This window comes from Gopherus flavomarginatus, chromosome 24, assembly GCF_025201925.1.
Source record: "Gopherus flavomarginatus isolate rGopFla2 chromosome 24, rGopFla2.mat.asm, whole genome shotgun sequence".
NCBI classification, from domain to species: Eukaryota; Metazoa; Chordata; order Testudines; family Testudinidae; genus Gopherus; species Gopherus flavomarginatus.
The window spans coordinates 14,072,040-14,179,742 of NC_066640.1; the positions used below are offsets into that span (position 1 = coordinate 14,072,040).

The window sequence follows — 107,703 nt, forward strand, 5'->3', positions numbered from 1 at the left end:
GCTCCGCCAGCCTCGGGAAGGCTGGGAGCAGGCCTGGCATCGCTGCCCTCTGTTGCAGAACCCACGTGTGTCAGCGCAGCCTGGAGAGCAGGCTGCTGAGTTCTGTGCAGTGCCAAATGCAAGGGAGGTGGGGAGCTAATTTGCATGATTGCAGCTAATTTGCATAATTGTCCTGGTGGGGTAATTGCTCCACGAGTTTTCTCTCACTGCAGAGGGTGTGTCAGGGGAGTCCACAAGCCAGTGGAGCATTCTGGGGTCTCCCCCACAGTGGCTTGTTTGCATCACTTCCCTCCAGGGCATCCCCTTCTAGCTGCGTCTTTGATGCCAGGCAGCGATGGTCTGGGCTAGGCTGCGTAGGGGGTGCCTCTTGGGGATGGGATGTGAATTCACAGGCCTGATCTGGTTACACTGCTCATCAAAGGGGTGGGCGGTGTCTGAGCCGAGACAGAGCAAGGGGCTGAGAGGGGGTGAGCGCACCCCAGCCCCTTGGCTCTCCAGGTGCCCTCCCCTCCCCAGCCATGGTGGTGAACCATGACCCCTCAATCAGGATGGGGAATTGGGGTTCTGGTTTGTTGCATTATAGAGATAAGGGTCTGACCCCAAGTTCTGATCTGGACCCAACCCCCTAACCTAGTCCAGGAGGGAGGTTCAGGCCCACAGTGAGAAGATCCAAGAGGTCAGCAAGTGTGGCAGGATTTGCTCCCCTCTGCTGGTCTGATCCTGGTGCACCAGATCCTAAGCAGGTACCACAGGCCCGTGGCAGCCCCTAGCGGCAGGCGTTGGCAGGAGTGTCCAGGCTCTGGCCCTGGCGGGCTCTGGAGGACTCAGGGCTGGTTGTCAGGAGCGATTCTCCCCACTCCCTCGGCAACAGGCAGCTGCAGAGATAGCTGTGCGTGTCAAGCAATGTCAGGCTGATAGCGCCTGCCTGGGCCTCTGAGGTCCTGTTCGCAGCCGCGAGGAGGCCCCTGGAAAATGCAGACTCTGCCTGAGCGTGCCAAGCGCGGCTCCCAGTGATTGGCGTCCCGGCCCATCCAACATTCCCAGGGATTTGCTAAAGGGCAGTGCGGCTAAGCAGATATTGTACATCCTGTCAGCAGCAGTGGCAGAATCCGGCCGGGCAGGGATCAATCTTCCACATGCTGCTCCTGGCTGCGGCCTAGGAAGCTAACCCCCCCGGGAGCTGGAACTGGGCACCCAGGGCTGCAAAGAGGAGTCGAGCAGCATCGCAAAGGGTTCATCTCCCTCCCATTGTGAGCGTGTGCATGGGTGACCTGCTGATGAGACCCTCCGGAGGTGGGGGACGCATTCTGGACAGTTGAAGACTCTGGAATTTTTCTCTTTCCCAAGCTGGCTGCAGGCTGGAATCCCAGCCTCCTCCCCACTCCCAGATGCAGCTGGGGGATATGGTGGGGGGGGGTCAGGGAAGGAGCTGCCAGGCGAGCCCCAGAGCTGCAGCAGGAATTGCTCTGCCAGGATGGCTTGCAGATGGTGGAAGATACCCGATGGGCAGCCCTGCTGGCTGATGCCATAGGATGGGGATAGCCAAAGTGCAGATTCCAGCCACTCCCCATGCCCTGTCAGCTCCACCCACACTGCCAGCAGGCGGGCAGTGAGCTGCAGACAGGCTGGGTCTCAGTGCGGGGGCACCTGGCCGTGGGGAGAGGGACTAGGACCCACCAGACAGCCGTAGCGGCGGGTCACCATCCCGGGCTGGGTTGGAACAAGTCACTGAGAGGTGAAAGGCTCCGCAGCCCTTTCCCCCGGCTCTGGGGCAGGTCCTGCTTTGTGGTTTCACCTTTGCCCTGTTACGGCAGATGCCCCGAGGTGCTTGAACTGCATTCAGGCCCCTGTTGTGCCAGCGCTGTACGGACACAGAGTGGGAGGCCAGCTCTCCTGAGGCCCAGCCCAGTGGCCTAACCACAAGCCCCCCTTTCTGCCCCCCCAACACAAAATCCTGGCCAGTCGGCCCTTGCTTCACCAGGGATGACGTCTTTTGGGGTGAAACCAGCCTCCAGGTGCAATCCGAGCTGCACTTTCGCAGAGCGCTAACTCTGATGGAGAATGGCCACAGCTCTTGTTTTCCACCTAGTGACGTTGCTCAGTAACTGGCCTAATTCTCTGGAGTTTGGGAGTGAGGTGCCCCCCCGCCCCCGGCTCTTCCTTTCATCTTCCCGTCAGCTCTCTGCCGCTGTGTGCAGGAGAGGTGCTGAATGCGGAGCCGGCGGTGGGTGGCGCCCGGCAGCTCTGCTTGGGGCTGGCTAAGCAGGCAGGCCTGGATTCTGGTGGTGTTTTATCTCCTGCCAGGGGGACTCGAGCACGTTTCATTCATCATGTTTATTGACTCGAAACGCTGATGAAAATAAATAGCTGCCGGAATTCGAAACACCGTCAAGCTGGCCCCGGCTCTGCTCACAGCAGCTCTGTCATGGCAAATGGGGCGGGGGGGAAGTGGAGCTCAGCTGTGCCAGGACTGGATTTCGCTGTTCGAAAAGGGCTGTGAACCGAGAGAGCAAGGGGCCAGCCTGGACAGGGCCCTGTGGCACGGCGAGGGCTAAAACAAGGAACCTCATTTTGCAAAATGAAGAGAGAGGCTCCCCCTCCCTTGCTCCCTCATAGCTCCCTCCCCTCTAGAGCAGTGTTGGGGTGTGTGTGTGTGTGCAGGGGAGGAACAGGCAACATCCCTCCAGGAAGGGGGGTGGCGTTGAGAGGCAACGTGGGTCAGTCCCACAGCCTCATGCCAGGCGCTCTCCCAGATCCACGCTGCTTGGTGCGGTTAAATCTAGCCAGTAATCACAGCTGTTGGGCAAAGGCCCTGGGTGACCGTGCGCTGGCCGCAATGGTGCCAGAAAAGGGAGCAGAGCCAGGAGGAGCCAGGGTGAGGGCTTTTCCACTGGGGAGGTCAGCAGGGACGGGCGCTGGGGAAAACCCAGCTCAGCATCGTTGGGCCTCTGTGTTGGGGGTTTGTGCCATGGATGGAGCGGCCCCCTGCACCATGGGAAGAGGGCGCCTCACTAGCGTGACTGAGCCCGCGAGGTGCCAGGTACAGACTCTGCTTTGCACGAATGCAGCAGCATGTCACCACTAGGGATTTGCACGGGGGCAGGAGCACTAACGGCATTGCTTTGGGCCCTGTTTCCCCCAGGCCAGACTAGTGCTTCTGTTCTGTCCCAGGCCAGAGGATGGTGGCTTTGCAGAGGGGGTTTATGGGCCGTTTACCTTGGCCTTGTGCATGCAGATCCAGCTGGCAGAGCCTGTGGGGCCCGTCTCCTGGCCCGGCAAGGGGTGATGGGGATGGGTGAACCTGGGTTCCCCCCTGCTACAGCCCCAAGCATATGTGAAGCCCCTTCTCTCTCCCCATCCCAGAGGCAGAGCTCACAAGTGTGCATGGATTCAGTGGAGCCAAGCGACCTCCTTTGTACACAGTGCCACCTGTCCCCCAACCGCCTCTGCCCCCCCAGGTCTCATCCACTGCCACTGAGGCAGCAAAGCTGGGGTCCCTCTGGCTCACCAGGGAGGCTCAGTGGACTGAACATGGACTAGCAAGTCAGGCTGTGTGGCCTAGTGGTTAGAGCAGAGTGCGGGGTGGTGTCAGGGCTCCTGGGTTCTATTCCTGCCTGTAGGACAAAATTAGGGGCGGCTGGTGATGAGGCAATGGGCAGGTCCAGACTCTTGGGTTCCCTTTCCCAGCTGCAGGAGAAGAGTGGTGTCTAGTGGTTAGAGATAGGACAGGGCATCGGGACTCCTGTTTTTTTTCCTGGCTGTGTGATCTGGGCCATGTCACTCCAGGGCTCTGCCCGAGTGGCAGCAGTTGTAGGCAGAGCGTCCTGTGCAGGGGGCTGTGTCAGTCAAGCCTGCTGGGATCCCTGCATGGAGGAGAGCAGCAGATTCCCACTGATGAAGCTGAGCTGACAGATGGCATCATGCTCAGGTGAGGCAGGAACCTGAGATTCATGTTTTATGCAGACGACTCCCTGACAAATTCATTAATGCCTCTTTGTCTTCTCTGAAGTGGCAAAATAAAGTTGCCCGTTGCATCTGAAAGGCCGGCGCTGCTGTATTATTCATGAATTTGTTAGATAGCTGTCTGCATAACCTCAGCAAGCCATCCCAGCCGCAGCCGAGACACTGGGGTGATTCATTAGCGCTCGCTTTGCAATGAGACAGGAGCAGGCGGCGGGGCTGGGAAATGAGCCCTTCGAGAAGTATTATGTTTGCTTAAAATTAATTTAGTGCCGGTGAAAGGAGCCGGATTGACAGCCCTGGAGATGAAAGGCTTTTATTGCTCACAGTGGCAGCAGGGTAAGCTCTCCCACCATCCCCGGGCCTGCTAAGGGGCCCGTGCAAGGCTGAGACGGGTGCTCAGTTCCCCAGGCCCATCCATTCCTTGGCCTCTCCACTGAGCCTGCCAACATAGGGCCCGTTGCAGCCATCAGACAGTAACTGCGCCAGGTGCTGGACCAGAGCAGAGTCAAGGACCAAGCTGTGGAAGGCTCCATCCACCCCAGCGCTGGTCCCCTGGCCCTTTGGGAGACATGTTTCCCGAGGCGAACATGCTGGGGCCCAGGGTGCCTGTTTGCTGTGTCCGCTCCATGGGGTCCTGTGACCTGCGCTCGCGGGAGATGGGGCTGTATGAGCTAACTCGTCCGGGGCTTTTCTACAACGACCATCACCGCAGTGTCCAGGCAGTGGCAGATTAGCCATTGGGGCAACAGGGCCTGTGCCCAGGGGCCCTGGCCAATTGGGGGTGCCCCTGCACCCTGACCTGCTCCACCGGTGCTCCGGGAGCAGGGCAAGCCCCTGCCCCCCACCTCATTCCCTGGCAGGAGTGCTGTGGGGGGCAGGGGGACTGCAGGTGGAATGGGTGAGGAGGGACCCCCCCTTGCTCTGGCCCAGAGCCCCACAAACTCCTTATCCGCCTCTGTGTCTAGGCAAATGAGAGCTTTGTGCTGGTGTCTATAAAGCCCATCACCGCAGCATCTGAGCACGAGGAAAGCACATGAGCTCTCCACGCTGGAGTCTACAGAACCTGTCAGTACAGGAGCTGAGGGCTGGGCAGGTACGTGAGATCTCTGTGCCAGCACCTGTAGTGCCCATCCCTGCCACATCTGAGCACCGGGGAGGGACATGAGAGCGCCTGGCTGGGTCCCTCGGGGTCTCTCCCAACTCCAGCTCCCGTGACCCTGTGTATCTAGATGGTGGGATCAATGAGAGCTGGCAGGTCTGGATGAGACAGGCCCAGGGCTGGGGATACTGGGCCAAGCAACCAGGGAAGAGAGGAAAATATTCCAGTGTCTGTGACACTTGCTCCCTTTGCAGGCTGAGCCATCCCACTTTGTTATTAGTGATTAATTATTGAACGCTGGCTGGAGGGGGCTCGGGGTGTCAGTAACATTCCTCAGACACCCCCCTCTCCCCACACTGGGGGCGGCGCAGTCCATCCCTTGTTCACATGCCAGCACAGCCAGAAAATGGATGTGCAGGGCCTGGCGGGGAAGATCTGAAGAGCTCCTGGAAAAGCAGGGTGGCAGAATCAAAGGAGGAGGCTCCCAGGGCTGCCTCTGATCTCCAGCCACCTTGTTTTATCCAGAGGGAAGATGGGAACCTGAGCCTCAGCTACAGAAGGGATCAGAGATGGGAAGAGGCCTAGCAGGTGGTCATGCCCGTGTCCCCTCCCCGCAGCCCGTCCCTGCCCCAGGAAGAAACAGGAGGAACAAAAGAAGGGATACGAATGGAGGAGGAGGAGGTGGTTAAAGATTGACAACCTTCCACTTGTGTTCAGTGGAGGGCAGGCGGGACGGACCACGGCACCTGGGCGTGAGTGGGTGGAAACCGCCCCTGTGAGACAGAAAGGAGGAAGGGGAAATGCCTCCCTCTGTGCTTAGCCCACCAAGCCCCCGGTGCAGCGTGACGCTCCCGGTGGCTCCATACAGCGCTAGGACACTGATCTGCCAAAGGGCCTCGGCACTTGACCATCGCCAGCAGCTTTCTGATCACTCTGGATGAACCGTATAGTTGAAATCCAACCTCTAGCTCCCCCTCCGGCCACCTGGCTCCATCGCCTGCCCCTTCCTCAGGCCCCCCTTCCTGGCCCTGCTGGGACCCGGATCATTCTTAGCCCAGAGCCAGGTGATGGCCATCTTCGGCCCCTCCCATTTCGGCTGGGATGGGGGGGGCAAGGAATCTCCTCAGCTGATGCCCATAGAACCCAGAACCCACCTTCTTCTACGTGCAAACACCTGTGGGGAGAGAGGCTGTGCTGCACCCCCTGGAGGCAGAGCACAGAAGGTGCTTTGAGCCCCCCCAGCCCCCTCCCATTTCAGAGGCCAGGGTCTGCTCTCACAGAGACTAGTCTGGCATGGCCCCGTCCCGCCTCCAGACATGCCCCCTGCACTGAGGCTTGGGGTGGGGGGCAGCACATGGCTGCTTACAGCTGTAAAACATAGTATCTGCCCCAGGGCCGTGGGGTGGCTTCTCTCCCAGTTTCTGCAAGGCACTTGTAGCTAGTGGGACCTTTCCCTTGCACTGAAGAAGGGCGGCTGCAGGTGTCAATTGGCTTGTAGCCTGAAATAGGTCATGCCTAGATCTTGCCCTCTCCCCAGCTCCTTGAGACATTTCAAATCTTTGGAGTTTTAGGCTGGAACAGCCAAAAAAAAAATCCCATTTTTGTTAAGGCTCATTTAAATGGAAATAGGAAGACAGGAGAAGAATGACAGAATATAATTATGTGCGGTAGCAATCCGGCAGCAGCGAAGTTTGGAATTAGCTGCAGAAAGATGCCCCCACAGCATTACATTAGCCAAGCGTAGGAGCCAGGAGTCTCAGCTGTGTCACTGCGTCTGCGAAAGGAAATGGAAGGCAAAAAATAACAACAATAATAATAAAAGGCAAAGCAGATTGCAGGGGCTTATTAACTGTTAAAAAAATTTATTAAAATGTCCAGCAATACAGAAACGCAGCGTGTCAGCACTGCCACGGGGGCTGGGGCTACAGGACACTGCGGTCACATGGCAAACAGCAGAGACTGGAAAGCGGCTGGCTGCGCTGTCACACACACGCACACACCAAATCAACCCGAGTAAATGACGACAAACAGAAAAAAAACCCCAACCCCAAAACAAACCGCGAGGGCCATGATCCTGCAAAGGCATTGGGACCGATTCTGTCAACCTTGGGGGAAATTCAGCCCCCTCCCCGTGCGAAACGCCCGGGACAAGGCTACCACTGCTCTGGAGCTGAAGGTGTCATTTGCAATGAGCCCTGGCAGTGCGAGCAGCGGGACGGCCCAGCTGACCCAAGGACGAGCCCTGCTGAGGCGCTAGGAGACACGCGCAGGGCTACACTTCCATTTCTAGGTGCTGGTGCATGCGGGTGCAGCCAGGCGAGTTGGAATAACACCTCCAGCTCCGGCACAGACCCACCCTCCCTTGGGGTGAATCAGTCCAGCTCGTTTGGATGTAAGGCAGAGGCAGCGGGGTCTAGTGGATGGGACTGGGAGGGTGGGTTCCAGTCCTGTCTCTGCCTCGGGGGAGTCACTTCCCCTCTCAGGGCCTCTGCTTCTCCTGCCCTTTGTCTGTTCAGGCTGTGAGCTGTGTGGAGCTGGGTCAGCTCTGCTGTGCAGCACCCGGCACAATGGGGCCCAGTCTCAGTTGGGGGCTCCAGCTGCTGCCATCCAAAACGAGAGACTCTCCGTTTGGATTGGTGCATAGTCCTTGTGCCAACCCCGTCCACAGCTGAATTTCGCCCCATGGGCAATTCCCTATTGCTCAAGGCCCATGAAATCGGCCAGGCAGCTCCAGCGATGGTGGCAGAGAGCAGCCCTTACGCACTGGGGTAACGTTACTCACACAAGCAGCCCCACTGAAGTCAATGGGGCCAGAGCTCCAGATGCTGTAAATCAGCCCAGCTCAACTGGAGTCAATGGACCAGATCTGCGGCTGGTATAACCTGGCGTAGCTCCGCTGAGGGCCTGGTCCCAGGGGATTGCTCATGTCACATGTTTGTAAGATCAGAGCTTTAAAATGGCAAAGAAAACGAAAAGCAGACCCTGGATCCTGGGGCGGGGGCTGTCAGCACAGAAAGAAAGTGCAACTGGGCCTGCTGCTGCCTACGCTATCAGACCCAATGGGGAAGGGACGGAAAGGCGAGAACAGACCCTGCCCCGGACGGGTCCTGTTTGTTTTCTGTTGAGAAGTGTCCCAACAGCAGAGCAATACTGGATATCAAGGGCTGCCTGCTCCCCCTTGTCTTTCCTACGGTGTGTTTTTTACCCGTTGCCTCTTGCCCTGGGGAAAGGGAGATAGCAAATGAAACGAAGGCAGATGGAAGGGAAAGGATTCCGAGTTGCTCACTGCGTTGTAACCTGTCGGTGGCTGGGACCGCTTTGCTTTCCCGGTCTGTCGGGGGGACCGAAGCTGGAAAAGGATTGTCAGCCACTGGGCTCCTATGGGAACTGCCCTTGGTTTGAGTAAGGACGGTCGTTTTCGAATACTGAGAAACCTTCAGTGCTGTGAGTGTGAGCGTGCGTCCTGCTCTGGGCTTCTGCACTTCTAGTCAGTCAGGAAACCACTGGATCCGAAAGGAAGAGAATGGAACACAGATGCCACTGGGGGAGGAGTGGAAGAGGGGGCCTGGCAGGGAGGGGACTATAGGGACCGCCTACTTGGGGGGGGCAAAAAGGAAGGGGGGGTGTTTATTAAAAACCTGGAGTGTCCCTGCAGAAAGCCAGTGGGATTGGGGATGAGGACTCACACTGGGGTCTTGCCCAGAAGAGGAGCCAGAGATGGGGAGGGGAACTGTCTGTCCTGCCTCCCTGGGAACATGGGCCAGATCCCAGCTGGAGTGAATCCGCCCGGCTCCACTGGAGTCAGCGGGTACATCTACGTTCCCACAACAACCCTTCGCAGTAAGTCTCAGAGGCCTGCCTCTGAGACTCACTGCCACGGGGTTGTTTTCCCGTGTAGACATACCAAACCGGGCCAGAGCCCCCCGTCCCCACACCGGTGGGAATTGGGGTAAAGCCACAGAAGTGGACAGTGGCCTCAGTTGACACTAGCTGAGGATCAGGCCCTGCACAGACGTGCTAGGATAGTATGGACCCGTCCTGGGAGCCTGGCCTGGCCTCTGTGCTCAGTGGGCGCCAGGACGGGTGGAGCCCAGTGACTGGACCCTGCATGGTGCTGAGTGGCTCCTGGAGGGACTGAGCACCAGCAGGGTCAAGGCCGTGTGGAAGCACAGACGGACACAAACACACACACATGTACCCCCCCAGGCACACGGGCGATGGGAGCTGGGGGCACCCTAAGGAATGAAGGCAAAGGAGTTTAGAAAAGGGGGCCGGGGGAGGGGTCAGTAAAAGTTGCCCTGTCCCATCACACACACGTGCCTGGCTCATCCCGGGGTGGGAGGGAGGGGAGGGGACTCGTGCTTGCTCGTCACCAGCCTCTAGAAGTAGTTCTCTTCCTCCATCCAGTCCAACTGGAGCTGCTTCCTGTGTTTTCTCCGCTCCTTGCGGGAGTTGTGGTGGTGGCGCGGGTGGTTGTGGTGGCGGTGGTGGTGGCGCCGGGTTCTGTGGGACCTTCTGGCTAACGGAGGCAAGGAGGAGAAGGAGGAGGCGCGTTACCACAGGGCTAAGCCACAAATGCCTCCCACCTCCGGGGGTCGAAGCCGAAGGAGACGAATCCTAGTCTGGGGCTGGGGAAACCTCCACCCCTCCCATGGGGATGCTGCTGGGTGGGGCTGAGGGGTGCTGCACTGCGACAGGTGGCATCTTTGGGATGGGCCAGCAGACGAAGGCTCGTCTTCAGTGCAGCATTAGCTCGAGGTAGAGCACCGGTGTGGCCCCACCTCGGCTTCCGGCCACACACGCACACAGCTTTAGCCCAGGTTAAGTGGCGCTTTAAACTGGAGTGAGCTGCCCCAGGCGTGTGCGCGGCCCTTCGAATGCTGCGGATGCAGCCCAGCAGCTGCTAACCTGACCCCTCTGCGCAGCTCCAGCGCGGGTGCGCAGTGCGGTCACGCTCATTTGAGTGGAGGAACGCGCCCTAATGGGCAGTGAAGACAAGGCCTGCGGGCTACCTCCGGTGCAGCCACTTCTGGGGTGGAATGCAGCAGCTGCTCAGCATTCTCCATTTGAGAGCGCAGAGCAGTGTAAACATGAAGAGACGCCCCTGGGATCGAGCCAGGACATTGGGGCTAAATGCCTCCTCCCTCCAGGGAAGGGGCTCGGTGTTTCACATGTGATGGGACACTGGCTCGGCACTGAGCCGGAGGGAGCAGCCCTGCACTCGGGACCCCCCAGCACGGCTACCTCCAGCGCCCAGAGTAATGGTGGGTTTGTCTATCGAGAAGTGCCCCCTCCCTGAGCCCCCGCGGAAGGGATGGGGAGCCGGCACTAACGTTTTGTGCAGAGGAGTTTTGGTCTGTCCCACTTCCCGTTGCTGTGGCACTTGATGGTGGGGACGTGCCTCTGGGTGAAGCCACCCTCGCACTGGTACCGGACGGTCGAGTGGATACTGTACTTCTCCTTCTGCTTGCCAACGGGAAAGGCGTTCTCCACGGCCGGGGGCGACCCGCACAGCACTGCACAGGGGGCAAGCCGCAGGCGCGGTTACAAGAGAGCCGGGGCAGAGGACGGTGCCCTCTGTTGGATGCAAATAGGTCGTGGCCTGTGGGCTGCTGGCAGGATACCGGGGCAGCCCTTGACTGGGCAAAGCGCGGACGCCAGAGACCCTGCACCGGTCTGCAAACAACCAGCTTTTGGACTCAGCTGGGGAGCTGCCTCTCCCCCCTGCCGCCCGAGTCCATGGTGTTTGGGGAGAGTCAGCCAGACCCACCTCACTGCACTTTGCAGGTTCCTCAGCTCCACTGCTGATGGAGGCTGGACTTAGCAAGTGGTGGGGCTGGGTTTGAGACCGCGGGGCATTAGCAGAGCTGTGTGTGGGGAGCCCAGGGCTAGGAGCGCAGGGGTTTCAGAGGCTGCTAGTCAGTAGGACAAACCTTATTTTCTGTGCAGTATCTGAGCCCTCACAATGCAGTGCTCACAGCACCTCCCTGGGGCAGGGCTGGGCTATTAATCCCATTGTACAGATGGGGAACCGAGGCCCAGAAAGGCCTAGAGCCGGACCATTTCAAGGTATTTAAGTGCCTAAAGATGCAGATAGATTATTCTGAAAACCGCACTAGGTGCCTAACTCCCATTGGTTTCAGTACCTTGACAAATCCCGTGCTAAGTGACTCACCCATGGAGCCCGTGGCGGGGCAGGGAACAGAACCCAGCACAGGGCCCTGAGCACTGGGCCCTGAACAGCTGGCAGAATAACCCAGGCCCTGCCCCCCTACAGCAGCCAAGGGGCCCATGTGGTCCAGTATTGTGCCTCCCACAGGAAGATGGAGCCGAATCTGGGCGCACCTGCCCAGTCACCCTGTCCTGTCCTTAAACGGCTGTTCAGAGCCGTCATGCTTACTCCACTCTATCAGGCTCCCTATGAAACACGTCCGTTGTCTCCCGCTCTGCCCTGCAGTTCCACCGCACGGCTTATGTAATACAGACCGCTCCGGGAAGCTGCCGGAGGCTGCTGTATAAATCCAATCTATGGAGAGGGCTCCTTTGACAGATTTGCGCCAAGGTGTTGCGGAGGATTTACATATTTAATTAATGGCCTTATCGGGACAAATATATCATTATATACCGAGGCTGGGATTTTGGAGCATCTTTCTCTGGCTCGGTGTGAACAGCTGGAGGTTAATATAACATTCAAGATAAGGAATGAGAACTTAATAGTTTTAATGGTGGCCTATTAAGCAAATTAAAGCAGAGGGGGAAGAATAAAGCAGTAAAAAAGTCGAGATTAAGCGAGGTTATTTGGATTTTCTTTGTCGAGGGCCGCAAAGGGCAGCACAAGGGGAAAGTCGCGCTTTCTTTGCAGTCTAGCCCGCATCTGATTTGCCACCTTCCACTGAGAGGCAGCATGAGCCCATGCAGAAATCTCTATCGGGGGGAGGGGGGTCGGGCGGCGGGGGGGCAATGAAGTGTTGGATTTACAGCCATAAAATGGGTCTGGCTGGCAACCAGCAACTCTCCTCTGAGGGGGCTTAGATTGAATGCAGCGGGGCTGGCACTGACAGGCCCTCAAAATTCATGACCTGTCCCCCAAATCAGGAGGTTGGCTTAAAAATCATGTTCTTTTTCATTTGCCTCTGAGATCTGAGGCTTTTGGAACCCTATTTTTCTGCTCTTCTCTGCAGCTGAGAGGGCTAACATGTCACGTTAGAAAAGAAAAGAAAGCCAAGATTCTCACATGCCTCCAGGAGCTGGGGCTTGAAGAAAACCACTAAGTATCGCGAGTTTCACGGTGAACAGTGAGAGTTAGAAAAGCACTCCACTTCTAAGCTGACCTCCCCAGCTAGCCTCGCTGGGCTGCCCCACCTGCAGCACTGACCTCTCTGGCTCCCTGCCTGCACCGCCCTGCTGCGGGGTCAGGGTGCCTGGAAGTCACTCCTCTGTTTCAACAGGGCCCATTTCAGCCCAGAGTCGGACTGTGCCCTGAAGCAAACGCAGCTGAGAGCCACTGCTGGAGCTCGCTAGACCAGCAGGATGGAGCCTCCCTTGGCCCAGCTGCTTGCTTGCTGCAGACTTGTCCACAGGCAATGCTACAGGGGTTAATTTAATTCTGCATTGTTCTCAGGGGGGGAGGGGAGGAGGGACTTCTCATTGTTCTCACCGAGCGGCTGACTTTTGAGAGCTGCTGACTTTTGAAGCCAGGGTCCGGTCCGGTCCAGTACGGTCCCGCCCCGCCCCGCCACCTACCACCTCCAGCTCCCACTGGCTAACCAGGTACAAACCAAGCCAATTTATAGTTCCAGTGGCCCCACTGGTGGGGGCTCGGGGGGGGGGCCCTGCGGTAGGGGCTGTGGCGGGGTTACCTGTGCCTTTCTTGCAGATGTACGGCAGGTTGTAGTTGCAGGGGACGTCATTCCACTTGCCGATCTCGTGGGACACCAGCACCACGCAGTCCTCACCGCCCGCAAAGAAGTTGTCGGGCTGGTTCTCCCGCCAGTTCTCATATTGCTGGTGGGAAAGACGGTGGCAGTCATAGCCTCTCGCTCACGGACCCCTGCCTGCGCCCCCGCCCCCCAGCCCTGCAGGGACCCTCCGCACCGCACTCTGCAGGGCAAAGTGGCGGCAGCAGCCAGAGTCCCTTGGAGCAGGAGAGAGGCTGTTCCGGGCCCTGGCTGTGCCCCCCTTCATTTACACTAGTGATGGTACCCCTGTTTATTCCAGGGGGTTTCCCAGAAATCAGAAGGGGACTGAGCCAGCTGCTGGCCACACTCACCACTGAGCTGAGTCTTAGGCACCCCACTGCTCCGGGCTCTCTGCCCCGTCCTCCCCCTGTGGTTCGGCTGGGTTGTATCCCCCCTGCCCAAACTCAAGGCGATGCCTGTGTGAGCCAGAGGCAGCAGCTCACCTGGCTGGGCCAGAGCGGGGTCTCTGGGGGGTGGGACGCTGCTCTGTGACTGCATGGGGAGGAGAGGCCAGGCCTGCGGTCACACGCTCACACATGCTGTCTTGCACACACACACACACACACTCTCACAGGTTATCACACACTCATGCACACCCACACCTGTGTGCACACTCATGCTTACACAGTGGCACATACACATCCCTGCACACACACACACATTCATGTGCACACTCATGCTTGCACGCACTGGCACACGTGCACACTCATGCACACTGAACCCCACCACACACTCTGAGACCTCCCAGTCCCCTCTCTCTCTCTTCCATATTCCTCAGACACACACACATTCACACTCACTCCCCCGTGATTCCAGGCATGCACTGCCTTGCACGCTCTCCCCCCACCTCAACAGTCCCCTTTATAGCCGGCATGTGCACGTTCCCAAGCAGGGCCCAAGTGGCCAATGGGCATTTTATAACCTGACTCCTTGGGCCAGGACCGGATCGAACAGGACAATGCCATGCTGGGGCCTGGGGCAGCGAAGGGTCCCTGAGCCAAGGCGCTCCCTGCCAGAGGTGCTGCAAACTCACCAGGCCTGTGTTATCCGTCCACTGGAAATCCTGCTCCACAATCCGGTCATTGAGCCCAATCCAAGTGTTCTCGTGCCCAAAGCCTGGGGAGAGTCACACAAGAGACACATGTGACTGTCTTGGAGGGACTGGAGCCCAAGTCATTGCGAAGGGAGCAGCTGTGCAGCGCAACCAGGAAAGCATTTGCTAGAGCTGATCACTGTTCTTGGCAGGGATCACATTAAATGGTACTGGATGGTACGTTCCAGGGCACTAGAACCTGGCACCAAGCTCTGCTTCTCTTCCTGTGCTAAGCTGGGTAATACTAGACAATGCGTCATGCTCCACCCCAGTGATGGCTGCATTTCCGTGATGGGTGATATTTACCTATTAATTTACCAACTGCACCCAGAGTCTACCTGGAGCACTTCTGCTGGATAGACCTGTGGGTTTTCATCCATAGACCTCAATGCACTTTCAAAGATTGTGTAAGTGTCATTTTACAGATGAGGAAACTGAGGCACAGAGCAGGGCTGTGATTGGCCCAATGAGTCCAGTGATAGAGCTGGGAATAGAACCCAGGAGTCCTGACCTCCAGCTCTCAGGTCTAACACCAGAGCTTGGGATAAAACCCAGGAGTCCTGAGTTTTGGTGGGCCTCAGCCCAGGTCCCACGCCCCAGGAAACACCAGCGCTGCTGGCACTAATTGAGACATCAGTGCCAGGGCTGGGAATAGAGCCCCGGGGTCCTGGCTCCCTCTTTGTCATCCCTCCCCACAACAACTCCGACCCTCCCACTGGATCCTTTGCAGTGGCTGCTGGAGCTGGGGTGCTGCCCATGGGCAGGTTGTGTTGGGCTGAGGAAGAATCAGCGGACAGAGAACTGACCTGCACTGTCGGTGCTCAGAAACTATGGAGGCCTTCACCTCCCACAGCGATGGGGCTGTACAAGACCCGAGAGAGCGACTTGGAACTGGTTTGGTTATTCAGGGTCATCTGTTCATAGTGGGGCCAATCCTGCAAGAAACTGAGCGCTCGTAGGAGGGGCTGAGTGCCCTGATTTCCCCCTGGCGCCGGTGCTCAGCTCAGCACCTAGCAGGACATGAGACCAGCCAATTCCTTGCAGCAGGAAGGGCACCGGGCAGGGCAGGCCAAGCCCCACGCAGGCCTTTCCCGACTGCACAGCAGTGGATGGAAAAGGCAGAGCAGAGACTGAGCAAAAAAGAAAAAATAAAGAGGCCAACCTTCCTGTCCCAGCGTGGCCGGGTCCCCTCTGAGCACCCGGTCCACTGAGTGGGGTAAATGGCCTGAGTAAATCAGAAGCACTGAACAGACGCCCCTGCCTGCGAAGCGGCGCAGGGATGGCTCCGTGGATGGCTATTTGAACCTGGGCTCTCAGCCGGCAGGTGCACTGGGCGTGGGGAAGAGGCTGGATGGGCGCCAGCTCAGCTCAGGGCTGGAAGAGAGCTGGGCCCTGCTGAGACCTGCGGCAGGCAGGGGACGGGCTGAGTGGAGGAAGAGGCAACAGGAGCTTGGCCAAGCCCAAAGGGTTTGTGCATGAGGCTGGATTGGAGCCAATGGAGAACGAAGTCTTGTGTTTAGCTGCAGGCACAGGCAATGGGGCAGCCCCGTGCTCATGTGCTGGACCCAGAAGGACCCCTTCGAGGGGGTAGCAGGGCCCTGAGGTGGCACAGTTGGTGCCAGTGGGGATGAAGGCTTTATGGTGTGTGTGCCCTGAGGCCCAGCAAACTCACTGCACACAGAGCCCTGAGCCACCCACTAGAGAGCAACAAATCCTGGCCGTGCTGCCCCATGCCACTTCCCCCCGGTCCCCTCAGCAACAGGCGGGATGCTACGTTTCCATGACGAGCCCCCGAGCCGGCCAGGCCCCCACAGCACCACTCTGGCTCTTGGCCCAGCAGAGAAAGGCCTCTCCCAGCCAGAGCGGGTCCCAACATGGAGATTTCAGCACTTGGAGAATCAGAACAAACCCGAGTGGGTCGGAAATCTCCCCCAAGGCGTCCTGCTGGCAAGGTTTTGTGTCAGAAAAATTCCCAAATTTTGTTTCCAAACAAACGTTTTGCTTCAGAATTTCTATTTTTCTCCCCATTTTTATATCACCTGCCTTGTTCTGTCCATTATTTCACTCCATGGCAGCAAGGACCGTAGGTGCACCAGAGCGACTGCCATATTCTGACATCATATAACCAGTGCCATTGGAACAATGTTTGTGTGTGTGTGCGAGTCACTGAACAAAACTGCAAACCCTGTATACGATGGAAACCACTTCAAGCCAGGGGTGCTGCTGTGCCCCCCTCCCCCTGCATCTGGCTGTGCAACCCACCCCTGGTGGGCAGGAAAATGTGCATTTCAGAGTATTCCCCATTCAAAAGGGAGAAGCTCCTGAGAGAAGGGAGTGCTTCCATTTCACAGACAAAAGCAGGACATGATGCAAGGGCTGGGAGCTGAAGTCAGACTTGAGATCAGAGGCACATTGTACCAGCAAGGGTGATTAACCATGGGAACAGCTCTGCAGGGGAGGTGGTAAATTCTCCATCACATCAAGAGTGGGCGTTTCAGCCACATGTTCTTCAGCTCATGGAAGACTGAGATTCTCTGGCCTGTGCTTTGCAGGAGGCCAGGCTCGGTCCTCACAAAACCCCGCTCTTCTGCAGTGCTTTCAGCAGCAGATCCCAGTGTGCTTTACAAAGAGGGTAGGATCCGTATCCCCATTTGACAGACAGAGCGACCATGTGACTTGCCCAAGGTCACCCAGCAGGGCAGTGGCAGAGCCAGGAAGTGAATCTAGTCTCCTAAGTCCCAGTCCAGACTAGACTGGTCAGACTGGTCCCTTTTGGCCTTGGGAATCAGTTTGAGGTTTCCACGCACGACAAGAACTATTTCCTCAAAATTCCAATGGCCACACTGCACCGGGCGTGGTTTCTGATTCCCTGCGAACCGGCGCCCTCTGAATATCACTCATGAGGCTTGTGCTCCCGGCAGCGTGGGGATTAGAGGGCCCGGTGCCCGCCTTGGAGTCTTTCTGCAATGCTTAACCCTGCATCCCTCAGCACACGGCCCCACTGCAGAGTTGCGCTGCTCTAACTCGCCTGGGAGAGGATCCTGTTTATTTCCCTACAGCAATCTGATGAAAGCAGCGCAACCCTCCTTAGCGTGAACACAGCTATCCGGGGGGAACGGGGTTTATACCAGTGTAACTGCATCCACACTGGGACACCACCCTCTAACCGACCCCTGCTATCTCTGCCCCGCCACCTGCCCGGCCCATGTCAAGCTACAGGAGAAGGGAAGCACCCGCCCTACTGTTAATGAAGCCGTGCTCCTCTGGCGAGTGGATGCTGGCCAGGTGGCCGGCGCGCCGGCGGCAGTCCCGCTCCGCGTCCTCCCAGGAGCGCCGGTGCGCAAAGTAGCGGTAGCAGTGGCCCTGGAACTTGTGCCAGCCACGATCGCATCCCTCCGTGTCTGCCGGCAAGCGGGGAGAAATGGAAGAGGTTAGCAAATGCCGTCGGTACCACAGCATCGACTGTCAGAGCACTGGGGGAAGGACTCCTGGGCTCTATGCCCAGCTCTGGGTGGCTGGGTGGCGCTGGACCAGTCCCTGGCCCACCCCGTGACTTGATTTCTCCCTCTCTAATGGGGGAAATGAGCCATGACCTGAAGCCCCTGCATCGGCACAGCACCGTCTCTCACTGCATGGAAGTTGTCAGCAGAATCCAGGTCTGATAAACGCTCGGCAGATGCGGGTGGATTTTCCCCAGAGCGCAGAGCAAGTGAGCTGGGAAGGCAGCCAGAGCCCTGTTTCCCATTGCTGCTCAGTGGTCTGCAGCGTGCCACACACACAGGCCCACTCCCAGAGGGGAGCAGACGGCTCATTCCCTGGCCTCAGAGCTGGGGCTCTGCTCACAGGATCTTATTAAAAGCGTCCTTGTCTCTGCAGGCAGGATGACAGTGCCTGAGATGAGCAGGGGCCGTGTGGCTGGTGCCAGGTGGGATGTCACTGCAGGGAGGTTTCTTTCCTCAGTTCTGGTCTGGGGCTGGCAGGACTGATGTTGGGATAGCGCAAGCTCTGAATCGCACACGGACCAACAGTTTGGGACGAACCTCAAATCACCTGGAAATTCACTTGAAACCAGAGGTCTGCTCAGGTCTAATTTTAAAGTCCAGCCTGGCCCCGAGCGGAGCGCAGCCGAGCTGAACCTGACCCAAGGGCATCGAGACATTTTCAGAATTGACCCAACACTTCCCCTGAACCCGTGTCAGCACCAACGCCTCGGCCTGGTGGGGACTCCCTGCTCTCCATCGGCGACCTGTCCCTGGCTGCCTCCTGCCCGTGGAATGGCAGGGCTGAGACCCGACCCTCTCGTGCCGTGCTGTGAACGCTGCGGACAAAGGGGTGCTGCAACCCCTTGCAACCCACCCAGCACTCAGCGAAGGGGAAGCGCCTGGGAGGAGCTGCGCGGCCCCTCGCCAGGAAGAGTTATCAGAGACAACACTCGTACCCGCATCCTGTTGAGTTCGGGTCGGGCTGAAGGCTCTGCTTGAAAGTGAGTTTCACATGGCTGCTCGGTCAAGCACTTCCGTCTGTCTGTGTCCATCGCTAGATTCTTATCTATCCGCCTCCTAGATCCTGGTCTGTCTGTCTGTCCATGCTTTCATTCCCAACGCCCCCATCCAATTCCCAAAATCCTGAGCACTCTCTGGCTCGCTCTCCCCCTAGACCCTAGGCTATCAGGCTGTCCATCTGTCTGTCTGTCTTTCTATCCTGCACGCATCACTATGGAACCTGAGCGTCAAGATCCTGGGTCCCCTCCTCCCATCTCCAAAGTTCACGGTTGTGAGGCCAATCTACAAACAGGTCCCAGGTTCCCAGCCTCCAGAGAGCCCCGCTTGGGCTGGCCCCAAAGCAAAACCCCAGATCCTGATCCCGGATCCAGACCTGATGTGGAACTGCCTCCCTGGGGCTGGCTCTGATTTAACTCCATCCAGTCTAGTGCTGCTAAAGGGGCCGCGGTTCCCAGGATCCCACTGCAGGCCGGGCCACGGGATGCCTCGGCTCTCACCTTTCTCGCACAGGCTGTCCCCATAGCTGGGCAGGCAGAGGCAGACGAAGGAGTTTATCTCGTCGATGCAGGTGCCTCCGTTTTGACACGGGCTGGATAGGCAATCGTCAATATCTGCCAAGAGAGAGACATGGCAGCTCAGGTCCCAGTGGCGATACGCTCCCCCAGGCCGTGTTTGTGCATTGGGGATGCACACACACGCAAACATACACACACATGCCTGCTCTGCCTGACATGCTGAGGCTGATGGTGTGGGCATGAAAGCCATGGCTCTCGCTGGGGGAGCTGCCTGGGTGATGAACTGGTTCTGGGGGCGCCCAGGGTTGCCCCACAGTGGGTATGTGCTGGCAGTTGGGATGCAGCTTGACACAGCTTCTCTGGGGAGATAAAAGGACTTTAACGAGCTCTAATGAGGCAGGGTGTCCTATGGAGCACAGCCTCTGCCAGGCTGTCCTGCTGACAGCACCTGGTGCTGCGGCCCCCAAGGATTGGGCCCTGTGCCCCTGGGGCTTGGCCCCAGCCCTCCTTTATTTCTCTGGGTGGGGGTTTCCCACTGCTCCCTCCACCATCGTGGAAACCAGAGCTGGGAAAGACCAGTCGGGCGCCATCGGGTGGGGTCACTGTCCCTGGGGTACACGCTTCCTTTGGGATCCCCCCAGCAATGGCCTCCCCTTCGCCTCAGAGACCTCCTGCTCTCCAGCTCATTCCACCCCAGGGACACACACGCTCCTGGGGCCACCGTCAATTCTCCCCCCGCCCGCAGCCCAGGCGGATGCCTGCAGATGGTGCCCCTGCCCCTGAGTCTGTCAGCGTGTCCTGGCACTTGGACATGGCTCTCCCTCAACAAGTGCCAGCTCGGGAGCAGGTATTCCCCTCTCCCACTCGCCCAAGCCAGCCCTGCGATAGCCCATCTTGCTCTGGGACCGAGGGACTGGGGGATGGATGGAGGGCAGGGCCACGGCGCCCCAGAGCAGCTGCCAAGGAAGCCTGGGATGCCGGATGACACCTGCAGCAGGACTGGGGAGGATGTGGCTCTGGGCTGCTGCTGGAGACGCTTCCTGATACATCAGTATCAGGGGCTTTAGGAACAAACCAACCAATCAACCCTCCAACTCCCAGCCCCCCAGTGCCCTGGCCACCCCCGAGAAAGCACGGACTGGTCAGCTGCAGATCTGTTCCTAGCTTGTCATGGGGGGAGCAGGGTTATGCTGGGGGAGGCTCTCTGTCGGGTTTGCTTTATGGAGAATGCGCCTGTTTAAACAAGGATCTGGGGGGCCTGTAGTCATAGACAGACACAGAATTTAAAGGGACTTGCTGTACGTTGCAGGCTGCCTCCCCCAGCCTGCCTCCCCACACACTAACCCCAACAACTGACAAAAGACCAAAGTGTCACAGCCTTTAGGAGCCGAGGCTCTGATGTGCCACAGGCAGAGAAGAGGAGGGACCCAGGTGAACCAGCACCCACGTTCCCCGCAATGGCAGGGAAATGGTTACATGAGACACACCCAGATGACCTGCACCCCACGTTGCAGAGGAAGGCGAAACCTCCCACCCAGCTCCCTGCCTGTCTGACCTGGGGAAAAGTCCTGCCTGACTCCACACCTGGCGACCGGATAGACCCTGAGCATGTGAGCAAGACCCAGCCAGCCACGCGCCCGGGCGAGGGAATCCCTCTGAGCCAGGGACCAGCAGATCCCTCCTCTGCAGCTGGGCAAGGAACCCCAAGGTGCCCAGTTGGATGCCAGCTGAGGCAGCTCACGGGTCATACGTGCCGCCAGGCTATGAGGCATGGGGGTGGGGAGCTCGGTTCTCAGCCCGTGGCAGCTTGCAGCTGCCCACAGACGGGATACACCAGGGCCTCAGTTTAGCGATTTTGGGCGTCACAACACCGTTCCAACAAATGAGGGCAGCCAACTCCAGACGGCGCTGAGGAGCTGGTGCTGCCAGTGGTGGTTGGACACCACGGTGATGGGCACCTTAGAGAAACCATGGAGAGAGAGAGAGACAGACCAGGATCTAGGGCTGGAGATGGATGGCTGGAGAGATAAACCCACTATGATCTAGGGATGGAGAGAAACAGACAACTGGGAGTCAGGGCCGGGGCTGGTGAAATGAGTGATGGGAGGGGACTGAGCTGACACTGGCTCTTTCGGGCAGGGAAAGGGCACAGCTGTCTGCATCCTAAGTAAGAGATTAAACCCAGAGGATATTGGCTGGGCCAATGGGCGAGAGTGGCTGGGTCTCCGTGGAGCAGCTCGGCGGCTGGGACCTGAGTCCCACTGCTATCCCGCGTTAATATCAACTGGGGCCAGCTCCGCGGCCAAGTCACAGACACAAGGGAGGCACTTTGGGGGCGGGCCTATCATAACCTAGTCCCAGAGGAAATCCTTCCCATAGCCGAGAGAGAGACAGGCAGAAGACCAAGAACAAAGGACTCACACACAAACTTCTCTCCACCCAGACCTGAAAAAGTCTGGTTTCCTGATTGGTCCTCTGGTCAGGTGTTTCAGGTTACTTTTTTTCAGGTGAAAGAGACATTAACCCTTAGCTATCTGTTTATGACAGGGCCCCAGGCTGTTATTACCCCTGGTCCTGTCCCTCCCCACTGCTGCATCTTTGCAATTGGTCACTTGGGCAAGGGGGGTGGGAGAGGGTTTGGGATAGGAGTGAGCGCCAGAGAAGGCAAAGGCAGCAGCCCAGGAAGAAGCAGAATCCCTGGGTGACCCCAGCGCCCCGGCACCCCCACCATAGCGCTCTGCGGTCCCCTCTCGGCGAGAGCAAAGGCTGCCAGGCACCATCTCCTCAGCAACTGGCAGTTCTGGGCGAGGGCGAGTGCAGATGGAACTGAAAAATAAGCAGCAAACAGTGCACGGCTCACTGCTGATGGCCCTCAATCCAGACCTGCTCTGCCCATGTGCCATGGTCCAGACCCACAATGTCCGGCCTGCCCCCTGCTCTGCCCATGTGCCATGGTCCAGATCCACAATGCCCGGCCTGTCCCCTGCCCCGCCCATGTGCCATGGTCCAGACTCACAAAGCCCGGCCAGCCAGGCCTGCCCCCTGCTCTGCCCATGTGCCACGGTCCAGACCCACAACGTCCAGCCAGCCAGGCCTGCCCCCTGCTCTGCCCATGTGCCACGGTCCAGACCCACAACGTCCAGCCAGCCAGGCCTGCCCCCTGCTCTGCCCATGTGCCACGGTCCAGACCCACAACGCCCGTCCTGCCCCCCTGCTCTGCCCATGTGCCACAGTCCAGACCCACAACGCCCAGCCAGCCAGGCCTGCCCCCTGCTCTGCCCACGTGCCATGGTCCAGACCCACAACGCCCGGCCAGCCAGGCCTGCCCCCTGCTCTGCCCATGTGCCACGGTTCAGACCCACAACGCCCGGCCAGCCAGGCCTGCCCCCTGCTCTGCCCATGTGCCATGGTCCAGACCCACAACACCTGGCCTGCCCCCCTGCTCTGCCCATGTGCCACGGTCCAAACCCATAACGCCTGTCCTGCCCCCCTGCTCTGCCCATAGGCCACGGTTCAGACCCACAACGCCCGGCCAGCCAGGCCTGCCCCCTGCTCTGCCCATGTGCCATGGTCCAGACCCACAACACCTGGCCAGCCAGGTCTGACCCCTGCTCACAATGCCCCGGGGCTCCCACACAGCTCCCCTGCACCTTGGTATGGACCTCTGCCCTAGGAGGCCTCTCCCATTGCTGTAGGTCCCACTGGGCCCCAGCACCCCACCTGCCCCGAGTGTCTGCCGATGGGGACACCCCGCTGGAGGAAGCTACTTTTGGCCCAGAGCATGATGAGAACAGAGACTTCCCCCTTGCAGTGGGGTGAGGCAGGCTGATCCCTCCCCAGGCAGCTGCCCCAAGGGATCCTAGAAGTGGGGTGAGGCGGCTGCTTAGCCCCAAGAGGCCCAGGGCTGAGCGTGCCACGTGCCACCGGGCTGATGGCTTCACTAATGGGGTATTGGATTCTCCCTGACAAGCACAGAGTGCACCTGCCATCGCAGTGGAGGCCGCTCAGCCCCGGCTGCTTTGCTCAATAGCGCTAATTGGAGCTGATTTAGCTATGGTTAATGAATTATCGGGCTGACGCTTTCTGTTCTGGCAGCTGTCCCCGTGCTGGTGCTGAGGGCTGGGCAGTGCGGGCAGCTGGCCAGGGGGCACCCAGGTGGGACTAGTGATAGGAGGCTCTGGGAGAGCACCCAAAGGGGCAGACGTCTGTGTGGACCAGGGCTGGGCTGGGGCTCCGTGGTGGGATCGCTAGACCTCTCAGCAGCTAGTGCTGCAGGAAGGGTCGGAGACGGCCTGTGCTGTCAAGATTTCCAGCCCCGCTTCCCGGACATCCTCCCCTGCCATTCTGGGGCAATTCTCCGGCGGGACGCAGACACCTGTCTGCTCCAACCCCGCTTCCATCATGCAGGCTCCTGGGCCTGACCCTAACCCATCGGAGCTCATGGAAAGGCTCTCGTTGGCTTCGGTGGGCTTTGGATCAGGCGCTTGGTCACTGGTGGAGCTGGAGCCGGGGCATAAGGCGGATGCCACGACCCTCTTCCCCAGTTGGAGCTCAGTGGAAGGATGGTCCAGAGGTTAGGGCTTTATCTCAGGAGAGCTGGGTTCAGTGCCGCACCCTGCTACGAACTCATCATGTGTCCTTGGGCAAGTTCCTTAGCCTCCCTGGACATCAGCTCCCCACCCGTAAATGAGCTAATTGCCCTGTCCTGCCTTCCAGGGCAGGTGAGGAGAAATCCGCCGCAGTGCCTGGTGCTCAGCTGCCACAGCAGTGGGGGCCCGTCGAGCCCCCCAACAGCCAGCCGGCATGTGTGCAGTCAGGCCCGAGCCTGTCCCTGAGCAGGAGACATGGATCCTACCTGGGAAAGCGCCGAGCGGTTCGTTACCGTTTACTGAGCTGTAACAGGGAAATCGATGCTGCTTAAACGTTATTACCCGGCTCTGGAAAGGTTTTTTCTCCCCACAGGTATCTCAGCCTCTCTGGTTTTAACCCTGATATTCCAGTGCTGGCTGCCCCAGGCCCTGAGCTGACCTGCAAAGCACGGCAGACGGGCAGGGCCCAGTCCTTTGTGGGAGATGCAATGGGCTCCCATGAAAGCTCTTTCGCGTGGTCAGGAGCCAGTGTCTCCTCCAGCAGCCTCCGACCTTGGGGAAAGGCACCGGGTGGGGACCCAGGAGAGCTGCCTCTGCCACACACTCCACTGGGCCACATCACCCCGTCTCTCGGAGCCTTAGTTCCCTCGCTGGGCAATAAGGATCCTCCCTCTGCCTGGCCGGGGTTGTCTCTCACTACGGGTTCGTGCAGCACCCTGCACAACAGAGCCTCCAGCTCGTACTGTGAGAGAAACAGCTGCAGCAGTGGGGAAATTAACACGCTTGGAAAACAAGATCTTCCCTTCCCTAGGGTCCCCCCCGGGTGGAGTTTGGGGGTCCCCCATACCACACTGCACCCCCCGTGAGTGCTGCCAGGGGGAAGCACAAGGAGATTGGGGGTGGATGGGGAGGAGAAGAGGTTTAAAGAGGAATCAGCGAGGTGCCGTTCCCTCGCCAGCTTCTGCGCCACTTTGAAATCTGCGAGCGTGGCGGCCCCAGCGCTGAGATAATAGCCTGGAGCCCACGGTGCTTCATCATGGCACGGGTGCAGCATGATGTAGCAGGGCTTGATCGTCCTCGCCAACCATTCACGCTCCCCGCCCCCTCGCGGGGGAACAGGGTCAGCTCCTCGCGCACTGAGGCAGTGGGAGTCAGCTCCCAGTGGGGTTGCCAGCAACACACACACACCCAAGGGCTAGCTGGGGGGTCCACTGGATCAGACAGGTTTCTGACGAGCAGCCTGCAGCCCCTACATCCTGGTGTGCCGAGCCCTGATACAAGGAACGGACACAAAACAGGGCAGGGAGCATGGACGCCTTCAAGCTGCTTCCAGCTTGCCTGAGGCCCAGACTGGGAGCTATCCGGGACAGGGACTGCCTGCTTCGTTCCCTGTCCATGTGTCCCCCGGCTCTGCGGGCCTGGCGCCTGGTCTGGGCCTCCTAGCACCACCCTGAAAGGAATGCTGATGCCAGGAACAAATCTAGGGTGGACTGGCCTTTCCGGAGACACCCAGCCTTGGTTTTTAGCCAGGGGTTTTACTTTTCTCCTGGGACAGAAACATTCCTGGGATATCTTCCTCCATCCCTCAGAGTGATTTTATAAAAGACGGCGCTAACGTTTCTCCGGAACAGTGAAACTCAGCCACAGCCACCTCCTGCTACGGGGGGGCGAACAAGAGAGTGAAATGCATCTGGCTGGTTTTGCTGGGCTTCGCTCTCAGATCCCCCCTGTCCCTGCACTTGGAGATGGGATAGGAGCCTCCCGCAACCTGTGTGTGCTCTGTAATGTGGATCCATGCATGGCCTTGGCCAGCTCCCCGTGTAAATTAGAGCCGCTTCGGGGTGGCTCAAACTTATACTCCTCTCCCTACTGCCCCCTATGGGTGCTGGAAAGTAAAGAAGAGACATAGTGCAGTGAGCTCCAGCCACAATCCCCATCGCCCCGTCTGGGAGCGGGGCTAGGAGCAGGGCGGGTGCACGGCCTTTAAGCCAGCTCCACATCAGCTGGAGAGGCCCCCTGTGCAGGGGGATGCTCAGAGAACCCGTTTATGCTGCCAGAGTGCCATAAAGGGGCCGCAGGGCATGTCTGCACGCCAGTCCTGGGGTGCGACTGCGGCTGGTGTAAATGTACCAGCGCCAGCTTTAATCTAGATACCTCGGGTCCCGGCGCAGCACAGGCCTGCTGGGAACACTGGTTATGATGCGGGTGGCTAGTCCATGCCGCAGCCCCTGCTTCACTGCTCCAGCACCTGAGCCTGTTAGATTCAAGCCAACTCGGGGATGTTTACACGACCTGCAATCCCACTCGGTGACTGCAGTGCAGACAGACCCTTCGTGTAGCCGGGGTGGTAACGCAGGCTGAGACGATCTGCCTCCTACAGCTCTCCTGTCCTCTGGCAGCGGGTGGGGAGCTGGCACCCCAAGGTCCCTCTTGAGCAGCGTGGCTGGGGAGAAGGTCGGCGGGGTGGGTGGCCCTGCAGCCAGCTAGCAGAGCAGAGCTGCAGTTGCATGGTGGGAACCGGCCTGGCTGCGAACGAAGGGCTGGTTGCCGACTAGTGGGTGCCAGCTCAGCCTGTAACATGATATTTACCAGCCTCTGCCCGCAGGCGCCGGCTGCCTGAGCAGTGCAGCCACCACCAGTGCCCATCAGTGAGGCACCGAGGGGCCTGGCCAGGCGTGTGCGTGCAGGGAATCGAGGGGTGGGGGTGGGACGTGATGTTGCGAAAACGAGGAGCATGAAATAAAAGGTGCTTTAAACAGTGTGATGCTGTTGCAAAAAAAGCAAACATGATTCTGGGGTGCATTAACAGGTGTGTTGCGAGCAAGACACGAGAAGTCATTCTTCTGCTCTACTCTGCACTGGTTAGGCCTCAACTGGAGCGTTCTCAGCCCCTCCTGTCTCTACAGGGCAGGGCCATGGCTGCGGGGCAGAGGCCACTCACCTATTTCGCAGTTCTCCCCAGTGAAGCCCTGGTCGCAGCTGCAGCTGTAGACGGTTCCGTTGGACTGGCAGGTCCCGCCGTGCAGGCAGGGGTTAGTCTCGCACGGGTCGGCCTGAGCTGCAAGACACAAGGCACAGGCGCATGGGCACAGGGGAACCCCTTGGGAGACGGACGCTGAGGCCACTGCTCAGGCTCCCCCTGCCCCCCCAGCTTCTCTCAGGCCCCGGGACCCACGGAGATCACTTCACACATGGGCCATCGGCAGTAATCTGTGCGGGCTCCTCCCGAGCAGGGTTTGCTGGGCAGCCTCCCTGCATCTCTGCCACAGCCATGTGTGCTAGTGGTTCCTTCCCTCACCCCCCTGATACCAACCGGGGGGGTCGCTCTGTAGCAGTCACCTTCAGAGCGAGACCCAGGGCTTGTCTGCATGGCACTTATCTCTGGCTCCCTTGCGAGCGCTGCCCCTAACCCGAGTCCCAGCCACACCTCTGGCTCTAGCACGGGGGTGCTTTGCACTAAGCCAGCCGGCCGGCCGACGGGGCCGCCTACACCCAGGTGCTGCTCACACTGGAGCGGCTGTTGTCACTGCTCTGCAGTGTGGACACAGGCCTGAGCCACCTCAGTGCTGCTAGTCCTCCAGTGCCTTCCCACAATTCCTTGCCACTGCCCTCCTCCCTGTTTGGGAGTGGAAGTCAGGCCCCAGTTTATCCAGCCTGGTTCAGTGTTTGAACCCCACGTGGCTCTGCCCCTGCAGCAGGGTTTCCGTGGGAACGGGGCCCTGAGCGAACTCCAGGAGATAGACACATGTGCACACTCTAGTACCATGCTCGCATGTGGCCATCTGCTCGCCCCAGGCCCACCTGCTCCGCTCCCCAAATGAAAGCCCAGCTCTGCACCCTTCTCTCCTTCTGGTCCTGGTACACGCCCAGCTGTTAAGCCGTGACAGGGTCTGCGCTCTTGATCTCTGCAAGCTGGGATTTTTCTCTCGCTTTCATTCTGGGCCTGTGTGTGGGACCCACCATGCACGCCCGGCACCCAAACGCAGCGTTAAAATATGTAGAAGATTTGCAGCTTAGATGCCTGCCAGCTGGCTCAAGTCGGAATCTAATTCTTTCTTTTTATAATTAGTTCTGACTGACTTTAAACAGTCTCTGGGGGAAGCAGCAGGCAGCCCTCGCATGGCAATGAGGAGCGCAGCCGAATGCCAGCAGCCCTGCAAAGTCCAAGATAGGCGAGCGGATTTCTCTGCTGGCTGAAGTGGAGGAATCTCGCTCCATTTATCTACACAGAAGCACTTAATGAGCAGAGAGGACACATCAGGCAAACTAACAGCTGAGCCCCCTCCAGCAGGAGCTTTGCAATGTGCACCGTGAAAGCCCCTGGCGGAGGGAGAGTGACTGGATGAGCTGAACGGCAGAAGATGGCTCCTCCAAGCAGCTTTGCCATGCTGTGTGCTATCGCTGGGGCCATAGGCTACTCTGGCTCGGACCTGCCAGGTACATCTATACTGCAAAGGACGGTGTGTTGGTAGCATGGGTAGGAATCCCCCCACTAGCTTTAATCCACCGGCGCGGGTAACAACAGCAGGGAAGATGCTGCCACAGGGGCTAGCAACCCAAGCATGTGCTCAGGGTCCCCAGAGTAGGGTTGTACCTTGGAGTTCATCCCTGTTCCCGGCTTCCCACTGTTGCCTCCAGAGCCCCCTACTAAAGGCTGGGTTTTCAAGAACACAATGCCAAGAATTGGGGCCAGATTTTCGCAAGAGCTCAGCATGGGTAATCACGAATTCTTGTAAAACAGGCACATTCTTCCTACAGGAATATTAACGGCGCAGCACTGCAAAAACAGAATCTCTCTCTCTCCCTCTCCCTCCTTCCATCCATGGTACCTAGTTCTGTATCAATTCAAACGAGAGGTGGCAAATTTAAAACCAGTATGAGGAAATACTCCGTTACACATTCACCAGTAACCTATGCAACTCATTGCCACGATATAACACCCATCGATCTATCCGTCCCAATACACATCTATCTAATCGAATCAATCTATCTGTCCTCGTACACTCCCTCTATCTAATCTAATCTATCTATCCCCATCCACCCCCTCTATCTATCTATCCTCGTCCACTGCTTCCCTCAATCTACCTCCATCCACCCACTCTATCTATCCCTATCCACCCCCTCCCTTGATCTAGCTATCCCCAACCACCCCCGCTCCATCTATCTATCCATCCCCAACCACCCCCCCTCGATCTATCTATGTATCTATCTATCTATTGACCTATTTATTCCCATACGCCCTCTCTATCTATGTATCCTCGTACACCCCCTCTATCTAAGCTAATGGATCTATCTAATCGCTTTGTTAGTCTCATCTTTCTCTCCCCAAGCTGGAAGAAAGTGGCTCCCTTTGATTTAGACGCCAGCAGGTGACCCCGAAGGGGTTTAATGCAGAGACTAATGATGCCCCCTAACCTCTGAGTGTGTCTCCTGGGAGCTACGTCTGCAGCCATCTTATTTTTCAAACTGATTCACAGTTTGTTCACAGCCAATCCTGGGAACAGCTGGAGCCGCACAGGCTGACCTCGAGGCCCCAGCTGATTGTGCAGGGGGCAGCAGGGCCTATGTCCGTCACAGCCGAGAGCTCGCAGAGGCGGGATCTCCCCTGCAGGGGAGCCGCATGGAAGGCTTGGCAGTTAGTGGGGGACTGACGGGATCGTGTGGAGGGCTTGGTGCCGGCGTGGGGTGGCACAATGAGCAGGGGCAAAGAGGCCTAAACTGGAACGCTCCCAAACTCCCCCCGGGCTTTTCCGTCGGAGCCTTCGCCCTCCTGCAGCCGACTTCTCAGTCTGAGCTCAGGGAGCCACGTACGGGGGTGAGGCCCTTTGGTCTCACTTCCAGCCATTTGGATCATTTGCATCCAGTGTGTGATGCCTGCCGGGCCGTGGCTGGGCTCAGCCGGCTATCCAGCGCTGATTGCTGCGCCCCCAGCACTGACCCCAGCGCCCTGGGGAAGGGCTTAATTAGGACCCGGGGACCGAACAGCAAGTGTCACCAGGTGCTCGTGAACCTCCAGGTTAATGGCATAGCAGCCTCGTTTCCTACCCTTCTGCTGCCCAGCATACTTGGCTCTGCAAGGGTGCCAGACTGTACCCCTGAGTTTGTTAGTGCAGGGCTGCCTGGGGGTGCTGGGTTTCCACTTCTCCGCCTCCCCAACCCAGCCAGAAAGCAGAAGAGAGGAGAGCAGGGCCTGGTGGTAGCTGGGCCTGGGAAGAGCTGGGGCCAGCGCTGATGGAGCAAACCCCAGCAATGGGGCAGTTGCAACGCTCCTAGCCAGCCGGGGCAGGCAGATGTGCTGGAGACAGGAAAAAGAATCCAGGAGCCCCGCAGATCTTTGTTTGCTCGGCAAGCATCAGTGCCACCAGCTCCCACAACACGGCAGGGGATGTGCCATCCCCACCGGCGATGGGAATGGAGCAGAGACACTGCTGGAGAACAGCCAGTAAAGCGGGCACTGAGTGCGTGGGTGAAGGCGCGCTGCACCCTGGGTGAGTGGGCATGCTGGAGCCAGGAGCAGAAATAGGAAAGAACAGCTCTGCTTTGAGTGGTTGTGTCTCTTGTTATAAATCCACCAAGACCCAGTGACAGAGGGCTAATCATAGGAGAGAAAGAAAGAATCAACATCTGCTCAGCTTGGAGAGAGTGTCCTGGCTCCGTGAAACCTCGTCCCCTCCAAGCTGCTTCCCCTCAGAGCTGTAAGTGCTTTACCAGGAAGATGTGTTCAAAAGCAAAGCCCCAAGTGCACCTTATTAAAACCATCTCACATCTTGCCCTGGGCTCGCTGGGACCTATTAGCAGGGATGCAGGGGAGCCCGGGCCTGCCCATCAGTATGCAGGAGAGCACAGCCCCCCTTTCCTAGGTACTGTTCTGTGGCCAGCTTGGATTTGTGGGTAGTGGGGGGTCCCCTGGATCTTGACACTGCTAAGGCCAGTGTGGAGACTACTGAGGCTGCAGCACAAGGCTGATGGGCAGGTAAATGCCAGACCTATGAAAGGCAGCGTTCTGGGACCGGGCTCCATGCGCCATTCACCAAAAACACCCTATAGGGCTGAGCAGAGCAAGCCCTGCAGAGGGAGGGGGCATGCCTGGGGCTTCTGTATCAGGGTTTATAGACATGCACCAGGTGACTCCACTCAGGGTGAGGTGCTCCCTGCAGCCCGCACTACTGTGGGAGACCAGCCCGGATAAGGTGAGGAGGTTACTCTGGGAGTGGACCATAGCCAGGGCTACCTGTCCCCTGGCTGAGCCACCCAGCAACGCTGCAGCATGACCAGCTTCCACACAGGGATGTCTCTGCAGTCTGGGATGGCTTGGCCACGGAGCTGCCGCCAGGATGGAGGAGCAAGGGACAGAGGCCAGGGGGATGGGTCTGCACAGGGTATGTGTGTGCTGGTGGGGGCAGTTTGGGGATGAGACCTGCCTGGCTCACTCCACAGGCAGGCAAGGAGGGACACTGAGTGTTATACTCACAACCGTGACATGGGGAACTCCTGTCCCAGGGGAAATTCTACCAGATCATAATCTGGTTTTGCCCCAAAACGTGACCAAAAAAAGTCAAAATCTGGGAATTTTTCATGAAATGAAACATTCCAAAAATATTTGGTTTTGAATGTATTGTTTGGACTGTTCATTAATGACATTATAGGCTTGCATGGTGCAGCATATTGACATCGAAGTCTGAAGCATAAAATGGAAACATAAAGTTTCCGGTGAAAATTTAGATGAAATTGTTACATTCCCGCAAAACATTTCAATTTCATGGAATCAGCATTTTCCAATGGAAAATTTCTGGCTGGCTCTTCTTGTAACTAAGAGACCAGTTCATCCAGGCCTAGTCAAGAACCAAGCTGCAGCCCCCACCCATACTCAGTGCTGGGGAAAGAAACCCACCTGGGTCAGGTCAGGAGCTGGGGCAGTGGGGAGTGCCAGCTAGGGAGCTGGCAATGGGGATGTGGGGAGGGCTGGGGAATTGCCAGCTATGAGTCTGTCTGACCTACCTCCCTGCTGGGGGAAGCTGACTGCTCCCCCTGCCCCCCAGCATTAGCACGGCCATAGGACAGAGTTTGTATTGCCCCAGAAACAATACGATCGTGTCAGGTTCCTGCTGGGTGTGCCAGGGCGGCGGGGTGAGGTGCCACAGCGCATTTGCTCATCAGGGAGCTGTTTGCAGGGGCTCGGCCCAGCAGCAGCTCCAGCTCCCAGCGCTGACACATATTTCACCAGCACGCTCCTTTCCCGGCAGTGCAGGAGCCTCAGACTGCTGAATATTAACCGTGTTGACTTTCCCACCTCTTAGTGGCTCCAAATTTTATATATATTTGTTGTCTTTCTCCCAGATACTAAAAGTTTTTGGATGCTAAATATTCCCTGCCAGGAGCTGCCTCTCTAGCTATTATTATTAGCAACTGCAAATATTAAATATTTAAAAGCATGGGTTCCCGGCTCACTCTAACAGCACAGAGCACGTCGAGAAATCCGGGCTATGCCTGCAGCCCTATCGTGGTTGGATGGAGAGCTCTGCATAAAACTCAGCACCGAGGAAACTGGTGCTAATAAAATTAGGATCCTTGATCCCTGGCCTTAACATTGAACCAATCTCTCGATATCCTAGTGTCTAGCTGTTGGGCTGTTTATCTGTCGCCTTTCCTAGAGTCTAGTCTTTCTCTTCCGAAATCCTAACCTATCTATCCCACTACGCCCCCTTTAGCTGTCATCTACCTACCTATCTTTCACCTAAAATCCTAGTAACTATCTCTCCATCCCTAGAGCCTAGTCGGTCTATCGACTCTGTTTTCTCTATTGTTCTCTCTCTCTCTCTCTGAAGGCCCCCAGGTTTTCAGCAGCCGGGTAGACTTGCTCGCTGAGCTGCGCACAAGGACTCCGCTGTGTTTCCCCCTTGAAGGATCCAGCATGCCAGGAGCCAGCCAGCGTGGAGGAGAAGCTGAGGCTATTTTTTTGCCAACTTGACTGTATCCAAGTTGCATTTCATCAGTGGGGCCGCTCAGTTGGAGAACCTCTGCACAGGGCGCGAGGGTGGCTGCACAGGAAGCAGAGCCAGGAAACTAAGACGGATTATTTTGCTCCTTGTTCCATGAGAGACGGGGGACCTCATCCTTTGCTTGGGCCGAGTCCTGCATCCCCAGATGTCCCCCATGACTTCATCAGGCTTTTGGTCAGGCCCTGGGATGGGGGGAGGAGGAGTGCAGGGGTGGGGTGCAGCCACCCAGAAACCTGGGATCAGGAGCAGCAGCAGGCAGGGGAAGAGAAGTGGAGGGGGACACAGAATGGCATCTTGCAATGTACAGGCTGCTTCCTCCCTCAGAACTGAGTGGCTTCTGAGGGACTGGCTTTGCCAGCCCGGCTGTGAAGACCTGGGTTCAAATCCTGGGGATGGTCCCAGGGTTTCAGGAATGGCAGGCAAGCAACACAGCCACCACATTGTGTAGCACAATCAGCATGACTCGGGGGCATCGGCAGAGCTGGAGTGGGAGCCCAGGACTGGGACAGCAGAGGGGCTGTGGGTCAGCATTGAGGGGCTTCAGCAGAACTCCAGGGGGAGCCCAGGGCTGGGATAGGAGGAGGGGGCTATGGGTTGGAAGTGGGGAGCACGGTTAGAACTTGCCCAGCTCTTGCTCATGCTCTGTCTGGCGCCAGCAGGTGCCACCACCCCCTGCTCCCAGCATTGACCCGTTCCCGGCTCTGCGGGCCACCACTTACCCAGTGTGCTGGCCTTGCCCTCCCCAATCCAGGCCGGGCTCTCCTTCTCCCCTACAAACGGCAGCACTTGCTCCTCTCCGCTCCCGCTGTCAGTCTCCCTGTCCACCAGCAAAAGCCCCTGGGTCTCGGCCAGAATGCCCTCTTGGGCCGTGTCAATCACGGGCTGGAGAATGAATCCGTCCAGCTCCACCTTGGGTTCCTCGAAGGCCTGGCTGGTGTGCACGGCGGGCTCCAGGACGCCTTCCTCCTGGGACCCAGCAACCAGCGGGGACAAGTCAGTGGGCAAGCTGGGCAGGGGGTCCTGAGGGCTGGCGCTCACCCTTGGCCTTTGTTCCAGCTGGGGTGGCCCAGCTGCAGAGCCCCATGGCGTCGGTGGCTCCTCCCTCTCGGCTTCCCCTGAGACATCCTCCGCGTTGGGCTCTGTGTGGCTTGCAGCAGCTGGTGCAGAGGGCGAGCTCTCAAGCCCCGTGGCGCCGGTGGCTCCTGGCAGTCCAGTAATTGTGACAGCAGCCTGGGCTGGTCCTGCTGCAGGGGCTTGGTTAGCAACTGTGCCAGGGAGCGTGGGACCCAGTGCGGGGGAGCGGGCAGGCTCCGTGATTGCCAGCGATGGCTGTAGGAGGCTGATGGCTGCTGCTGCCACCATCTGCCCCCTCCTGGTCACCGGCCAGTTGGTCCCTGCTGGCTTGTAGGGGCCCAGAGCCATGATCTGGGTGGTGCCAAAAGGCAGTGTTGAGGGACCCACAGTCTGCTCCGCTGACCCGTCCCCGGACAGTGCTGCAGCCAAGTACACATCCTCCCCCTCCAGCTCCTGTGGCCGCGGCTGGCCGGCTATCATTGCCCAGGCTGGGCTGGGCTGCATGGCAGGTTCACGGCTGGCTCGCTCGCTGTGCCTGGCTGGTGCCACCCAAGGGTTAGAGCGGGTGGGTTCTGGGGATGGAATCCCCTGGGCGGGATGAGTGACCGCACCTTCTCCTTGCAGCTCAGCCTGCTTGTCTCTCAGCTCCCAGGCTGGGCCAGGCAGGCTGGGCAGCATTTCCTCTGTGCCCGGGGGTTCATCCAGAGACTCCAAGCCCAGAGGCCTGTGGGTGCCCATGCCAGCTCTCTCCCTGGGATCCTTGGAGCCGGAGCTCTCAGTGCTGGCTGCTGGGCTGCCAGTCAAGGAAATGAGCCTCTCAGTAAAGCTCATGGCTTTGCCCTTCCTCTCCGTGAAGCTGTACTCCACAGCGCCGCTGCCTTCGCTGCCCCCAGGGTGGGGATGCGCGGAGGGGGGCGCTCCTGGCTCCTCAGCATGGGGGGGGAGTAGTGCATGCAGGTGGGCCCTGGGGAGGGCAAGTAGCGGCAGGATGGAGGTGGCACCCTCCTCACTGGAGGTGACCTCCCCAGAGGAATCCTCCCCATCCTCCCCAGGGGGTGGCAGCCCCAGGCCTCCCGCCTGGGGGTAGTCGCCTCTGATGCTGGAGCCGGGGAGCGGCGGGTCGAGAGCAGCCTCCTCCAGGGGACTGAGAGTGTCTCCTGGGGTCAGGGTGCCAGCTGGGCACAGAGACAGTCCACTGGCTGCCGGCATTGGGGTGCTGTCAGAGCTCCAGCCCTGTCTTCCTTCCTCTGCGCTGGCTGCTGTCTCTGCCACCCCCTGAGTACCCATCAGTGACTCTCCCATCCCGCTGGTATCGATCGCGTGCCCTGCCCAAGGACTGCTGTGCTGGGGGAGTGGCGGTGTCAGGTGGAGGGTCCATTGCAGCTGTTCTTTCTGGCTGGGAGCGGATGGCGAGGGGGGCGCTGGGGTTGTCCCCGTCTGCGGGTGCCATGGGTGTGTTGATCCCCTTTGCTCTGCAAAAAGCCGGAGATGTTGGTTAGCAGAAGGCCCTGGGGCATGGGCAAGGGAGCAGCGAGGAGGCATGGATCACACACCCGGCTACACTGGGAGTACCCCTCTAAATACAGTAATCGGACAACAGCAGGACCCACATAGGCCAAAGGGAAGGGGCCAATCCTGGCAGTGCAGGGCTTTGACTGCAGAACTCCCATTGTGCCCATCCTGGCTCCTGATTGCACTGATTTCAGCAGGGCTAGGGGAAAATCTGCCATGCGCTGGGGATGTTACTCATCGCTAGGGCACCAGGGGAGAGACACAGCAGACAGTGGAGTCCTGTTCATTCGGCTTCCCTTCCTGGCCCCACCGAGTCCCATACTAGTCATTATGGATGATGAGTTGTTAAGCATGGACAATGTGCTCGGAGCTGTACAAGACCCAATGCCCCGAGGGGAGAGCCTCACCCACACGGGAGCCTATAACCATTGTGGAGCTCATTGCCGAGGCTCATCTCAGTGCTGGGATGGTGTGACTGTAAACGCTTGGGTCTTGGTGGGCCAGTACAGAACGCGGAGGTGTTTCATGTTGGCAGAGGGGAAGGGGTATGTGTGTGGGTCAGAGCACAGTAATAGGAGTCAGGACTCCTGAGTTCTCTTCCTGGCTCTGGAAGGGGAGTGTGGTCTGGTGGTTTGAGCAGGGAGGGCTGGCATCAGGATTCCTGGGTTCTCTACAGGACTCTGACGGCCTCACCTAGGGTCAAATTTTCAAACCAGGGAGGGATGCGGTGGCATGGATGGAGCTGTTCCTGATGTGCTGACACAGGCATTGCATTTGTGCATTGTGACAAACCCAGGCCAGTGGGGTACAGGAGTCTGGTAGAGGGCAAATATATTGGTCACTGGATGAGTAGTTTTCTGTTCCCTGAGTGACCAGAGCAGGGGCTGCACTAGAGTAATCAGGAACCTGCTAGAACCAATTCAGGCAGACAGGCTGATTAGAACACCTGCAGCCAATCAAGGCAGGCTAATCAGTGCACCTGGGTTTAAAAAGGAGCTCACTCCAGTCAGGGAGGGGGGAGCCAGAGGAGAGGAAGTGTGTGAGAGGAGCTGGGAGCAAGAGGTGCAAGGAGCTGAGAGGGAGAAGGTGTGGGTGTGCTGCTGGAGGACTAAGTACAAGCGTTATCAGACACCAGGAGGAGGGTCCTGTGGTGAGGATAAAGAAGATGTTTGGAGGAGGCCATGGGGAAGTAGCCCAGGGAGTTGTAGCTGTCATGCAGCTGTTACAGGAGGCACTATAGACAGCTGCAATCCACAGGGCCCTGGGCTGGAACCCAGAGTAGAGGGTGGGCCTGGGTTCCCCCCATGCCTCCCAACTCCTGATCAGACACAGGAGGAGCTGACCCAGACTGTGGGGAAGATCACTGAGGTGAGCAAATCTGCCAATAAAAGCAGGACCCACCAAGGTAGAGGAGGAACGTTGTCACAGCATGTACATCAGCTACATGTGTGTGTGAACGGCCAGATGGGGCTACTGCACCTGCATGTGTGAGAATCATTTGTGCAAATTCAATATGCAAAAAATACCAACGCTTTCAGCCACGTGCCCTGGCTCTGCCTTGCTCCTCAGCCGTGGGCCAGGACTCTTGGGGGCAGGCTGTGGGTATACAACGTGGGGGGATCCTGGGACAGAAAGCACCTCTGTGCACAAGGGTCTGAGGAGAGGTGCTACTGCGTGGCTGGACGCCCATCACCCCGGCCCCTCTCCTTGGGCTGTGATGAGCACTCAGTTACACAGCCCTGCTCTGTGCTGCCATATCATTACAAGGACTTGATAATGGCCTTTACTGATGAGCAGCAGCAGATCCTAGCTAGGCAAGGTTGCCATGGCTACTGGCTCCTCATCACTCAGGCAGCATCTGGGGAGGAGGCTCCCCCACTCTGAAGGCCTTGTTAGTTGCCAGGGGATTGGGGGGGCTGCCCATGATGCTCTCTCTCCTGGTGGGGGAGGGGAGACCGCCCTTTGTCCAGGGGAGGCTCCCTCAGGTGTAGGGGGGGAGGGGGAAATGTGGGAGATGGGGTGGAGAAGGGGGCAGGAAAGGAACCAACAGTCCCTGGGAGCTGGGGGTGGGGGGAGGGAGAGCAAGGGAGCTGTTTGTACAGGCAGTGAATTCAGTGCGGATGGGAGGGGGTGGGACGAAGGGAGGGGTGCCCTTGCATGGGCACAGGGAGTCTGTGGACAAGGAGGGAAGGGGGCATAGTGAGCTGGGGGGGGACTGGTGTTGTATTGTTGGGGCTCTCTGGCTCACTGCCCCCACCTCCCTGAGCCCCTCACAGGGACCTGGTCTTGTCTGCGCCGCACTCGGCCCGACGGGGCCCCGATCCTTGGGAGTGTAGATGCTCCCATGATACAATGAACAAGAGGTCAGGCCAGGGCAGAGCAGGAGTAACCCTGTGGACATCGATGGAATTGCAGGTGTAATGAGCGGACCGACTGTCCTCAGAATGGGGTGAAATTGGCACGGCCAGGCAGGAAATGCAAATCACTCAGATCATGGGGCTGTCCTGGCGAACGCATGGGCAGATGGTCAGTCCTGCATTATAAAGCTGCAGCGGCTGCAAAGAATTCCACTTCCCCCTCCCCCCACCCCGGAAAGAGGTTAATTAGAGATACTCACTGTAGCCGACCTGCCCCTCGGCCTGCCCATCCACTTCATTGGAGAGGGGGTAGGTGCCTTCCCCTGCATGGGCCTTGGCAGTGGGCTTGGCTGCGGGGAGGATCTCGACTGCGTTGTGCACTCTGCCTTTCATCTCCTGCGCCAGGCCAGGGGTGGGTGTGAGGCCCCCCCAAGCGTTCCTGTCCATGCCCTGGGCTTGTCCCTCGCGCTGCAGCTGGAAGTAACGGCCATTCAGCCCTGAGGAGATGCTCTTCTTGATGGATTCGGGGCCGTGGGGCAGATGGCTGGGTTCATCCAGAGCAGCAGGGCTCAGCTGCTCGGGCTCGTTGGCAGCGGATGATGCCCCCATGCTATCCTGGACCACAGTGCTAGCGACTCCTTCCTGGGGGAGCTCTGGGGCAGGGCTTTGGGAAATTGGCTGCGGATCAGCTGACAGGGGCCCCTGCGTGATGCCAGCGTGCCAGGTTAGCTGAAAGACATCGGTGGTCTCTCCCAGGGCTGGGGCGTCTCTTTCCTCAGAGGACAGCTGGCTGGGGCCAGGAGTCTCCTCCCAGCGGCCTGTGGTGAAACCCAGCGGCTCATGGGCTCCCTGGTTGCTGCTCACCCCATGCACTGGTGCCTGGTCGACCATATTCAGAGACTGATCTTCCCCCGGCCCAGCCGGAAAGGAGACTGAAGAGGGTTTTGGAGACACAGTGTCAGCCAGAACCCCGGCCCCTTCCAGAGCGGGAGCTATCGTGGCTGCTGCCCTCTCGGATCCCACCTGGGGGGCCTGACTAGCCGTCACCAGCTGCAGCTGTTCGTCCTCTGTCAGGACTGGCCCCAGCAGCTTGTGCCGCGGGTTGTAGCGATCGCGGGTGATCTCCCTGGAGCCCCCGGACATGCTGGGGTCCTTATGCTCCTTGGGAATCAGCTCGTTTCGCGCCTCGGCATGCTCCACCAAGACGTTGTCAATGCCCAGAGGGTCAGGCCCCGCCGGCTCCCATCCATCCAGATCCTGCTCCGGCTGCCGGCGGTCCAGGCTGCCCTCTGTTTTCTCAGGCCTCAACTCGTCTGGTTTCTTCTGTGATGGGGACGGCTGCTGACCCGCTGCAAAAAGACGAACAAGCAGGAGCTGTCACAGGCTGCTCTGATCCAAATGGACAGAGACGAGAACCAGGCGTGTGCTAACAGGGACTCAGCGGGATTCACCCAGCAAGGGCAGGAAATCCCCCTGTGAACCAGGCCTGGACTCAGAACCAGGTGAAACCCGGGGGCCTGGAAGTCTCATTTGGCTCTGGCCCCTACGAGGCTGCAGGAGTGTTGGGGAGATGAAGCCTTGCGAGTGAGCGTGAGGGGTGGGGGCACAGGAACGCCAGGATGAGCCCGTTTCCTGTTTGAGTCACTAATGGACAGTGTGAGAGGCAGCTGACCAAGCGACTTGCACCATCCCCAGGGAGTAATGGGGGGATCTCCACGCCCTGTGCCAGGTTCGTTAATGGAAGGGTCACCACACGCAAAGCAGAGCCATGGCACAGGTGGGAAACCGAGCCATGGGAGGTGTGTAGAGGGATTCAGGGTCATGGGGGGGGCGGCGCAGGGACAGGCAGGCACCAAGGCTGCAGGGTGGGTGGGTGACGCAGGGATTAGACGGGCACCAGAGCTGTGGGGTGGGTGGGTGATGCAGGGATAAGAGGGCACCAGGGCTGCGGGGCGAGTGGGTGATGCAGGGACAGGTGTGCACCAGGGTCATGGGGGCATGGGGGTGTAGCACAGAGACAGGCAGGCACCAGGTTGTGGGGTGGGTGGGTGGGTGACAGAGACAGGTGTGCACTATGGTCATGGGGGGTGGGGGTGTAGCACAGAGACAGGCAGGCAACAGGGCTGTGGGGTGGATGGGTGACGCAGGGATTAGACGGGCACCAAGGCTGTGGGGCAGGTAGGTAGTGTAGGGATAGGAGGGCACCAGGGTTGTGGCGCAGGGACTAGACAGGCACCAGGGCTGCAGGGTGGGTGGGTGACGCAGGGACTAGACAGGCACCAGGGTCCTGGGGCGGGTGGGTGGTGCAGGGATAGGCGGGCATCAGGGTCGTGGGGCAGGTGGGTGGTTTTAATGACATGGGGGGATTCTGGATCAGGAACTGGACAGGCCCATCATCCCTGGTCCGATCAGTCCCTGGAACGGATACCCTCATACCCACCTACCTTTGTAGCAGTAGGCGTCAAACTTGGAGGCTGGGTCCGGGAAGCCTGTTCGGTTGGGGAACTGGTACACGGTCCTCACGCCTGGCTCGTCTCCGCCACATTTTTTACGTGGGGTCCTGATTGGGTAGCGGACGCTTCCGTCAGCCAGCCAGCCTGGGTCGCACTGATCCAAGCCGTCCCTCCAGGCTAAGTACAGCTGGCCCGTGGTGGCTAGCGAGGCCCCGTGGCTCTGGCAGTGCTTCCTGGCTCCCTGAGACGTCAGCCGTCCGGGCGTGGAGACGTAGAACACTTTCCCTGCAAGGGGAAGAAAAGCCCATTGCTACATACAGCTCACCAGTCACCCGGCTCATGGCTGCACTGCAGCCATCTCTGGGGTGGAATGCAATCACAGCTTAACAGTGCTGTATAACAGCTGGGGTGTGAACTGAAGCCTAGTGGTGCAACAGAGCCATTGACTTTGCTAGAGTGATGCTGACTTATGCCAGTTGAGGAGCTGGGCCTCTTGCATCCAATAGAAGCTGCACGAGGGATGGCAGGTTCATGCTGGCATCCAGCCAAGATGTGTGGGCTGGCCCTGCCTAGGCCTGGGAACCTTTGCTACCAGTCAGCACTCAGGGTCCCACCTCCCCTCTCCTCTGGGGAAAAGCCCTTCCAGCAGCACAGCGCCCGCTGCCATCCTACCGGGGAGCTGGGGCAGAACTGGCTCCAAAGGGCAAACACCACCACCACTTGCTGAGACCCTAGGGTCTCCCCTCCAAGCATTGGCCAGGCCTCCTCCTGCTTAGCTTGCAAGGCCTGCCACAGCACAAATCCCAGAGAGACAGGGGGTGCAGCTGTCGCATCACCGAGTCACCCCACCACTCAAGGTCACCAGAACGGCTTCAGGTGCAAAGAGGTAATAAATTCTCCTTTGCTCCGTTTGCTGACACGGCCGTGAAATCAGCATCCGTCAGCCAGGGAGCTCGCAGCAGAGGAATGCATTTTTAAAGCCTTCATTGCTTAAGCAATAATGCACAGCCAGGTGCACGGTGCTTCTCAGTTTATCACCGTCTCCTGGGGGTGGCATGCAGCCAGCGGTGTGTCGCCAATCCATCAGGAGCTGCCCGGCGCTGGCTGAGGATCGACCCTCAGGGAGCCTTTTATTGACTCTCAAAGAGCAGCAGGAGAGGCTGCAGGTGGAGACGAGATGGCCAGGGCTTGGCATCAAGGACCCTGCTCCCTGCCCTGAACCTCTTGGGGTAGAAATCCTCCTGGCTTCTCTGCACCCAGCAGGGACTGGGGACCCTGCTGGAGAGACGCTCCCAGCCCAGAGGTGCTGGGGGAAATAACAGCCCCCCTCCAGCCATGTCCCAGCCCCCGAAAGCAGGCAGCAGGAGGGGCCCTTTGGGGCTGCCTAGGAAAGCGTTGTCGGGAATGGGCCCCCGCCTCAGGCTTGCCTCGGAGCTCCCTGGCGTAGCAGTAGACGTCATAGGCTTCGCTGGCTTCCCGCTCCCCGTAGCTGCGGATGCCCGGGAGGCTGCTGCGGTCTCCGTAGCAGCCAGGCCTGGAGAGTGTGATGGGGTATCTGTGGGGAGCAAGTGCAGAGCAGTGGTCATGGGCCTGGATCAGCCCTTGTCCTGCCCGTCCCACAAGCCTCGGACAGCCACAGAACAGATGCTTCCTCCGTGTTGCTATGCTTTAAAGCAGGAAACAGAGTGCAAAGGGGGAGATGGGGGGGAGGGGGAAATGTCATAGCTTCACAGCATCCCCACTGGTGTCTGCAGGGAGCTGGGGTGGGGGTAGGGGCCTGGTGTCTCCGCAGGGGGCCCTTTGACAGCAGAGATGCCAAGCCCCGGCTCTCAGAATTTGTGACAGATCTGGCTGCATGACACTCAGGCGGCAGCACATTGATCTAGCAGAGGATCACTCGCCACGGGGAACCGCGCTGGAATCAAGCAGCCGTCACTTTGATTCAGGTCAGAAGCTGAGGGTGTCTGATGGCAATTTCAATGATAATGGAGAAGAGGTGGAGGGGGAAAAAATCTTTTTCTATAGAGGAGAGCCGGGGGCCCAGGGGGATGGAGAGATGTAGCGGGGCGGGGGGGGGGGGGAAGCTGAAGGAGTAGAGATGGGAGATGTAAGTACAGATCCATGTCCTGAACCCAAAGGAGAACTGTCCTCTGTGGTCAGCTGTTTGCTAACAGCAGAAGGGCAGCCTCAAAGTGCCTGGCAGGGATTAACCACCTTCCACCCCCAACTCTCAGGCTGGTCAGGGACAGTCTCCCCATTTTGTGGATGGGGAAACGTAGGCACAGAGCAGGGACATGACTCGCTCAGGGTCACACAGGGAGTCAGTGGCAGAGATGGGAGCCGATCTGTGCACATGGGACAGGCCTGCACTGTGCACCAGTTACCAAACCCCTTGCCTGATCTGCAGACACAAAGGTGTTTTGCACACACATTTTGCATGTGCGGGAACCTGCTTTGGGCAGATTTTGCAGGCTGCTGCCATCTGAATCTATGGCTCAGTGGCTGCTGCTTAGCTGGGTGCCTCTGGGCCACCGGCATGGCTGCTTTGCTAGGTCAGGGCTGTGTTATGGGAGCCTGGGTCCACAGGAAAATAGGGATCTAGGGCCTCCAAAGGAGGGATACAACATCACATCGATTCCCAGGGCTCCGGTGCTGCCAGGCATGGTGCAAGATGCAGAAACGAAGCAGCTGCGTTGCACTGGGAAGCTGTCCCATAATCCCACCCCCATCACCGAGCACCCACTCTCCAACAGGGCTACTCCCTAAGCCGCATCCTGACAGCGCCCAGGATCCGGGGGCGCCCTCGTTTACCGGACAGTCTGGTCAGCCAGCCAACCAGCATCGCAGTTGTCATAGCCGTCTTCAAAGGCAGCCTGCAGGTGATGCGGGGAGGCAATGACGGCAGAGTTCTCCCGGCAGGTGTGCTGGGCCTCGGGGAAGGTCAGTGCGTAGCGGTTGCTGGCGGCTCGGTAGTGGAACACCACGCCTGGGGAGAAGGGGACATGCGGGGCGTGAACAGGGGACAATGCTGACGGGGGCTGCGCAGGGAGAAAGGAGCCCCCCTGCCCCCCAATCAGCCCAGAGACAATTTGTCTTAGGAACAAAGTAAATTCTACACTGGTGAAAGGGGCTGGATTGATAGCCCCGGAGCCTGCTGTTTTCTGTTTATCCACAGAGAAGGTGTTTGCCCAAAGTGACACAGTGACACAGCTGGGGACATAAGGCAGCTGTCTGGATTCTCAGCCCCCCCGATCACACTCACCTCGCAGCATTGGGAATAGTCCTGGCTCCCAGTCCTCCCCTTGCTGTAACTCACTAGACCCCCACTCCCATCCCGGAGCCAGCAGCAGACCCTTCTGAAAGAGCAAAGCAAATCACGTGCAAGGCCCCAGTCTGCAGGCACTACAGCCCTGCGGAGCCGCTAGAGCTCCAGGGGGAAGCCTCAGGAGGAGGCTGAGAAGCAGCCGGCAGCATTCGCTCGTGGAGCATTGACAGCACCAGAACGGGGCTATGTGCAGACAGAGGAGGAGTCACTAGCCATGTGCTGTCAGGGTGGAAAGACTCCATCAGTTCCCCTTGGACACCAGCTGGATGTGCAGCCTGAGCACGAGCCATTCGCATCAGCGGGAAGCTGCTTCCGGGGGCGCCCAAGTGACTACACTGCAAGTTACTGAGACTCCAGCGTCCCGGGGTGAAGAGATGGTGCACCCCTGCTCAGTGCACATGACACACTCACATACATACAGCCAGACAGTCCTGCCGACAAAGGAGAGACCCCCAGAGCCAGCGGCCCCAGAGCCAGGGCTGCCCTGAGAGATACCAGTGCCACTGCCTACTCTGCTATTATACCGTGCAGCAGCAGCTGCAATGATCCCGGCTGCCCCCAGGGCTGAGTTCACCTCCAGCTCCTGGGACTGGCAGTGCACAGCAATGGCTGGGCTCTGGCCAGCCTGGAGTAGCCGACACTCCCGCAGTGGCTCTCCCGTAGGCATCCAATGGGAAACTAATCACCCGCTTGGCTTGTGCATCACCGCAGAGGTGGGGGTGAGGGATGCAGAGCAGCAGGTGACAGAAGAAGTATACACTCTGGTGCTAGGCCTGCATGGCTCACGACCCCTATCCTGCCGGCGTGCCCCTCCCCCCACACGCTGCCATGCGTCCAGCTCACCCGTGACCTCCAGGGGCAGCAGGTCCTGCTCGTCATCGACACCGGCCACCACCTCGCAGCGGTAGAGCCCAGCGTCGCTGGCCCGCGCCGCACTGATCACCAGGGTGGCGTTGTAGCGGTTGCTGGGGTAGCCAGGCAGGGACACCCTCCCCTCGTAGGCTTTCACCACCTTCACCACATTATCCTTGGCCACCAGGACTGGCACATCCTCTTTCTGCCCAGATGCCGCCTGCACCTTGCTCCATTTGATGCGAGGCGGGTCTGGTGGCTCATTGGGTCCCAGCGAGGCTGAAGGCTGGAGCAAAAAGAGGCAGGGCAGGGCCACTGGCTCAGCCAGCCCCACACGCAGCGGCTGGTGCTGGACCTTGTTGATGCGAATCACCTTCCCATTGTCCTGGGAGCCTGCAGGAGAGAGACAAAGAGGAGAGGGGATCAGAGGGAGGTGTAACCCTGGGGAGAGCGTGACACCCCTGTGATGGGCACAGCAGAGGGAAAGAGACAGAGACGCATGTTCTGGCCAAAGCATCTCAGACTCAGAACCGACCCCAAGCTCAAATTGGAACTGACTCTAGGGTGCAGAAAAGTCCCTTGCATTTCCCCCGACAGTTTCATTCTCGCTGTGTCCGGCTGGGATCTGGCAGTGCTGGGCTGCCACCGGGAAGCTATTGGGGTCCATTTACAGCCCCAGCCTCATGATGATGAGCATTCAGCCCAGGTCTTCCACATGGTCCCCAAGCTTCTGTGATCGATTCCCACTGGGCAACTCTCAGAGCATCCATTCCCTGGGAGCGTCACACGGCGAGGACAGGGCAAGAGCAAACAGCCCTGTCGATCCCTCGCTGACGCCTGCAGACTCACGCGCAGGCAAGGGGCAGTTTATACCAGCGCCAGTGGCTGCACCCCCCCTGGCTGGTATCCATTCCCCCTGCAGGCCCGCGATCACTCCCACACTGCAGACACTGGGTGCGCTTTCTGGATGACTGGTATAAATCAAGTGAGCTGCGGCAGGAAGCAGGGTCCTGCTCAGTGCAGGGGGATGCAGATCAGCTCTGGTTACTAGCGTTCACCCCCTTGGCCCTGGAGAGGCGGCAGGTGCTGAGACAGCCTGAACCAGACCTGCCAGGTCAGAAGGCCCCTGGGCTGCGGTGGTATCCCCTGTCGAAGCTCAGCTCCGGATCTCCAGTACTGAGCTGGAAACACCCTCTGCAGAACAGCATGGCAGGCTCCCACCAAGCCAGGCTGGGAGCACAGAGCAAGGCCCTGCCGCCTTTGTTCACAAGGAAGAGCCCTGTAGACATCAATGGGCCCCAGTGTGACCTCGCTGCTGGGGAGGATACCAGTTATCTGGGGGCAGGTGAGAGCAGGATCAGAGGAGCGAGTCTGTGGTCAGCATACACCTGCTGCTGTACATTGACAGATGCACTGCAAGGGACCTCTAGCCAGCCCCCAGGTTCTGTAGCACCATAGAGCTATCTGCTACCTCTGCAGCAGATGGCACAGGGCATGGCTAGAAACAGGCCTCTGGCTAGGCTGGACGGCCATGACTCTCTTCTACTAGGACACTTTTCCGTGCTCTTACATAGCACGCACAGTCCTGGAGATGCTGGGATGGCTTTAGCAGCAGGGCTGTCTGGGTATGAAAGGGTGGCAGGCAATCTGGTCCCGGCAGGCAGCTAGGTTGATTGGCCCAAGCTGTGCTTAACTACATGAGTGCTGACACCTGCAGCAGGGAGCCTGGGATAAAAGCAGCCCTGGCAAACCTGGGCTATTGTCACTGGGGCTGGGATGCAGGTGCAGTGACGGGAGGGGTGATCTGGGCAGGTTCTTTAGCGAGTGGAAGATAAAGTAGCTAAATATCAGCTTAGATCAGGAGTCCTTTCTAAGCTGCAATTAACAATTCTCCTTCTTAATTGCATGTTTGCAACCCTCTTCTCTCCTCTCAAACATACTCTGAACCCCCCCCAGGGCTCTGCTTTGCCATAGGCAAGAATAAAAGCTAAGTCTCCTGTGAGAAAATGCAGCAGGTGCCTCCTCCAGAGAGGGGTGTCTGAATGCAAAATGGAAGGTGCCTCTGAAGGAAGGAGGCAGGGGCCTGAGACCGGAGGGATCTGGGCTCCGGTCCTGGCAGGGTCTGACTCTGGCCAAGTCCTTACATCTCCTTTTCTGGAAAATGGGGTTAATTAACCTTCCTTTCCCCCAGCCAATACTGTGAATCTCAAATGATCACAGACCATGAAGCAGTCATCAAAGATCATGAGTTTGGCTTCCTAGTGAAGAGATTTAAACAGGATGATAACTAGAGGGTTCTTTCCTTCTGCTTTCTGGTGATGGGGCCATTTTCCAGCTCTTCTCTGCAACCAGCAGAGCCAGAAACTTACCCTTTTGAAATAAAATGAAAGCTGAGACTTGCACTTAATCCCATGAATCCAGAGGCTGGGGCTTAAAGAAAATGCTGTGAGGCTGGTGATACAACTGGGAGCGCTGACCTGAAGAGCTGCCTGGCATAGTGAGGCCTGATCTAGGTTGAGGCCTCTAGGAGCTACCCCAATTCACATGATAAGGAGGGAGGGGAAGTTTTTGAGATACAGGCCAGAGACTGGACCCTCCCCACCCCCCACTACCAGCAATGCAACCCCATCTCCCTGAGCTTCTTCTAGCCAAATGGTGTGGCCATGTTATCAGCCTGTCCTTGCCAAATGTGACATGCCCAGGCCAGAGGCTCTGTTCCTCCCCATGTTCCTCTAGCCGGGGCCCCACTACTAAGAGCTTTCTATGGCAGCCAGACTATTGAGTGGACAGGGGGCACTGAGCTAAAGGCCCTTTGCCATGCCTATTGGGTTGCCATGGCACCCACAGAGTCCACCCCTGCCCCGGGGTGTATAAGGGGGAAAGCGAGAGGTCTGGGCTCTGAGACGAGTAACAAAGGTCCCGTGGATGCAGTGGGCTGGTCTATGGAGGTGTCAAGGCCAGAAACCAAGGCTCCTTGGTGCGCGCAGCATGACGGGGAGAGAGGGGGCTCCGTGCTGGGAAATCTTTGAGCTGCCCATTGGCCAGGTCTCTCTGAGGCCCGAGGACCAGCTTTTACTGTGAGGTTTGTGTTTGCAAGCTCCCTGCCTGCCATCCCTGCTCTAGCTCCTTGCACTTGGTCCATCAGCCCCACAAGGGATTGAGCTGTATGCAAAGCAGCGCCCCAGGGAAAGCCGTGTCCCACTCCACATGAGTAATCCAGAATCTGCCAGGCTCTCTGGCTGGGATGGCGTTCCCTAGGGGGGCATCAAAGAACTGCACTGCAAGGATTAATCTACCTCAACGTCGTAGAGTCCAGGTGGGGGGCCCTTCCATGTGGTGCCATCAATTTCTAGGTGGTGCCAGCACATATGAAAATAGAAACCATGTGCAAATGGAAACCCCCATGGTGCTATCCCCTGGTACCATGCCTGACACCCTTAGCATCTTTATGTGTTCTAAGCTGGACCTTAGAGCTTGCAATGAATGCTATTTTTGCCCCTCTGCTGAGCCATATCCTTGTAGGTCAGTTTTCACTGGAGGAGGAATAAGTGAAGTGGAGTCTCTGTATTTTCCTAGTGTAACTATTTACATCATATACACCAGACCTGGAACAGAGGTGGCCACAAATGGTACACAGCCACTTCCCTCTGTCTGAACTTTTGCTCAAATGTAAAGTCCTACATCTAGGAGCAAAGAATGCAGGCCATTCTCAGAGCACAGGGGACCATCCTGGGAGGCAGTGACTCTGAAAAGGATTTGTGGGTCACGATGGATAATCATCTGAACTTGAGCTCCCAGTGCAATCCTGGGATGCATAAAGAGAAGAATCTCAACTAGGAGTAGAAAGGTTAGTTTGCTTCTGGATTTGGCACTGATGTGATCACTACTGGAATACTCTGTGAAGTTCTGGTGCACACGATTCATGGAGGATGTTAATAAATTGGAGAGTGTTCAGAGATGAGCCACAAGAATAATTAGAAAACTTGCCTTGTAGTGATAGACTCAAGGAACTCAATCTATTCAGCTTAACAGAGAGAAGGCAAAGAAGCGACTTATCAGTCTACAACAGGGTAGGCAACCTATGGCACGTGTGCCGAAGGCGGCAGGTGAGCTGATTTTCAGTGGCACTCACACTGCCTGGGTCCTGGCCACCAGTCCGAGGGGCTCTGCAATTTTAATTTAAATTTAAATGAAGCTTCTTAAACATCTGAAAAACCTTATTTACTTTCCATACTACAATAGTTTAGTTATATATTATAGACTTATAGAAAGAGACCTTCTAAAAATGTTAATGTATTACTGGCACGCGTAACCTTAAATAAGAGTGAATAAATGAAGACTCGGCACACCACTTCGGAAAGGTTGCCAACCCCTGGGCTACAAGTACCTCCATGGGGAGCCCAAATTCTATAACACGGGACTCTTCAATCTAGCAGACAAAGGTCTAACCAGCTCCAATGGCTGGAAGTTGAACCTAGAGAAATTCAGTCTAGAAACGAGGCACAATTGTTTTTAAACACTGACAGAACAATTTACCAAGGGTCGTGGTGGATTCTCCAGCACTGGACATTTGAAAATCAAGACTGGATATTCTTCTCAAAGATGCGCTCTGAGTTCAAACAGGAGTTAATTCAGGGCACTCTCTGGCCTGTACTACGCAGGAGGCCAGACAAGGTGAGCACAGGGGTCCATGTGGCCATAGAATCTATGAACTCTCAAGCCAAACACCAGGGAACTGATTCCTGGGGAGCAACTCTGCCCCAGGAACTGACTAGCTCCACTCCCCGCTGCTTGCTACAGTGCCCGAAAGCATCACCAAACTAACAACAATGCAGTATGGCTTCAAGGACACTGCTCGCTCACTAGGCAAAATATCTGGAGACGGTAATGGCACCACCTGGTATGACAATATTGACCGGTGCCTCTCAGCCCAAATACCAGGGTCACGTTCCAGATCAAAGGACTTGGGAAAAACTGGGGTAGAAATTTCCCTCCCAGTTTATACAGCAGAGCACAAACCACATCAGGATGGCCTGGAACTGCTTCAGGTAGATTCCAGTTAATCCTGGGTCTGCCGCATACCCCATCACTGCTTTACCACTGAATCTTAGTGAAATCATTCCAGGCTGCTGGCAAACTGGAGGAGATCCCCCCATGTTGGCACATGATCCAGTAGCACATAGAACTTGTGCACACTGAGGCTTTCCCCACATGACTGGATCTATTTGTAATGCCCAGCTCCAAGCTGTCTCCAGGCGTAGCCTCACCTGAGTCACCACGTGCATCTGAAGAAGTGGGTATTCACCCACGAAAGCTCATGCTCCAAAACGTCTGTTAGTCTATAAGGTGCCACAGAATTCTTTGCTGCTTTTACAGCCTTTGCAGACTTTCCCACACCCTTGTTAAGAGGACCCCGTAACCCGGCAGGTGGGCTTGCTCCCCATTCCCTTCCCCAGTGACCCTCCTGCATCATGGGCTTTGATCGTCTGGCATCAGCAAAACCCATCTCGGAGGGAGAGGGCCTGGCTTGGCATTGACTGTGCAGCTTCATTGCTCACTGGGCTGGCCATACCTGCAGCAATTCCTGAAACCACCAGACTGTTAGCAGAGACTCTGCTTGGCAAGCTGCAGATGGCAATTAGGGCACCAGGACTCAGCCTCGTCAAAATTAACGACACACACACACTGGTGCTCCCCAGCCTGTGCTGTGATTGATTTCCCCTCTGGCCAGCTGGACCCAATTAGCGTGCAAGAGCAACAGCAAAATGATCTGCTGAGACACCTCCTAGCGCTGCCTTGTAACACCCTAACCTCCAGCTGCAGGCAGCCAGCCAGCCAGCCACCACCACCACCACCACCGGCCCTGCCTGGTGAGCCCGGGGAACTAGCTTGGGTAAGGTTTCAGAGTAGCAGCCATGTTAGTCTGTACTCCTGTTCTTTTAGCTTGGACAGCACCTCTCCTGCTGCACGATGGCTAACCTGGCACCAGGCGCTGCAGGGCAGGATGGGAAGCGATGAGTGATGTGGGACATGGCTAACACCACGAGGAGGCAGGATGGAGCTGGAATGGGACCAGGACACCAAGGTTAATACCCTGCCCCTTATGCCAAACACCACATGGGATCTTTAGTCACTGCATGCAGCCTGGAGGTTGGTTGGACTTCCCCTCCAGAGGGCAGAGTGGGCCCACTGCCCGACCCTGGTACATAAGAATGGCCATATAGGGTCAGACCCATGGTCCATCCAGCCCAGTAGCCTGTCTTCCGGCAGTGGCTGGTGCCAGGTGCTTCAGAGGGAATGGACAGAACAGGGCAATTTATCAAGGGATCCATCCCCTGTTGCCCATTCCCAGCATCTGGCAGCCAGATACGAACCCAGTGGGAGGAGCTCCATGTTCTGAATACCCAGGTTCTTTAGAGATCCCCTCCCGATCCCCCAGCCCAAACCTGTGTCGCTCATGAGAGTGGACAGAGTGCGGAGGGGCCGATACGTGGCTCTCCGGCCAGCCTACAGGAGTACAGGGTGGGAGTAAGCTCCCCCCCACCCCCCGAGGCTCTGAGTCTGCGATTATCTCTGCCCCCTCCAGCCACACACACTCCTGGACACACACAGAAGGTGGCTTGGGCTCTTTGCTGGCACGGCCAAGGTGTTAACTCCCCGCTAGGGCCTTGGATTCTTTATCTCAGCAGAACAGGTCGCCCTGAGTGCAACCGGCTCCCGCTGGACTCAGGCGCCCAGACCCAGCGATGAATTAATAACTGGATCCCGGAAGGGGCAGGGAGGAGCTGGGAGCCCCGTGGTGGGTGCGCGGATGTCATTTTGCAGCCAGCTGTGACAAACACCGCTGCGCCGGAGCCCTGTTCTAAGGGGTGAGGTGCGCTGTGCTGTCTGAGATATCAGCAAGGCCCCCAGGCGAAGAGCATAAAAGGGCCTGGCTAATTCCCCCCACCCCTGTGGCACTCCCCATCTGGCACTTGGAGGCAGACTTTGCTAATTAAACCCATCCCTCCAAGGCTGAATCTCCAGGGTTCACACACCCTACCCCTGGCATTAAGCTTCCCGATGAGAGCCCCCTCCGTGGGCTGATGGAGCTACCCTCTGGCGGAGCGAGCGCAACGTGGAGAGCACCAGAAATACAGAGGTAAGAAATCAGCAAGCTCAGAGCATCCATGGACTGCCCAGCTCCCTGCACCCCCCACCCCGGGGTCACCAGGCCACATGTGGCTACATTCCAGTCAGCATGCCTTAGGGCGTATCCAAGTGCCCCGGGCATAATTACCGGGCTGTATTCTCTCCAGGACAACCTGCTGTCTCCCCCCCTGCCCCTCAGCAGCTTTGCGTTTCTCTCTGCCCTGCTCTGTCGCGCAGTCCTGTAGCTTAGCCGCTGTAGGGACACTTGAAATCACTGGAGTGCAAAGTGAGGTTTCTTAGGGTAGGGCACAGGAACTGCCAGGCTGGATCAGATCATTGAGACATCCAACCTAGTATCCCCCCCTCACAGAGGGCAGCGCCACATGCTGCAGATGATCTGCAATGGACAGCACTAGGATAAAATTCCCCTGGGGAGGTTCTCTCCTGACCCCCATTAATTTGGGCTCAGTTGATGCTCCGAAGCCAGGAAGTCATGTTCCATCCCTTTCACACTTGGAGAAAGATTATTCCCTCAGCCGAAGCCACAGGGCCTGGGGCTTTTATTTTTGCCCCATAACTTCCTAATCTCCATTTTTGACAATGGCCTGGCTGCAGAGGGAAGCAGCATGATTTAATGGTGAGCACAAGAATCAAGACTCCTGGGTTCTATTTCAAGCTCTGTTGCTGACTCTCTAAGTAGCCTTAAGCAGGACACTTCCCCTTCCTGTGCATCAGTTTCCTACTCTGTCGAGTGGCAGTGGGCCTGCAGAGGGGAGAGGCTGCAAATCAGTTTCCTATTGAGGAGAAATCAGTGATACGGAATCTGGGTAGTTTCCTAGAGTAACTGGTTTATTTACCCTATACTTGCCAGTCCTGGAACAGAGGTGGCCACAAACAGCATGCAGCCAATCCTCTTTGTCAGGACTCTCAGCCCAAACATCAATGTCTGGCTCCTTGGGAGCAACTCCACCCTGAGAAATTACTCTAGTTACAAAGATTACAGCAGGGAACAAACTCCTGCTGTTTGCAACAGCTCCCACCAAAGCTACCGCATAACAAAACTAAAAACAATGCTGTGTTTTGTCAAGGATGGTACATGGCTTACACACTGAGACAAAGAACTTGTGAGGCAACATGGAACCGCGCCACCTGGTGACCGCCAACCATAACACAAATACCCTGCAGTTTTTCTACCAGTCCTGCAAGCTTTGGCATTTTCAGATCCTGCATTTCCCCCAGCTGCTTTGAGAGCTGTGTTCCTCTCCCCTACAGACTCACCCTGCCCTACACATCTTGGTTCCTCTTCCCATGCACGGCTGTGCAGTGAGATATTCACTGCCCCACCCTTCCTCCTGGCACACCTGTTCTACCATCCTCTGTGTGCCCCCCTCCCAGCCTTCCTGCTCCCTGGTCTCTCTTTCTGTTATGCTTGTGTTTGAAGCAGTTGTTCATCTACGAAGGGATATCCGCAAGGAGCAATCTGAGCTCTGTGGCTGGGGAGGAGGGGTTTTGAGTGGCTGCATAAATTGCTTTAAAATAGAAGGAAGACGAAATAAGCAAGCTAGGCTGCACTCCCCTTCAGGGATAAAGACCTGGCATCAATACATCTAATTACGTAAAGCCATAAACTGCTTTTATCCCCTTCATAAATGACCGGGTAGTGAGTTGAATCACTTGTTGAGGGCATTTGCTGAAGCAGTTTATCTCTCTGGAGAGGGGCTGATTTATAGACTGAATGAGAGGACTAAAGGGATCGCAGGAAGTGTGTGCAAAACAGACACTCCTAGTCAACCATCGTTGTTAAAATCTTATGAATGTATTATTTCTATCGTGGTAGCACCTAGGAGCCTCAGTCACACACCAGGAGCCCATTGTGCAAGGTGCTGTACTTAATTATTATGCTTTAATTGCTGGGGATAGAATCATAGAATATTAGGGTTGGAAGAGACCTCAGGAGGTCATCTAGTCCAATCCCCTGCCCAAAGCAGGACCAATCCCCAACTAAATCATCCCAGCCAGGGCTTTGTCAAGCTGGGCCTTAAAAACCTCTAAGGATGGAGATCCCACCACCTCCCTAGATACCATTCTAGTGCTTCACCACCCTCCTAGTGAAATAGTGTTTCCTGATATCCAACGTAGACCTCCCCCATTGCAACTTGAGACCATTGCTTCTTGTTCTGTCATCTGCCACCACTGAGAACAGCCGAGCTCCATCCTCTTTGGAACACCTCTTCGGGTAGCTGAAGGCTGCTATCAAATCCCCCCCTCACTCTTCTCTTCTGCAGACTAAATAACCCCAGTTCCCCCAGCCCCCTCATCATTTTCGTTGCCCTCCGCTGGTCTCCAATTTGTCCACATGATTTCTGTAGTGGAGGGCCCAAAACTGGACGCAATACTCCAGGTGTGGCCTCACCAGTGCTGAATAGAGAGGAATAATCACTTCCCTCGATCTGCTGGCAATGCTCCTACTAATACAGCCCAATATGTTATTGGCCTTCTTGGCAACAAGGGCACACTGCTGACAGGATCTGACAGGTTGAGAGCAGCTGGGTTCAGTTTGGGAATCTCTGACACCCACATGACTCCAGCATGTCCTATTCTGCTCAAGACACTTTCCTGGGGATCCCCTCTGATCCACAGCTCCCCGGGGCTGAACACTGCGATGTCTGCTCCTGCCTTCCAAAGGAGGTGGATCCGACAGCATCTCCTTGGAGTCCCATGCTCCTGAGTGCTCTCGCTCAGGATGGATGCGTGAGTAGGAGAAGGGTGAGCTGAGCCATCTGAGCACAGGCCTGGGAGCTGGGAACGCCTGCATTCTAATCCCACTTCTGACACCAGCTTCAGCCTTGGGCAAGGCATGTGTGACTCTGTAAACCGGGGATGAGATCATTAATTTCTGTGCTGTACTTTATGGACCATGGAATAACAGCCAGCCCCACAAAGTCACCGGGCCACCACATGAGGAGGTGCCCAATTCCTGCCAGCATAAGCAGGCACCATGCCATTGCCTGGGCTAGAATTGTACCCCCTTCTGCCAGCCAGAAATCTGCTCTTGCCTGTGTACAGCACACCAGGCAGGAAAGTCATTCCCAGCCCACCTCCAGCCCTCACAGTGCTAAACTCCTCACTCAGCTAATCTGCCACCAGGCAGCACAAGCATGGGGCTCTGGGGCTGTAAATCCCTAATTCTCCTCCTGGTGAAATGGCTCTCACGAACGCCCAGGCTAACATGCTCGGCTCTCCTGACAACTCTGATGCAAGAGACGTCTGGTAATAAATAATGCTCCTCATTACGGCCGTTCTCTACTTAGCTTAATACCCAGTGACCCTGCTTTGCAATCCTATTAATGCTCTGCCCCTCTCATTAGATTGCTCTGCTCTCTGTACCAGGGAGTGTGTGGATGGGTTTTCACAGTGCAGGCCATGCGGAAGGTGGGTGGAGGAGCATGTTTTATTCATATTTCATTTCAGTCTCTTCCTACACTCCTGTTCTGGCACCTTGGAGAGATGCTCTGGGAGCCTAGGGGGCTGGAACACAGCTCCTTTCACCTCTGGGTCACAGGTTTGCATCCAGCCCCAGGTCAGGTGTTACACGCTAAAGGCTCGCTCCTGGTCTGGGGGATGGGATGAGTTTGATGGGTCTCAGCCCCATGATCCCAAGAAACCCTATGATAACAAAGCAGACTGAATAGCCAGAGGACCTGGTTTGGGGAGTGGGGAGCTGGGAAGATGCCCCAGATGACTAGGTGAAAAGCCCCCAATGCCAGGGAATGCACAGTCGGCCTCAGCGTGTAGGGAATTTGCATGATGAGCAGAGCCCCACAGCAAGGACCATGCTTTGGACTCACCCCACGGTCCCCACTCATCCAGGCTGGGCCCCACCCTCACTGCTGCTTCCTCCAGAATGTTTCGAAGCTCAGACTTTATCTTTCTATGCACCCGGTTAGAACTCCCCACAGGCCCCTCACCATCTCCTCTGGCCTGTCACTGCCCCCTCCTCGCTGGCTTCCCCGACCCCTGTGTCGCCTCCTGCCAGCGTCGCTTCCGCTCCTCCGACAGCAGCCGGGCCAAGCATCTCATCCTCCCTTTGGCGGCCCTGCGCTGCCGACCCACCCTCATTGCAGCCTAAAGGTCTCGACTTCCTCCACCACCACCTCCACGTGCCCCTGCCCTGAGGCCACTGCCCGCCCCTCCTTCACAGGACCCATTGCTTCCACCATCCTTGCAAGGAACTGTGGCCGGGCAGAGGGGCAGGTGGCAAAGAACTGCCAGCAGCAAGTGCATATCAAACCAGACCTGGACTGCAGTGGCCTCTGCCCTGAGATGAAGTGGCTCGTTGTCCTAGGTGGGGAGCTGTGCAGGGCAGGAACTGTGTCTCCCCAGGGCTGTGCTGAGGGCGCTGATGGCACCGCGTGTACCCCAAGCACGTCCTGCGGGAGGCGGATGCTCCTGAGTCATGCTGCCCGCAGCATGGCGCGAGGTGTTTAGGTGACTGGGGGCGCTGGCTTTAAACCTGGGCAGGGCCAGGGCGGGGCCTGGGACCCCACCCCCAGAGAGATCCCCTCCCCTCTAGAAGATTTCCCCTCCCGCACCCTGGCTGTCCCTAGCTGGGGCAGTGCGGGGGCCGAAGGAACCCACCCTACTCGCCAGGCGAGGGGAGGGATGGGCAGGGGTGAAGCTCCCTGCACTTTCCTTGGCCTCTGGGTAAATGCATATTCAGCAGTCGCCACAGCAGAGCCACAAATAATCCCTGAGGGGGACCCCCTGACGCATGTGGAGCAGGTGGCTAATCCTGGCGGGGGGGGGGGAGGGAAGATTCACACTGTGAGGAGCTGCTAGTGCGGGGCATTCGCCAAACCCATCCCGGCTCCTTGCCCTGTGCCCCCACTTGGTGCATGGCCCCTCCTGCCCCACAGCCCCTGCCCCTGAGGCCTGCAATCATTCTGAAGTGTTCGGACTCAAACCTACTTTGCCAGCTGCGTTATTTCCCTGCACTGAGGGAGTCAAAATAGTGTGAACAAGTAACCTGCACGGGGAGTGACAGGGTGCTGGGGGGACCCTCATTAGGACGCTCAGTGCACTCTGCTGGCGGGGGGCTCCCCAGCTGACTCCAGTCAGAAGGGCAAGGGGAGCAGTTGTGTGCCCCAGGAGCTCCCGGGGTCCTTGCACTAGGCACACAAGGGTGCACAATGGTGCATGTGGACCCTGCATCTCCCCTGCCTCTGGTGAAGTCACGGCTGCGTCCAGTCAGCAATGGCAAACCTCTCTGCTTTTGGACACTGCAGTTGCCAGACCTGCTAGGATAAATCCATCCTGGTGCAACTTGGTGGCAGGCGGCTCTGAGCCGGCTCCCAGCAGCAGGCAAAGATCTCCCTGCGTCAGGGCAGGTGGAGCCCCCCGGCCTGGCAGAGCCTTCAGAGCAAATGGTAGCCATCAAGCAAGGCCCACATGGCTGGCCAATGAGACAGATCTTAGGGAACAGCAGCGCCTCTCTGGGGACTGCTGGGAAAGGAGATCCTGGAGGGGAGAGGAGCATGTGGGTGCCTGACCCTGGAGTGATGTTAATGACATGGGGGGAGGAGGGGAAGTACCCCTTTGCAACTCCTGCATTTCAGCCACTGAATCCTCCCCCGCTAGTCAGCAAGGAGCAGAGCCGGCGTCTCCACTGTGGGCCTGTTGCTGTTACCAGCTATTTAGTGTCTTGTTCTGCAACTTGGATACTAAAACTGAGTCTGGTTTTATAGTCCCCAGCACGAGCCCCGCCAGAAGCCAGCGATTGTTCTGACTGTTCATTACAAACCATTGCTGCCTGTTAACGCCAGTTAATGCATTGTTATTGACTAATTATCACGGGCAATTTGTTACTGGTCATTAGCAGTTTATTCTTTGCTATTTTTTATCAGGGATCGTTAATACTGATTCTCTCCCGAAGTCCTCTCCGTGCAGGGCCGACCGCAGGAGCGAACCATAGCAGCCACGTGCACAGTGGTTGTCTGAGAAGTTACTGAGCAAAAGGGGATGGTGGTTGAGGCTGTCGGGAGCAGAGGGGGTCTCACCCCCAGGAAACGGAGGGAGGGCAGGGTGCGGTTCCCAGCGCCCTCAGCCTCACGTTCTGTGGCTTGCTAGGAAAACTCCTGCTTCCAGAGGGAGCTGTAAATATAGAAGCACATCACGCCCTTGGCCTCGCAGGGGGTGCACTCACTGGAGGGGCAGAGGGGCCTTATCAACTGAGGCAGAGTTTGAGGATGTCATCTGGGGAGTTCTCCACAGAGCACAGATTAGAGCCCAGCCCATTGCTCTGGGAATCAGAGCGATCGCGGAGCCGACAGGGAGGATGTGCCCACTGGGAACTGTAGGGAAAACACGGAACCCTTTGCTAAGGCACAGTCCCCAGAGGACGGGATCTGTAAAAAGGGAATGGCTCCCACTGCACCCGGGGGAAAAGTCTGCCGGGAGGGCTGGCCGCTGCCAGATGTGTTTCTATGCTGGACGCACAAGCAGGGTTCTGGCAGGTGCACTCAGAACAAGAGAGCACCCGTTTGTGCACATCCCTTTGGGAGACACTTTCCACAGGCTGCCGAGTGGGTCGCAGTCAGTTCCCGAGGGGCTTCACCTGGAAAACACAATGCATTTTTGACAGTATAGTGAATATATGAGCTCTGCAGAGATGATGTTTGAACTGGGGGTGGGGGAAACAGCAGAGTGACCACAGGCTTCAGGTGGCTCTAGGAAGAGCCAGAGCTGCTGGGCTAAAGCTGAATAAACGAAAATGTAAAGTCCGTGTAAGAGATATTAGCCCAGGGGAGGGGACAGGCAGGTCACAGGAAGGCCGACGCCATCCCCAGCACACTTGCCCCAAACAACAAGGGAGTGGAACAAAGTTTCCTTGTCACGGCGAACTTTGGAGAGAAAATATGCCTCACTCAGCTGCCTGAACCAGCAATCTGCGAGCACCCAAAGGACACGGGATGCAAATCTTGGCGTCTGAGAAACTGACTGAGGCCCCAGTCCTGAGGGTCGATGATGGACAATAAGCACCAAGGAGGGGACTGGCTGGCACAGGCCCTTACAGCAGCACAGTCCCAACAGGAGACTAGCGGCTTCTGCGTCACAGCAACTAACAAAACCCGAGTGCCAATGTGCTCAGATAGAGAAGGCGGATTTGGACTAAGTCCCTGGGCATAAAAAGTGTCATGACTCTACTGATGGGAGGCCAGCGCTAGCTGAAACTGACCATAAACCACTCACAGCAATTGCCAAGGGGGGCTAGCAAACGCCCCCCGGCTCCCCTGAGAACACAGAGATCAGTTGTTTAGCTCCAGTGCTAGGATTTGCACGTTGAATACAAACCCGGGCAAGAGCTGGTGATTACTGAGGCTTTTGTCAAAAGGGCTCTGCAGCCGAGTCCAGAGCTAGACACTGTACATGTTGATCTGATTAAAAAATGCCTCTCCAGCCTCCAACAAACACTGAGCTGGGATTGCCACTCCTGGGGAGGAGTGATGGCTGGTGTTCACACAGGGTGGCTCAGCCAGCATATTCCCAGCCCCACCTGTACTGGAGGCAGCTGGGCCCAAATTGCAAGGGGCGCAGTGCAGGCTGGTGGCTTGGAGGAGCTTGGTGGCTTGGGGATCCCAGAACAGCTGCTCTGAGGGAGTCCCAGGAACTCCAAGGATTCATCTCAGGGCAGCTGAAGAGGGGTGAGCTCCAGCCTGGGATGGATTTTTTTGGGGGAGGGGGAGAGGGAGAGGTCAGAAAAGGAGAAAAACCAGCGAGTGAGAGCAGCTGGCGGCTCCCGCCCTCCCCCTGAAGCGCTGCTGTGATCAGGTGAAACAGGCAGTGGCAGAAACAGCTGGAGGAGTCAGAGGGAGGCTGCCCAGTGCTGGGGGGCAGAGAGGCCAGTCGCCAGCAAGGCAGCACAGCCGGCACCAGAAAAGAAGGGCCGCAGCAAGTGGGTAGGGCCGAGTTGTGTCGCTGGAGGGACGCCAGAAACAGAGCTGAGGGAGAACATCCAGTTCAGGAGGGCGAGGAAAGACCGAGCTGGGGGAACAGCAGGGCAAGGGACAGCAAGAGCCAAGGCAGAGGTATGACAGGAAAAGAAGGAAAATTAAAGGAAGAGGAGTGCAGATAAACAGGAGCCAAACTAACTGAAGAGTCTATGAAATCGTTAGACAAACGTTAGCAAACGGCGAGAAAAGTCAAGCAAGAATGAAATGCGAAGGAAATAAGCTGTAATGGAAGAGAAACTGTAATTAAAGGGAAATTGACCTAGGAAAGGAGGACGGAGGGAGCTGGAGTGAAGATGAGAAAACAGGACGGACTGTGATACAGAACTTCTGGAGGGCGTCCGAAGGTGTCCAATGGGCAGTGTCAGGAACAGAGAAATTCTCCGAGAGAAAAGGGACCGTGAGCCAGTCAGGGAGCCAAGACATGGCATCACGGAACAGCTGGAACTCCAACCAGCAACCAAGGAGAGAACTAACCAGCCTAAGAACTCTTCCTCCAGACTCCAGGCTTGCAGAGGCTGAACGCTGAGGAACTGAAAAGGGAGCGGACACCGGTGGGGTTTATCTTCCAGTGCACCGTATGTTCTAATTCCAAAGTCTGTCATTCCGTAAATGTTCATTGTTACCTATAAAGTGAGTTTAATTAAGATACTAGCAGATAATAGACACTAGATAAGAGTAACGCTGATAGCAGTTAATACACAATAGAACAGAGTAAGGGTTTGCAGTAATTTATGGTGTAAACCAAAATAGCAGTTCCTGCTAAAACAACTATTTTTGATTTAGTTGGGATTATTCCCCATGTAATTGATTTCTACTGTACCCCAGCTGGTTGAGAGAACATAATTTGGCCTCTTAGATTTCCTTTGCCTCCCCTCTCTGCTCTGCTTCAGAATAGCCCTCCATCGGGCCAGTTATGCTCTCACCAACCCAGGGAGGCGCTCTCTGGAGAAGATGGGATTTTTTTTCAAAGCAGCAGGATGGGGATTCCTGAATTGTTGCAGACGAAGATGCTAAAGGACACATGAAGGTCATTTAGAGCTTATTGCCTAGACTAAAAAATACAGGAAAAGCCAAGAAAAAGAGCCCATGTTGGTGGCACAGGACAAACTGCCCCCTCCTCCCGGGAGCAATGTAGGCATAGATTTATTTACACTGGCTGGGGGAAAAAAACCTGCACTCATCCCGGACAATTATTCCCACTGCCCTGAGATAGCCTTGCTAGAAGATACTCCTGCTAAGATGGGATTGAGCGTATCAACCCGATTTTTGCTAGATGCGGTGTGCATCACATCGTGATATCAGGTGGTGGGCTGTAGTGCAGTGGGCATGGGTTTAAGCAGTTTGCAGTGACGTTTGGGTTTAGACAGGTAACCCCTAATCCCTGTTATCTTCAGTCCACTGGGCTGGCTGAAATTTGTGTCAGAATAATAAAGCGTCTAGTGAAAAAGGCTGATCCCTACTCAGCACTGCTGTATCCCACCAGTGAAGCCTGGGGTATCACCTGCAGACGTTCTGTTCAACGGGAAACTGACACCCGTAGGGCTGGCACTGTTAGAAACCCATGTCAGGAGTCACAGGGGACTTGCAGACATCTACAGAGACAGACAAGGCAAACCAAAAATCTGGGGTCACTGGGTGTCTCTGTGATGGGAAACAACGGTGCTCAGCAGCAGGGGTGTCGCAAACAGGTGGCGCTGGGGTCAGATGAGGACGTCCCCCCAGACAGACACATTCTCCAGGGGAATGAGTGGCACCTTCTCCAAATCCCAGAAAGGGGGGAGATGAGGGGCACCCAGACAGGCACTATCCAAGGCAGGGTGAGACGATGGAGCCCTAGGCCACGGCACTACAGGAGAAGTGGGACCGGCCACCTCCTGCCAGCAGCCGTGATACTGTTCCAGGGCAGCCCACAGGCCAAGACAGCTGCCCTGGGCACTCCAGACACTCGCTGAAGATTGTTAGCGGGGTTCGCTGCTGGGCTGGCTGTGAGCATGTGCACACGTGCGTTAAGGTCATGCTGGTTTAAGTTTTGGCTGGGGAGGGAAGGTGTGGTACTGGGGACTGTGCCGCTAAGGACTGAGCTTCCCAGAGAGAGTCCAGGCAGGGCACTGTGACACTTTGCTTGTGCTGCACCTGCAGCTAGAACCCATCCAAACGCCACTGGGGGACGCAGGCCCCCACACTCCGGCAGGCGAGAGATACAGGCCCTGCCCACGCTCCAACAGGCAAGAGATACAGGCCCTGCCCACGCTCCAGCAGGCGGAAGGATACAGACCCCGCCTGCACTCCAACAGGTGGAGAGACACTGGGCTCCTCAGTGGGCAAAGGGAAACAGGCTCCCATCCCAATGGACAGAGGGAGACGAGCCCCCAGGATGGGTGTGGGGATAGAGGCTCAGCAATGGGCTGAGTGATGTGGTGGGTCATGGGTCACACATTAGAGCGGGTGGGTGACTAGGCGCTGACATAGCGCATCGGTGGTGAGCATTAGCACCTGGTTGGGTCTGATAGGGTCCGTGTGCTGCCAGGACAGCCGTGTGCTGCCAGGACAGCCGTGTGCTCTCTGTCAGGCACATGCCCTCTGCAGCAAGGCCAAAGAGTTTTACAAATCAGGGTCAGTGTCATTGTCCGTGTTTTACAGTTGGGGAAACTGAGGCACCGAGGAAGGCAGAGACTAGCCCAAGGTCACACAGGAAGTCGGTGGCAGGGCTGGGAATAGAACCGGAAGTCCTGACTCCCAGGCCAGGCTGCCTCCTGCTCCCCGAGACTAGATCTGTGACCGTGGAGCGAACCCAAGGAGGCTCAGGAGCTGGTGGGTACAACACAAAGTCATTCAACTCAGGACACCGGGTCTTCTGCAGCCGGGCAGTGGCTACCTGGGGCCTAGCGTGCTGGCCTCTTTGGTGCAAGCTTTTACATCTCAGCGGGGTCCTGTCAGGGGTCTCAGCTCCCCACCCCACCCCGCAAAACACACCCAATTAGCAGTAACCACCAGAGACCAAGCCCCTCTTCCGTCCCCCATCATACATACATACTCTTCCGGGTCAGGGCTGGGGCCATGTGTGGGCAGGGGGGTGTAGGGGAGGCTCCTTGGCAATGTGTGGGGGGCAGCTCTCCCTATCTGGGATCAGTTGGGGGTTCCACTCCACAGCACTCACTGCAGCTGACAATAACCCTCCCCTCATCCTCCTGCATGGTTGATCCTGTCAGGGGGCTGCATTGCACTGGGCTGGGGAGGGGGCCTTCATAGAGCCAGACATCCCAGCAAAGCTCCCTCGACTTCCCTGAGGCCTCACTGACTTCCTTGAGAGAGGATTTCCCAGCCTGCCCCACCCCCTTTGGGGAAGGAACCCCCCTCCCCATCTGGGGTGCAGCAGGAGCCATGGCAATCCCCTTAGCATGTGCTTGACCGGCCCGGCATCACTTACCCAGCCCGAAGATAGGGAGGAGGGACAGTCCGAGCAGGAGCCAGCAGCCGGCATCACCCATCCCATTTACCATCCTTAACCTGCAAGGAGAGAGAGATTTTTTAAGACAAATTCTCCACCCACCCCACCCCACCCCGATCCCTGTTTGTGCCGGCACCAGCTTGTAAATCACCAGCGGGCACCATGGCCCCCGTGACACTCACCCTCTCCGGTGAGTAATGGAGAGGAAATGGCCCAGCGGTGCAATATCATCTCCATATAGGGAGACGGCTTTACACGGGGAGGATTTAATCCCACTCTTTGTGAGAAGACGCCCCTGGAGCTGGGAGCTGGGAAAGGCGGCTGGCTGGGGCTGGGAAACAGCCCATGGGTGGGGTAAGACAGGAGGAGGGATCGAAAACCATGGGCAAACAGCACACCCTGGAACGGGCCACCCAACCCCTCTTCGAACCTAGGCTGAGGCCATCCGCCAAATGAGACGGAGGAGCTGGGTCGTGCTCCCAAGGGAGGTTTGTTCCCCACATGCCACCGCTGCCTGTCTCTGCTCAGGAAGGGCCGGAGGCTGCAGGCTGGGATTGAGGCGCATGGGCAGAGCTGTGTGTGGGGTGCCCAAGCCTGGGAGATCCCAGCCAGCCCCTGGCCCAACGTCTGCCCCTTTCTCTTCCTGCTGCTTGGGTCGATTTCAGGGCCCCAAAGCTACTTCCTCACCCTCGCCCACTGGTACCACTCTAGAAACACAGAAGGGTTAAAACTCGAGAACAAGAATGTCCAAAGCACCTCCCCGCTGGCCAGAGACCTGCAGCCCCATCACACAGCCCTACATGTAGGTGTCCATAAAAAGGGCGTGCAGGGGTGGGAGGCTAGAGGCTCAGGAGATCTGGGTTCAAGTCCCAGCTCTGCCACAGCCTCCCCATGTGACCTTGGGCCAGTCCCTGCATCTCTCAGGGCCTCAGCTTCCCAGCTGCAAACAGGGGATAATGGGCCTGCACTTCTCTGTGGCAGAGCTGGCTCATGCTGCCTCTGCCGCACCTGGCACTCTGTCCCTCTCCCTGGGGTTGCCTTGCGTGGTTAATGGGTGGTTTGCTGAGGAGGGGCAAGAGCCTGCCACAAAGACGATAGGCCCCCCCCTTTCCTCCATGTCACTGGGGCTTTGCAATGCCTGATCTGCATTACAGACCCGCCAGGCCGCAGGGCCAGATCCTGGCATCCCGTCCTGATGGGCTCCCTCCCTGAGCTCCTTGCTGGAGCGAGCATGGATTGCTGCTGCACAGGGCCTGCCCCCAACACCCACCCAGTCCCATGGCTTGCTTGCGGGCAGCAGGGGGCCTGTGGGTCAGGACTGAGGGGATCAGCAGAGCCATGCCCAGCATCTGGCCGCCCTCTCCCTGCCTCCAGCTGGTGTGCTCCAGATCTCTGATTCCCGAGCATTACCATTCAGCAGCGGCCTCCTGCTGGGGCTGCGCGTGCCACACAAAGACGGCAACGTTACTTGCTTAAAATCTCCCATTAATCTGTTTTACTGCAGCGCCAATTATTATTTTCTAAATCATTTGCTCTCCAATCTAGGAGAGGAAGTTCAGACAAATCATTCTCCCATCTCAGCATGCGGGGACGCAACCGCCTGCTGCTTTTACAACCCCGTTTGGCCTCAATGCGCCTTGCTGTTCTTTGTTCAGGCTACAAAATGAAGCAATTTTAACCAGCCCGCAATCCTCCTCCTGCCCACCCCCGCTGCTCCCCCACACAGTGGCCATCAGGGGACCCAGTAAAGAGGCCAGGCCATTCCAGGAGCCAGCTCTCTGGGCAGAGAGACACTAAGATCCGGGCTTGTAACTGCCCCTTTCGAGGATTCTTGCCCCGGCTCTGCAGCAGCTGGTGCTGTCGGAGATGGGACGCTGGCTCGTGTAAATCCACTGAAATCAACAGTCGCTCTGGATTTACACCAGTGTCACCCAGAGCAGCCCAGGGGTCCGCTGGGCTGGAGAAGGAGCCAGCAGCCTCCGTGAGCAACCAGCCCTTCTGCAGAGCCACCCTGAGACCAGTGCAGCTGCCCCAGGATTCACAGCCCCCTTCCCACCCAGTGCTACCTGGGGACGGGGGCAGGTGCCTCTCCCCTTGGGGAGCTCCAGAAGAGAGAATCGCACAGAGGGGGTGGTGAGATTCCATCATGCCCACGGGGGTGAGCTGGGCACTGTTTAGTGCCAGGTTATCGCAAAAGGGCAGGCTTCTGAGGTTAGGATAAAACACCCTGATCGATCGATCGGTGTCTAGCCCACCGACACCAGCACTGGTTACTCGGTTTGCATTGCCTTCACCCCTCTCCCAGTGCAGCCTGTTTATCCAGGGGCTGGGTTGGCTCCCTGGCTGGCAACAAACGGCTGGGAGTGGCAATGGGCACTGCGGGGGTAAGGGGGATTTCAAAGGGCAGAGCTTGTGGGTGCTCACGAGAGGTTCCCAGTGCGCTGCAGCGAGGTGCGGTTTGACATGGTTCTAGGCATGAACGCAGACAGCCCCGAAAAGCCCCAATTTCTGGACATCTGCATAGACACCCGCCCCCATATCCATAACCCCCCAGACAGCAGCCCTGTGGCAGAGTTCTTGCACCTGGACTTGCTAGGACACCATCTAGCCCCACCCACGGCAGGAACTTCCCTGCCAGCTGGGTCTCCGTGTCCAGGCTGAAATGAGCCAAGCCAGTTTGTTCCCAGGCCTGCAAGATCTCACCTTGTGGTCACACACCCCATCCCCTGCAGTGCCCTTTGGACCAAGCTAACCACTCCCGCTAGGGTGACCAGACAGCAAATGTGATGGGGGTGGGGGGAATAGGAGCCTATATAAGAAAAAGACCCCCAAATCAGGACTGTCCCTATGAAATCGGGACACCTGGTCACCCTAACTCCCGCCCTGGGCATGGCAGGAGGGGCCTCCCAGTGCAGCTGGGCTTTGCAGCAATTCTATGGAGCAGAGATTGGGGGTGGCGGGGTGTGTGTGTGTCCCACTGACACAGCAAATCTCCCCAAAGTGGGGGGCCGCCTGCCAACTCTGCCAATGCCCCTCAATTCCGACCCACAGCCCCTGGCTATTCCAGCTGGGGCTCCTCCCTTCCTGCCAGGGCCAGCTCCAGGCACCAGAGAAGGAAGCAGGTGCCTGGGGCGGCCAATACAAAGGGGCGGCACTTCATCCGCTATTGGGGCAGCACATCCAGGTCTTCAGTGGGAATTCGGTGGCGGGTCCCTCCGAAGAGGAAGAGAGGGAGTGAAGGACTCGGCACCGAACTGCCGCCGAAGAATGGAGCGGAGCGACTGAGCTGCCGCTGAAGTGCCGCCGATCAGCATTTTTTTTTCCTGTCGTTTGGGGCGGCAGAAAACCCGGAGCCTGCCCAGCTTCCGGCTCTGCCAGTGCCCCTCAGTCCTAACCCACAGCTTCTCCCTCACACCTGTTCCAGTCCTGGGCTCGTGTGGGTCAGGTCAGGAAAAACTGCCTGTCCAGCTGTGCTCTCGCCGTGTTTCCGTCTGCCCCTGAGATGGGGAAACATGGGAGGAGACAGAACATCCAATAAATCAGCCAAACGTCTCCAGAGAAAAGCAGTTTGTGGAGAAACGTCACAGTTTAGTCAATCCAAGAGCAGGTTTAAGAAGTGACTTGATCCCAGGCTGCCAGGGCCTCCCTGGGGAAGAGATTTCTGACAGGGGCTCTTCACTCCAGCTGACAGAGGCTGAACAAGATCCCAGGGCTAGAAGCTGAAACCAGACGAATTCAGACTAGAAATAAGAAGCCAGGAGAATTAACCATCAGAACAACTGAGGCTGGGCTGCAGTGGGTTCTCCATCCCCTGGCCTTGTCACACCAAGGCTGGATCAACACGCTCCAGCTCAGCCCAGAGTCCTGGAGGCAGGAATCGCTCGGGGGAGACTCTGCAGGAGCTCGGACCAGATGCTCATCATGGACCCTTGCTTCTGACTTTGGAATCCATGGTGACAGCCCAAGGCCAGCAGGGCCAGTGTAATCAACCCAGCCAGGGCCCCGTTTGCTCCCCTGGGAGGTCTGTCTAGATGGGAAAGGAGCTGGAACCCAGTCCCAAGCTGCAGTGACAAAAGTGTCCATGTGCCGTTAGTCTGGTGGCCACAAAGCTGGCGGGTCTCAATCCATCTCCTGGCACTAACTGGCTCCCTTGACAGCAGTGTAAGCAGAGGCTCAGGCACGGATGGACAGGGGTTGGCGTGAGGCTGGCTGCTGGCATTATCCCGGGGGCAGACGTCACCCTTTCAGATCAATGCAAATCTAGACTTTACCCAAAGCTTCAACTCCACAAGGTGGCTCTTAAAGGGGCATGTGCCAAACCCTGCTTCCATGCACCAGGCCAGACTGCCCCAAGCTTCGGCCCAGGCCCAGATCATTAGCAAGAAGCAGAGTCCCCTAGGCTGGAGTTCAGCTTCCCGGCCGAGACAAAAAGCAGCACTAAACTTTTCCCTTCCCTCCCGTTTAAAGAAAAAATAACTTGACATTATCAAGCTCCGAATGTTGCACATTTCTAAATCCTCCCCATTGAAATGCTAATTTTGACTTTCTCTGCCACCTCAGGAGAGAAAAAGCTTTTCCATCACAAACAATTAATGTCTGACGGGTGGCCTGCTTGGGGAATGAGGCATCTCCTGGGGAGCCCCAGGGCTCACACCCATTCCCCGCCCTTCCCCCCAGGTCTGAGCGCTTTACAATAACCGTTAAGGTTAAGGCTGTCTGGATGGTGCTGCAAACCAGTCATGACTGTCCGGAGAAGCCACAGCAGGGGGAAATGAAAGTTCATGGGGCCAGAGCCCCAGCTGGTGGGACCCACTCATGGAGTCACGGGAGCCGAGCCCATTGGCACCAGCTGATGTGCTGACACATGGTGGTGAAAGTGGCACAGGTGAAAAGGTTGATTTGCAAAGCCAGCACCTGTCAGTAGAGGCCAGGTGACAAAGCCCTGGAGAGCCTGCTCGGATGATGTCATGTGTGTACCTCCAAATCTTGCAGTAGGGGAGAGGGGGGAACCTTGTGGGTGGGGTTTCCTTGGGCCCAATCGGAGTTAGGATTTTCCTGCCTCCCCTAGATCCTTTGGATACAACTCAGCTTGGTTGATTTTAGCTCTCAATACAAGAGCACTGGTTTTGGTTTGTCACGTCTGCCTCCAAATCTGTATGCACAGAGCTAGTACCACTCACCCTTTCAGCGTGCTGGCTCTCGGGAGCTGCTCCGAATTCAGTGATAAGCAGCGATTGAGCTCACAGCCCCCTCCCCCTTGACCTAAAGGAGAACTTCATTAGCAGTACAGGGCCTATGAAACACAGCTAAGCAATTCTGATTCCATCCAGCAGCAAGGGGTGGCCCGGGCACATAGGTAGATGACCACAGAAGAAGCCTTGTCTGTAACAATGGCTGGGTTTGGCCCTGAACACACTGAGCTGTGAACTGCACATTACAGGAACCTGGCCCCTGAAAGTCCATGTTTCTGAGCAGTCTCTTGCTGGTCATTCTACAGCCAGTGAGAGTTTTTGAAATGCGCTTTTTTGAGGGAACAATCCCGATTGGTTGAAACCAAACGGTTCCCGGGAGAGGGGCTGGTTTTGATGATTTTCCCATTTCAAAATTGTCCGTGTCACGTTTCTAGATTTCTAAACGTCACATTAATTTATAGTTAGGTCAAAACTGAACTGAAACGTCTCAATTGACCCCGCCACTGGAAATGTCAGATTTTCAAGTTTTTGAGATTTTGAATTTTTGTCCCATTTCAGGGGAGGATTTTTTTTTTAAATCTGGGAAATTCTCATGGAACAGGAAAATCATTTCCCGCCCACATCTCGATACATCTGCTAAATTTGGGTCCAGATTTCCAGCAGGCCAAAGGTCAGTGGTTTTAGGTTGTAGCTATTCAGCCTCAATCACACACATCAGTGAATGTGCCCTTCCAACACTTCACTGAGACAGATCACTCTGTCACCTCCCATCTACAGATGGGGAAACTGAGGCACAGAGCCGGGAAAGGACTTCCCTAAAGTCATCCACTCTGCCTGCAGATTGTGAGCCTCCATCACAAAACCATCCTCGCCCTCACTTGGAAAGGAAGGCATCAATGGTATATTGCAGACCAAGATCTGGTTAAGGTCTAATTCTCCTGGCCAGAAGGATTGTCTGGGAACCAGGCTGAGTGGGACTGAAGGAACCTCCCAGCTGACAGGAGGCCTGGTTTAAGAAGCTGAAGAGCAGCTTTAATGTGCAAATGTGTAAATATTCCAGTAAGCCCTTCCCTGTGTACCCAGCAAGTTGTTTTCGAGAGTGGCTCCTGGCTGAGCAAACACCAGGCCAGCACGGCTGGGGAAACATTTAGCCTTTTATTTAAATATTAAACATGAAAGTTGCTCTTTGGATTGTGAACCCGGCATCCAAGCGGGCTGGGAAGTGGATTGAAGGGGAGCCGGTCTGAGCCCCAGGTCAGATTAACACAGCCTGTATCCCAGGTTGACTGCAAACTCCGGCTGGGGACAGGGGATGGTTTCCCAGCCGGGTGGAGACGCCCATCTCCTTGCGTTGAGATGGGGCAAACAGGCGGCTGTGCCAGCCGGTGGCTTTTGTGCTTCCACACAAACCATGGGGCAGCTGTCTTCTGAGCCAGAGGTCAAAGGTTGGGGCCAAATTTCAAGTGGACCTGGGCCCAGTTTTGGGTGCCCGGGAGGGACTCCACAGGGATCACCCACCTAGCATGTGGCTGGGAGCAGATGAAAGTTAGTGCTTCAGGCTGTTTTCACTGAGGCCCAGAGGAATCATGGGGGTGGAGGGGAGGGAGTTGTTCAAACTCAAGGCACCAGGGAGGGGAGACCTCCTCTCATCCTCTCTCCCAGAAGCCACATCCATGAGTTTGGCACTGACTCCCGTTGACATCAGCTGTTGGCTCCCGAGAGGCCAGTGGGAGGTGGTGATGGACAGCTCTAACATGCCAGTTTATCCCAACACATTAAATCTTGTTGCCTTGCTCCCAGCTCTGGCAGGGCAGGAGGAACCAGCTCCCCCTCCCCGCTCAGCAGTGAGGGCCTGTGTCTATAGGGCCTGGGGAAAGGTGACACAGATGGAGTTTCATCATCGGGCCCAAACATAGGTTGCAGGCTGCTGCCCATCCCCGTGGTGTCTGGGCACGTCCCATGTCAAACTGGTGGGAACAGCCAAGTCCCTAGCAGACTCCATGGCATAGCACATTGTGATGCTGCATCAGCCTCTACTCAGCTGCGTGGGGCTGTGGGGCCAAGGGACCCCTGGGGGAAGGCAATATCTCTGGGGAATCAAAGTGTGCGGCGTCAGCTGGGATCATTCACTCTGAGCAGACCCCCCTGCTGTGGGGCTAGAGGAGATGTGCACATGGGGGCCACCCCCGGGGATCCCCTGTGGCACTGGGAGGCAGGCGCCAGCAAGGCCCCACGCACCTGAGTGTGCAAGGCCCGGAGCAGAGCAGTCAGAGGGCAGTGGGGAGTTTCCCAGGCCCTGTGAATTGGAAGGTGGGGCAGGGACAGGGGCTTTCGGGGATGGGTTACATTTCCTGCAGGGATCCTGCACCCAGCGCTGGCAGAGGGCCTGCGCCCTTGTCCGTGGTGCTGAAACCAGTGAGGATACAGAGCCTGCAGCTGGGCGCTTCCTGGGCTCGCAGACACCTACCCGGAGATGGGTCTGATCCCCTCCCCACACACAGGCCGTGCAACCCACTCCCCCGTGCCCCTCTCACGGGGGGGTGGCTCTGAGCTCCTGGATCTGTTGTAAATAAGGAGTGAGTCAGCACTGCTACACTGGTGTCAAGCCAGAGTATATTGTGTACAACCCCCCCACCCATGGCCCAGCAAACACATATCACAGCCCTGCCCCCCAGCATTCCCCATGTGTGTACAACCCTGCCCACCCATAGCCCAGCAAACACGTCACAGCTCCTCCCCCAGAGCACCCCCAATTGCGTACAACCCCCCCATGGCCCAGCAAACACATATCACAGCCCTGCCCCCCAGCATTCCCCATGTGTGTACAACCCCCCAAACCCTGCATACCCATAGCCCAGCAAACATGTCACAGCCCCACCCCCACAGCACCCCAATTGTGTACAACATCCCCCCAAGGTCCAGCAAACACATATCACAGCCCTGCCCTCCAGCACTCCCCATCTGTGTACAACACCCCCTCCATGGCCCAGCAAACACATATCACAGCCCTGCCCCCAGTGCACCCCCAATTGTGTACAATCCCGCCCCAGGGCCTAGAAAACACATCACAGCCCTGCCCCCACAGTACCCTCCCTTTGTGAACACACACAATGCAGAGCCAAACACACATCCCAGCCACCTCCCTCCACACCCCCACACCCAGCACCTCAATGCGCTGACACAACACAGCCAGACAACCAGCCCCCGCCGGCAGGGCAGGTCCCCAGCCAGCTACAACTAATAAGGGCTCGAGTGGGAGTGGGGGCTGGACCGTGGCTGCTTCCCGCCCTCCCAGCCCTCCAAACACCGGCCGAGTTCCCTTCAAGCGCTCGGCATCGTTACGAACGAGCCAGAGTCCTGCACCGCCCGGCGCTGGCGTCTCGGCTAAAAGCAGCCGCAGACACAAAGCCAACAGCCCCGACAGAGGGAAAATTGCTTCAGTTCTGACACATTCTGAAGTAATAAAAAGGAGACGACGGGAAATAAACTGCTAATAAGTCACCGAGACTCAGCTGGGAGCCAGAGCCGGCTCTGGCTGCTGCAGTGTGGAGAAAGACCGCAGAGCCTGGGACGGGGCTGTCCCTACCCGGGTGCTGTGGAGACCAGTGCGAGTTTCAGGGCTGCCCCCCAACCTGCAGGCTGACAGCCCAGGAGAGAGAGGCCTGGCTGCTTACTGGGGTGTGGGCAAAACACCCATCCAGGGCTGGGGTTTGTGCTGTGTCTGGCCTTTATCTCTGGGCCGGTGGAGCAGCAGGGTGGCCGTGCGCCTTGTGGTGATGGGCTGTGTGTTCTGCTCCTCGTTGGGCACTTCGTTAGCACCCTGCCAGGCCTCTCTCTCTCTGACGTGTAACCGTCGCCGGGCCCGTTCCCTCCGAGCCCCATTTCACCCTCCTCTCAGATTGCAAACTTCCTGTGGCAGGGACCCTGTCTGCGTGTGTATGAACAGCGCCAAGCACACCAGGGCCACTGTTCTGCCCAGGAGCCTTTGGGTGCTCCTGGACTATCAATAATCTCCCCCGACGAGCCCATGCTGAGAGTGTCCTGCCTGGGTCCCCCGGCTCCGGCCTTTCCCCAGCCTGGATTTGCTTAAAACCTTCGTGCTAAATCTTGGGGGAAAGGGTCTAGCCCGCGAGGGCTGTTCCACCGGGGACACTGGGAGTGGGGAGGATTAAAGGTCTGTCAGTCCCCTCTCCCAACTCCTGCATTGCTGCTGGGGGGGGGGAGGGTTCACCAGTCATAAACTGTTGCTGTCAGCCCCTGAGGGCAAGGAGATGGGGTGGGGTGGGCAGCACGGCTCTGGGCTCAGCGATGGGTTTGGAGTTCAGTCCCCTAAGCAAAGGGGTGTTTTAGCTCTCACCCCCAGAGGGGAATGTGCCCCATCTCGCCCGCCTCTAGAGTCCAGGCTCCGTCCCACCACCCACAGACTAGCTCACCTGCGGGAAGTGGTTGGGGCCTACGTCTCGGAAAGTTACCCTAGGAACCTAACCCTGTGGTAATGGGCCCAGGCAGAGGGGGATACACGGGCTGGGAGACAGGTGGGCAGACAGACATGTCAGGATCGAGGGATGGGGTTGGAGATTGGTTGGATGGATGGACACAGGGATGGGGGTGCATGGGGATGGCTGAATAGGTAGGCAGGGAACCAGGCCTGGGTTCTGAGCACTTTGCTACCTGTCTGACCCCCATCTGGTGGGGAGGGGGCTCGTTCAGTGACAGGAGCGTCCTGGAGAGATGTGGCACTAAACAGCACATGGCCTGGGGTGGCCAGGGCAGGAACATTAATGGCCATCGGCCTCCACTGGAGACCCGCAGACAAGGGGGGCTGAACACACACAAATCTGTTTCCTTCACAGCTGAGCTGACGTTTTAAAGTGCGATCCTATTTCAGCTCCCCTCCTCCATGCACCTGATTCCCCACTCTGATCACACACCCTGGTCAGGAACAGCAGCTAGCTGCCCCCGGGCATGGCCTGGTTTTCCCCTTGTACATCAGGGTGAAATTCCACTCCTCCAGCTCCTGTCCCAAATTGCGGGTTGCCCAGTGTGGGTCCTTCTCCGATAGAGTGTGATGGTCTTTGTGTGGGTGGGTGAGCGGATGCTGATGCACAAACTCTTCTGTCCTCTCCTGGATGCAAGCAGAACTGCCCAGCTGTGAATCATAGGCCCTATACTGTTCATCGGGGAGCAGTCTCCTCATAGCCTAAGCAGTACGGGCCTGCGCTTCAGGTTCTGAGCTCCAGCGCCACCTGCACACCCAACACCCAGCACGTATGTGGCCAGGGCATGTCAACCCCCTTTGCTGCTGTTCGGTATGGCTGATGGGGAGCACCCCACTCACTGGGATCACGAGGCTCCAGCCCCATCCCGGCTACGGGGAGGACCTACCCCCCTGTGCTTGGAGATGCAGCAGCCAGGCGTGTTCCGGTTTCACAGGCAAAGGCAGATGTAAGGCAGATCCTCCCTCCACCCAGAGGAGGAGGCAGGGGCTGGAGCCTGGCAGCAGCTGAGGCCAGGGGGCCGCAGTAAAATGCTTCGCTGTTCAATGTTAACTAATGTGCCCGCTCAGCTGTGCCATCCTCCCCCTGACATCAGCATTTCTGCAGGTTTCACTGAAGCAGCAGAGGGAAGATCAACCAGCCCCAGGGGAATGGAGTGAAGAAACTGCCTCCAAGATCCAATTAGGCTCTGAACTGGTGTCAGGAGCTGGGGGGGGGGTATTTTGTGGGGATGGGGAAGACTCTGTCTCCCCCCCCAACCAATGTGTTCCTGGATCTGCCAAATGCTCAGTGTAAATGGGCTCTGCCCTACTGAAGCCTCTGCCCCTCCCCAGCCAGGGCACGGCCTTATCCCCAGGGGTTTGCATTACAGTTTTGCTAAACGATGCAGCCTCTCCCTTCCCTCTGTCCCTGGGAACAGCCCTGCTAACCGGCTTTGGGGCCGGGGGGCCCGTGGCAATGGATATGCCTGAGCCAGGAATTTTATGAAATTGATTCCGAGCCAGAGGCGCAGCTCAGCAGGGAGCTGAAATGGCCTGGGCTCCCCTCCCCGTGAGTCCAGCGAGGGTCCCAAACCACAGCCCTGGGCTCCTCTGTCCAGGCGTTCCCCAGCTCTCCTCCCCGGAGCAGGTGTCAATTCACAGCCAAGGAAGGCAAAGACCAAACCCAAGGAGGGACGTCCTGTTTTCACTGGCTCGTAACTAAGCTCAGCCCAGGCGGGACTGCAGGGCCCGGCCCAGCTTGGCTGCGACCTGCTAGGGGAGCCCAGAAAGTGCTAAAGCAGCTGCAACCAGGCGAAGTCCATTCCAAGGTCAGAGGAAAAGGTCACTGCAGCTACTGTCCTTCCCAGCTCCCCTGCCCCCAGAAGACTGGATCCTTCCCAAGCAGCTGCCTGATCTGATTCCTTAGGGGAAATCAGTGAAGATCAAGTGGGGCCCTGGGCTGGTCCCAGGGGAGAGCATGGGGGCGGGGGGCTGTCCACTCTTGTGGTGTAGTTGGCTCAGAGTGCTGGGGATGAGATACGGCACCCCAGGTCACTGGCTGGGAGGCAGCTCAGAGTCATTCCTGGGAATCAGAGGGGAGGGAGCAGGGGGGAGCTTCCCCTTCTCTCCCTGGCCTGGGGAGCAGCCCCCCCTACCCCCGCAGTGAGTGTGAGCTCATCTCCATCTCATAGCCTTTGTGTGGAATGAGTCAGTGGATCTCAGTCCAGCCCCAGAGGTCCATTCATGGACTGTCTTCCTCCCCCGCCCTGCAACCCAGCAGGGTCAGAGGGGTCAAGCACTGGGCATATCACAAGGAACTCACCCCCATCCCCACACCAGAAGGGGTTCCTCCAGGGCAGGGCTGAGGCCCAGAGGTGGGAGCAGCTGGCTCTGCCCAGTGGATAAACGGAGCATTTCAAGAGTGTAAACCTGGAACTTCTCACCAGCAATACGTTCACTTAGGTCTTTTTTTTTTAACATGCCTTTTAACTGGGAGAGCATGTGGACCAGCTCCTCCTCCCCTCCTCAATGTACTTAGCTCTAAGCAACAGCGAGAATATCGTTAGATCCCTATCGACTCTCCAGCCAAAGAGCCAGCTTCATATTTCCGCCGAGTGCAGACAGCTCATTAATTATTGAGATTTCTCTTGCTCTCTCCCTCTCCATCTCTCCTTGATCCACTAACCTGCAATCAAAACCCCAACCAGCCCAACACATAAATGCTGCTAAGGACTGATCCTAACCAATCTGATCTCTGTGGAGCAAACACCAAGGCTGAAAAGGGTAACAGAGATGTGCAAAAGGGTGGGTATTGCAAGGTTCTAGCCTGAGAGAGAAAGGGTTCTAGGTTTGGTTATAGCAGGCTGGAGTAAGGTGACCTAGAACCCAGATGTCTGGGGAAAGTAATGGGCTAGGCTGATCTACAGCAAATGGTGGGGTAATCTAGAATCTGGACAGCTAGGAGAGATGGAGTTCTAGATTTGAAGATGAGAAGTGGGATAGGAAAACCTAGAACCTGAATGTCTGGAAAAGAAGGGGTTCTGGGTTAGGCAACAGCAGGGATCATGAAACAGAACACAGAGGGTAGTTAGAGAAAGGCTTCTAGATCTTGCTATGGCAGGTGGCAGGGCTACTTAGAATACATAAGAACAGCCATACTAGGTCAGACCAATGGTCCATCTAGCCCAGTATCCTGCCTTCCAACACTGGCCACAGCTAGATGCTTCAGAAGGAATGAACAGAACAGGGCAATTTATCAAGTGATCCCTCATCCCCTGTCATCCAGTCCCAGCTTCTGGCATTGACAAGTTTAAGGATACCTGGAGCACAGACTTACGTTCCTGACTATCTTGGCTAATAGCCATTGCTGGACCTGTCCTCCATGAACTCAGCTAATTCCTTTTTGAACCCAGTCATGCTTTTGGCCTTCAGAACATCCCCTGGCAACAAGTTCCACAGGTTGACTGTGCGTTGTGTGAAGAAATACTTCTATTGTTTTGTTTTAAACCTGTTGTCTATTAATTTCATTGGGTAACTCCTGGTTCTTGTGTTATGTGAGGAGGTAAATAACACTTCCTTATTCACTTTCTCCACACCAGCCGTTGACCTCTATCATATCCCCTCATAGCTGTCTCTTTGCTAAGCTGAACTCTGCTAGTCTTTTAAATCTCTCTTTATAAGGAAGCTGTTCCGTACCCCTCCTCATCTTGTGGCTCTTCTCTGTACTCTTTCCAATTTTAATGCATCTTTTTTGAGGTGGGGCGACCAGAACTGCATGCAGTATTAAAGCCGTGGCTGTATCATGGATTTATACTGTGGCATTATGCTATCTTCTGTCTTATGATCAATCCCTTTCCTAATGGTTGCTAACGTTCTGTTAGATTTTTTTTGCCTGCCACTTCACACTGAGCAGATGTTTGCAGAGAATTATCCACAGTGACTCCCAGATCTCTTTCTTGAGTGGTAAAAACTAATTTAGACCCCATCATTTGTATGTACAGTTGGGATTCTGTTTTTCAATGTGCATTTATCAACACTGAATTTCATCTGCCATTTTCTTGCCCAGAAACGCAGTTTTGTGAGATCCCTTTGTAACTCTTCACAGCCAGCTTTGACCTTAATTATGTTGAGTAATTTTGTATCATCTGCAGACTTTGCCACCCCCCTGTTTACCCCTTTCCCCAGATCATTTATCTAGGTGTCTGACAGAGGCATATAGAATTTTGCTTCCACCAGGAGTTGGCTTCTCTTTACAAAAGGATCTGGGTCTCTGAATAGAATGCCATTGTCCCCGCCAAGGCAGAGATTACACATAGCAGGCTTGAAAGAGACCCACTTCCCTTTCATGCCTTTTCATTGTTGTTTCTTTTTAATTTTTTTGGTACTGCACTTCGCACCTCAAAAGGCTCCCAAAAAGCATCTCACCGCAGAGAGAAGAATGAGCAAAGGGTGGCCTGGATTGTTCAGCTTGGATGCTGGCTAATTTCACTTCACTCTGACCTGAAATTCTAGGGGGAAAGATTTTCCTGGATGAAGCAGGACGGAGGAGGCCAGGAGAAGCTGCTTCTCCCGCTTCATCGCCCCCCACCCCCACCCCCCAGTGCCTCTGTGCAGGGTGAAATTGATGTAACGGTGCTAAATTCAACCGAAACGTGTAGAGTAGACTAGGGCTTAGTCTCACAAGAAGGATCATTGTGCACATCTCATGTGTGCACAAAGTCACGCTCACCATCTCAGCCTGAACTTTACATGCCTCTGATTAAACGTCCCCTATGCTTATGGACTCGTCTCTCCCTCTAGTGGTTAGAGGTCTCTAATGCAAGGGAAGTGCTGCTACTAGCTACTGCTACTTGTCCCTCAACAGGGTGGTGGAGCAGCTGTTTCTTGCGACCTAAAGGTGGGGGGGGGCATCCCTCCTCACTCTTACACTGACAGCTGTGTGGCCTTTCCTGGGGAGATCTTTCTGGGTGAGGAAGAAAGAGGTCATTTGGACCACCCTTTGCAGGGCAGGAGGATGCTGCTGGAGGTGGGAACAACCTCACTAGCTTATTTGCAACCATTTAGATCTTTAATTTAAGCCTTGTGACTCAGCAGGGGGCAAACTGCCTGTTGAGTCAGCACTGAAACAATCCCCTGCTCGACACTAGGAGGCGCTGTGCAGCACGACAGTCTTGCTGTGGGAGCATATGTCTCAGAGAATCAATAGTGGACCAATTCCCTGGTGTACTCCCCTGCGTGTGCATGGCCTAAACCCAGCAATGTTAGACAGCCAAGTCTCGGCAGGCGATCCGAGTGAGCCGTCATTGGAGGTTTTGAAGAGCAGGTTGGACAAACACCTGTCAGGATGGTCTAGATAATACTTAGCCCTGCATTGAATGCTGGGGTCTGGACTAGATGACCTCTCAAGGTCCCTTCCAGTCCTACGATTCTATTACTTCATGTTATGTGGTGTGAACGGCAGAGATACCAGTGGGATAGGCTCGTCTGGGACACGGCTTGATGAGATGTTCCAGAGTGTAAAGTCCGTTTCTGCAGTCACAGATAGGATTGTGTCTCGGAGGCAAGCACAGATCTGCCATCCATGCGGTCAGTGCGGGCTGGGATGGGGGTGTTAATTAGCCAGCTGAGAGATACAACAGAAGCCACTCATGGTCGTTAGGGTCCTCTCCCTTTGAGCCAGCGACCCATGTGTGGGCAAATAACTAAGAAGAGCAGTGTAATTAATTAATAATAGCTGTGATCACCCTCAGAACTAATGTTAAGGATATTAAACCAAACCAAACTGAACAAAACCAAACAAGAAAGGAGCGGTTGCAAATAAAACAAAGCAGATTATTTTCCCCTCCTCTAAGCAAAGAAATGAAATTACAAGGCAGCTTGTCATGGTATAACAGTGTTAGCTAAAAAAACAAAAAAATAACCCCCCAATCCTTGAAACGCCTGCTGTCTGGGCCCTTGTGTAAGAGACAATATTTCACTCATCCGGCAGCTTTTTGCAATTAGGGAGACATTTGTAGGCAGTTGTTTGGCAGACGATGCATAAATACATGCCATTATTTCCACTACTCGGAAAAGACAGGGCTCGGCTGCTAAACACGCCTCTTCCGCGCATGGGAATCTCATCCCTTTTTCACGCGGGACCAACCCTCAGGCCACCATCTGCCTATTAAAATCGGGATAAACACCAGATTATATTGATTTAAAAAAATACCCACAAAGCCCACCTCTTCCCCCAGCAGCGATGAACATTTTCACATCTGTCACTGGCTGTCGCCTCATGAATAATTCATCTGTCTCATGAATATGCAACGCTTGGGCCCTGAGATTAGCTTCAGATGAAACATAGCTTCATTCCTCACAGGCGATTGGATGCTGGGACGTCCCTGGTAGTTCTCCTGGTGTTTCCCCCTCTGAACCACCCAGTTCCAAACCCCAGAGCCACATGAAAGTGGCCAGAAGGAATCCATTGCCTTACTGAACTTTGGGGAGTACTCCCGGTGCTGATGCCTCAGCCATGAGGCCATTGGGGGCAGAGGCAATGCACCTCAGTCCGGATCAGCAGCACTCCCTGCTATACCAGCCCTGGACTCTCCCACGCCACCCACACACCGAGCTCTGCCAATGCCCTTCAGTCTGACCCTCAGCCCCACGGCTGCTCCAGCACAGAGCCTCTCCCAAACAGGAGAGGGGCTGGGATGAGACCTGACCAACTCAGTTCATGAAATGAAACGTTTCCCGTCTCTCTGTGAGGACCGCCCTCCAACAGGCCCACCTTATCTCGGGGAGACCAGCGTCTCCCAGCTGCCCCAGGAGGAGTCTCCGGCTACCATTTACGGGCTGGGGCAGGCTGTAATGCTGGTACGCAGAGCCTGACTACAGCTGGAATTAAAAATTCCAGGCCTGAATCGAAGGGGAGGAAATCTCTGGAATCCAGAATTCAGGCTGAAGAGCCCTGCAGGTGGCTTAGGTATCACCGCACCTTGGGGTGAAGCCTTGGCAGGATGCTCCCAGGAGCCCCATACTGGATCCCTTTTATTTGCTCCTTGCCCTGCACTGTGACTCGGAGCTCAGTGCTGGGTGGAGGGGGCATCAGCTGACTTTTCTCAGCCAAACAGCCTGGTCCGAGCTAAATTTCACCACCCACGTTGCCCATCCACCCTGAGGGGGTGGGGGGAATGACCTGCTGCATTTCAGACAGGAATGGTATAAGGAATGCTCCCGTCCAAACGGGGACCACTGCGGGGCAGTCCTAGGACCTGTTCTGTGCAGCAGGGGAGCCCGTGATCACAGTCCCCCCTTCTGGCCTGGGAATCCATGCACTTCCCTTTGGTCGGTCACTGGACTGGGTGGTAGAACAGCTCTGCCACTGATCCCCCATGTGACCTAGGCTGAACACCCCCATCCACGTGCCTCAGTTTCTCCTCCAGCCCTTTGTCTGTCTTGTCTATTGAGATGTAAGATCCCTGGGGTCGGCACCGTCTGACCACGTGGTGTCCAGCTCAGTGAGGGCCTGATCTCATCTCAGTCTCTAGGTGCTCCTGGAACCTACCTAATTAATGGTGTAACTCAGCCTGCGATGGAGCTGCCCCACTGTAGACCAAGCAACTGGCCCATTGCTGAGGTTGGGTTAACAGGGATGCATCTGCCCCAAAGAACTTTAAAATGGGACTGGAGATTATTCTGTACCAGGACTAGCCCTCCGCCGACCAAGGGGGCTCTGACTCCTTCCCCGCTCCGGCCAGGTACCTCGGTTCTGGAGAGCTATTGACAAACAAGGGGGATTGTAGAGTCAGAGCGAGACCAGTGATTGAGTTGGCTGGGGACTGTGTCCCAAGGGAAGGGGCGGGCGCATCCATGTTTGGCACGTTTGCAGGGAGAAATCCTGCACTGCCTGGGAAATGGGTCTGACAGGTCACTTCCACCTCTCTGGCCAGGGGCAGCTCTATGTATTTTGCTGCCTCAAGTACGGCAGTCAGGCAGCTTTCGGCGGCTTGCCTGAGGGAGGTCCTCCATCCCGCGCCTTCGGTGTACCCGCTGCCGAATTGCCACTGAAGCCGTGGGACCGGCGGACCTCCCGCAGGCATGTCCCTGTAGGCAGCCTGACTGCCGCCCTAACGGCAACCAGCAGGCGCCCTCCCGTGGCTTGCTGTGCTGGTGCCTGGAGCTGCCCCGGTCTCTGGCACCAGGACACATGGCCACCTAAGACCTTAGAGGCAGCAGGATGCACCATGTGGTTGCTGTGGCCCTGGGATGGGGTAGCAGAAGCCAAGAATCAGCGAGGTCCATTCATGCTGCCAAGTGCCTCTGGGATTGACCAGCCCTGCCTGCTGCTTTTGCATCTCTGTGCACAGGGCCCTGCTGCTTATAGCTCACCTGGGCTGCAGGTTTCCTGGCACCCCTCATCGAACAGCCAGAAAACCCCACCCCCATGCTCCCAGACCTGCTCGGCTTGTTCCCAGGAGGTGGCAGGGTGGGGGGCTGCCTCCTTCCTCAGCCGGGCCAGTCAATCATTGGGAGGGGGCAAGAAGAGTGTGCTACTTCACAGACCGACCAGCTGGGGGAGCTGTTGGAGAGGGTGTCATTCATGCTGGGCTTCCCGCCGCCCCCCCATTGGATGTGCTCTGCAATCTGAGGCAATTTTACGGAGGAGGGGTTGAGCCAAGTGGTGCAGATCTCTCCCCAAAAGGGCCCTGCCCAGCTGCTGCCTTGCACCACAGGAAGATGGCAGTTAGAGACCAAAGAGACATCTTAGCTCACTGGCAGGATACAAGCCCGTGAGAAGATGTATCTCCCAGCACCCACCTCCAGTAACAAACTTGCTTCTGCCTTCCAGGGAGGGGGTGGAGTTTTGCTTCCGCCCATATGTCGATATCAACCGGCGAAGGACAAGAATCAGAAAGACAGAAATCCACAGGCAAATCCCAGCTCTTCCTTGTCTACCTCCTCTGCCCACCATCCACAACAAAAGGATTTTGCAAAACTCGCTATCCTCGTATATCTCAGGCAATGAGAGATTTTTCCCCTCCGCCCTCCCCTCTGCTAGAATAAATTAGCACCTCAGAAAGCTGCGACCTTGTCCAATATGGGCCCTTTAATAGGTGCGATTTTTACTGGGCATGCAGTCTGCATCCTTTATTTCAGAATAGTATTTATTCTTATTTTATTTTGCTTTTTCTACCACATGGCAGGAGCTACCCAGGAACAAAATAAATGAACAGAACAATAACATTAAAAACCCACTTTCAGCCTGAGTTATTTTCCTCCTGTTAAACAAACATACACAGAATCCCCCAATACACACACATACTAAACACAAGCTCATCCAAACAGCAAAACAAGTATCTCCCCTTGACCTGCCATTGAACCCATGAGGGGCTGTTGCAGGCAGAAATGCCCTCAAGCTAGCATGCACAATGGCAGGTGCAAAGAGGAGCTTTCAAAAGGACACAGATCCCTATTGCTAGTCTGCAAATACTTTGCACTGGGAAAATGTGTTAGCAAATGAACCAAGCCTCTTAGCGAAGTTAGCAAAGGTTCAGTCATTTGAATGGTTTCTTTTCTTTCTTTGAAAGCACTGCAATTAAATCCAGCCCAATTAATCCCCTAGAGAGCTGGCTGCCCCTTCTTTGTGACTACTGGGAAGGCATAGCCAAAAGTCTCTGAGTTTCCGGCCCAGACTGCCACTGCTGGTCTCTGTTTAGGTATTCTGCAATGGAAAACCGGCCTTGACTCTTGGCACTTTGATATACGCAACCCTGATCTCGCTGTGCCCTGCGTATTGAAATTCCAGGCTGTGTCCTGGTCCATTCTAGGCAATCTGCTCCAGCAACGCACGACATCACAACCACCACCTCACACCCCTACGTTCTAGGCAATCTGCTCCAGCAATGCATGACATCACAACCACCACCTCACACCCTACGTTCTACGCAATCTGCTCCAGCAATGCACTACATCACAACCACCACCTCACACCCCTACGTTCTAGGCAATCTGCTCCAGCAATGCACGACATCACAACCACCACCTCACACCCATCCTCGACTAATCTCAAAGCAGGAAACATGACGGGGCTTCAGCTTTGCCCATAAGACAATGTGGGGGGCGAGCTGCAATGCTCTTGGCACTGAAAGTTTTGATTTCTTTTAAATAAACAACTACACTGTCAAAAACACCAGCTCCCAGCATCTGGAGAACAGGGACCTGAGACCGGCCATGCTGGGTCATACCAATAGTCCATCCAGCCCCGTGTTTCTGTCTCTGACAGTGGCCACTGCCAAGCGCTCCAGTGGGAATGAACAGAACAGGGCAGTTATGGGGTGATCCAACCCCCCTCCTTGAATCTCGTAACAAAGGCCGTGGAGACGAGGCTATAGATGGAAGCTGATGCTGTCTCTGTGTTGGATTAGCTACTTCCGAGCTACTTCCAGCAGACTGAGAAGGAGGGGGAATTACTCCGAGGCAAAGCCATTGATCTTCACAACATCATTTGACATTCCCCCCCGCCCTCCAATTGCTTTGGTATTGCATTATCGCCTGGTCCACCCCCTGGCTTGCAAAGCTGCAGGGTGGTTTAACAGGGTATAATCCTCTCTAACAGAAATTATATTTCTGCCATCCTGCCAGCCCTGGTATCAGTGCCCGCTCCTGCCTCATCAAGCCCCCCCAACACACTCCCTTCGCTGAAATTTTAGTTTCAGCATTTTCCTACTAACAAGAATAAATAATTCAGCATCTCTCCACCTGTCTCATTAGCACCCATCTCTCTCCTCCTTCCACCACTTTATCTTATCTTCCAGCCTCCCGACTTATTTTCATTCCGTTGGAGACTCTTGTCTCTCACCAATAATTTCAGTGCCTGGGGGTTGTGTCGGGAGGGAAGGGGGCTCATCCACCACCTTTCCTTCTAGTTCCCCCCCCCCCTTTCTCTCTCTCCGTGTGTGTGTGTTTCACACTCACATAAAAGGGGCTCATTTGGAACCAATCCATGGGGCTCCAGTCCACTCCTCCCTCAGCAGAGCTAACATTTTGCCAACCTCCCTGCAATCTCTGTCCCACTGGGCTTGCTGGATCTCCCACCAAGTCAAGCTCACTTCCCGCCTCTTAACATGCTGGGAGGCTGCAAAACAACATGCCCAGCGCCTTGGGTCGCCACAACACATTCATTAAAAAAGAGCAACCCCCTAAATCCATTGCAACCAGGGACAACCCTGCTTTGTTCTGATGAGACGGTCATTTACCAGGCAATGAGCAATAGCCATAACATATCATGCAAACCACCCCTGTATCAACTTTATTAAAAGAGGGGGGGAGCAAAGGGGAGGTAAGGGGAGATTTCCCCCTTCTTAAAAATCTGTGCAGCGGCCAGTTGTTCTGCAAAGAAAAGTCAGCCATGCACGCGCCAGACACTGCCCCTCCGGAGATGCCTGGAAGTAAACGCAAGCGGCGAGGGGTTGAAGCAGGTTCCCAAAGGTGCCTGGGAAGTGCTGGGACTTTGGGGTGGGAGAGGCAGCTGCGGGGCAGGACTACGCGACGCAGCCGGGGCGAGCCGAGAAGTTTGGGCTTTAAATGCGATGGGGGGGGCACGTACCTGCTGCAGGGGGGGCGCCGCCGCTCGCTCCGGGGTCTGCAGGAATCTCCCCCGTGCCGCCCGGGGAGCAGGTGCCGCGGTCAGCGCCGGCTGGGCAGCGCCCGCACCTCCGAGCACAGGCGGGCGGGGGGCTGGGAAGGACGGGGGAGGGGCCGGGGGCTACCCCAGGAGGGGGCAGGGCTCCCGCAGCGGGCTGGGGGGCAGAGCCAATCCCGGCTCATCCGAGGCAGCAGGGTGGGAACAAAGGGGGCGCCGAGCCGAGCGCGCCGCGTGCTGCTGCTGCTGGGCCCCGGGGTGCTCGCGCCCCCGCCCGCAGCCATGGGCCGCGAGCCCCCTGCCCGGTCCCCGCCGGCTGCCCGGAGCCGCCAGGCAAAGATGCTCAATTGCTCTTTCCAGGGGAGGGCGTGTGTCCGTGCTGCGCATGCGTCGCTGGCTCTCCCTTCCTCACCACACCTTCCCCCCCCCAAAACTCCTGGTCGTGCCAGCACCGCACCCCCCAAATCACCCACGCGGAACCGGGGCGCAGCCCCCCTAGGAACTTTAGCAAAACTTTCCCAGATTATTGGGGGGCTGGTTAGATCCGCGGGGTGTTGGGAGCTGCATATTTATATGGATTCTGTTTTGTTTTGCTCTTTGAGGGATGCAGAATCTAAGAAGTGACCCCCCCGCCCCCGCCCCTTCTGGCAAAATCTGCTCAGCTGCCTTAGCCAGCTTTAAAGTTTGCAAACAACCTGACCAGCAAGAAAACAATATAGACTCCAATTCTGCAGGCTCAGACAGCTCCGGTGTAGGGTGCCCGCTGGGCTGTGGAGCAGGGGTCAGAGGGTGGTGCTGATAAATAAATAGCGTGGCAATTTCTAGTGCTTTGAATTTAGGGAGCAACTGGGAGGCCGAGATCTAAGAGCTGATGGCAGGACAGTCACTGGCAGAGCAGGTGGAAGGACAAAGTCCTAGGGTTGCCTTGGGTTTATTTGCATTTTTAATACCACCCAGTTGGTGCACGGCTGTTATTCATTTTTTATATTCCGGTAGCTTTAGGGACTCCCCCTCCCCCTGCCAAGATCAGGAACCCAACCATGCCAGTGGTGCCCAGACACAGTGAGAGACAGGCCCTGCCCCAGAGAGCTCACAGTCTGAACAGACAAGAGAGCCAAAGGAAGGATCTTGATCCCCATTTTACAGATGGGGGAACTGAGGCCTGAACTGATCACATGACTTGCCCAAGAGTCCAGCTTGGCCATAGTTAAGCACAGGAAAGCGGCTTGTGTTTAAATGTAAAATAATAATGAAAAAAATCCAGGAAAGTGACAAGAATGGGTAAAGGTCATGAAATGAAGGTGAAGAGCTGGAGTTAAAATGATACAAGTGAAAAACAGTTGGCAGCAGTAGGGAGCAGGGATCCACTGCCAACCCTGTTGTGTGTCTGCCTGCCCCTTGCCCAGACCTCCCCCCAGTGCAAAGGGAATGGCGAACTTGACCATGCTGATTTCAAGGGTAAAGGACCCTACACAGGGCAATAGAGAACTGGGTGTCTGGTATTCAGCATGGTAACCAGGACTCCTGGGTTCTAGTCCTGGCTCTGCTGCTGCCTCTCTGTGCGACACTGGGCCACCTGGAAAATGGGGTTTTTTTGCTCAGCGGGCGGTTGAGGAAATTACACCTGAAGCGCTGTCAATCACTCGGCAACCTCCCATGAAACACCAAAATGGGGACCCAGCCGTTGTAGCAGGAACCAGTGGGTGAGTGCGGCTTTGGGGTGAAAGTTACATCTCCAAGTGGGAAGATCCTGCAGCATTCCATGGAGATCATTATACCAATTGTGGCCTATGAACACTATAGATGTGAATGGAGAATGGGGGCTTTTCTACAGTTCTTTGGCAGCAGCCTATGGAATTCTATAGCAGGGACAGAATTGTCTATTCACCTCTATAGGAGAGGCTGAGGAAACCCGACAGAAACGTTCTCCTTTCCTGTTCCGATGCATAGGACGTTTCCATAAGAGCCAGGCTCCACTTCCTGCCTTTTGTGTGTCGCTGTCACAGGCCTAATATTATTTAAGCACAGAGCCCTTCTGTTCCCCCTCTGCAGTGTGAGTTCAGCTGCAGGGGGCTCATCTCCTCCTGAGGTCCCCAGGCAATGGGGAAAGGGGCAGAGAGGTTAACTTGCTCAAAATCACACACTGAGTGAGAACTGAGAAGAGAACCCAGGAGTCGTGACCCTTATTCCTCTTTCTCTAACTACTTACCCTCACACCCCTCGCAGAGCCCGGACTCCACGGTCCCCCTGCTCTAACCCACTCGACCCCACTCCCTGGGCTACAGCCCTGCACCTCCAACCCCTGCCCAGTTTCCTGCTCTGACCATTCGATCACACTCACACCTAGAGGCAGCAATAGAATCCAGGAGTCCCGAGTCCCAGTCCCCGGCACTAACCACTACATCCCGCTGTCACGGAGTCCCTGGGCGATGCTCTGGAACAGCTCCCCACAAAGCCAATCAAGACTTTGGGGAGCCTCCTCTCCCTTGGAGCAGACTTGTTCAGGGCAAGAAGCTCACACGTCTTCACCTCCTGGGTCTCTCCTTGGAGCATTCAGCATCCTCTGCCCCTCCGTGCGCTTCCCACAGCGAGCCCGCCCAGGTGGGGTCCTGGGGAAGCCACAGGGTCCTGCACCCCCACTTCGCAGTCAGACATGACTCTCAGCCAGCCAGTAAAACAGAGGTTTATTCGATGACAGGAACAGGGTCTAAAACAGAGCTTGTAGATACAGCGAACCGGACCCCTCGGCCGGGTCCATTCTGGGGGCAGTGAGCCAAACCCCCACGTCTGCCCTCAGCCAGCTCCAAACTAACAACCCCTCCAGCCCCTCCTCTCTGCTCAGCTCCTTTCCCGGGCCAGGAGGTCACCTGATCCCTTTGTCTCCAACACCTTAAGTTGGCACCTTTGCAGGGGAGGGGCCCAGGCCATCAGTTGCTAGGAGACAGAGTGTCAGGCATTTAGGTGCACTGGCCCTTTGCTCTGCCAGCTACTTAAGAACTGCCATGGGGACACTGAGGCACCAACACAGTATTCAGAGAAAACATTAAGAACATTCCTAGTTCATCACATCCGCTGTCTCCTGGAACCAAGGATAGAGGCCTGGAGCTTTGATCTCCACCAAGTCCTTTGCTCTCCCTACTAGACCCAGCTCCCTCCCAGAGCTGAGAGCCAAAATCAGGAGTCCTGCCTCCCCATTTGGCTGGGAACAGCCAATGTGATTTCAGCACCATCCACTCCAAGCCCGAGATTTATCCTGGGCCGGTCCAAACCACTGAGCTAAGCCCTGCCCCCACCAGCTCCCGGCTCCTCGACCTGTGTCTAGCATTTTCCAACCTTTGAAGGACTTTGGGGGAACAGAAATCATCTGGCCTTTGACAGCCGTGCTCTGTCTTTTCTCCAACAGGGAAATAACAAGGTGTTCGAGCCAAAGTAGGTCATTTTTTAAAGTGTAACTTCTGACTTGCCAGATAAATCCCTGACAGACAGTCAGACAGACACACGCACAGAAGGAGAGACACACAGACAGATCTCAGAAATTAACTAGCTCCCAGACATTTGCCTCCTCGCTAGCTGTATTATTGCTTTCCTCTTTGTTCTTGGCGCTCTCCGTTCAAACTCTTTCCCTTCCCTTTTCTTTGTTTTTCTAAGCTGCAGATGAAAAGCCAGAGGCTACAATGCAGTCTCTGATCTGCACAATGGATCAGACATGAGTGTGTGTGGGAGGAAGAGGGGGTTGTATTAGTTAATTTACTAAAACATGCTGCTTCCCCTTATCTCCCTGATGTGCATTGCTCTATGCGTGTGCACACGTGTGTTCTCCTGTCTCCACTGGGGTTTTCCACCAGTGCAGATACTGCTTTGGGAAATGACAAACCCTCGCTCAGCCGGGGCTAATGGGGGCGGGCGCGGTGGGGGGTGTCATACATCAGAGGCAGCTCCTGCTGCTCTAAGACCTGAGAAAAATCAGGTGAAATGTCAAGCCGTGTTCATGTTTATTATGGCTAGGAGCACAGCTGGAAGGAACTGGGGGGCGCACTGGGCAGTGGGCGATTCTGAACCATGGGCCTGATTCTCCATTGCACGGTTCATACTGTGGTTATGGACAAATGCAGCCATCCTGATCTGGACAATCCAGGCACGTGGGCTCACAGAGCACCAAGCAGAATTAAAGTGCACACACACACCTGCACTTGATTCTCCATTGCCCTGCACTTCGTACAGCCCCGTACCCAGAACTGAGCAAGGGTGATCCGCTCCCAAACCAGAAGGGAAGTTGCCCTGGTGTGAACAGTTGCAGGTAGGTCCCTGCATCTCCACAAGCGCCTCCCCCAGAGCCCTGGGCTGGGTGTTTGGTTTGTTGGAGGCTTTGCCATTCCAAGCTCCCCTCAGCTCAGCTGAACCTCTTTGTCCATAAACCTGTCAGAAAAGCAGGTGAAAACTCGCCAGATTGAAGGGTTCCAATAATCCTCAGTCAGGAGGGGAATTTATTGCTCATTAGCTTTATTAGCAGACATCTTACTAATTGTTGTTGTTGTTGTGCCGGCTCGTCAGCTGGCATGGAGCGGCCTGCTCCCGTGGCTCCAGCAGAGCGCTGCTGATTTACTCGGCCCAAGGATGGGGCCCCTCATGTTCGCCACTCACAGGCTCTGCTAGGTCAGAGCTTCGCAGCGCAGCCCAGGGCCCTGACTCCAGCCATGAAGAGCTGACAAGTTCAGGGACCTGCTGCAGCAAACAAGCACTTCCTTAGCCCTCAGCGTGGTCCCCCTGCTCTAACCACTCAGCCCCGCTCCCTGGGCTACAGCCCTGCACCTCCAACCCCTGCCCAGTTTCCTGCTCTGACCATTCGATCACACTCACACCATGGGAGTCCATGGGGATGGGCTTGCAGAGACAGGGCTGGATTCCACAGGGATGCAATGAGTGGAGAGGACAGACCAGAGCTGGGGGAGACACAAGACATTGCAAAGAAAGAGGTGGAGGCCATCATGGCTGGCAGGAGACATGGGATCCTTGGTGGCCAGATCCCTCGTGCGGAAGGCCTGGCTGACCTCTCTCCATCTTCCAGCAGGACGGCCCCATGGTCAGCAGCAAGGTCAAGCAGCGACACAGAAGCCAAGAAATCTCCTAACTCAGGGCTGACACCTGGTTGGAGTGGGTGGGTGTTAAGTGTGTGAGAGGGGGCCTGCCCATGCCTATGTTCTGCCCATGAGTGGCCCATCAGGGGCCCCTTTTCCCAGTGCTGGGGTCAGACCCAAAGCGTCACCAGGCTCCAGCACAGTCCAGAAGAGATTCTGGTTGGGGGCTGAGTGATGACTGGATTCTTTGGCTTGCTTGGCCCAGCCCTCCCCTCTAGCTGTCTCCCCCAGGTGAGACTTGTCCCCCAAGGATCCCCCTCCATGCCTTAACAAAACTGCCTCCCTAGCATCCCTCCTGCCCCCCCTCCACCCCAACCTTCTCCGCCTGCCCATCTTCCTAATTGCCTCCCCGTCTGCCTGTGTCTTGCGCTTCCTCGTTCCATCCATATCACTGTCAGCAGCTGCAGAGAGCAAGCGGCTGCGTCTGAACAGCTTTAATGAGAGGGCACTTTCGAAAAGTGATTATAAGCTGTGTGGAAAGGGGCAGGGGGAGGGGGGAATATTGCCAGGCCAAATAGAGTCGCCGTCACGGAGCTGGAGGAGTTGATCGGAAGCAATCAACAACTGGGTGATTAATAAAGGCGGAAAGCTGCTAAGATTGGAGAGTTGCTGTGTAGAGGGAAATACGGCGGAGGGGATCAATGGAGCCGGAGAAGAGCAGCCAGGAGAGCAGGCTGAATGAGAGAAGAATGGAGATGGGTTTATTTCTGCTTCTCCCAGCCAGAGGCTGCAGCTCAGGTGGGTGCTGACTGCGCCCGGGGGCAGGACGCGAAGGGTTTTAGCTGAGACCTCCCTGGAGTTTTTTGGGCTTGAATTCGAGTCAGATCCATCTGCTGCCCAGGAGAGAGGCCCATTTGTGGGAGGTGGGGAGGCTGCCAGATGCCACGGTGGCCTATCCCTCCTGCCTGCCACGTTGCAATTGGAATACAGAGCCAGGGCTCCAAGCTGCTGGGGGGCAGCGGCCCGGACTGAGTCGTAGGGCTTTGGGGGAAATCTGCTGCAGGCTATTGGGTTTTGTACCACTCTGGAGCCTGGGGCAGGTGAGTGCAGAGCAGCTCTGTCATGGAGCAGGTAGAATTCAGGGGCAACACCCAAACTCTTCCCCGCCTGGTCATCCCGGGCAGGGGGTGGGGGGTCCCACCAGGGAAAAGAGAGCGGCATGGCTGAGGTTTGCAGCTGGGGCCTTGTTTAAATAGCCTGTGCTGTCCGAGGGGGCCGTGAGAGGAGGCAGGCACAGGTCTGTGCAGGTAGCGAGAGGGAGCTGGAGCTAAAGAGCCCCCAGAGCTGTGGCCAGAAGATATGATTTAGTCTAAAAAATGTTACAATCTCCTATTTACTGCATCACAGCCAGGCCCCGCCCCTTCGTACACGAGGTCCCGCCCTTTCTCCTGTCTACATAGACCAAGAGCTCTTTGGGGCGGGGCCTGAGTGTGTGCAGCTCCCAGCACAATGGTGCCCTGATTTCCCGCAGTGCTGCTGTCATCCAAATACCGATCGCTATTTGATCTGCTGAATATGCCTCTTGAGCTATGGGGGATGGGACGTGTGTAGCGGGGGAAGAGGGAGCGCTTTAAACGAAATCAAAGGAATAAATAGACTTTCTGCAGCCGTTCTTTCCCCAGCAGACAGCACCTTGGAGCAGCTGCTGTTGTCTCCTGCCTTCCTGGTGCATTAGTGTGCCAAGCAGAAACTTCCTTTGTCACAACTTGTCAGCAAGCTGGGATTCCTGCTGGGCTGCCGAGGCAAGATGGTAGCTCTCAGCAGGAGATAGACAGGCTCAGCGCACAATTAGGGAGCCGTTGGCACATGACATGCTCCCGGGTGTTTCCAATGGGCTCTGGAAACATATTTATGTTGCCCCTTTTCGACCTGAGCAGCCCTGTGGGTGAGCCAGGCGGGATGGACATTGGGGTAGTCGGGTGTTTCTCTGAGGCAGTTTGGTTTCATTTGAAAGAATGTACAAAGTCCTGTGTCTGTGAACACAGAGGGAATCAAGCAGCAGGAAACAGCTGCTTTTCTTCACAGCACCCAGAGCAATCTTTTCCGCCTGCACCCTGGCCCACAAACCTCTGCCCAGGGTTCTTCTGGGGTCAGACATTGGGTTTCGAGCTGCTCCTTCTGGCTGTCTTAATGGTTGTGCAGCTCTCAGAAGCGAAGGGCGTGTTCACACATCCGTTACCAACGGGGTTTCAAGGCAGCCCACAGTGAGGTTTCACCCAGCTCATAACAGTGTAAATCTTGGTTTGGGTGTCGAAGGCACTAGCGCTAACCCTCAGTCTCCCACCTCTCAGGGGGAACATCCTCGATGGATGGCACCATGCCCTGGGGCCCCTTAATCCCTCGGCTCTGGGGCGAATTGCGCCCATCAGTGCGACACAAAGAGGTGAAGGGAGTTTCCCAAGGTCACCGTGGCAGAGCAGGAAATGGGACCCAGGAAACTTGTTGGAGTAGCGTTGTCAACATCAGCAGGGTCGCACCAATGTAAGTGGGAGCAGAATCAGAGCCTGTGGCTCTCATGCCCAAATGCTCTTGGCCCAATTCTCCATGGCCATGCGCCTTCTGTGGCCTGTCCTGCCAGTGCAGAATGCACATGGGTACCAGCCCTGAGCCCAGCGAGCTGGAAGAAAAAGTAAAATTGTTGCTGGTACGGTTTGCAGGGGACACTGAAATCAGTGTGTATGTGTTTAATAATGATAAAGACCAGTTGTCACGGAGTCCCCAGGTGATGCTCTGGAACTGCTCCCCACCAAGCCAGTCAGGACTTTGGGGAGCCTCCTCTCCCTTGGAGCAGACTTGTTCAGGGCAAGAAGCTCTCACATCTTCACCTCCTGGGTCTCTCCTTGGAGCATTCAGCATCCTCTGCCCCTCCGTGCACTTCCCACAGCGAGCCCGCCCCAGGCAGGGTCCTGGGGAAGCCGCAGGGTCCTGCACCCCCACTTTGCAGCCAGACGTGACTCTCAGCCAGCCAGTAAAACAGAGGTTTATTCGATGACAAGAACAGGGTCTAAAACAGAGCTTGTAGGTACAGTGAACCAGACCCCTCCTCTGGGTCCATTCTGGGGGGTAGTGAGCCAGACCCACCACGTCTGCACTTCACTCCTCGTCCCCAGCCAGCTCCAGACTAACAACCCCCTCCAGCCCCTCCTCCTCTGCTCCGTTCCTTTCCCGGGCCAGGAGGTCACCTGATCTCTTTGTCTCCAACACCTTCACTTGGCACCTTTGCAGAGGAGGGGCCCAGGCCATCAGTTGCTAGGAGACAAAGCATCAGGCATTTAGGTGCACGGGCCCTTTGCTCTGCCAGCTACTTAAGAACTGCCATGGGGACACTGAGGCACCAACACAGTATTCAGAGAAAACATTAAGAACATTCCCAGTTCGTCACACCAGTTATAAGTGCCAGTTCTGCAGGGCGAAGAGGATCGCTTGGGGAGCTGGCTCACTTGAACAACGTGTTTTAATGCAGCCAAATGTAAGGTCATACCCCTCCAATCCCAGAATGGCATCAGACAGGATGAGGGACCATGTCCTGAAAAGCAATCGCCCTGCAAAGGACTGTAGGGGTAACGGAGGATAATCAGCTGAACATGAGTTCTGCACATGGCATTGGTGAGACCGGTCCTGGACGCAGGGTCCAGTTCTGGGGTCCACACTTCAGAAAGGATGTGGGTGACCTGGGAAGAGTTCAGAACAGAGCTCCCAGGGGGTCTGGCAAAGCCTGGCACAGAGAGAGGCACGGGAAGCTTAATCTATTTAGCTTATCAAAGAGGAGGTGAGGAGGTGACTTGATCAGAGGCGAGAGCCTAGAGGTACCTACACGGAAAAATGGCTTCTGAGAGCAAGGGGCTCTTTCATCCAGCAGGCAGAGGCAGACTGGGCTCCAAGGGCTCGGTGCTGAAGACGGATACATTCAGACCAGAAATAGGACACGGTGTTTTAGAACAAGGAGGAGAATTGGAACAGCTCACCCAGGGATGTGGTGGGTTCTTCAGTGCTTGGGGTCTTTACATCGAGACCGGGTGCCGTTCTAAAAGATAGGCTTGTGCTCAGCCGCAAATTCTGGGCTGGAGGCTGGAAATGCTGGGGGAGCTCCTCGGGCCTGAGTTATGCCGGAGGCTAGATGAGATTATGGCAACCGCTGGCTCTATGGTTGGGTAGTGTTGTCCTCCCACTTTGCCCGGATGTAACTGACTGGACAAGGGGCTACAGAGAACCAGGCCTGCCCGCTCCGACCTAACCCCAACTGTTACCTCTCCTCCACCTCCCCTGGATTTGTTTATTTAAACCAAGGGCTGCACAAGTGAAGATGTGGGGAGAGTCAGCAGCAGGAGGGACAGTCTCCACTGCAAAGCCAGCAGTGACTGGAGTGCGCAGGGTGGGCTGGGAGCAGCAGGAGGGGCAGCCTGCGAGATCCACCAGGAGCACCCATCTCAGCTTCTTAAGGGCAGAACTGGTAATGGGCCGAGCCTGCCTGGGAACAAGGCTGGGGCAGCCACCCCATTGATTGGAATCAATTCGCTCTGCGGCTCAGGCTGCCTCCTGGAAAGCAAAGCGAGCATGGGGCGGGGGAGATCCCATGGCAAGCGCAGTGCAGCAGAAGGACCCAGGCCCACGCGGGGCTGCCAGGGGCAGGGGACCCCCCCTGGATCCTCACAGTTGCTGCTTGCTGGCTGCTCCCTTGAGGGTCCCAGGGCAGGCAGTGTGCGAGCCCCAGCGCAGGAACTGGGCATGCTACTTTGCTCCAGTTAGCTCCCATCTCACCCATGTTTCAGGGCTTGGGGTGGATGGTTACAGCAGCCCAGACCTTTGAAAGAAAAGGTGGGCGGGGGAAGCCCCAAGGCACCCCTCGGAGAAGGGACTCGGAAGAGGAAAGCTAGGTAAGACACCAGCGTTTCGCTCTGTACAGGGTGCGACATTCCCTCCCTGCAAAACCGCTGCAGGGCTGTGTCGCTTAGTGTGTGGCTGGCACCAGGCTGTCCTCAGGACCAGGGCCAGCTAAGGCAGGTGCCTGAGCAACGCCACGCGCAATGGTCAGGATCCCCTGCCACCTCCACCTGGCCCAGAGCCCTTCACAATGTTCCTGGTAAGCAGCAGGCGGCAATTGGGGGTGTCTGGTGGCAGCAAATGCCCCCTCCTCCTCCAGTTTTGTACTTGCTCAAATTTCCATAGGCTGCAGAGCTGGGGGCCAGGGTCTGGCCACCTCTGAGCAGTGGTCCTAGGACGTCCGCTGCCAGTGTCTGGAGCGTCGCTCTGGCTGCATGGTCCCAACGCCACTGACATGTGACCCGGCTGCCGCTGGTCAGGCAGAGGGGCAGCAAAGCCACATGTCAGTGAGTGGTGCTGTGAGCTGGCGAACAGGGTCTCAGCGCCATCCAGACAGGCCAGTGGTGCTGTGACCTGGCGCCCGGGGAGTCTGTTCCTGCTCAGTGGAGTATGGGATGGGGGGTCTGCTCCTGGGGGCGCTGGCTCCTGGGGGGCGGAGGGAACTCCCCGGCCCAGGGAGACCTGGACTCCCTGTGGGAGGATGGGGGAAACATGCGGGGACCAGAATATCTAAACAGGTGCGCTGGCCCTGTTAAGCAGACGGGTGACAGGTGCTGGTGACCAAGGGGGGAGATGCCTCAATCTCCCACGGGGCTCCCGTTCTGCTCCCCACCAGACTGAGTAGGAAGCAGCAAGGTAGCATTCAAGCCCTTCTCCACTGGGGCTGAGACCCAGGGGCCACAGCGGTAGCTGGCTCGGCAGCCTGCCCTGGCTACAGAAGTGCAAAGCGTTAGCCAGGGGCCAGACGCCAGCCTGGAGCAACCCCCTTGGCTGGAATCGCAGCAGCCAGGCATCCAGCTCGGCATCTGCACTGTGGCCTCGACCTGCTCCCGGGGCTCCCCCTTGCAAACCCTGGTGATGTGGGCGATCGCTGCAGAAACGGAGCCCTGTTTCTAGGACCTCTGCTCCCTGGGCCTGGCTCGCACGCTCCCTTACAGCTTGTCCTCTGCCATGCCCTGCCCCCACTGCTGTGTTCTCCTCTTGCCCGTTGCTCCAGCGCCTGCACGGGGATTTATCAGCGCCCCCGCCGGTCCCCCGCCCCTGCTGTATTAGGAACAAACCCTCCATGGCTAATCTGCCCGTGGCCATTTGTCTTCATGAGAGAGGGCGCCGGCAGTGAGTTATCTGTGCTGTTCTCTCGGGTGATGATAAATGTCATAACAGACACCAGCCGTTCGGGCTTATGGATGAGGATATAATAGACACCCTGGCCCCTCTCTCACAGCTCTTCCCCACGAAGCAGCTTCAGCGAATGTGCCTGGGACGGAAGGGGAAACCAGCAGCTGCTAATGAACTCAAGGTGACAATCACGGGCCAGGCTCGGCACTCGTACGTCAGTAACCAGCAAATGCAACCCATGGGGACAGGGTGCAGCTCCTTTTCCAACCCTGCCCCACCTGGGTCACTAGCTGTGGCCCTGAAGCATGAGTGCTGATTGCTGGTGGATTAGCCAGTGTAGCTCCAAACGGTCGGGTTTGCTATTACATCCAGCCAGGGTGTTTGTCTCCTGCAGCAGGGAGTTCTGCTGGGGGGCTGCGCTCTGGGGAAAGGGGCACATTTCTCTTTGCTGCCTCCAGTGCTCCCCACATAACTTTACTGCCCTGGGTAGAGTGCTGCACCGTGCCAGGCTCCCCCATGCTAAGGGAAATGGCCAGCGGCCCTCACATGGAACAGGAAGATGGGAGCTGGCTCTGAATGAGGGCAGGCCATGGAGGCAGGAGGGTGTGAAGGATGGACAACAGGCTGCCGCACACCACTCTGTTCCTTCCCCGCGTTCCCCCGGACGGCTCCTCACAGCCGGTTAGCAGACACCTCTCCCACAGGTGGCAAAGCCCTGAGCTGGGGCTGACAACGCAAACCTGGGTGCTACCCACAGTTCTCGGAAGACACGCCTGTGTTGTTAACCAACACAAAACTACCACAATGGGCACCGGAGTCCCCCGCTCCCCCCTCACACTCCGAGCTCTCGCTCCGCCCAGCCCCTGCTGCAGCCAGAGGCAACACTTCAGTGTGTGGCCCCCTCCTTCCCATGACAGGTTCTCGGCTGGGGGGCATGACCTTTGGGGGGGGTGTCAGCTCTCTGGGTGGGTGCAGCCAGCCTTTGAGTGGGTCAGTGGTTCTGGTAGAAGGAAGGGGGCAAATGGCAGCTGGCAGCACCCCTCACTCAGGTTCGGCCCAGCAGCTGCCCCGGCCGCTCTAGGCAGGATCTGTCGCCCGAGGCAGCTAGTTTGCCTGTAGCTTGAGCGGCTCCCAGGCACAGCGCGCTGGGCCACCCCCGGCAGTGCTCTGCTAGCAATGCTGTATGCTGTGCCGGGGGAGGCGGATAATCCTGAGCCCTGCTGTGATCCAGTCCTGGGAGCCTGAGATTCACCCTTCCCTTTGCAGCTGGAACAGGCTGTCAAGTGATGTTCAGCTGCAACACGATCCAGCTCAGAACATTTCTACCAGTGCTGGGGAATTCCCTCCCACGGGAAATCCTGCCGTTTCAGAACAAGGCCGGGGGCATTTCACAAAACATCCCTCACGTTCCCCAGGGTCAAACCAGGAGCACCTGCAAACTCACCGCCAGGCTGTGAGCTCTGCACCTGTTGCTGCTCCTAAAGCCCTACATGGGAGGCTGGGATGTGGCCAGGCAGATCCTTGAAACCATTCACCCCACTGAGCAGAAACTCCCAGGCCAGACTACTCAGGAACAGCCCTGCTCCTCTGAGGCACGGCTCATTAAGCTTCAGTCTCCCCATTTGAAATCAATGAGGTAGGAGTGGTGCTGCAGATCTGGCTCTGCCCGGGGGAGTTCTTGGTAACTGACACCTGCATCATGGTACTGAGGGATGAGATGCTCCAGCTGCTGGAACCAGCTCTCACCTCTCCCCAAACCACAAACCCAGCCTTCGTCTCCTATTTCCCTGCAGGGTCTGATAAGTTTAGATAACTTGGCCCCTGGTTTTTCAACATCTCCGCACTTCCAGCAGGGCCCAGCCCCAGCCATTCTGCTAGGCAGCCAGATGGCCTGGTGCTGCAGCCCAGCCAGGAGCATGAGGAACCAGCAATCTTCTTGGGGCACAAGAAGCCACATTCAGATCCCACTTCCATCGTGTGAATCAAGGGGAACTCCCGCGGAGCAGTGGCTGGTGTTGCACTAGTTTGCAGGAGAGGAGAATGGGCATCGGAGAGTCTCTTAAAGCTGGATACAATCCATCTTGCTCTGGAAACCAGCCGCAGCGTTGCCTTGGTGACCCTCCTGCAGCTCCCCGTACAGACAATTTCCGTTTGCTGTGACAGAGAGAGAAGAGGGCTGGACATTTGGGGGAAGACAATTAGCCCCTCAAGGCTGGGACCTTTAATGAGAGGTTCCTCGCCCTGGGGCTAGCACCCTCCCTGGTCCCACATGAGCTTCGAACCATCAGGGCCCAGCTATCCTATGTCGGCCATGCCGTGACAGCTCAGAGGAGAGTCCTAGGACCCGGGGTAGCAGCGCAGGGGAACAGTGATTAAGATCCTCAGACAAAAAGGGGCTAGAGAAATGCAGAGTTGCCAGGAGTCAGCGCCATCTCACAGCCAGATGCGCAATGAGTTCGGTGGGTCTCAGACTGGTTCCTGCTGGGAACGTGGTCGAGTCATAAACACCACCGCTTCCCCTGGTATCTGACTCAGCAGGGATGCTTAAGGGCTGAATGGATCCTGGCACTGGAATTCACCTCCCATCCTCATTGCTGAGAGAAGGAAGGATGGTCTAGTGGCTAGGGTGCTGATCTAGGACTTGGAAAGCTGGGTCCATGTCCTGACGGTGCCACAGATTCCCTGTGTGACCTTGGGCACATCACTCAGTGCCTCAGTTCCCCATCTGTAAAGTGGGGACAATAGCACTGCGGGGGGTTGTGAGGCTAAATAGGTTGAAGCGTGTGAAGCATTCTATGGAAATCAGGACTGGTTAGGTAGATGAGCTAGTGGGTTTGGGGCAGGGTGGAGGGGCCCAGGCAGCCGTTGTCCGGACAGCAGCTGCTCTCTGGCTAGGTGGACGACCTGTCCACTGGGGCTGGGTGCATGCGGCCCGGTCCACCAGCAATCAATTCATTTTATACAACAAACGCCAAGGGAACCTATTCCAATCTTGTAAGATTTCTAGAGAAGCGATTTGCGGATGCTGCTGACATCTCCCATGGGAGCCCTGATCCCTGCGCCAGGCCAAGGCAGGCACCTTTGTGAATGGCAGGCAGGGAGCTGGCTCCAGAGAAGTATTGGGGAACTGACTGCCAAGGACCAAGTGGCTTCTCCCCGACATGGAGCAGTTCGAGCACCCAAGACCAGCTGTCAGAATCTGTGCCTCTCACTCAGCTGGCTCTAGGGAGGGGATGGGAAGAGCTTGGGGGGCCACACCAGTGTTCCCAGGGCTGCCCTCTGAACAGAGCAGGGAGCGAGGGCATGAGGGCGGCTCTTTAGGGATTTGGCCTGAGCCCTTTATCCCGCCCTGCCAAGGCACCTCAGCCCTCAACCCCCATGCCAGGGCCCACCGCTCACAGCACAGCCAATGCCCTTCAGCTGTCCCTGTGGCCCTTGATCCCAAGCCACAGCCCCCTTCCCCTCCCCATTCCCTGCACTTCCAAGGGCAGAGCTGGTTGCTTGCAGTAGTTTGTGACCTGGGGCAAATTGCCCTCAGGAGCAAGGCTGCAGGACCCTGGAGTCCTAGCTAGCCAGAGGGGTGTGTATGGGGATGGAGAGACGAGTGGACAGACACTGGAAGGGAGGGAAATAGATGGAGGGGGCTGTGAGGGGATGGTTGGATGGGCTGGGATCTGGGGGCAGGTGGATAAATGGACACACTAGGATCTAGACAGATAGTGCAGTTTGCATGGCCCGTGTCAGTCGACTGACACATGCGCTTGCTCTGTGGGAGGGTGGAGGCAGCCAGGCTCCTACGGGGGCAGATCGGTACCTGCTCCCGTTCTCCCCACCGCCGTTTCCCATGTGCCCTTGCTTGCACGGATGATGTTTGTGTGTCTCATCCCTGTTTCCTCCATCGGCTGGATCCCCACAGAGAGGCCCTGTGCCTGTGACATCCTCGGTCTATTGTCATGGCAATGGAGGTGATGTCACTCACTGTGACTCAGGATGGCCTCACCGAGGACGCTGGGGAGCACGATTCCAGCCCCCCCATCTTAGTGCATTAGGGTCAGCAACAGGGAAGAGGAGGAAGTGACCTGGCGGTGCTAGAGGGAGGCAAGACTGAGTCCTGCTGGTGAGACCCGAGGCTACAGGCTGCTAGCCACAGCCCAGCAGCAAGGCAGCTTCCCTCACATCTCCCAGCCCCCTCGCCCCATCACGGGGAGACGCCAGGAGGGGAGTTTGGTCTCCGTGGCCCATTCAGTCCTTGGCCAGCAAAGAGGCTGGTTAGTGCCCTCAGCTTTGGTGGAGTTTTGTGCTGTGGATATGCTGCCCCTTTGGAACCGCTGTGACCCGCCAAACTCATCTCCCCCATGCTGGCAGTGTCTTTCCCACGCTGCGACACCCTTAGGGGATAAGGCCCCTGGTCCAGCAGCCCCACTGGGTCCGCGAAGCAGACTCCTCAGCAGTGCCCAGAGCGGGGATGCTGCAGGGGAAAAGGCTGCCCTGGCAGGGATCGGCCTGTCCTACCCCAGGGGCTGCTGGGACTGGACTCTAACACACTGTAGATAAGCCAGGAGCCTGATTTGGCAGCATGAGCAAAGCACCGTGCTCTGCAGGGACCCCCGCGGTGTGAGGTAGGGCCCACGTGCCAGGACGCACGGAAAGAGGGGGAAACCCCCCACAGGATGGCCTTTCCCAGCAGCCCAGTGCCTCGGTGGCTAGTGGGGTTGGCGGGGGCTCGCTGGCGCTGGCTGGCCGGCTTCGGGGGCAGTTGTGTTCCCTCCCCTGGGGTCCAGTGGGAGGAACTCGGCAGCCGGGCTGCACTCACAGCACCAGCCGCAATTAGACTCTGTTACAGACTGAGCCAGTGCCAGGCTTTAATGTTTAATTCAGTGTTGCCTGGAGTGCAATCCCATTCCCTGGAAAGCAGCCAGCCCCAGCTGAGCTTGCCTCTGGGAGGGAGTGGGCCTGGTGGTGGGAACAGGGCACGGAGGACGGGTATCTACGCTAAGAGTTTGCACTGAAGTGGCTACACCAGTGCCAAAGCAGAGACCTGCATGGACGAGGCCAAAGAGCCAGGACTCCTGGGTCTATTCCCAGCCCCCTCTGTGGCCATGGGAAGGCTCTGCCCCGTCTCTGCCTCAGTCCCCACCCCTGTAAGATGAAGATGATGAGAACTTGGGGCTGGGGGATTTGGTGTGTGAGAACAGGGCAGGGGCGATTGGTAGGGACCATTGTGCCAATTCAACCTTAAAAGTCGCCCTGTTTTCTGAGACGTGGGGGAGTCTTGGGGGGTGGCAGGGATGGGAAGGAGTGGAATGGATACATAAAGCCTCCTGAGCAGTGTCCCAGATGGCTGCCTGGGCCACGCTTGCCAGGTCAGGGTGCCTTGCTCATGCCCGCACCCCCTGGCTGTGTGCCGAGCCCCCTAGCTGTGTGCCGAGCCCCCTGGCATGCTGAACATGGGGCTCCCTAGCCTCTTCCCCCCCATCCTGTGGAGATGCTTGTTATTCTGCTCGTGTTCCCCGGCTGCTAATGAAGCCTGTTCCAGGAGAACGGCCACATTCATTCGGAGACTGGCTTATTAATGAGGCCGCTGCAGCTGGGGCCAGTGCCCGGGGTGTGAGCAGAAGGAAAGAGAGGCTGGATGCATGGATGCCTCCCCCTGGTACCACACTGCACCAGGAAGACCGGCCCCAGAGATGGGGAGGACAGAGTGCTATTTGGGCCTGATCCTGCCCGTGGTGGGGAACGTCCGTCTGGCCGGTGCACAGGGAGGGGCAGATGGGGGTCTACAGAAGCCATGGTCCATCCCCAAGGCTCCCAGGCTCTCCCCTGAGATGGCCCCAGCACAGAATGAGCCACTCACCTCCCAGCTTACCCCTCAGATAGCAGGGCTGGCAGCTGAGCATCCCCTGGGCGGTCCTACCCAGACAGGATGCCAGGAGAGCTCAGGGGCTTGACAGCTTGTCTCTCACCAACAGACATTGTCCAGTCAAAGAGATTCCCTTCCCCATCTTGTGTGTCAGACTTTTTATCAAGCTATTGAGAAATGGGGCTGGAAGCCCCAACCTTGCACCCCTTCGCCCAACTGGCAGGTGGGTTATCCTCCTGCTTGGGGCTGACTCTCATTGTTCAGGCTGGGGAGCGCCAAACTTTTTGCAAAGGCACGGAGCCCCTGTTGGACAGATGGAGAAACTGAGGCACAGGTAGGGGAAGGACTTGGCTGAGGTCACCCAGCAAGCATAGAATCATAGAATCTCGGGGTTGGAAGGGACCTCAGGAGGTCATCTAGTCCAACCCCCTGCTCAAAGCAGGACCAACCCCAACTAAATCATCCCAGCCAGGGCTTTGTCAAGCCGGGCCTTAAAAACCTCTAAGGAAGGAGATTCCACCATCTCCCTAGGGAGCCCATTCCTGTGCTTCACCACCCTCCTAGTGAAATAGTTTCCTAATATCCAACCTAGACCTCCCCCACTGCAACTTGAGACCGTTGCTCCTTGTTCTGTCATCTGTCACCACTGAGAACAGCCGAGCTCCATCCTCTTTGGAACCCCCCTTCAGGTAGTTGAAAGCAGCTGTCAAATTCCCCCTCACTCTTCTCTTCTGCAGACTAAAGAATCCCAGTTCCCTCAGCCTCTCCTCAAAAGTCATGTGCTCCAGCCCCCTAATCATTTTTGTTGCCCTCCGCAGGACTCTTTCCAATTTTTCCACATCCTTCTTGTAGTGTGGGGCCCAAAACTAGACACAATACTCCAGATGAGGCCTCACCAATGCCGAACAGAGGGGAATGATCACGTCCCTCGATCTGCTGGCAATGCCCTTACTTATAAAGCCCAAAATGCCATTAGCCTTCTTGGCAACAAGGGCACACTGCTGACTCATATCCAGCTTCTAGTCCACTGTAACCCCCAGGTCCTTTTCTGCAGAACTACTGCCCAGCCGCTCGGTCCCCAGCCTGTAGCAGTGCAGTCGGTAGGCGCGCCCTCCCCCATATGCAGACGTGCATGCACACAGCCCCTTGCACCTAGTGTAGCTCATTCAGTTACTCACGAGTTCCCTGCTCCGGAATAGGAGGGTTCTTCTAGGAGGGAGGTTCCCTCTGCTCTGAACTGCTGCTGCAACACCGCCCTGGCTTGGAGTAACTGTGCCAGCTGCGGTGCTGACACCTGGACCAACCAATGACACCCTGAAACCGGGGCCATGGCCTCCTCCCAGAGCTGGGCCTAGAACCTGGGAGTCCACTCAACCCCCCTAGAACCCCCTCCCAGTCCCATCCCTTCAAAGGTTTCCTCCTTTGTATAATTATTTCCTTGTGGAAAACTGGCCCTCATTTTCCTCCCAACGCCCACTTACATGGCATGCAGGTGCAGCATGTCCTCCATTAGACTCAGCCAGGACCATTCGCCCTGTGTACTGGAGCTTTGGCTAGTGGCAAAGGCAGGGGACGGGAGCCAGGACTCCTGGGTTCTATTCTTGGCTCTACGTGGGGGTGGGACGGGAGCCAGGACTCCTGGGTTCTATTCCTGATTCTACCACTGACTCATCTGTGTGACCTTATGCGAGACGCTTCCCCTCCCGGTGCCTCAGTTTCCACATCTGCAGCATGAAGGCAATAAGCCCCTAATGGGATCTGAAGTGTGAGTCATGCGCTGATGTGCGTGACGGGTTTGAGATCTCTGCTGGAAGGTGATGGAGAAGGGCCCGTGGCTGTCATCACTCTAATCCTGCTCAGCAGCATCCCTCACCCAAGAGGCTGGAAGATGCTAATAACGCGTTCAGGCAGCCTGGCAAGGCGATAATCCGTGTGCTGCACTGCTCGTGGCTCCAGCTTGCGGAGACTCCCATGCGGCACAGGGCGTTGGTCATTTCCCTCCATCCTGCTGTGGCTGCTGCCTGTGGCCCATCTTCGCACCATGGCCCGTGGCCCAGGCCCTGGCTCTTGTCTCCGTTAAAGTTTTCCAGATCAGCCATTTAACAAAACCAAGACAAGACAACAAGTCAGCGAGATGGAGTGTCCTGTTGTCCCGTCCAGAAACCCTCTGACTAGGATCTCCACCCTCCCTGTGCCCCATGGCATTGCCTCACACCCCACTTCAGGGCACAAGGGCAGACAACTAAGGATCCATCCATGTATTGCAGGATCGGGGTCCGAGATAGTCTTGGGGACGCCACATCCCCTCGTTCCCCTTTGACCTTGATCCAGGGACTCAGACAGTAAGAGCCCAAGTGGTCCTGCTTTACATCCAAGACCGACAAACACCAAGAGGAATTGCTTCATACAGCCCTGAAGTGCAGCTGCCTCTGGGGTGGAGCTGACAGTGCACAGCAGCGAAGAGGACTATCCCAGCCAGTTGGATGCAGCTGGGAATCAGGGAGGCAGGCTGGACTTCTCCAGTGCAGTTTGTCTGGGTCCCAGCTTAGCATGGTCACTCATGACTCCAAGGGGACAGGGCATCTGTCTCCCCATGTCCTTCAGTGGCAAATTTCTCAGAGGTAGCCAAAGCTGCCTGTTCACTCCTCGAGCTTGGGCAAACCACCCCCTCCCCACATGCCCTGCTTCCCCAGCTGGTAAAAAAGGAGGCCAATGCATGTCCTCCTCCCCTTTGCATAATGCTTTGATGTTGAGGTGCCATTTCAGAGCACAGCCCGGTGCATCTCATGCTCCATTATGATATAATAAAAGCAATAATTTAACCAGCCCCAGCCCAGGTCCCAGCTCCCCTTTCAGCGGGGACTGGGCGACTTCAAACTAATTGCATCTGATTCTCTCTCCGCCTGCTCCCACATATCTGCCAGAGCTAATTAAGGAGCTGGCAATGCCTCGCGCCTGCCACATGAATGCAGCCCCAGTGGCCGATAAATTACATCCAAGGTGATGCTTACCCAGGGTGATAGACCAGCCTGCTCCCCGGCCTGACCCTTGCCTTTCAACTGCTCCATCATCCCTTGGTCCCTGCGTCAGCACGGAGGCATTGGTGTGTGCAGAGCAGCCCCTGATCTAGAGTTCGGGACGGGAGCCCTGGATTAATTCTGGCTCCTGTTGTTTGGTGATACATGACAGCAGCTGGTCAGATAAATGGACCCACCTCATCCCTTTGGGGCTGCTCCCGCTCCCCTCCAAACCCTGCTGGGAGCTGAGATGATTATTCTTATGTATATTACAGTAGTGCCTAGAGACCCCGATCGAGACCAGGGCTGTATCGTGCCAGGTGCTGTACAGACACAGTGACACCCCCTCCTTGCCCAAAGATCCTGTAATATAAATAGACAAGACAAACATGGGGTGGGTGCAAAGAAGGCTCTTTACCCCACTTTCCTAGATGGGGAAACTGAGGCCCAGAGAGATTAAGGACAGATTTTCTTCAGCCTTTGGAAATCAGTGAACTCCATGGTGGGGATGGAGGATTGGGGCCAGGGGGATGGAGGCCTGAGGGACTGGGTCTGTTTGTCCATCCCTCTTGATTCACTGGGAGCAAACAGATCATTTCTCTCCTGTCCCTCCAGCCATTCCCCTGTCCCAGGCTGTAAGGAGTTTCTGGGGCATCTCTCCTTCCCCCGAACCCTGACCTGGGCAGTCTGCCCAGCGGCCAAGGGAATGTGGTGCTGTCTGTCTGTCCTGCCTTCCTGTCTGTCTGCGGAGGGTGAGTCCCTGCAGAACCATCTGCAGGAGCAGCCTGGAGGTCTGGGACCTTTGGAACATGGAGAAGATTTTCATCTCTCTCCCTCTAGGCTTCAGCTCCACCCCTCTCTGGGCTGGTGCCTCAGCAGGGCTTATCCAGCCAGGGGTCTCTGGCCTCTGCTTTGCTGCAAGTTCCCTGCTGGCTTTGCCCAGAGCCGCAGTGGGGCTGGCACAGGCTCTGGCCAAACCTCTCTGGCCCCGCTGGGCAAGTTCTGCCTTGCACAGCAAGTCAGCAAAAGCTTCCAGAGGGAGTGAGCTCGGCACAGCTCTGACTGGCTCCAGGCTTGCCAACTCTCTTGGTTTTGTCATAAGTCTCACGATAACTGAAGCCCCAGCTCCTGGAGTCATGTGGTGATATGATGACTTCAGCCTTCATTTGTCAAGAAAGTTTCTAACCTTCGTGGCTGTGGTGAAAGCTTCCAAATGCGACCTCCGTGCCTCTGGCAGGCTAAAAAAGCAGAAAACAAATACAGGTTTATTGTCTTTCCATAATCTCACGATTTCAGGTGAGCCTGACTCCTGAGTTTTGATTTGGGGTTGGCAATCCTGCGGCTTGGCCAAGGGCGTGGCAGCATCGAGACTGGCCCAGCGTGACTCCCACAGTGTCTGCACTGGGGGCACTACCCAGCTCCATGCAGCTGCCACCAGCTCATCTACCAGGAGATGAATCCTCAGTGCAGCTCCTGCTGGTTTAAGCCTCGTGCCAGGGATCGACTGAACCCAGGTCCCCATCCCCATGGTGCTGGTAATGAAACTGCGGAGGTCAACTGACCCGAGCACAGGGCACCCAAGCCCAGCGCTGGTCCCTGCAGGGCTGGCTGCATTCCAGTCCCTGCTGTAACTCTCATTGCTCTTAACTGGGCTCAGATGGGAAAACCAACCTGTCCCCCGGGACTGAGGAAATAAGCAGGGCCAACGTCTGTCAAAGTTCTCCCCACTGAGAGTGGGGTGGCTTGGGGGGATCCCACTGGGCTGCCGCCAGTCGTTCCCTGCTGCCAGCTGAAATGCCATTAGCTGTCTATTTGTTTTGCTTTGCTAAGTCCCTGAGTCTCATTTTGCTCCTGGCAGTGAGATCCTACATGAAAAATGAAGTGCTCAGCACCTTGTTTCATTTGCAGTCAGAATTACATTCCCAGGGGGTGGGCCCTGGAGAAGTGGGGGGCTCCAGCCCATGAGGGCACCGCTGCCTCGTCATAAAGGAGATGCAAGAGCATGGGACAGCCTCTGGGTCAGAGCCAGGACCCGGGGGGTAGGAGGGGGCAAAGATCCTCGGCGAGGCTGGGAGAGCTGGAAATGGACAGGCCTTGGAATGGCTAGTCAGGGATTCCCCCTCTGCTGGGGGATCCTCAGCTGGGCTCCCCCTCACCTTGTCATCATCCTGCTCTGCCTCAGTGGCCCCCAGCCCCCTCACTTTGCTCTGCCCTGGCTCGCTCTCCTCACCCTGGCCCCCCAACCCCTTGCACTACCCTGGCCTTGAGGCAGCCTGGCCTCCTGGCAGGTTGGTTGTGTTTGAAATAGCAATGCCCTGGGGCCCCCAAATAACCCCTTGCCCCCAGTGATGGCACCATAGAACCGGCCCTGGCTGAGGAACCTTCTCTTTGGTCCTCCCCTCAGGGGCTCTGTCCAAGCCCTTCTCCAGTGTGCTGGGGTTGAGCCTCCCTGCCCTGCTCCCTTCCTTTGTGCTGCCAGGGACTGAGCAGAGGGTAACAGACAAGGACAAGCCCCTGGCCGGTGATGTGGCCTGTCACCAGCCCGTCCGACGGGGATGTTGTGTTAGCAGGAACCGGGCGCTCCGGGCCGCTCTCGTCCGGACGGGACCTTGCACCAAAACCAGGGAAAGATTTGATCAATTTAAAAAAAAATCTCCATGGTAACCCCCACCCCGCCCCTGCTTCGCCAGCAGGTCAGACTGATTCTGTGCAGCTTCCTGGGGAAAGCAACATGCGCAGCAGGTCTGCAGGGCGCCGGCTGGGCCTTCCTCGCCAGGAGCCGTGTGCATCGCGGTCGGGGCTCAGGCAGTAGCTTAGCGGCCTTGCCAGTGTCTTTTATTCACCCGCCTCGGCCCTAAATACGGTAACAGCCTGCCTAGTGTGTAGGTGCTCGCAGTGTCCCTACTGGATAGAGCCCGAGCGGCTCAGCGGTGCCATGGCTAGCGTGGGTTCTCCTTTAGCCCAGGTGGCAGGGTCCGGGCTTTCTGAAGCAGAAGGGTCTGAGTTGTGGCCCCACGGAGGGTGGTGTGTGGTTTGCCGGGGGGCCAGGTCCATGCCAGCTGGAGATGGCACAGCGTGCCCTGTGTTCTTTACATGTGTCCCTGGAGCCCTTTGCCTGTCTCCAGCAGGCATCGCAGCGCGGAGGAAGTTTGGCTCCAGTCCTAGGCTGCTGGTTGCAGTAGGAGGGGAATCACGTGGGACGAGGTGCTCGCCTTGTTCCTTGCAGGATTCCTCGGGGACTGCGAGGGGCTGCGGCAGAGGGAACGTGGCCGGCGCATGGTCCCGCGCAGCTTGGTGTCTGTAGAGCAGCCGGGGCAGAGCCATGTGTCCAGGGTTTGCAGCCTAGGTCAGGGCTCTT

The 107,703-nt window shown here is 56.8% G+C and overlaps 1 protein-coding gene across 4 annotated transcripts; it reads right to left on the bottom strand.

The window, feature by feature from the left end:
- Window positions 1-6,940: 6,940 nt before the first annotated feature.
- Window positions 6,941-84,215, bottom strand: NCAN (neurocan). 4 transcript variants are annotated; one of them, XM_050934034.1, is made up of 16 exons: window positions 84,139-84,215; window positions 62,859-62,938; window positions 44,283-44,684; window positions 42,926-43,100; window positions 41,542-41,669; window positions 40,106-40,399; window positions 37,922-39,010; window positions 36,706-36,783; window positions 33,438-35,264; window positions 26,661-26,777; window positions 19,113-19,226; window positions 17,356-17,514; window positions 14,054-14,136; window positions 12,922-13,066; window positions 10,396-10,578; window positions 6,941-9,581 (listed from the first exon to the last, which is right to left on the bottom strand). In XM_050934034.1, exons 2-16 carry the CDS (start codon window positions 62,929-62,931, stop codon window positions 9,442-9,444), a joined length of 5,007 nt encoding a protein of 1,668 aa, XP_050789991.1. In that variant the 5' UTR covers window positions 62,932-62,938; window positions 84,139-84,215; the 3' UTR covers window positions 6,941-9,441. The 4 variants fall into 4 exon arrangements, with proteins under 4 accessions (XP_050789991.1, XP_050789992.1, XP_050789993.1 ...); XM_050934035.1 differs by lacking the exon at window positions 36,706-36,783; XM_050934036.1 differs by lacking the exons at window positions 33,438-35,264; window positions 36,706-36,783.
- Window positions 84,216-107,703: the final 23,488 nt, after the last annotated feature.

Coding starts and splice junctions, on each gene's coding strand:
- NCAN (XM_050934034.1), bottom strand. CDS start 62,931: ATGGTAAATGGGATGGGTGATGCCGGCTGCTGGCTCCTGCTCGGACTG. Junction 26,778..33,437: donor GGGCAAGGCCAGCACACTGG/GTAAGTGGTGGC, acceptor TGTGTCTTGCAG/CTCAGGCCGACCCGTGCGAG. Junction 10,579..12,921: donor CATCTGCAAGAAAGGCACAG/GTAACCCCGCCA, acceptor CCCCCTGTGCAG/TGCTGTGCGGGTCGCCCCCG.